The sequence below is a fragment of the Humulus lupulus genome, chromosome 4, assembly GCF_963169125.1.
Source record: "Humulus lupulus chromosome 4, drHumLupu1.1, whole genome shotgun sequence".
NCBI lineage: Eukaryota > Viridiplantae > Streptophyta > Magnoliopsida > Rosales > Cannabaceae > Humulus > Humulus lupulus.
In genome coordinates this window covers 244,596,829-244,741,007 of record NC_084796.1, presented here as the reverse complement: position 1 = coordinate 244,741,007, position 144,179 = coordinate 244,596,829, and the positions used below count along the sequence as shown (strand labels likewise).

At 36.2% G+C, this 144,179-nt stretch overlaps 9 protein-coding genes, 1 non-coding gene and 2 pseudogenes across 32 annotated transcripts; 8 read left to right on the top strand and 4 right to left on the bottom strand.

Annotated features, from left to right (window-relative positions):
* Positions 1–14,243: 14,243 nt before the first annotated feature.
* Positions 14,244–14,349, top strand: LOC133833374 (small nucleolar RNA R71). The gene has a single exon (XR_009892755.1). It is a non-coding gene; the product is annotated as a small nucleolar RNA R71 (small nucleolar RNA).
* A 16,587-nt stretch (positions 14,350–30,936) lies between these two features.
* Positions 30,937–36,808, top strand: LOC133829497 (12S seed storage globulin 1-like; annotated as a pseudogene).
* Positions 36,809–39,832: 3,024 nt separating this feature from the next.
* LOC133831501 (nuclear pore complex protein NUP93A-like) lies at positions 39,833–47,610 on the top strand. Its single transcript, XM_062261833.1, has 15 exons — positions 39,833–40,041; positions 40,572–40,663; positions 40,835–40,901; positions 41,288–41,347; positions 41,811–41,900; positions 42,161–42,430; positions 42,735–42,830; positions 42,965–43,099; positions 43,328–43,381; positions 43,486–43,569; positions 44,103–44,189; positions 44,291–45,193; positions 46,013–46,194; positions 46,589–46,880; positions 47,155–47,610. Exons 1-15 carry the CDS (start codon positions 39,940–39,942, stop codon positions 47,230–47,232), a joined length of 2,592 nt encoding a protein of 863 aa, XP_062117817.1. The 5' UTR covers positions 39,833–39,939; the 3' UTR covers positions 47,233–47,610.
* An 18,610-nt stretch (positions 47,611–66,220) lies between these two features.
* On the top strand, positions 66,221–74,136 carry LOC133831499 (putative disease resistance protein RGA3). 9 transcript variants are annotated; one of them, XM_062261826.1, is made up of 10 exons: positions 66,221–66,639; positions 66,735–70,051; positions 70,887–71,057; positions 71,187–71,365; positions 71,674–71,845; positions 71,935–72,092; positions 72,524–72,630; positions 72,756–72,979; positions 73,713–73,796; positions 73,907–74,136. In XM_062261826.1, the coding sequence occupies exons 1-3, from the start codon at positions 66,334–66,336 to the stop codon at positions 70,903–70,905; spliced, it is 3,642 nt and encodes a 1,213-aa protein (XP_062117810.1). In that variant the 5' UTR covers positions 66,221–66,333; the 3' UTR covers positions 70,906–71,057; positions 71,187–71,365; positions 71,674–71,845; positions 71,935–72,092; positions 72,524–72,630; positions 72,756–72,979; positions 73,713–73,796; positions 73,907–74,136. The 9 variants fall into 9 exon arrangements, 8 of the variants coding, with proteins under 8 accessions (XP_062117810.1, XP_062117813.1, XP_062117812.1 ...); XR_009892525.1 differs by lacking the exon at positions 66,735–70,051 and having other exon boundaries at positions 66,443–66,639; positions 72,756–73,422; XM_062261829.1 differs by lacking the exons at positions 73,713–73,796; positions 73,907–74,136 and having other exon boundaries at positions 71,213–71,365; positions 72,756–73,285.
* Positions 74,137–81,276: 7,140 nt separating this feature from the next.
* On the top strand, positions 81,277–89,573 carry LOC133831497 (putative disease resistance protein RGA1). 6 transcript variants are annotated; one of them, XR_009892522.1, is made up of 6 exons: positions 81,277–81,712; positions 81,818–85,135; positions 85,209–85,268; positions 86,030–86,132; positions 86,305–86,497; positions 89,363–89,573. XR_009892522.1 is itself a non-coding variant. In XM_062261815.1 (4 exons), exons 1-4 carry the CDS (start codon positions 81,407–81,409, stop codon positions 86,096–86,098), a joined length of 3,753 nt encoding a protein of 1,250 aa, XP_062117799.1. In that variant the 5' UTR covers positions 81,277–81,406; the 3' UTR covers positions 86,099–86,702. The 6 variants fall into 6 exon arrangements, 1 of the variants encoding a protein (XP_062117799.1); XR_009892524.1 differs by having other exon boundaries at positions 81,278–81,712; positions 85,209–85,316; XR_009892520.1 differs by having other exon boundaries at positions 86,030–86,497.
* LOC133833117 (zeatin O-glucosyltransferase-like) lies at positions 87,919–88,794 on the bottom strand. The gene has a single exon (XM_062263374.1). It carries the CDS (start codon positions 88,792–88,794, stop codon positions 87,919–87,921), a length of 876 nt encoding a protein of 291 aa, XP_062119358.1.
* Positions 89,574–94,890: 5,317 nt separating the features above from the next.
* LOC133831496 (putative disease resistance protein RGA3) lies at positions 94,891–101,204 on the top strand. Its single transcript, XM_062261814.1, has 6 exons — positions 94,891–95,309; positions 95,408–98,746; positions 99,548–99,719; positions 99,805–99,966; positions 100,454–100,552; positions 100,641–101,204. Exons 1-4 carry the CDS (start codon positions 95,004–95,006, stop codon positions 99,810–99,812), a joined length of 3,825 nt encoding a protein of 1,274 aa, XP_062117798.1. The 5' UTR covers positions 94,891–95,003; the 3' UTR covers positions 99,813–99,966; positions 100,454–100,552; positions 100,641–101,204.
* A 9,289-nt stretch (positions 101,205–110,493) lies between these two features.
* LOC133831498 (disease resistance protein RGA2-like) lies at positions 110,494–143,461 on the top strand. Of its 9 annotated transcripts, XM_062261820.1 has the most exons (10): positions 110,494–110,959; positions 111,052–114,372; positions 114,446–114,553; positions 114,700–114,768; positions 115,022–115,228; positions 118,174–118,319; positions 119,020–119,141; positions 119,358–119,467; positions 142,851–143,041; positions 143,270–143,460. In XM_062261820.1, the coding sequence occupies exons 1-3, from the start codon at positions 110,654–110,656 to the stop codon at positions 114,551–114,553; spliced, it is 3,735 nt and encodes a 1,244-aa protein (XP_062117804.1). In that variant the 5' UTR covers positions 110,494–110,653; the 3' UTR covers positions 114,700–114,768; positions 115,022–115,228; positions 118,174–118,319; positions 119,020–119,141; positions 119,358–119,467; positions 142,851–143,041; positions 143,270–143,460. The 9 variants fall into 9 exon arrangements, with proteins under 9 accessions (XP_062117804.1, XP_062117803.1, XP_062117800.1 ...); XM_062261819.1 differs by having other exon boundaries at positions 142,851–143,461; XM_062261816.1 differs by lacking the exons at positions 142,851–143,041; positions 143,270–143,460 and adding an exon at positions 119,574–120,075.
* LOC133833116 (zeatin O-xylosyltransferase-like) lies at positions 124,145–124,905 on the bottom strand (annotated as a pseudogene).
* On the bottom strand, positions 124,814–125,668 carry LOC133829496 (zeatin O-glucosyltransferase-like). The gene has a single exon (XM_062259211.1). It carries the CDS (start codon positions 125,596–125,598, stop codon positions 124,912–124,914), a length of 687 nt encoding a protein of 228 aa, XP_062115195.1. The 5' UTR covers positions 125,599–125,668; the 3' UTR covers positions 124,814–124,911.
* On the top strand, positions 135,902–138,506 carry LOC133831485 (uncharacterized). 2 transcript variants are annotated; one of them, XM_062261788.1, is made up of 4 exons: positions 135,902–136,776; positions 136,855–137,592; positions 137,671–138,173; positions 138,270–138,506. In XM_062261788.1, the coding sequence occupies exons 2-4, from the start codon at positions 137,140–137,142 to the stop codon at positions 138,409–138,411; spliced, it is 1,098 nt and encodes a 365-aa protein (XP_062117772.1). In that variant the 5' UTR covers positions 135,902–136,776; positions 136,855–137,139; the 3' UTR covers positions 138,412–138,506. Both variants share the same exon structure in this region; 1 of them encodes a protein (XP_062117772.1).
* On the bottom strand, positions 138,865–141,285 carry LOC133833115 (uncharacterized). The gene is made up of 2 exons (XM_062263373.1): positions 140,880–141,285; positions 138,865–140,831 (listed from the first exon to the last, which is right to left on the bottom strand). Exons 1-2 carry the CDS (start codon positions 141,283–141,285, stop codon positions 138,865–138,867), a joined length of 2,373 nt encoding a protein of 790 aa, XP_062119357.1.
* Positions 143,462–144,179: the final 718 nt, after the last annotated feature.

The window sequence follows — 144,179 nt, the reverse complement described above, 5'->3', positions numbered from 1 at the left end:
ACTTACAACACCAAAAAAACCGACCGATTTAGACCGCAGTTCGGTTGGTTAAAACCACCCAAACCGAACTTTATTTTTTTAAAATAATTTTTAAGGAAATTTAAGTTTAAAAAATATAGATTATTGGAATCCATTTTTTTAGTTTTTTTTTAATATGAAATTGATTCATTTAATTTATTAACTTAAAGATTTTTACTTTATGATTTGAAAACCTAAATACATGGTTACAATGTTATATCCACAAATTTGGAACCTAACCATATTCGGTCGGTTTCGGTTTGTACGGTCGGTTTGCGACCAACTTATAAACCGACCGATTTAATGTTGGTTTTCGCCAAGGCGGTTTCAGCGGTTTTTGGTTCTGTCGGCTTCAGTTTTTTCGGTGTTTGGGCAGTCGGTTTATTCGGTTTTTTGGATTTTTTGCTCATCCCTGTCGGTGACAGATAATGTTAGACTTTTATTTGTGCTTACATTATTTACTTATTTTAATGTTTTATAAAATATGAGTTAATAAATAGTTCTTTGCTGATCTAGCTCATTTAATTTTTAATTTTAGTGATATCTTGTTTATAGGCTTAGTATCTATACTAGTCTAGTTGAGGCAGAAGTGTGGACTTTCTAGGTAAATGAAGTCTTTGATGAGGATGTCCAGTCCAACTAGTTTAATATAATAAGCTACGTCCCCTCCCTAACTCTATATATATATGAATAGTCTCATCGCTATTCTGTAGTCTGATAATTTGCTTCAGAAATAGATGTCCTAGGGAGGAAGGCTGTGACGCCCCATGTCACTATGGCTGCTTTCTGGAATGACGACTGGCCCCACAAACCAACACGAGTCTTTTCAGCGTGCTTTGTCCTCACTCACATGCTTCCTAGGAAAACTTCCCAGGAGGTCACCCATCCCTAGATTACCCCAGGTCAAGCACGCTTAACTTTGGAGTTCTCAAGTGATGGGCTACCGAAAAGAAGACGCATCTTCCTGATATAGGTAGTACCCATCAATCCATTTAAGCCCTCTTCAACTGTGTAGTCCCATACCTACACAGTCTTAGAATCATTACACTTGACCTTCCCCAAGCGGTGTGGGATTGCACAGCTTACCCGGTCTTTCCCCTTACGGATCACGGGATTCTGACTGTCACAAAGGCTTAGTTGGTTAGTATTGCACCAACAATTCACGTTTTCTCCATGGATGAATCAGGTATGTTTGTTATATTATTTAATTGTTTATTGTGTTCTAAATTGTATGCAAAATTATTGATAAGATATTGTATGAATATCTAACATGTGGTATCAGATTGTCAATTGTATACGATTTAGGACCTATAATTTTTTGTTTAACCTAAATTGAGATTAATCATTGATGAACCCTAAATAATTTTCGTTATTATTTTATGTTGAAATTTTTATCGTTAGATCCTAAAATATTAGGGCTTTTGTTTACCTCGTAATTACCTTTCTGTTCATATATTATATGATTAATTTCGCTACATATTGATGAAAAATTTTGTATTTGAAATTTTTGGGGTTTTTCATAAATTTTGAAATTGAAAAATTGTTATATCTCAATTTAATGGTTATTTTTCCAAATTTAATTATTGTTTGTGGAAGATATGTCATGCTTTAATTTTGTATAGATTCGGCAATTTACACATTATTTTACCCGAATATTTGAACTTTTTTTTCTAATATAATCTCTTAGATCTACATTTAATTTCTTATGTTTTTCTCTAAATAAACTTCACAGATCTATTATAAATTCCATTCTAATAAAACCCCCCACAATTCCCATTGAATTCAAGCATTTTTTGGCTGGAAAACCACCTCCGACCTGGCTGGACGGAACCGGGTCGTGCTACCCATCTTAGGTAGGGGTGGCAATTTGGGTCACGACACGATGACACAACACGACACGACACGACACGATTAAAGTAAACACGAACATGACACGTTTAATAATCGTGTCGTGTTCGTGTTTGAGTTTTTGACACGTTTAATAATCGTGTCGTGTTCGTGTTTACCTTAATCGTGTCGTGTCATAATCGTGTTGACCCATATAATAATCGTGTCGTGTCATAATCGTGTCAAACACGATAACACGAATACTTTACATAGGTTTTATGATTTTTTTCGTATAATTATGATTAATCGTGTCATAATCGTGTTATCGTGTTCGTGTCGTGTTGACCAGTTTAATAATCGTGTCATGTTCGTGTTCGTATTTTTGACACGTTTAATAATCGTGTCGTGTTCGTGTTTACCTTAATCGTGTCGTGTCATAATCGTGTCGACACGAATTTGACACGTTTACACGAATTGCCACCCCTAATCTTAGGTTCTGGTTGGAGGTTGAAGGCAACCTCCTGGTGCAAAGCTCACTCTCGGCAGCGGAGAGTGGGAGCGAGTGCGACACTTCCAAGCAACGTTTTTCGATGATTTTTTTTCCAAATTCATTAGAATTTTATTTATGATTTTTCTGTGATTATTAATTAATTTTTTTATGTCAAAAAATAATTATTAATGAATTAATACAGTTTTTGCAGTTATTAAATCATAATAAATATTTTTTGAAAATTTTAAATCACATAAATTTATTTGGGTATTTGTTCGTTCCATTGAACATACTCACTCACTGTAACAATACTCCAAGTCCAAGTCCATTTTTAAGCTTGTTTTGAACAATACTCTTTATGTTCCTACTTTTAAGATAGATTTAGTTTCGCTTCCGCTTTTGGATAACAAGGATATTCGTTTATTTATGCAAATTATAAAGTTGACATTCCAAAGTTATTGGATATTATTTTTATTCTGATGGTCTCTGCAAATTATCTTTGGCTCCTTTGATTTCCTCTTTTAATGTTGAGAATACTGTGGCTAAGAGATCTCGTATCAAGGAAATTATTTACTCTTGTGGCACAAACGGTTATGTCATATTTCCAAAGAACGAGTTGATGGATTGATTAAAGCTGATATTCTTCCTCCTCTTGATGCTTCTGATTTGGACAATTGTGTTGATTGTGTTCGAGGGAAGTTAATCAAAACTCGTAATAAAAGTGCCACTCACAGTCAGAATCTATTAGATATTATACACACCGATATTAGTGGGTCTTATTCTACTACTCTTTGTAGGAAGAAATATTTATCACTTTTATTGACGACTTTTCTAGATATGGCTTTACTTATTTGATTAAAGAAAAGTCGAATGCTCTAGATAGCTTCAAAGTATTTCGGATTGAGGTTGAGAAACAATTAGGAAAAGTTATCAAGATTGTGCGTTCGGATCGTGGAGGTGAATATTATGGCAAGTACACTGAGATTGGACAACATATGGGGCCTTTTGCTAAGTACTTACAGGATAGTGGTATAATTGCATAATACACTAGGGGTGAGCATCTAAACCGACAAACCGCGGTGACCGACCGCACCGCACCATACTACACCGCAAACCGCGGTGTCAAAAGTGTAATGGTTCGGCATGGTTTGTATTTGAGCTAAACCGTGCGGTGCGGTGCGTGGTTTGGCGGTGTGAAATTTTGGTTTGCACCGCACCGCACCGCATACTTACAAATATATTAAAAATAAATAAACTTTACATATATACCATTTTTTATAGTTACCCAATATGGGAGACTTGTATATTTTTTTTGTGTTTCACTGAACTTAATTGATAACTTGTGATGCTGTTTAGAACTTATTAAGGATTTGTTATGAACTAATGATTTAGTATTTTTTTTAAAATTTAAATTTTGTTATGACATATTTTTTAACACAAACCGTGGAAAACCGCCCAAACCACACCGCAAAAAATGGTTTGGTTTGGTCGGTTTGGTGCAACCAAATCACACCGCATGGTGTGTTCTAGTTACTAAACCGCACTTGTGGCGTGGTGTATTAAAAAGTATTCAAACCGCCCAAAACATACCGTGCTCACCCCTATAATACACTATGTCTGGTACTCCTGAACAAAATGGAGTTGCTGAAAGACGAAATCGTACTCTTATGGATATGACCAGAAGTATGATGAGTAGATCTAATATGCCAGAGTTCTTATGGAGTGAAACTATTTTGACTGCTACTTACATCCTGGATCGAGTTCCAAGTAAATCTATACCCAAAACTCCTTTTGAGTTATGAACTGGTAGAAAACCTAGTTTGAACAATTTTCGTGTATGGGGTTGTCCAGCTGAAGTGAAGATTTATGATCCTAACTTGAAAAAGTTAGACCCCAGAACAGTTCGTTGTTTTTTCATTGGTTATCCCAATCATTCAAAATGTTATAGATTTTATTGTCCTACTCGCAGTACTAGAATTGTTGAATCTCAAACCGCCAAATTTCTGGATTTTGATATTGCTAAGAAACTTTCTACTCCATCTCTTGAAACAGGGGAGTCATCTGGTGGAATTTTCATTCCTTTATCTCTTTAAAGAGATGATATAATATAGACAAATGATACTCATAATGATCCTATTCCTACTCATGTTGTTGATGCTCCCATTATGGATGAGACTCTTGTCTTTGAAGAAATTCCAACTGCTGAAGACGTCATTCAAGATGGCGTTCAACAACAAGCAGCAATTCCATAAATTATTCCTCTAAGAAGATCTCAGTGGGCAAAGAGGTCAGCAATTTCTAATGATTTTTTGGTTTATCTTGGAGAAGGAGAATATGATATTGGTCATGTTGTTGATCCTGTGACTTATAGTGAAGCTCTTAAAAGTGAACAATCTTCTAAATGGATGGAAGCCATGAAAGATGAAATTGAATCCATGAAGAATAATGATGTGTGGGAATTGGTTGAGTTACCTGTTGGTTTTAACCCAATAAGTTGTAAATGGATTTTCAAAACCAAAAAGGATAATAAAGGTAAAATTGAAAGATACATGCACGTCTAGTGGCAAAGGGCTTTACTCAAAGAAAAGGTATTGATTACAGTGAAACCTTCTCACATGTTTCTACAAAAGATTCATTCAGGATTATTATGGCCTTAGTTGCACATTTTGATTTAGAGTTGCATCCAATGGATGTAAAGATTGCTTTTCTGAATGGGGAGTTGGATGAGCAAGTCTATATTTCTGAGCCTGAAGGTTTCAAGGAAAGTGGAAGGGAGAACTTGGTCTGCAAATCGAAAAGATCTATTTACGGTCTCAAACAAGCATCTCATCAATGGTACTTGAAGTTTGATAAAGTTGTGACATCGTCTGGTTTCATAGAGAACACGTTTGATCAGTGTTGATTAGTGCCAAAAAATACACATTTATTGATTTTAATAGTCAAAATAAATTAAGTTTTAATTAATATTTTCATAGAATTAATATGATATAATTTATAAATGAAAATATTTAATTTTAATTTAGTTTGTTTTATTTTGTAGGATTTAATTGGTATTTTTGTCACTTGGAAACAAAGAAAAAAAAAAGAGGAAGAAAGAAGAAATAAGGAGTTAAATCTGAAAAACAATTGAAAAGTGGCATTCTTGAAGCCCAAAAATAGGCCCAGAATTCGGCCCAAAGACCCAGGCCCGCCAGCTTCCTCTTCTCCCAGCGTGCCTGTAATGCCCCGAATTCTCCGATGTGTTTAACGGCGTGAATAGTAGGCCGGGAGGGCCATACATGCTTAATTATGTTATTAATTGATAAAATGCATGTATATGTTGATTATATTATAATATGATGTGAAATGCATGCATGTGAGTCCATATTTTTAATTACAGGGGTGTGATGGTAATTTGGCCCGTTGAGAGTAAATTGTTTATTTGGATGCATGTTGGTGATATATTTTGAGACCACATTATGATGTGGGTTTTTTCGAGCCATTTGGCATGAGACGATCATGGTGCGTTAATTATCGGTTTGGTCATAACAGGCTTAAGCTCGGGGCTCGGGGTGAGTCTCGGGGTGTTCTTAATGATTAGAGTGTTACCGGGCATTAAAGGGTAACGGGATGTGAATTATTGGTGTTTGGGGATATTGAGATTAGAAGGGAATTGGGAAGCGTTAATTATGATTAATGGTGTAGGTGGAAAGTGCCAAAACTACCCTTGAGTTGGCTTTAGAGGCCTTAAATGACCTAGGGGTATTTAGGTCATTTGGCTAGGATATATGTGAGGGTTAGATGGCTGTAGAAACAGAACTGAAACAGAGCAACACTTCTCCTTCCCGTACGTTCATTTCCCTCATTTTCTTCTTTGGTGTTCTTGAGCTCAAGGTGGGAATTAAGCTAGGAAATCAAGGAGCTGAGGTTGTAGACTTGGTTCAGCCATTGAAGAGGGTTTGATTTCGAATTTGAGGTGAGTTTCAGCCATAACTTTCTGGTTATACTCTGTTTTCCTTTTGGTTTTTCAGCTCTAGATTTTGGTGTGGAAAGTTGGAATCAAGGGGAGTTCTTGTGTATGTTTGATTGGGTTTTGATGAGGGAGAGTTATGGGTGATGTTTAGAGGTTAAATTGGGTGTTAGGTTGGTGTTTTGGATTGGTTTGAGGGGCTGGTTCCAAGGGAAAAACGCAGGGGAGTTTGCTGGTGCGTGCTGATTTCTGGGCTATTTTGCATAATGAGCCGCGACATGGCATAGGTGAGCCGCGACCCATGGTGCTTGTCAGGATGGTGGCTGCCTCTGTTTGGAGGCGCGCCGCGGCGCAGCTGGGGAGGGTCGCGGCCCTTAGGGCATTTTTGGCCAAAATGGAGTTTCTAGCATGGGGATTCAAGCCTAAGGCCTTGGGGTTGAACCTACTACCCGGTTGAGTAATGTTTGATGTCCCAGAGGTTAGGTTTTGGTTTGGGAACCTTTTATTGTTCATTTTATTGATGGAATCCCATATTTGGTTATGACCAGGTAACCGCTAAAGGACCAAAAGGTTGATCGTTCTCAGGGTTGTTCTTTTATTCATTCTAGCTCGAACCAGAGGTAAGAAAACTGCACCCCAAGTGTGACATGCGTGGATATTCATGAGGCATGCTGGTTGTGTAAATATGGACTTGGATTGAATATGGAATGTTTAGCATATGTTGCTCACTTGTGCATGGTACTGACTCATTAGTCAGATTTGGCAAAGGTGCTAGTATCAACTGTGAAGCTGTGACTTATTAGTCAGGTTCGGCAGTGGTACTGGGCACTGGTCACATTGAGCTGACTCATTAGTCAGGACGACCTTAGCGTGTTAACGCAAGCCAACAAAGATTGGATCTAATCGACTATTAGCATTGAATGACTCAAAGAGCATTAATGCCAGACCGACCCCGAGGGTCGATGTATGAAATAAGCGCTTGGAGGCTAGTGGCTTACCTAGCAGCCACTCTACCACTTGAATTAGTGACTTGCTTGTCAGTCACTCAGTATGGTTTATCAGGACCTCATGTGATGTTCACTCATTTGTTTGAAAGCTTTATGCTCAGTGTGATTATAATGATAATCATTTGATAATGTTATTGAAAAGTGTTATGTTTTATTGCTGGGCTTTGACTCATGGGTGCTATGTGGTGCAGGTAAAGGAAAAGAAAAACTCACCTAGCCTTGAGTGGAGAGCTTAGGTGGTGATGTGTACATATGCGGCCGCTTGACCACCACGGCCAAGGAGTTCTCAAAGGAACTAGGGGGTTCACCCTATTTTTGTCGCTTAGGTCGGCGGGATTGTAAATTTGAAACAGTAGTGACCATTTTGTGCTGAGAACAACTTGTAAACATTTTGTTTAGCTCTGCAGAGCAGTTTGTAATGAAAATCTCCATTTCCTTTTTATTGGTTTTATACCTTAACCTGTTAATCACACTTAGAGCACGTTTTTGACCAAAGGACTCGAGTAGCGAGTCAAATTTCTGGTCCACCGTTCACCGTAACTGTTCTGGGGCAATCAGGGCGTTACAGTGCCACTTGGCGCGCCCCTCGCCTGCCACGTGTCCCAGCCACCCAGCTCTCTGACCCGTGAGTGACTCGCGTGATCCGCCTGGAACCCTAGCTCGATCCGCCTGCTTGACCTGTGAACCAAGCCTTCTCCTCCTACGTTGACCCGATCAACCAAGGAACTCTCATTCAGTTCCAGCCGTCCATGTGGCGCTTCTCCATTGGCTGGGTTTGGTCAAAGTCTTCTCTGCAGCAGCCACCCATGAGCCTAATCTTTTAAGCACTTTGGGCCTTGCACATTGCCATTTTGAACTTTAAAGCTCATCTTGTTTTGTTGTTTTAGAAAAAATGACATATTGACCATGCACCAAAATAACTAGGTTAATATTTATAATTAGATTTAATTTTTCAAAATCATATTTTATTATTAATATTTCAGATTTATTTTGTAAACTCTATTTTGTTGTTTAATTTCTTTTTAGTCATTTTCTCCCTCTATAAATAGGGACTCTCATTTCACATTTTCTATATAATTTTAGGTAGCAAAACTCTACCAAATTTTAGTCTCATTTATCATATTTTCTCTCTAGAATTTCATGAGAATGTCTACCATAATAGGCTAACCTTCTTAGGAAGGTTAGGATGGTCCTATATGCACTATGACTTTGTTTGGTATTTTTGATTCACCATGTGCTTAAAGTTTATATATTTGAGTGATTTATTTTCTTTCATCTCTATTTCTTCATCTTGTTATCTGTATTTATGTTTACTAATAGTATATAGATTTTGTCAAGCACTTTCTATGTATTATCAAATTAGTGAAAATAATATAGATAATATCTTTATCATTTTCTCCATCTCATTCATATATATTTACTTTTCGCTAAAATCTATATAGAATTAGTCATGCTCTTTCTATGTATTTTATAAATAGTAAAAGTAAAATTTGTGTTAGGTTTTATGTCCAATCTTTTATTGCATTATTGCCAATGGTATGATGTCATTTTTAGGTTTCTCATAAAATTTATCTCATCCTTCCATGGTAAAGAATAGTAATCACTTGAATACATTTTTGTTAAATATATTTGTGCTTCAATGTTAAATCTTCCAAATGAATAGTTGGGATGTGAACTATCTATTTGTGTAATTTTTGTGAATCAAAGAACCAAATAAATAAGTATGTATATTGGTGACTCTTGATCCTTCCCACTTGTTACCTATTGTTACATCACACTTTAGTTTATCTTTATTTATAATCTTTAAATCTAAAAAACAACAAAAATATCACTTGTTCTATTTTCCTCATATTATTTATCTCTTAACTTTATTTATTGATTAACTTTATTTCTTTGCCTCTTTGTGGAATCGACCGCCCGATCTATACTACAACCACCGCATAGTGGATGCACGTTTTGGGCGTTAAACAAGTGCATTTATATGAAGTTCAGTGGGAGTCGTTATATTTTTCTTCTCATTGCTCATCCCGAGTGATGACACAAACAAAACACAAAATCCACAAAAGACACAAACTAAATAAAATAACTCAACACAACAAAGACACAAAATCAAAACATACAATTTGGAATCAATCTACAAAGGATATGCAAAAGTGATGATAATGCTCGCAAATCAATGATGCAAATGATAACTCAAACATGCTCACAAACCAAATTCCTCAAGTATTAAAATTGTAACACCCCAACTCCAGGGACCGTTACGGTGTGCCTTGTAAACATTGCTAAACTCGCTAATCGAGTCATTTGGCCAAAATTGTGAACTAAGTATGATTAGCGGTTTAGGGATTAAAGCCTTTGGTTAAGATGTAACATTTCACTAGAACATTTAATATATACATTGGGATCCCAAAATTATAGTTTCAGAGTCTATTACAGAAAATATATTTACAACAGGCCGTTCTAAGCGGCAAAACAGGGTTTAACCCTAGTTCCACTTTAAACCTCGGCCGTGATGGACGAGCAGCTGCATATGTACACATCATCACCTAAGCTCTCCAACTCAAGGATGGTCCAGCTTCCTTTTGCCTTCACCTGCACCACATAGCACCCGTGAGCCGAAGCCCAGCAAGAAAACACAATAAAGCATGATATAATATCAACAATGACCATAACAATCAACCAGGACTATCAGTCCAGAATAGATAGGTGACTGTAGCAAAAGTCACAAAAGTAGGTACAACTCCTTCTTGCCACGGGACGATAGGGTCACCAGGGCTTAACTGTCATGAGAACCTTTCACAAGTTGGAACAGGATAGGTGCATGGTGAATGGTCACCAACATAACCTTCCTCCCGACTCTAGAGTCGTAACTATGGACAGCGTCCCCTAGCCATGTGACAAATAGGCACCAGGGCCATGATCAACTGGTCTTAGACCAGGCAAGCGCTTATAAGTTCATCGACTTTAGGGTCGGTCCAGCATTAATGCCATGGAGCCATTCAATGCATGATCATCGACTTTAGGGTCGGTCCTGCATTAATGCTATAGAGCCATTCAATGCATGTTCATCGACTTTAGAGTCGGTCCCTGACTGGTCAGTGCCATACACAAGTAAGCCATGCCACCAAACGTATATCACATGTTCAATATCCATAAACAAGGTATTCAGCATGCTTACTAAACAGGTACTAGTACAATTAGGATCATGCACAACCACAGAGGCTCAAGCTCTGAATGATATCATACTCAGTATACAAAGCATGCCCTAATCACATGTTTCTCATGCATCATATGCATAATATTTCTCAATCCAACATGCACCAATAACCGCCATGCATGTCACGTTCAATAATCAGCCAACATGCATCAAGAATAACCATGCATGTCATACTTAATAGTCAACCCACACGCATCAAGAATAGTCATGCATGTCATACTCGATAATCAACCAACATGCATCAATAATAGCCATGCATGTCACTTATACACAGGGTGCAGTTTTCTTACCTCAGATTCGAGCAGAATGATTTAAAGAACGACCCTTGAGAACGATCAACTTTTAGTCCTTTAGCGGTCACCTAGTCATAACCAAATATAAGATATCATCAATAAAAATGATCAACATAAGTTCCCAAACCAATATCTAGCCTCTGGGACATCAATCCCCACTTAACCGGGTACTAGGTTCAACCCCGAGGCCTAAGGCTTGAATCCCCAAGCTAAAAACACCATTTTGGTCAAAAAGGTCACCAAGGGCCGCGGCCTGCCCTAGCTGCGCCGCGGCGCGCCCCTTAGACAGAGACTACCCTCCCTGCCAAACGCCTTGAGTCGCGGCGCACCACAGCCATGCCGCGGCTCAATACCCAGTTTTGCTAAAACTCAGCACGCACCAGCTCGCCTCCCCTGCGTTTTCCCTTGGAACCAAGCCCTTCAAACCTGTCCCAAACCTCAACCTAACACCCAATTCAACCACCAAACATCCTCTACCACTCTCCCTCATCAAAACCCAAAGTAAACATCACCCAAACTTCTATTAATCCAAACTTTCCATCAATAAATCATCAACTAAAACTTAACTCAAAAACAGAGCACACCATAAAATACAAGACTGAAACTCACCTCAAACTCGATTTTGAATCCCCTTTAATGGCTGAAACAAGTTCCCTAGCTTCCCCATTTGATCTCCTAGCTTAACTCCTCAAGGTGGCTTTCAAAATTTGAAAGGAAGATGAAGGAGAAATCTTGTACGGGAGAGAAGAGATAAGGCTCTGTTTCTGTTATAATTCCACAGCCTTCTAAACCTCATAGGCTGATATAAATCCTTAAGGTCAAAAGACCATAATGCCCCTAAGCCAAATAAATCCCTCTAAAGGCTTCCGAGGGTAAAACCGTCGTTTCCCGCCTATCTCGTTAATTATAATTAACGCTCACCAATTCCCGCTATTCTCAATATTCTCAAATACCAATAAATCATATCCCATTACCCTTTTATTCCCGGTAATGTTCTAGTCATCAAAATGACCCTGAGACTCACCCCGAGCCCCGAACTTAAACCCGTTATGACTAGACCGAACACTTACATCTCATGATCGTCTCATGTCGAATAGCTCGAACCAATCCACCTTATCATGCGGCTATATTATTTAATCACAATCATGCACCCAAAATACACATTTACGTCCACAGTGGCCAAATTACCAAATTGCCCTCATAATTAACATATGAACCCATATGCATGCATTCGCCATCATATAATAATATAATTCACGTAAACATGCATATAATCATTAAATACCATAATAAATCAATTATGGCCCTCCCGGCCTCCTAATCCAGGTCCTAAACCTTATTAGGAAATTTGGGGCATTACACATGACTTTTCAAAGATGAAGTGAGGTGGCCGAGGTCTTGTGTTGCTTAACCTCATTACCCCCAACCTTATATTCTTTCCCATTCACCTTAAACTTTCTTCTTGAATTCTCATCATGCAAATCCAATGCACCACAAGGATAGAATTTGATTACAGAGAATGAATCGGGAAAGCTTGATTTTAGATGTTTGGAGTTTCCTTTCATGTGAGGATTAGAGAAACACACCCGCTGCCCCACTTCAAACCTTTGGGAATGAGCTTTCCTACATACTTCTTTTTCTTTTTCTTCTTTGTATGTAGCTCTTGCAAATGAGACGATGCCTTCTTTATACTTGCCCCTAGCTCATTGTTGCTTTCAAATTCTTCAGGAGGTAGCCTCATCCTCACTCTCTTGCTATACATTGTGGGTACTCCTTCCTCCATAGTAGAGTCCATGACATGAATGACCAAACACTCCCCCAACTCATATGGAGAACATATAGGATTGAATAGCTTGAATGTTACTTGCTTATCTTGAGCTCGCATTGTGAGCACCCCTTTTTCCACATCTATCAAAGTTTTACTTGTATCAAGAAATGGCCTCCCCAAAATGATAGGCACCTCTATATCCGCCTCATAGTCTAGAACAATAAAGTCAGCGGGAAAAATGAATCTGTCAACTCTTACCAACACATCTTCAAATTTTCCATCAGGGTGAGCGAGGGATCTATCAGCTAGTTGAAGGGTAACTGTTGTAGGTCTAACCTCTCCAATCCCTAACCGCTTGAACACAGACATTGGCATCAATTTTATGCTAGCACCCAAATCACACAAAGCCATCCCACTATAAGAGTCTCCAATAGTACATGGAATGGTGAAACTTCTTGGATCTTTCATTTTAGGAGGCAACTTGTTCTGCAAGAATGAGCTACACTCCTTGGTTAAAGCTACAGTTCAAACTCCCCCAACCTTCTCTTCTTTGTAAGAATATCTTTAAAAAATATCGCATAGTTGGGCATTTGTTCAAGGGCTTCCACAAGTGGGATGTTAATACGCAACTGCTTTAAAACATCTAGAAATTTCTTGAATTGAGCTTCTTGCTTTTGCTTCTCAAACCGTTGGGGAAATGGAGGTGGTTGCTTTGAAATTGAGTTGTCTGGGAGCTGATGCTGTGGCATTCCTGCAGCATATGGGGCAGAGGCAGATTTTTGTACACTAGGAATTTCAGCATCTTTTTGAATTTCCACATTTATTTGGATTGAAGAGGGCTCACCCTCATGCCCAAAATTTGTCTTGGAATTCTCCAACTCTTTCCCACTTCTCAAAGTGATTGCTTTGCACTCCTCTTTACCTTCTCGTCTTGGATTTATGGTGTGACTTGGCAATGAAACTTGGGGTTGACTACGCATCTCATTAGCAAGTTGTCCAACTTGAATCTCCAAGTTTCTCAATGATGCTGCTTGGCTTTGAATCATGGCTTCATTCTTCACTATATACTCCTTCAACATGTCCTCAAGAGAGCTAGATTGCATTGTTTGTTGTTGTGGTGCTTATGGGGGATAACCCGGTGGGAAATTTGGTCTTGGAGGCATAGAAGAATTGCTTGGGCCAGCCCCTTAATTACTCCATGAAAAATTGGGGTGTTGCCTCCATGATGAGTTGTAGGAATTAGAATAAGGACCATTCCTATTTTGGTTCCCCATGTAACACACAGCTGCTGGATTGGAAGGACAGTTGTCAAAAGTATGACCCTCACCACAATACACACAAGAAATGTTCTCCATTTGCCCAAATTGTGTCCCCATAGGCTGCCCCATTGATTGATTCATCCCCATATTCATTGTCTTGAGCATATTAGAAATAGAGAATACTTGGGCTGCCAAAGAAGTGATGGCATCTACATCATGAATACCAGCCACCTTTCTACCTGTAGACAATCTAGAAGTGGGCCACTGATAGTTATTGTTGGATATCCTCTCAAGTATTTCATATGCCTTATTATAGGACTTAGCAAGAAGAGCCTCGTTCGCTGAAGCATCAACCACCATTCTAGTATAGGCATTTAGACCATTATAAAATGTCTCCATTTGGAAGCAATGAGGAATGCCATGATGAGGGCATTTGTGCAACAACTCCTTAAAACCGCTCCCATGCCTCATATAAAGATTCTCCATCAAGTTGCTGAAATGAAGTAATCTCATTACTTCATCAAAATCCGCTCAGCCAACTCTTGCCAAGTAGTCACAGAATCGGATGGCAAAGAGTTCAACCAATCTCTAGCTCTGTCCCTCAAGGAGTATGAGAACAACTTCAGTCTCAAGGCATATTCTGTAACTCCGGGCAGCCTGAATGAATCACTCACTTCAATGAACAATCGAAGGTGAAGGTGAGGATCCTCTGTTGGCATCCCACTGAACTGGCCCACAGTTTGAAGCATTTGGAACATAACGAGCTTCAATTCAAACTATGCTGGCTGAATTTCTGGTCTAACGATTCTTGGATTGAGCTCATTGAAGAGGGGGAGAGCATATTGCCTGATAGTACGATCTCTGTCATCAACCACAATAACTGCTTTTTGCCCATTATTGGCAGCTACTCCCCCTTGAGCTACTCGATCTTGAGCAACTCCTGCTAGATTTACTGGTGGATCATGAGCGACTCCTGATAGATTTGCTGCCCTCTGAGCGACTCCCGGTTGAGCCCCTTGCTCAGCATCCATCACTACTACTTCCCTTTTTTATTTTTGTATCTTTTGCCTTCTTCTAAAGGTACGCTCGATTTCTAAATCAATGAAAAGTAGTTCAGGGTCTTGATTCTCATTCATACACTGGATAAACCTGAAATTGCATGAGAATCACCCAAGTTAGCACAAAATAATTTAAACCAAATTGCGAGATACTTAATTTCACAATAAATGACTTTAAACAATTCCCGGCAACGGCGCCAAAAACTTGTTGGTGTAAAATAGATACTAAGTGCAAGTGTACACTGTCAACAAGTAATAAGGTGATAAGAACCCAATATCGTATCCACAAGGATTGTTTTTAAACTTAAAATTGTGAAATTAAAATCTAGCAAAATGATTAAAAATAAAAGAACCAAACTCAAATTAAATTGGAAGTTGTTGTTTTTTCTTTTTTTTATGCAATTAAAAATAACTAATAGCTAAAATTAAAAACTATATTAATGGAATACAATATGAAAATTAATTGATAATGAAATGGTAAGCTAGGATAATTAATTCCCTCTATTATGCAATTACCGGAAACAATGCTATGAAAATGTTGTGGCACACTGACAGTTTACTAATCAAGAATTTTAACCAAGTTCATAAGTTTCCGTCGAAATCAAATGGGTTTAATTCTCTAATTAAATTACTTATGTCTAAGCCAATTTAATTTCAAGAATTTCATATCAAGCACCAATTCTATTAGATTATGCAAGGCAAAGATATATGTCTATACCCTTACAAAATTAAAATCAAAGAAATTAATCTTGCACCATTCAAGTCTTTTGTCCAATAATTATAATCCTTTTAAGCAATCTCAATCATTTCAATCATTTACTAAAGGTGATCAAGCAATAGTAAATATTAAGCATGAAAATTACTTGAATGAATAAACCTCAATTAGCATTAAGCATTAATAGCAAAGTTCCACAATTGCATAATAAAGTGTAACGCCCTAGTTACCCCAGGACAGTTACTATGATCGGTGAACCGGAAATTTGACCCGCTACCCGAGTCCTTTGGTTAAAAACGTGCTCTAAGTATGATTAACGGGCTAAGATGGAAAACCAATAAAAAGGAAATGATATATTTCATTAAGTACATAAACTGCTCATGAGCTATTCAAAACATTTACAAGTTGTTTACAGTACAAAATGGTCATTACTGTTTTAAATTTACAACTCCGCCGACCTAAGCAGCAAAAATAGGGTAAACCCCCTAGTTCCTCTGAGAACACCTTGGTCGTGGTGGTCAAGCGGCCGCATATGTACACATCACCACCTAAACTCTCCACTTAAGGCTAGGTGAGCTTTTCTTTCCCTTTACCTGCACCACATAGCACCCATGAGCCAAGGTCCAGCAAGAAAACACAATATATCATGATATAATATCAACAATGATCATAATAATCATTCAGGACCTTAGTCCAAAACAGATAGGTGACAATCGCAAAAGTCACTAAGATGGGGACAGTTCCCTTTAGCCATGTGACGATAGGGTCACCAGGGCTTGACAGATAAGTGAACCTTTCACTAGCTTAAACAGGATAGGTGCATGGTTACTAGACACCAACATAACCTTCCTCATGACCATAGAGTCATAACCTTGGAACATCGTTCCTTAGCCATGTGACAAACGGTCACCTAGGTCTTTGGCCTTGGCTCCACTAACTAGTCTTAGACTAGGCAAGCGCTTATAAGTTCATCGACCTTAGGGTCGGTCCAGTGTTAATGCCTTAGAGTCATTCAACGCTGATATCGATTAGATCTAATCTTCTTTCGGCCCTGCGTTCAGGACGCTTATGCCGTTTCTGACTCTTAGGTCAGTACCCCTGACTAGTCAGCACCATATACAAGTAAACAATATTCACTAGCATTTAATATGCAATCCATGTCCACATTTATCAATCAACATGCCTTCATAACACTCATGCATGTCATACATACACAGGGTTCAGTTTTCTTACCTCAGATTCGAGCTAGAATGAATAAAAGAACGACCCTTGAGAATGATCAACCTTTAGTCCTTTAGCGATCACCTAGTCATAACCAAATATAGGATACCATCAATAAAAATGATCAACATAGGTTCCCAAACCAATATCTAGCCTCTGGGACATCAATCCAAACTAATCCAGGTAGTAGGAATGATCCTGAGGCCTAAAACCATGTTCCCAGGGCCAAAACACTCAAACGGCCTCAACCCTGCTCTAGGGTCGCGGCCCTGGCACCTTGGGCCGCAGCCCCTAGCCACCACTGAAGCAAGGGCCGCGGCGCCAAGCAAAGGCAAACTTGGCCACCTGCTTCTTCAAGCTAGGGTCGCGGCGCCCAACCCAGAACATGCCCAAACTCGTTCTCCTTCATCTCAAGGCCTCCCAAAACATGCCTAAACATTACCAAATCATCAAATCAAAGTTCCCAAGCTTCCCAATGGTCCAAAACCATCAAAACCCAAGGTTCAAACTGTAACGACCCAAATTCGCTAATTAGGCTTAAGGGCCTTGATTAGTGTGTCAGGAGGGCATTAATGGAATAATTGTGATTTAATGAGTAATTATATGTTTAATAATGCTTATATGATAATTGATTATATTATGTGGTAATATGATATGTGATATATGTGAGAACCACATTATTATGTGGACAGGTTCGTTGAGCACGACTTAAGACGATTCTAGGGTCAGATAGTGGGAAAAGTCACAACGGGGTTTGAGATATGACTTTGGATAAGTCGGGGATAATTTTAGATAGTGGATAGTGATTTGGGTTATCGAGACATGAAAATAAATATATGGAGATATATTTGAGGTTAGGATGTCTAGGTGGGAATATTGGAGGATTTTACCATTTTGGCCTCTGGGATGGTTTCGGCACCCCGAGCCTCGGGATTAACTTAATATGTGAGATAGACCTTAGGAAGCTTTTAGAAGAAAAATAAACCAACTAAACACTTAGGCTTAGCTCTCTCTCTCTCTCTCTCTCTCACGCTTAAGGAAAACAAAGGGAAGGAAAAAGAAAAAACACAGGGAACTTAAGGGGGAAACAAGCTGGAATTCTAGAATTGTGGTGAGGATTTGGAGGTCTAGCTCAGGGATTGATCAAGCACTAAAACAGGGATAAGGTAAGCCTTTAATTTTCTTCTCTGTGGTTAGGATTCTGGTTTTGGTTAAGTGTTGAAACAAAGTCAATTTTGGTGTTTTAAGGCAGAATTAAAGAGGGGAAACTTGGTAGCTTAATTTGGCCAAAGCTTGGTGAAGTGATTCAACAGCAAAGGTAAGTCTCAACTTCAGGTTTAGAGGCTTTAAATTGAGTTTGATGGCTGGTTTGTGTGTTTTTAGCACTTGGGTTTCAGAAATGGAAAGGAGGGGATTAGAGTGTGTTAGGCTGTGTTTTCTTGGGAATTATGCTGTTTAGATCATGCTAAAGAGGTTGGGAATTAATTGGTTAAGAGTTGGGAAGTTTTGGGATGGTTTGAGGTAAGGTTTTGAGCTTTGAAATGGTGTAAAATCTGGGTTCGAAGGAAAGGGTCGCGGCTCTGTTCTAGAGCGCTGCGGCCCTAGCATGCAAGAAAGCCAAGGGGGATCGGCCAAGGGGGCGCGCCGCGGCGCCCAAGGCAAGGGCCGCAGCACGTGTGTGGTTCAGTGAGGGAGTAGGCTCTGTTTTGGGGAAGGGTCGCGGCTAGGCTTTGGGGGCTGCAGCCCTTGGTTGCACACTTGAGATTTTGAGGGTTTTAGGCATGGGAGAGTGGTTTTGTGTGCTTGGGTTTGATTTCACCACCGTGCTTGGTGGAATTTGATATCCCGGGAGTTAGTTTTATAACTGGAAACCTATATTTGATTATTTATGAAACCATATACTTTGGTTGTGGCTAGGTGATAAAAGCTTAGGCTCGGGAACGGATCGTGCTTGAGGGGCGTTGCTCGTAATTCGATAACCGTACAGATTAAAGGTAAGAAAACTGCACTTGGTTGAATATATATGACGGGACTAAGGGCTCCCTATTGTAGAAGCTTGAAAAGGTGGTATTATGCCATGCAAGCCATTTAGTGAACCAACGGCCTAAGGGTGCCAAGGGTCTCACTAGGGCACAGGGCGCAGCTCGGCCACTAGTAGCCGAGGACAGCTTATTATGCACTGAGCTTGGTTTAAGCGGGCCAGAGTCAGTGGGTTAAGCAGAGGGTGCGGCCTAAGTCGTCGGCCTTGAACATTATGTGATGTGAATATTATATATGATAGAATGTATCTTGTACTGGATTGTATATGCTGATTATCTGTTGTGGATTATCTGATGAGAGTACATGCTTACTGAACTGTTTGTCTGTTATCATTGTTTGAGTTATCTATGATGTTTTCTTGCTGGGCCTTGGCTCACGGGTGCTACGTGGTGCAGGTAAAGGCAAGGGCAAGTTAGATCAGCCCTGACTGGAGAGCTCAGTGAGCGGAATGTACATAGCCAGGTGCTCGGCCACCACGGTTGAGGTCTAGGCAAGGACATGGAACCTGAAGACTGTCTGTTTTGCCTTAGTATGGCTAGTGGTTACTCATGTACTTTTGGGAGTCTGTAAACTTATTTTAACTTTGTTTTGTATGGGATCCCTTGTTTACTACAGTTTAAATATAAGAAATGAGTCTTTTGAGACCAAAACCTTTTAAACCTTAACTTCCACATGTTTAGTGACACGTTTTCAAACTAATGACTTGATTAGCAAGTCCTACACCTTTATAAGTACACAGTGTAACGGTCTTGGCTATCCAGGGCGTTACACAAACGAACCAAAAACTCAATGATTCACAAAGTCCAATTCAAAGCTTAGAAACTCTAAAAACTCAAAAATTTAAACTTAGATTACCTTCGATTAGGTTGTTTCTCGTCAAATCCTTCGGTCAAGAAGCTTATAATCTTTCTTAGGATCGTTTTGCCTCGATCCTCGCTTGATTCCGACTCCTAGAACTCGAGATTTCTTCGAAAAGGCTTCGAATGGTAAAAATGAACTACGGGAAGAGAACGAGAGGTTTTCTAACGTACGTTCTATCTGACAAGCTACTTCAAGCTTAAGTAACCTCAAATAAAACCTAGTGCTCGGGACCCCAAAAACACCCCTGAGGACATTATAGTCAAAACCTCCAGAATTTCATCATGATCTCAAATACTCCCAATTTATCATCAAATAACATTCCTATTACCCAATAATTGACCCTGTTATGACAAAACCGCTAATCCATTATATAGGACCGTCTCATGCCGAATAGGTCGAATATATCTCCATAATAATGGGATCTCATTCACAAATCACAATATGCACCCAAATATACAATTATACCCTTAACAGGCCAAATTATCAAAATACCCTAATATTCAAATGTGGACCCACATGCATGCATATAACATCATATTATAATATAATTCACATAAACATGCATATTATCATTTAATGACATAATTAAACAGTTATGGCCCTCCCGGCCTACTAATCCCGCCATTAAACCATATCGGAGAATTCAGGGCATTACATAAAGTTTCTTAGTTATCCTAACTTTAAGAGAATTAGTTCATAGCTTCAAACACAAAATAACCCAAATTATAATCATCCATAACTCAAAATAAATGCAAGAAAGAATTAAAATCTAAGAGAAAAGGGGAAGAAAGCAAGCCAAGAATATTGTGGAGTGTCCCTGTTGCGAAAATTCAACATGCAAGTATACGTATCGTTTCCCAAGTAACAACTCACGGGAGTGAGATCGTTCCCACAAGGACTGTAGCTAAGTATCAATTAATTGAATTTTTGTTTCTATTTGGCTATCGACAATAAATTGGTTTCAAAACTATTAAAATAACAAAAGCAATAAACATAAAATAACACTATGAAAGAAAGCAAATAATTGTAAAAACTTCAGAAATAAAGAACTAGGGATTTTAATTTCATCAACTATTCACTTTATTATTTTGCTAATCAGATTTCACAATTCTTCTTCCTAAACTAATAGTGGATTAAAAAAAATAATTCTTGCTCTTTTTCAAGAAACAATGAACTCAATTTACATGTTAATTTTCTACATTCTTGTGATAAATTCCAACACGTAAAAGGCATTGAATACAATAATCCTAAAACTACACAATTCATATAGGTATTTTCATCCAATATGAAAATTGTGATTATTCAATCATAGCATAATCAATTCTCACTTTTCAAATTTCGAATCAAAATCATAAAATAATGCAAATGGTGATCAATAATTCACAAGCATTAAGAACAAATCAAATAATTTGAAATAGAAATGAAGAAAGAATCATGAAATCCTCATAGAAAATAACAAAGATCCAAGTGATTACATTAAAATCCCTAGAAAATAAAATTAGTTCATACCCATGGCAAGAACAACCATAGAATCAAAGATAAACATAAAGAAAAATAGAGTAAAAGAAAAAGAACTGTTGAGAACGAATGGAGATGCTACACGGTGTGTTCTACGTCCCGAAAATCCTCCTCTCCAAAAATCCCCTTCTCCCCTCTCGAAATTAGGTTTAAAATCTTTTTTTTTTTCTTTAGAGGCAATGCGGGCCGCGGCATGGTGTAAGAAGGGCTGCGACCTGTGTCAATTTTCTGGGCAGACAAAACTAGGCGCGCCGATGCCTTCTATTCTTGCACCGCGACCCTTGGCAATTTTCTGAAAAACAGGCTTTCTGCCTAGGACCGGGCCGCGGCATGGTATCATAGCGCTGTGGCGCTTAACAATTTCTTCAATTTTTGTGCTTTTGGTCCCGAAAATTCACCGAAGCCATAAAATTTCTTGAGGATTCATCTTTTCACGGAATCAACACCAAAAAGCCAATTTTTCTTCATTTTTCTGCCAATTTGCTCAAATTGTTCTTTTCCTTTATTTATAAGCTAAAACCTGAAAACAAGGAAAAACAAAGCATAATACTGCACTAAACATCTAAAAAGATTAATAAAAGCTACCTAAAACACAACCTAAACACAACACAAAACTAGACTCAACAGTCCCTCAAATAGCCCTTCTCTTTTTGTCTTCCTCCTTAGAATCCTCTCTCCTTCTTTTTTCTTCACATTAATGGCTGCCAAAAAAAATGGGTCTCTTCAATATGAGCCAGGCGGCTGGTCTTCTTCTATTTTTTTTTTCTCTCTGGTCGTGTATATTCCAGCAAGAAAGAAGACTCCCAATACATTTAGGTTATCTCCTCATTTTGGGTCACATGGGCCTTTTTTTTTTTTTTTTTTTTATCTTTTAATTCCTTTTGTCTTCTTTACCACAAATGGACCCAAAATATAACTAAAGCCCACATATTCTTTTATCAATTAATTTCAGCCCAATTAAGACAATTACAACAAATGAGTTAAAGACCATAAATTTGAAACTTCACACGTGGACCCTCAAAATAGAGCATCTGCCAGGATGTGATGCTGCAGCAATGCCACAACACTCCTCAAATTCTGATTCCACTTCACACTTCAATTCTTTCTCAAATTGCTCCAAATGTAAAGACCACATATCAAGATAATGAACCAACATTTTTTTAAAGATTTTCCCAGCATTACTATACTATTTAATATTATCCTACTTTAATTAATATTTAATGAAAACACCATAAAACTAATACAAAACATCACAAATCACTCTTCCTTGGTAAAAAAATATAAGTTTAAAAGCATAAAAACAACTCTAATTCCTAGAGTTATCAATATCACTTGTTCTATTTTCCTCATATTATTTATCTCTTAACTTTATTTATTGATTAACTTTATTTTTTTGCCTCCTTGTGGAATCGACCGCCCGATCTATACTACAACCACCGCTTAATGGATGCATGTTTTGGGTGTTAAACAAGTGCATTTATATGAAGTTCAGTGGGAGTCGTTATATTTTTCTTATTTTTTATGTGGACAATATTTTACTAGCGAGTAGTGATTTTGGACTACTAAATGAGACCAAACTTTTCCTGTCTACAAATTTTGATATGAAGGATCTTGGAGAAACATCTTTTTTTTTGGGATTGAGATTCATCGTGACAGGAAACGAAAAGTTCTTGGTTTATCTTAAGAATCTTATATCCATCGTGTGCTGAAAAGGTTTAACATGGATCTATGTGAATTTGGTTCTGTCCTTATTCTGAAATGGAACAAATTTAGTAAGCAACAATGTCCTAAGAACAACTTAGAGAGAGAAGAAATGTCAAACGTCCTTTATGCAAGTGTGGTAGGGAGTTTGATGTATGCTCAAGTTTGCACTAGACTTGATATTGCTTTTGTGGTAAATGTTCTTGGACGATATTTGTTTGATCCTGGGCGTGATCATTGGGTTGCTGCAAAGAAAGTTTTGAGATATTTACAGAGAACCAAGAATTTCATGCTTGTTTATAAGTAAGTTGAGAATCTCCGAGTTGTTAGCTATTCAGGTTCTGATTTTGGTGGTTCTGTGGATGATTTAAAGTCAACTTCTGGATATATTTTCACTTTGGCTGGCGCAGCTATTTCTTGGAAAAGTGTAAAACATACTTTGATTACTTCATCTACTATGTATGCTGAGTTTGTAGCTTGTCATGGGGCTTCCTTGCAAGCTGTGTGGCTAAAGAATCTGATTATAGAGATACGAGTAGTTGATTCTATTTCCTTACCTATGATGATCTATTGTGATAATAGTGCTGCCATTTTCTTTGCCAAGAATAATAAGATCAGTGGTGCTTCGAAGCATATGGAGATCAAGTATCTTATTGTCAGAGACCTAGTCAAGAAAGGAGATGTTATTATAGAGAATTGAAAGACATAATTGATGTTGGCGGATCCTCTAACCAAAGGATTAAGTGCGTCATTGTTTCATAAACATGTTGTTGATATGGGCATTTTAGAATCCTTTGATCTTTTTGGTTAGTGGGAGTTTACTTTCTGTTTTATTTTATCCACCAGGAATTATGATTGTGTAACGCCCTGCGTTTCAAGTACCTTTAAACAACTCGGGTCGGGATTGTTTTCCCCGAGTTAAGAATATTATTTTAAATAATATTATATTTTGTTTGGAATTTATTTCCATGAGTTATTGCCAGCCAAATTATGAAGTTTGTGATTAAAAGTTAAGATAAGACTTTCAGTCTTAGACCGACACAAAAACCCTAATCAGGTAAAAATATCGGAAAATAAAATGAAAGACTATGGCAAATATATTTTGGGCATAAAATACATTCATAAAAAATTAAAGTTTGGTCAAAAATAATAAACCTAAGAGGAAATGGAAATTTTCGGGCATTTTTGTAATGACCCAACTACTCTAGACTTTGGACCATTAATGACTACTATACATAGACACTAATCTTTAATAAAACTCACAAGTGAAACAATCATAACTTCATTAAAACTTGTAAAAACAAATGTTAAACTTCATAAAATTTAAAGTAGGATATGGGATCCCATTGTTTTTAAAATAAAAACATAACATAACTTTAAATAAATGGGTTACAAAATAAAGTGCGGAAAATACATATAAAGCATAATTTTTAAAAGACTAAGAAGCGACTTCATCCTCGAATCGAATGCTCAATCCACCGAGTCCATCCTGCCTCAATACACAACCCCTAAGCTGCCAAGAACCTTTCCGCCACCATAGCTATTTTCCTGCACATATAAACATAAAGGAATGAGCCTAATGCCCAGCAAGGAAAATCTAACAACATAAATCATAAACATAAAATTCATATCATATGCTAAAAACGTACCATAAACATATACCATAAGCGTATCATAATCATATGTCATATATACTTATAATGGCCATTACTACTTGGGGCTTGTAAACTAAACAAGTCATATGCCCATTAGATTTGTGGGGCTTGCTAGCTATGCAAGTCATATGCCCATAAATTTATTGGGGCTTGTTAGCTATACAAGTCATATGCCCAAGCCTACAAACATACATAATATAACATTTCATAACACAAAAATCATAAGATAACATATAACATATAGAATCCTATCCTATTTTCCTTACCAAAAATACCGGGATATGAGAACAGGATTGGGACTTTGGAACACTCCTAAAAACCATCAAAGAAAGGTGAGAATACTAAAGAAAAAGGGATGAAAAGAATGAAAGAACTATACCATCGAAAAGATACTTACCAAGAATCTTACGTTCAAGATCTTAGATTTCCTAACCAAGAATAAAGAATAGAGTTAGGATTTTGAGTCGAAAACTATAAGAACTCAAGGAAACAATATAGAAATGAACTAGAATTTGGAATACCTTTAATGCTTCTATAACCGAACTACACCTCGAACCGAAATATACTATGAACCTTACTTCCCGAGTGTTTATTAAGCTTAGAAGGATAAAGCTTTATAACCCCAACCCAAGTGTTTATCACTCTTAAAATAACCTAGCAGCTTGCAGACTCTGAACTTAGTTTGATGAATGAATAAATGGTTGGGTACTAAGTCCTATTTATAGAGTTCAAGAATGAAAAGATCTTCATTTAACTTGAATAACATAATGGCTTTTTAATTGAAAAATATTTGAATTATCGTTCATCAGAGGCTGAAGACTCGGTCAGAAAGATGTTGGACTTATCAAGAGGTTAAAGATTAAAATGAGCTCGATTTTAAAAACATTCAAAAATCTGGTACATGAGCCGATATATCGCCCCTAGTAGGCGATATATCGCCTGGGCTAATATGCCCGAGGCTCGTCGAGGTGGTCGTGCGAAGTTACGTGTTTTTCGTATCCCCGTATAGCGATATATCGCCCCCTAGAGCTGCGATATATCGGCATACGCTGAAATATTAAACACGTAATTACACTTTTTCAGCCTAATTTGAATTGAGTAAACAACCTTGACTAAGTCCTCTAACAATTTCAAAGCTGCTGACAGACCCTAGGATATTCAAATATTACTCTTAATAAGTTTATTCCTCAAAATACTTAATTATTCAATAAACATACATATGACAAGTGTTACTATCTTATTGGGTCTATTTAAACCTTATAATATAATAAATATCACCATCAATATCAGTCATATTAATCAAACCTTAGGTTAAAATTAATATTCTTAAACTACAGGTTAAACTTAGAAAATCTACAAGTGTTACTACGAGTGTCCAACTAAATCCCGGTCTGAACCAAAATCCATAGTCATAAAAATACTACAACTATTACTATTGCTACTACTATCTAACTAGCTAAGTAAAGTTCTTGGATTCTACAATTTTGTTTTAAATGCTTAATTTTACCGAATTGGGGAATTTTATTTCATAAATGGACCTTAGTTTAAATTGTATTGTGTGATTTATTAAATTAAATGTGAGAGACATTTAATTTAATTATTATGTGTTAAGTTTTATTTAAAAAAAAAAAAAAACTTTATAAGAGTTAAAAAGGTTATAGAAAGTCATTTTTTGATTTTTGGAAAAAAAGACAAATTCTTAGGAAATGTTTATTAACCTTTATATATATAAAAATATAGATGCATAAATAGAAATAGGTGGTCGGCCATGTGAGGTTTTAAATTGTGTGAACCAAATTAATTAAGTTTTAAATCACATTTAAATTAGGGTTAATGACACAAAGTGATAAAGGTAAAAACACTTGAGTGTTTTAGATATTTTAGAGTTGTCTAAGCTCTTCCAACCTCCCCAAAACCGACCCCCCTCTCTCAAATCACTCTCATCTTGTTAAAAAAATTATCTCTCAAGTTTTCTCTCAATTTTCAACCATCAAGAACACTAAGAAAGTTTGGAAGCTTAAGCTTTGGTCTAGGAAGAGTTTCCCTCAGGTAAAGTTTCAAAAAACTTGACTTTTATAAAGTTTTTAACCATAGATCTTTCAATAGCTAACTATATATGTTGTTGGTGGAGTTGGTTAAGGTTTTGAAAGAGTTTTAAGGATTCAAAGCTAGTAGAAATATCAAAACCTAAAGCAAGAACAACAAGAGGTAAAAAGTTTACTTTTTATGGTTGTTATTGTATGGTTTTTATTTTTAAGCATTATTGTGTATATTTAATGCTTAAAGTTTCTTATTGGTGATGTAATGAGGCTATGATAGTTGCTTTATAATTTTTATGATGTTTGTGTGTTGATTTTTGAAAATAGGGACCAAAATCCCTGCGGGTTTTGTTGAAAACCTTAAAACAAAAATACAAGTTTTGAGCTGTGACTTCCAAGGGGTCAAGCATCCACTGTGTATTTATTTTGTAAAATTAAATTATACTGTGATGTTTTTGAGATGGAGTACATAAAATTGAGCTTTTGAAACACTAAAAAACGTTTAGAAATGAGTGAGTTATGCTATTTCAAAGTTTAGGTAAAAAACTGTTTTTTCGTATTCTTAAATTCAGGACCAAGTTTGGACAGCCACTATATAGGTAAAATGAACCCAGTTTTTTTCTAAAATTTGGTGGACATATTAGTATTCCACTATAAAATTTGGTAACAAAATAATGAACGGTTTGAGAGTTATTAAGTGCCAAAGTTTGGAAAAAATAAGGACTTGAAAATAAAGTCATTTTTACCTCAATGTTTGGAAAATATTTTCACCAATAAAAAATACTCATTTTGATCTAAGATTTCACAAAGACCTAAATGGCATACCAAATATGAAATTGGGAAATTTCGGTAACAATTGGATAAGTAAATTTCAAGTTATGACCTAATAAAGTATGTAGTTAAAAATGTAAAAAATGAGGTTTTCACACTTAGTGCAAAAATGATATTTTGGAACTTAAGATAAAAAGTACATTTTTGCATATTGTAATATAAAAACTTGGTAAGTCTTAAAAACATTTTGACCTAAAATACCACTTTGAGATTAGTGATAATTACTTTTATTATGAATTTTTATTCTTTCTAAAAATAAAAGATTTAATTTATTATTAAGTTGATAAATTAAAAGAGGGTTTAAAAACCCTATATTTTGAGAAAATAATTAAGTAAATTATTTTTCTAGTAAGCAAACTTGATTAATTGACTTAGGAGAATTAATTAGTGAAGATAAGAAATTATTAACGGTTTCTCCTAATTAAGTTAAAATTATGCGATTTTCTTAAAACGGTTTTTAGAGATTAAAACCTTTAGAAAAATAAAAGGAAAATTAAGATGTTATTATCTTGAAAAATAATTGAGGAATTTAATTAGTATTTTCTGGATATAATACTGGCTAAAATCTTCTATATATTTAACCGACTTGTTGAAAGTACGGGTTAATAACGATACTTTTAAAGAATAAGATTTTTAGCGGATTGTGGGAAAATACTATTTCGAGACTCAAGCCTAGGTATCGAGACCATAGGATAAGTCTCGCCGAGACTTAGGGTTTAGTCTCAAATATTTTTGAGTGCGAATTTCTTGAATGGGTTTAGAACCAAATAAGCATCTTTAATCCTTACAAGTGATTTTTTTAAAATGACCAAACTGCCCAAAATAATAATAATGAATTATGAAGTGCCATAATTAATCCGAGTATACTGTATGGATAATTACAATATTGGCTAAGCATAACTGGACTATACATTGGAGGGTGAAATCCTGCCGAGAGCTAAGGACTCCAAGTAAGTCAATTTCTATTGTGTGGCTACAACATGAAATGACTATTGTATTGTATGTTAGTATAGAGACACATGCACATATTTACACTGTCATAGAAAATTTGCATAGAGACGTTAGTCTAGTAAGTGTTGATTCACAAAATATGAACGGTAGATATCCGTCATATCTGAGACGGCTGATCCCCGTCACACTACTTGTTTGATTTTATTATGTCTGCTTCATTACCACGACGAGTGGTCAAGATGTGAGGATTGCTGGTTTAAACCTAGGGGCGCCAAAATGAATGGGACCTAGGGGCCGTCATGCTTACTTAATCATTGAATGGTTAGAACCCGAGCAAGTGCCCTGATATGTTATTCGCGGATAGTAGCCATGAGTATTGGCCATTCAGTGAGAGTGCCTAGAGATACTAGGGGTTGCCAAGTTTGAGTGAGGCTGAACACCCTAGGGGCAACTGCTCACCAGCACTACTGATTAACATAGAAGTCTCTGTAAACTTGTGTAACTTCGATTACACTCTTGGATAAGTAGTGATGCCCTAGGTAACTTGATGGTTACCCTTATGAGGGATTTACTCTTGGATAAGTAGTGATGACCTAGGTAACTCGATAGTTACCCTTGATGGGGATATTTATTGGCTAGATCTTAGTGTTGAGACTCGGCTCTCTCTTACAGATTAACATTTATGCTGGAGGGCGTGATACGCCCGAATTGTTGGAAATTGTCGAGCGTTGGTCTCGAACTATATTGCTATATATTATATCTGCTTGCTCTAGGATTTTTTGAGTGCAGGGATTTATTTGTTTATATGAAATAGTTTGTCATTGGTTATCAGGCATAACCATAAGTTTGCTAGGACGCTTTTGCGTTCTTGAAATTGATTGCGTAGGGTCCGAATGGATCCGAAACCCTAATTTTTGTGAGCTATTGTTATATGTGGACAATAACTTGGTTAGTGACCACCTGTCTTCTCTACATGCTTTTGTTTTAAAGTTGAACTTACTAAGCGTTTTCGCTTACCTAGTTGTTTCCTGTTGTAGGTAAGAACAAGGGCAAAGCAGAGCAGTGAGCGCTGGAGTCTACTTTGTGGATGTACATGTGAACCGACCTTTTGGGAAGCTGTTTTGTTTTTGGAAATGTGATTTTATTTTCATAAACTAAGTTTAATTTACTCTTCATAAACTATTTTTGTATTAAATATTAAGTATGGCCATACGACTTTTAAAAAGTTTTTTTTATACGGGTTTTTGAGACATTTTGTTACATGAAAACGTTTATATTTCCGCATTATTGAGTCTTGAAAATCCGGGTCGTTACAGATTATTTGTAATTTCTTTATTGAACTTATGAACTACAAAGTTTATTTTTTGGTTTCTTTTGAAGAATGAATAGTCAAGCTTTCATTTATGTTTTGTTATATTCTCGAGAAAGTTGAGTTGAAAGCACGTAGTTCATAATATTGTTGTTATCGTCATTTAAGTTTATTTGCTTAATGGTGTGGATATCATACTATTTTATGCACAATTAATGATATGACATTGACTTATTTATTAAGCAATGCTTTGGTTATTTCACTGGCTTATTTATTAGGCATCACTGTATCAGTGAAATGAGGACTAATAAAGAGATTATGTTATATAACTGATCACATGTTGGACATAATCTCTTACCACACTACTAGACTTATTGACCATATCGATTTAATACTTTGGTATTTGTTAATTATGAATGTTTTTTGTTGATTGGAAAGCAAAGTGATAATCATAGTTCAATATCAAGAATTAAATTGGACCGGTTGTTTTAGATACTATCAAAGAACTATTGTTTTTAAAAGTGGACACAATATTTTTTCTTGTTACTCAACCCACGAGTCATTTTTAAATAAAATTATTTTAATATATATATGTATTACAAAATTAATGTAGCTCAAGTGGGAGAATGTTAGACTTTTATTTTGGCTTACATTATTTATTTTAATGTTTTATAAAATATGGGTTGATAAATAGTTATTTGCTGATCTAGCCCATTTAATTTTAGTGATCTCTTGTTTATGGGCTTAGTATCTATAGTAGTCTAGTTGAGGCAGAAGTGTGGACTTTCTAGTTAACTGAAGCATTTGATGAGGAGGCCCAGTCCAACTAGGTTAATATAAGCTAAGTCCCCTCCCTAATTCTATATATACGAATAATATCATCGCTATTCTGTAGTCTAATAATATGCTTCAGAAATAGAGGTCTTAGGGAGGAAGGTTTAGTTGGTTAGTATTGCATTAACAATTCACGTTTTCTCCATGACTGAAATATGTATGTTTACTATATTCTTTAATTGTTTATTGTGTTCCAAGTTGTATGCAAAATTATTGATAAGATATTGTATGAATATCTAACAATAAAATCTACTAGACTTTATTGTTATATATATACATGTAGCTCACTCACTACGTTATATGTGTACCAGTCTCAGAATATTTTGATTCTCTAAAAAAAAGTCTCTAAAATTGTGTTGTTGTTGTTGTTTGAGAATGGAGGTTTCTCTGTCACCAAAATTGGCGAGCATGGTGTACGAAGGTGATGCTGGATCCATGAATTCCATTATTGAGTTTCCCTTAGTTGATCGAACAACCCAAAATTCAGTCATTTCAACTACATCAAGCGACCTTTCACTACTCTTGGGCTCCATCGAAGCTCCCTATGCTTCGTTGGGGTAATATTGGTGCAGCTAAGTTAGCTCTTCACAAGAATGGCTTCGCTCTTCCTCACTATTCAGATTCTGCTAAAGTCGCCTACTTACTACAAGGTATTGAAATTATATTTCTATATAATGTATGTTGTTTGTTTGTTTTCTTAGTCATAAAATTCAATTGAATCGTTTTCATCAATATGCATTAGATTAGATGTATGTGATGTCCTCCTTATAACACCATAGCCCTTAATTGTAGCGACTAATTTATCTGTTAATTTATTTTTATTCTCGGGTAGTGGTGTTGCTGGAATAGTACTTCCAGAGTCAGAAGAGAAGGTGATCGCCATTAAGAAGGGAGATGCCATTGCTATCCCTTTCGGTGTTGTGACATGGTGGTACAACAAGGAAGACACTGAGTTTGTTGTTCTCTTTTTGGGAGATACTTCCAAAGCTCACAAGGCTGGCGAGTTCACTGACTTTTCTCTCACTGGATCAAATGGAATTTCCACCGGTTTCTCTGCTAAATTAGTCGGCCGAGCATGGGACTTGGAACTTGGAAGAGAGTGTAGTCAAGTCTCTTGTTGGAAAACAATCGAATAAGGGCATTGTCGAGCTTTCAAATGGCTTCAAGATGTCAGAGCCAAAGAAGTAGCACCGTGAGGGAATGGCCTTGAACTGTGAAAAGGCACCCTTAGATGTTGACATCATCAAGGGAGGAAGGGTTGTTGTGCTCAGCACTAACAACCTTCCTTCGGTTGGTGAGGTTGGGTGTAGAGTCCAAGAACTTTACTTAGCTAGTTAGATAGTAGTAATAATAGTAATAGTAGTAGTATTTTTATGACTGTGGATTTTGGTTCAGACCGGGATTTAATTGGACACTCGTAGTAACACTTGTAGATTTTCTAAGTTTAACCTATAGTTTAAGAATATTAATTTTAACCTAAGGTTTGATTAATATGACTGATATTGATGGTGATATTTATTATATTATAAGGTTTAGATAGACCCAATAAGATAGTAACACTTGTCTTGTGTATGTTTAATGATAATTAAGTATTTTTGAGGAATAAGTTTATTAAGAGTAATATTTGAATATCCTAGGATCTATCAGCAGCTTTGAAAATGTTAGAGGACTTAGTGAAGGTTGTTTACTCAATTCAAATTAGGCTGAAAATGTGCAATTTCGTGTTTAAATATTCAGCGTATGCTGATATATCGCAACTATAGGGGCGATATATCGCAATACGGGGATACGAAAAACACGTAACTTCGCACGATCACCTCGACGAGCCTCGGGCATACTGCCCAGGCGATATATCGCCTACTAGGGGCGATATATCGGCTCCTTTGATGGATTTTTGAATGTTTTTGAAAACGTTCTCATTTTAATCTTTAACCTCTTGATAAGTCCAACATCTTTCTGACCAAGTCTTCAGCCTCGGCTAAACGATAATTCAAATATTTTTCATTGAAAAAGCCATTATTTTATTCAAGTTAAATGAAGATCTTTTCATTCTTGAACTCTATAAATAGGACCTAGTACCCATCCATTTATTCATTCATCAAGCTAAGTTCAGAGGCTGCAAGCTGCTAGGTTATTTTTGAGTGCTTAAACACTTGGGTTGGGGATTATAAGCTTACCAAACACTGGGAAAGTAAGGTTTATAGCACATTTCGGTTCAAGGCTTAGATCAGTCATAGAAGCATTCAAGGTATTCCAAACTCTAGTTCATTTTGGTATTGTTTTCCTTAAGTTCTTATAGTTTTCTACTCAACATCCTAACTTCATTCTTTATTCTTGGTTAGGAAATATAAAATCTTGAACATAAGGTTCTTAGTAAGTATATTTGTTGGTATAGTTCTTTCATTATTTTCATCCCTTTTTCTTTAAGTATACTTGTAACGCCCTGGATAACCAAGACCGTTACACTGTGTGTTTAAAATAGTGCAAGACTTGCTAACCAAGTCATTCAGACAAAGTGTAAACTCTATACCATTATCAGAGTAAGAATAAAAAGATTTTTGGTCACAAACAAGCTATTTCCATTAAAAATGACGGTTTAATACATGGAGACTCAAAACAGGGTTTAGGTGTCTTAGTTACAACAAATTCTAGAAGTTACAAATAGTTCAAGCCACTCTAATGGCAAAATATACATTTTAGGTTTCCGTTCCTGTACAATCTCTCGACCGTGGCGGCCGAGCAGCTGACGATGTACACCTCGCCCCCAGAGCTCTCCAACTCATGGTTGATTCAGCCTACCCTTGCCTTTACCTGCACCACATAGCACCCGTGAGCCAAGGCCCAGCAAGAAAGCTTAATAACATAGCAAGATCAGCAACACTTATCTAATATTTCACAATGCTCAACTAAGAATTCGATATTTCATAACATTTATCCAATCTGTAATAACAGTTTGTCATCCAAACAGTCAACCAACTATATTCATAACACAATATTCACATTCATAGCCAATAGATTGTCACAACCATCAAATAACATTCAGGGTTGGCGCCCTTAGTCGCACCCTCTATTTAACACACTGTCTTCGGCTCATTAGGGCCGCCCCCAGTGTAATACTCACTGACTCCGGCCAGCTTAACCGAGCTCAGTGATAAATAAGCTGCCTCAGCTACCAGTGGCCGAGCCGCGCCCCAGTGCGCAAATATTGATTCCGACACCCTTAGGCCGATAATCGCATGTCCCATGGCATAATAACACCATCACACGACATGATATACAAATGGAGGGAACTCTTAGTCCCATCATGTTCACATGGTTAATCACATTCACATAACAATGTATACAAGCATAGGGAACACTTAGTCCCAACCTAACCACATAATCAGGTGCAGCTTTCTTACCTTTCAATTTACTAGCTTTGATCCCTCGACTCCTTCAGCACGATCCCACTCGAGCCCTAGCGCTTACCTAATCACAATCATGGCCAAAGTCATTATAGATCCTCAAGTTTAAAACCTAGCCCCGGGGCCAATCCCGAGCCCCCGGGAAGTCCTAGTTCCGCCAAACAAGGTGGTGGAACCAAACCCCAAACCCTAGGTCAAAAACCCTTGCAAACAACCCAAAAATCCCCTTCAGAAGGCAGGGTAGCGCTACAGCGCTCTTGGGAGGGCGCTACAGCGCTACAGACAGAAGCCAAAGTCCCCTCAGCATTATGGCCTAGCGCTACAGCGCCCAAAGGCTAGCGCTGTAGCGCTAGTCACAGACAGCCCATCACCATTTTTCTCTTCTGCGATTTTTCTCAAACCAACTCGAACCAAAACTCTTCCAACTCTTTTCCAAACTCAAAAACAACCTCATGACCATACTCCACTCATCCCAAGCACCCCAAACATCTAGAACTTAAGCACATGCATCCACAACCTCAGAATTCACCATGGCCACTCCTAAGCTCTAAAACTCAGTCAAAACCAGCTGAACTACAAAGTTAGAGTTTAGGCTTTATACCTTTGATAGAATTTCGACCACAAGCTGTCTCTAAACCTTCTTGGCTTGCCTCTCCTCAGTCTTAAGCCTGAATTCCTAAAGTTCCATCCAATTCAACTTAAGCACCATAGCTTAAAAACCAGAAACAAAACCAAACCAGCAACTGAAGAGATTACAGAACCTTACCTCAAGTGATGGCCTAATCCTGCTAACCCTTGCCAAATCCTCAATCTTTGCTCAGTAACCTTGTGGCTTAATTGGACTAACTTCCCTCTGAGTTTTACTCCAGAAATCCTCAAGAAATTGGTGAAGAAAACATAAACCGACTTAGAGAACTCTCTCTGTTTTCCCTTCTTTCTTTTCCCTTCCTTTTCTTTCTTTTTCAGACTTCTCCAATATTCTACAAATCCCACTAACATAAAGCCCTGGCATTATTTAACTTCTGTAAGCTAAATGACTAGTATGCCCTCCCCCAATAAGTCTAAACCCTTTAATCCACTTAAGGGCATTTTAGTAATTTTACCCAATTTCCGCTAATTCCTCGAGTGTCTCTAATATTTCCCGCTTAATTCCCGATACCTAATTAGTTATCAATATTATTCCTCAATGTCATAATAGACTCCAGTATATTCGCTAAATTCCCATTTATACCCCTAAGCTCACCCCGAGCCAGGTATAAGTCCCCGCCATGACTTTTCGCCACTTTGCTCGCTAGGATCGTCTCGAGTCACAGATCACAAATATATCCACATAATAATGTGGTCTCAACATTAACCTACCAATATACACACAAATACACAATTACGCTCTCAATGAGCCAAATTACCATAATACCCTCACAGCAGAGTATATATAGTCCCATGCACGCCTTTATCATCATATAATAATATGACCCACACAATCATGCATATAATCATATAATAATACAATAAATCAATTATGGCCCTCCCGGCCTCCTAATCAAGGTCCTAAACCTTATTAGGAAATTTGGGTCAGTACAATACTCACCTTCCTTGATGGTTTTTAGGAGTGTCCAAAGGTCACAAACCTGTTCACATATCCTGGTATATTTGGTAAGGAAAATAGGATAGGATATTATATGTTATCTTATGATTTATGTGTTATGTTATGTATAGACTTGGGCATATGACTTGTATAACTAACAAGCCCCAATAAATTTATGGGTATATGACTTGCTTAGCTAGCAAGCCCTGCAAATCTAATGGGCATATGACTTGTTTAGTTTACAAGCCCCAAGTAATAACGGCCATTATAGTATATGTGATATATGTTTATAATATGTTTTAGTATATGTTGCGATATGAAGTTTATGTATATGATTTACGTGTTAGGTTTTCCTTGCTGGGCATTAGGGTCACTCCATTATATTTATATGTGCAGGAAAATAGTTTTGGTGGCGGGAAAGGTTCTTGGAAGCTTGGGGATGTGTATTGAGGCGGGATGGAATCAATGGACCGAGCGTTTGATTCGAGGATGAAGTCTCTTTAATTACGGTTTTCTATGTATTTTTTTGCAATTGGTTGTAATAAGTTTTAATTATGTCAAAGTTATGTTTTGTTTCAAACAATGGGATCCCAATGTCCTACTTATGAATTTTATAACCTTTACCTTACAGTTTTGAAATAAAGATATGTTATTTCAAATGTATGTTTTCGTAAGATTAGTATAGAAGTTAGTAATGGTCCAAAGTCTAGAGTAGTTGGGGCATTACAGTGGGCTTGGGGCTGACCTTGTAAGGTTGGATGGTAGTGCTATGTGCTCTCCTGGATTTTCTTATGACTCTGCTCTACAGGTTACCTACATTGTTAGGGGCAGCCGTGTACAAGTTGTTGGTGTGGACGGTAAAAAGGTATTAGAAACAATTGTTAAAGGTGGCCATTTGTTAATTGTGCCAAGGTTTTTTGTTGTTTCAAAGATTGCTGATCCACAAGGCTCAGAATGGTTTTCTATCATCACAACCCCAAAGTAAGTCAAATCTCACATATGATTTTGTTTTGTATTTTGATTATTTTCACTTCATAGTTCACACCCTTTTGATTACTCATATTTCTTTTTTGGATTTTGTTGTTAATTGCAGCCCAATTTTCACACATTTGGCTGGAAAGACATCAGTATGGAAGGCTTTATCTCCTCAGGTGCTCGAGGCTGCTTTTAATGTGGAGTCTGATGTGGAGAAGCAATTCAGATCAAAGAGGACTTCTGATGAGATATTCTTTGCTCCACCAAACTAGATAAATTTAGTTGTTGCAATCCTCTTAGTCCCAATAAAAAGTTTTATTTCAATAGGAAATTGAGATAATAGTATTTTGGTTTAGTTTTAAATAGTTTCTTTTGGTTTAAGACATGCTATCTTTAAAAGTTTTTTTCAAAAACTTATTAATGAATTTATTTTTAACTTTTTAGCAATGTTGAGTTTTTATTTTTTCACCAAATAGTATCTTGTTCCGAGGGGTTCCTCAAACAAGATCAAGATATGCAAATATTTATTACAATTATATAGAGTCTCATAAAAGCCCAGTTTAAAGATTGTCTTATTATATATCTGACGAGTTAATGGGACTTTATTTCTTAAAGATTATGAAAGTTTCATATGGTGATTATTTCTTGTTTTTTGCTATTGTATCACAACATCTGATGTCTATGCTTGTGTTTTTATTGGTATGTAGTGTTCTTTTTGTTTATGAGCTTTAGGTAATCTTTACTTTTTTGGTTGAATTTTCATGCCATGTATATAATCAGTGTGGCATTGTGAATTGTGTTTAGAATTACTATTAACTAGAACATTCATTTTTTTTGTTCTTGTTTCTCAGGCCAGTAAAAAGTTTATAAGTACTACCTTGTATCAGTATCTAACATATTAACTACAATCTGGTTGTGTGGTTATGAAGTGATCTTATTTTATGAATCTGTTTTACATGTCTCACACTTTTTGAATATCAACTTTTAGTTCTCTTAAAAAATTTGAAACTGATGTGGTTGCTAAATCTAGTGGCTATGTATAGCCTGATCCAAAGGCTTTCAAAGTACACTTTAGATGTATATGTTGACGCTGTTTTTCGTCAACTTAAAAATGAGAGCAATTAAACTAGAATATACCAGAGGAAATAAAAGAAGATGAAAACATGAGGTTTTTACGTGATTCAGCAATTAAATCTGCCTAGTCCACGAGTCTGTGTTATTAGTATTTGGGAATTTTCTGGAAACTTTTCAGAGAATAGTTGCCCAGAGTTTTTTCTCAAAATCTCAGAATTTTCCCCCCTACAAATGGAGTTTCTTTCTCTATTTATAGAGAATGTTTCAGAATTCGTTCCAACATATTTCAAGAAAATATTATATAAATCAAATAATATAATGCTATTTAATGCATTATTTCCTACGGACACGGAAATATCCCATAAAATGTGGGATTGGATAACAATTTAAATAATATCCCTTAAATATTGGGTTTTTACAACAATAAATATATTCATATGTAACCGATTAGCTCAGATCCGGAGTCAACTTCATCTCCAAGACTACTTATTAATCTTGAGCTCGTCATCTTACTTCGCCTATGCTCGGAGCAAGTTACCATTGACGAAGTCATTACATTCGAGCTTACACTTTTCGAGTTCGAACCATCTCGTCTGAAGGCAAGAGATGTATCAGGGAAATGCATATATGTGTCAAACCATGGCTATTGCGAGCTCAGAGCATATTCGAGGCTACACACCGTCGAGCTTTCGAGGTCGTTATTTACAACAAAGCGGTCTGACTGAAGGATCATATGACGTTCGTGCATATTTCGAGCTTACACCTAACGAGCCTAGATTTTGGGATCATAATTTCTCATGTTCGAAATCTGTGTGTAACAATATATGGTATTAATTTTAGAAAACAATTTTTAAAAACAAAAATAAAAAAAAAATAGAAAATTTTGAGAACATAACATATGTTGTTTTCTGTTTGATGACCACTGATTTGGCCAATGCTGGCAGCTTAGTGTCGGGTCCGTTTTCAATGGATTTTGATGGGTAAATTTAGGGGATCATAAGCTAAGGTTTTGATGGGTTGTGGTTTATGGGAAAACTGAACCTATATTATATTGTTGTGTCTAGAGTTTCCGAGAGGCTCGTGGGAGGATCGCACTCGAGGTTGTCTTGATTCTCGTGCAATACCTGAGGTAAGAAAACTGGCATATGCACATGGAGCAGGGCGTTTGCTCGGTTATATTCAGATGCAGTTATAGCCGTATATCTGAATTTGTTAGAATTGAGTTTTCCTTCATGCATAATGTTGCTTGCCATGCTTATTAGCATTGATTTGTCTGTAGATGATCAATACGATCTATATTTGGCAATTGTACAGAACGTGTGTCGTGAAGTCGGGATCAAGTTGAGGGTGCAGTACCCACTCACCTGGCATGGACGGTAAGCTTGATGTCGGGAGACGCGCATTGCTCAATTGGGCCGTGTAAATGGTTTATGTGTTTGAAATGAGCATATTTACAATCTATGAGACATGTTAATGATTTACATTATTGGAATAAATGCACTCATTATTTGTAAATCATGCTCATTAATGTTTACGTCAAACATGATATTTATTATACCTTATGGGATTTTTTTTGTTGGTCTTTGGCTTATCGGTGCTTTATGGTGCAGGTAGAGGCAAGATGAAAGTCGACCATGAGTTGGAGGCTCTAGAGCATGCTCGGCTACCACAATCTAGATATTTTTGAGGGATTTAGCATAAAAGTCTACTTTTGTAGCTTAGGCCAACTTTTTTTTATTTTTTAAAATTAAATGTAATTGTATACTTTGTTTGAAACTCTTTTTGGGATCTTTGTAAACATTTAAAGTTTTAATGGAAAAATTTATACCTTTTATTCATAATTTTTAATACCTAAATTTCTATTTAACTTTAATTATACTTTTAAGTTTAAATGACTTGCTTAATAAATTAATTATTATTTTAAATACATAGTGTAATAATGCTGAATTGGAGATGAAATAATAATTTGATGTGAAAAAATAATAAAATGAAGTTGAAGTTGACGTTGAATTAAAATGAAATTATGATTGGCATGGCGATAATGAAAAAATATCATAATTCATGTATTTTCCACTTCTAGAAAATCCCGAAAATCCAAAAGTAATTCCTAATGAAAACATGTTGTTTCAACATGGAACGACAATTACTACGTGTTTTTGCTCCAATCAAACGACACGTCGGTTATACTAAAACTTGAAAGAAGAGAGTTTTCTTTTTTTCGCTCCAGATTCCAGTTTCCAGGCCAAACCCAAAACTACACGCAGTTTTGAAATTTTAGGGCTTTAGACAATCCCTTAAAACCTCTCTCCCATTTCCCTCTTTCACTGAGCTCCAGAGAAAATGGCGAACGACCAAGACATGAGTAGCTGGACCGATCTCCTCCACTCCTCCTCTAAGCTTCTCGAGCAAGCTGCTCCTTCAGTTCAATTCCCTCCACTTCAGGTTTCGCTCTTCACTTTGTCTCATCTACTTTCCGTTTGGTTCCCGAAAATGCGGGCCGATAAAGTGTTAATTTCGAGAAAGTTGAGCGTAAAATCTGATTGTAGAATTGTTTGTCTTTGGGTGTTGAAAAGTACATTTTGATGTAACTAGTTATATCAGCAGTGAAATTCACATTAGTGGCGTTATTTGGATACCGAGAAATGTTGAAGAAGAAGGTTATTGATATACGTGGAGATTATGCAGTATTAAAGTTTGTTTTCTTTGTTTTGCTTGCTTATAAAATGAAGAAAAACAATGGATGAAAAGTTTGAGATTTTCTAATGTTTCAGTAATGTTAGAAAGTTCTTATTATTATCACTTTCAGTTCAGTTTTATTAGATGTATGCATGTGTACCCTTGCTGAAGCAAACTGAAAAACAGTGGCTCTCTTCGCATACGTGTATACATGTTGATGCAAGAATTATATTGCACACCAAGAATATCTTAATGTGACAAATGGAGCTTATGAAACTGTTTTTTTTTTTCTTCAGAGAAATTTGGATCAGTTAGAAACATTGTCTAAGAAGCTTAAGGCAAAAACTTTAAGAACTGAGGCTCCATCTCAATCGATTGCTGCCACAAGGTACTTTAGTGATTACTCAGAAGTCGCTGCGTTTCTTAAATTTTTTATTCTTGAATAGAAGATGTGGAATTTGGTGTAACTGTTGAAGTATTAGGATTTCATAATTTTCATGTATTAGTTTTCTGAAAATTGGAATTGAATGTTTTTTCATGTATCTTTGTGGTTTTGAAGGCTGCTTGCTCGAGAGGGAATAAATGCAGAGCAGCTTGCGCGAGATTTGAAGTCTTTTGAATTGAAAGTAAACTTTCTTTGGCATTTTGTTTCATGTACTATATAATCTTGCTCCATGGGCTCAATTTTTTTTTTTGTCAGGGTGGGTTCAAACTTGTTTAACTATTGACAAGTATTAGTTGCAAAAAAAGTCACACCATTTCCACTTTAAATCTCAGATGGACTTTGTATATTTCAAAAATTTAATTGGACATATAGAACTAATTAAAATAAGTTTATTGTTATACCTTTATTCTTCAGTTATCGTTTCCTCAGCTCAACAACCTTTTGCAAAAGTATTGGATCCAAATCCAACTACTTTCCTTTTTTATTTTCTCTTGTAGTAAAACATGTCCTTTTTGAAGCTCTCCCTACTTTTGTTCTTGATTTTCTTCTGCTGTATGTTTTATGAAGACAACATTTGAGGATGTTTTCCCTGCGGAGGCAACAACTGTTGAGGAATATCTGCAGCAGGTACGTTAGTCTTAAAATTGTTTGCATCTGTGCTTGTTATCCTTACTTGTTTGTTTAAAAGATATTCTTTGCTTTCTCTACTTGCTTAGGAGTAACTATCCGTGTATGTTACTTTTGTTAGTGGTTTGAATGTGTTGGCATAGTGTTATAACCAATTTAGCTACTTTAAACAATTATTCGAATTTTCTAAAATACAAGTGTTTATTCAAGTCATTGGTACTGACTGTTGGCATGTGAATTAGTGTTATAGTCTCTTTCTCTCTCTCTCTCTCTCTCTCTCTCTCTCTCTCCTCTATAATATATATTTATATTTTGTTAAGAAGAGAGAATCATTCAATATATAGCCGCAAGCAAGCCTGAAAATTTAATTGACTCTGAGAAAATAGCTGTTCTTCTAACAACTTGATATACTTTGGTCATGTTTGTGACTGATAATGATTTCTTAATCATACCTATGCACCAGGTCCATGAAATGGCAATTATTTCAGCTGTCCAAGAAGCTCAAAAGGATAACCTCAGAAGTTTTAATGATTACATGTTGAAAGTGTTGGAGGTTAGTATGACACACGGGATATGCAGAATGTTACCCTAATCAATTAATGATATTGTGAGCGCATACGTGATTAATAACATTTGGTTATTAATCTAATATATTTTAAATTCTTTTGAAGTTTTATAAGGTGTTTATATCATTGAGCTGAATATTGAATAAATTATAGACAGATTATGTGTGCATAGATATATGCTATGCAGTGATTATCATTGCTGTTGAGCTTTGAAACCTGATGGTTTTTAAATTTTAATGCTCTGTAGGAGGATTGGCAAAAAGAAAAACGGGATAGTCTTCAAAGCTTGAGTCGAATTTCCACATTACCTAGAACTAACATGATAGTTAGCAGTAGTGGGGGTGCTCGCTCTGGACAGATAGTGTCGATGACTTCTAGCCCTCAAGCTTCATCTGGTGCATCTAGCATGCAGCTTGTACCTCTTGCTAACAAGCCTATCCTTGAGAAAAAGGCAGCTGTCTATGCTGAAGTTGTAAAGAATCTGAATGATGCAAGAGAACGTGGCTTACCATTTAAAGTAAGTTGAAACAATTTTTTCCCTGTATTCAATCAATCTTATTTTATATTTGATTCCTACCATTAAATGAAAGGCATTTAATCTTTAGTGGATTGTTAATTTTAGTTTTTTGACAAATGACTGAGTTGCTGCTTTGAATTGTGAAGTTTTAGTTTTTTGAAAAATTACTAAGTTGCTGCTTTAAATTCTATTTTCACTTTATGAAAAAGACACCTTAACGGAGTGATGCTTTGGAGATTGTTGTCAAGTTTTGTTTATGCTGAGTGAGATAAGTACCTATCTAATGGCTTGTTTCTGTTGTTAGCCTGCGACAGCTTTTAAGGGTGCTTATGAAAGTTTAGGTCTGGATGCGTCTGGTGGAAAATCCGTTCATTTTCAGAAGATTTGGCACCTTATTCAGGTATATCAGATGTGTAGGTGCTTAGATGATATCTGATTGCGTGCTCTGCCCCTTGAGGGTCTAGTACAATCTCGTTTTGTGATTTTCTTCGTAGGGGAAATTATATTTTTTTCTTTCTTCCCACTATTCTATAGGCATTAACTGGTGAAGACTCATCTGTTCCAAAAAGCGTGTCAAAAAAGATGTCTTTAATTATTGGTGCAAGGCGCCATCTTGAGCGGGGTCATGAAAAATATGTAATGGATACCATCCAAAGTCATCCTGCCCAGGTAATAACTTAATATTCTACCATGACTGTTTATTGCTGCCTAGCAGGATTTTAATATTTTGGGAATGATTTTTTCCAATGATGCTTGGTGTAGCCTAGATTCTTGTAATTCTGTAGCTTTATTGATCCATACTTTGTGTCTTATGCTCAAATTTTTTCTTCTGCTATTGTGTTTTACATTGATTTAGGGAACTTGCTATTTTGATGTTCACGATTACTCTCATTGTAGGCTGCACTTGGTGGGGTTGTTGGAAACATGCAAAGAATTCGTGCATTCCTCCGGGTTAGCGCATATTTCTCTTAACCTTTAGTACTTGCATTTTTCATGTCATCTTGTCATTCTGAATAATTGTTTGCGTCTAATGTATTTGATGCTTAAAAGTACAGATTCGTTTGAGGGACTATGGAGTTCTAGATTTTGATGCTGGTGATTCTCGAAGGCAGCCTCCTATTGATACAACTTGGCAGCAGGTCTGCAATAAATGTTCTAGTTCAAACTATTTTCTAAATATTTTGGTTGATTAATGTTAACCATCTCATACTTGTGTTTAAATCATATGAGGCTATGTTGCATTGACGTTGGATTTGAGAATGTGAAAAATAAAATGGGGATACTTTCTCAATAGTCTGGCTGACTTTGTTCTTCTTTACGTTGCCCTCTTCTTGTTTTGCAACAGGCTGTTTAGGCATAAATTTTCTTGCTTATTTGTCATTACACTTCACTAGTAATTACACGAGTCTTTTAATTCCTAACTGCTCAGAATTTGTGTATGTACACTGATGCTGTCACACATGTTTGTATATCATAAGAACTTGATTGCTCAGAAAATGGAATGGGGTTCTTTTGTATGCCAAGGCCAGCATTGAGTACAAAATAGACAAACCAATGGTCTTTTGAATTTGTTTAATGCATTTGTATGACATATGTATTAGTGCGTAATTTATTTGAGTTTAGATGTTATTAATTCATTTTCATACTAATTCCTGTTTGTTGTCTGAGACAGATATACTTTTGCCTGAGAACTGGGTATTATGATGAAGCAAGAAATGTTGCTCTCCAGTCCCGTTCTTCACACCAGTTTGCTCCTCTGGTATATATATGTATAATTTTGTGTCATCCCTTTTATATCTGATAATTGTGGCTATATGTTTATTCTTCTTAATTTTTTTTTTAAAAATATAAAATTAACAGCTTACAGAATGGATCAACACTGGGGGTATGGTGCCTGCAGAAGTTGCAGCTGCTGCCTCAGAAGAATGTGACAAAATGTTAAGAATGGGTGATCGCATGAGTCGAGCAGCATATGACAAGAAAAAGCTGTTGTTATATGCTATCATATCTGGGTCACGCAAGCACATTGATCGATTGTTGAGAGATTTACCTACACTTTTCAATACCATAGAGGACTTCCTGTGGTTTAAATTGTCAGCTGTCCGGGACTGTCCTGTTGGTCCCCCATCAGTTGTTATAAGTGACAACTTGGTTCCATACACTCTGGATGATTTGCAGGTTTACCTAAACAAGTTTGATCCCTCATATTATACCAAAAATGGAAAGGACCCCCTAGTATACCCATATGTTTTGCTTTTAAGCATTCAGTTGATACCAGCTGTCCTATACTTGTCTAAGGAAGCAGGAGATGAAGGTTATAATATTGATGCTGCACACATATCAATTGTGCTGGCCGACAATGGAATCCTTTCTGAAGGTGTTGGGGGTGGACAAAAAATGGGGGTGATGGATGCTAATGCAGAGGCATCCAGCTTGATTAGACAGTATGGTGCTTTGTATCTTCGCCTTGGTAATCTTCCAATGGCATTAGAATATTATGCCCAAGCTGCTGCAGCAGTTGGTGGTGGGCAGTTGTCATGGTCTGGGAGGGGTACTGTAGATCAACGAAGACAGAAAAACTTGATGCTAAAACAACTCCTAACAGAGCTGTTGTTGAAAGATAGTGGGATCTATCTGCTACTTGGTACAAGAGGTGCGGGAGAAGAAGGTCAATTGAGCCGGTTTTTGAACGATGAGAATTCGAGAAAGCAATTTTTACTTGAAGCTGCTCACCAGTGTCAGGAAGCTGGATTCTATGACAAGGTAATGCTTGCATGTTTTTTTTTTTTTTTTTGCAGCTATGCTTAAATATAATTTTCATACCACTTTCTCTTCTGTTTTTGCCTCTATGATATTCAATTTTATCCACACCAGGACTTCAGTTGAGTTGTTTGAAAAGAAATATATCTTTCTGATTGTTTTACTTTTTTTTGGTCTTCTTCTTCTAATGTCACACTGTGCTCATACTACTTGGGCAGTAGCACTTTTTTGGACTTCTGAACCTTTCCTTTTAGTGCCAAGGCATTTTTCTTTTTCATTTTTGGGTGATTAAAAAATATGATGGCAGATGGTGATGACTACTAGCATTATTTAATTTATGATATTTTAGTAGAATACAATATGATTGCACTTGGCTGAACATGAAGAAATTGAACCTAAATGCTTGGTTTATTTATAGTAAAAAGGTTTCATGATTGGAATTGGTTTATTCATATACCCTTTTCAAGGGTCCCTGAAGCCATTGAACCACCGTGGTGAGGATTGATATCATACTGACTATTATAATCATTATTTCCTTAGGTAACTGGACATCTGTTCAATGTTACTATTGTTAACTACATACTGGGTCCAGCATTTCAATTTGTACATTTTGACGTAGAACATACTCATTTTGATATCTCAAATTTGACCATTCTTCACCACCATCTGCATTTTATTTGCGGTCTTACTCATTTTTCTGCTGTCTTGTGGAACTTTTTGAAAGTTTGAATATTGTGGTTAGAGTCTGAGTTATCTATCTCATGACCTTATTCTTTGTTTTGTTTTGAATTTTATTGTAACTATTAATCTCTCATCTTTCAGTCTATTGAAATTCAAAAAAGAATTGGGGCATTCTCAATGGCATTGGATACAATTAACAAGTGTCTCTCTGAAGCAATATGTGCCATCTCACGTGGTAGATTGGATGGTGAAAGTCGGACCTCTGGCCTCATTCATTCTGGAAATGAGATCATGGAGGCATACAAATATCACCCTGAAGTCAGGTCATTCCCAACTATATCTCGGTTTCCTTCGTTTGAGTTTGGTTACTGTAGAACGGTTTTCAGGGTTTAGAGAATCCTAAACATTAAAGGCATGCTTACTAATAAATCTTGTCATTTAAGTCATTATAACAAATGAGTCCTATTTCTTAAAAAAAGAAAGGTAATGAAAAGATTTGTAAAGTGAAGAATTCGGAAAGCAACGAGAATGACTAAAAATTGGACTCCACCTCTTAGTTTTTTTATGTTGGAAACTAAACTCCTTGCCTAATTCTACATTATTTGGGGACCAAGAAACTACAACAATTGCAATGTAGGTGCTGAATATAGTTTCTGTTTCATTTTACTTGGATTGATTTGCGCTCTCGCTGAAGATGTTGAAAATGTGCATATGCAGTCCTCAAGAAAGAGAGAATGTTACAGAACAGCAGATGGTGTTAAGACAACTTGAGGCAATACTCTCAGTTCACAAGTTGGTTAAAGTGGGTCACTATATTGATGCTCTAAGGGAGGTTGCAAGACTTCCATTTCTTCCTCTGGATCCAAGAACTCCAGATATTGCAGCTGATGTGTTTCAGAACTTATCTCCTCATGTCCAAGCTTGTGTTCCAGACCTTCTCAGAGTTGCCCTTACTTGTCTGGATAATGTGACAGATTCTGATGGATCGCTCCGGGCCTTGAGGGCAAAGGTTTGTGCTTTGATGAATAAAATTGTGTTTTGCATAGTATATGATCATCTACAAGCTATTTTTGTTTATAACCATTTAGTTCAAATATCTGTTTTGATATACATGCTACCTATGAACATTTGGTTCATTATGTTCTGCTGAAAAAAGGGAGCTGTCAATTGTTCCAGTTTGCAATGCTAATTGTTCTGGTTATGCAAACATAAAAGATGAAAACTGATTGCAGTTAAACTTCCATTGATTTGTGTTAATGATGGTTGTGATTTGGGTTTTGCAGATTGCATCTTTTATTGCGACTAATTCGAGCAGGAATTGGCCTCGCGACTTGTATGAAAAGATTGCAAGAAGCTTATGAACATAAAATGATTGTGGGGGGCAGTTTCCTTCATATATATATATATGCCTCATTTGGTCAAGTAAATCCAATGGTTATGTATTGTATGAACAATCTTTTTCATGTAAATTTTGGGGAATGAGAATGTGGTGATCTGATCAACATCTTGGTGAGAGAGGCTTTTAGTACAAAACAAGTTTGGATCTTGGCAAGGGAAAATCTGACTTGACTTTCAACTTGATGAGTTCAACTGTAGCAAGCCGGGTGGTTTTCCGATGTTTGGTTGGATATGCTATTTTACCAAAATGTTTTTCGAGCTAAACCTTTGTTGCGGTAGATCACTTACAATTTTTTTTTTTTCAAATCTTTTGCAAAGAATTATTTTATTGCTTGGCCTTATTCTTGAATGGATTAACTTCACTATAAAAGATATAGGGTGACGCAAATAATTCTAGGGGTGGAAAAAAGGATAAAGACACAATAACACACTTGAAATTTACATGAAGTTAATGGGTTTGGATTTATCTTAAACAGGTTTGAGTTATTTTCGAGTTAGATCTGTTTAGTAAACGAGTCGTGTTCAAGTTGACATGCATAATATCAAATTAGCTCGTTAATGATCTATCTAAAATTACATGCATATTTATTTTATTAAGCAGTTAATACTTAATTGTGTTAGTCTAATTGTACTTATTTTTTTCTATAAAACATGTATATTAAATAAACAGGTCAAATGAGTCATAAAAGTGTTGAACATATCATTAATAGTCATAAAGAGGTCAAATATTTTGTTACGCAAGCAAACACAATAATTTATTTTTCATTATCGAATACATCAAGAATCAAGAGCAATCTCTATAGGAAAAGTTTCACATTACATGACCCAAACTTTTTTGTTCAAAGTATATAATGAAAAATTAATATTGTCAAAATCTTTCAGTCTAGAAAAAGGAAAAGTTGAAATGGAAAGGATAAGGAGAAGGTGACTAATAATTGAGAGACCCAAATTGACAAGGTGCACTGAATATATAGTCTATTTGATTATTAGTTATTGTTTTTGATACGATAAATTATTTGGAAATTATAAAAAATTTACAGGATGCATAAAAAAACCACGTTTAAAGAAAACTATTAATGATAGGGGTGCGCCTGCCTAGAGCTGTAAATGTGGGTGGCCTGGCCCGGCCTGACCCATATTTTCGTGTCTTCGAATAATTCGGACTGGGCTGGGCCGGGCCTGTATTTCAATTTGTGCCGGACTGGCCCATATTTGAAAGAGTAAGCCCAGCACGGCCCATGGACCCAGCCATGTCGTGCCGGCCCACTTGTAAGCCCATTTTATTATTGCAAAAAAATGTGAGAATGGTGAATTGAACCTCACACCTCTTTTTTAAGAATCAATGGACTCACCACTAGGGCTGGCAAAACAGGTCACGATACGATAACACGATATGAACACAACACGATTAATTGACACGAATCAACACGAATTGACACGATTAACTACAAAATTTAATAAAATATATCAAATAAATATTTGTACAAATTTTGTTTAATCATTTTCATATAAAATAAAATGACAATCATAAACTTCACGATCTAATTTAGCTTTTTTGTGAAAACTATTTCATAAAATTCAACAAAATTAATCATTATATTGATTAATTAATTTTTGACATACCGATCAGAATGACGATTTTTATTAAACAGGTCATAAACAAGTAACACGACACGAACACAGTTATAAATGGGTTGACACGATAACACGAATTGACAGCCCTACTCACCACCAATCCAAATACATTTCATTGTTTAAATTATAGTTTTAGATATTTTCATATACTTTTTAACAATACTTTACACAAAATTATATCAAAGATAATTATTAGAATTTGAATACCTAATAATATATACTAAAAAATTTAACTCGCAAATCTTAAAATAAATTAATATAATTATAAAAATATAAAATTGAGAAAAATAATAAACTTTTATTATCATTTTAATTTATAGATAATTCCCAAATAAAAATTTATTATCATTATTAATGTAAAAATATCAAGTTTTTTATCGTGTCGTGCTTTCGGGCTAGTTCGTTTGTGCTTTCATATCGTGCCTTCGGGCTTGTCATGTTGTACCGTGTCATGCCGTGCCAATTTTCAATTCATGTTGTGCCTCGCCCAAGCCCATATTTTTTTGTGCCGTGTCGTGCTTGTGCCAGTTTCGTACCGTACTAGAAAGTTCGACCCGTATTTACAGCTCTACGCTTACCCCTACCAAAGAAAATTCCTATTATCTTATTATACCACTTAATATTATTTTGCATTTAAAGAATAAGATACATTGAATTTATTTTAAATTATTTCATCTCTGGTTATTTTTATTAACGAATCAATAAACCCAGCAATTTCTCACACCAATCTGCACGACTTACATACTCAGAATTGCGTGACTTACGATCATACATGATAGATTGCTAGATTTATTAACTCGAAAGTTAATCTAAAAACTTATAACAGTAGTTGCCTTCAGATATGATCCATATTGCATGCTATCTCTACTTCGGAAATCTCTGAAGGAAGGATTTAGAAGAACATTTTTGATAATAAACACTCTAGTATTTTATTGCTTCGAAATTCTCTGATTTACACAAGGGGGGATGATGGCCTTATATAGCCACATCCTTCAGCAAACAAACTTAACCAAACCACAAACTTAACCCATCCTAGTCAAAACCAACCATGGTTGGGATAGGATAAGGGATTAGATAGGATTCCCCAACAAAGACAAAAGCATAGGTAAGGGATAAGATTCCCCGACAAAGACAAAAGGCTAAACAACAAAGGGATAAGATTCCCCGACAAAGACAAAAAGCTAAACAACAAAACCTTATGGCTGAAATAGTTATTTAAATATTGTCTCATGACTAATTCCATAGTCAGAGTCATATGCTGGGTCTTCATGAAGTGGGTTCCATCCTGTCGGTTCTTCATCCTCGTCACTGCCAGCTGGAGGACAGGCGTCGTATTCTGTGTACATCACATTCCATTCGTCCCCTGTGTAATGGAAGAGATAGGGGTCTTGCATATCTGCAGATTCAGCATATGGGTTTTGTGAATCTTCAAAGTAGTCATTTTTCCGCAAAGCTACCCCTTCAGTATCGGTCAATTTGTACAGAGACGGATATTTTTGTTCTAGTGTTTCTTCGAATTTGGTGACCTGATCTGCTTCATTTTTTGACAGATGGAAGGCTTCAAGGGCCCTTGTTATTTTGCGAGTATAGTCGGATGGGAATGTCTCCCAAGGAGCATCGTCTTCCGGTTTGGGCCATAGTTCCGGAGGTATAATCTGGTTTTTCTCAAACAGACTCTTTTGGATGTCCATGTACTCTTGGCCTCCAAGACCACATAATGGTTCTTCTTTTGACCCGTAGACTTCGAATGTTGGATTGGTAACTATATTATGTTCTGCATCGAGCTTGGCATTGATGCTAAGGAGGAGAACAGTATAACAGTTCATTAGGCTTGCAACATTTGGGCCTGGTGGATAGATGAAAGTGGACCTGTTATTTTGGACCCTTTTCCATTCTGCTGATAAGACCTTTTTCCATTCTTCTAGTGGGGCAAACCAGGACAAAATATCCATTTGGACTTGGTAGGCTGGCTTGAACCTTTCTTGGTCCAAGAATGATTTTATGGACGTGTGTAAGGCCATAGTTTGTACTTCGACAGCTATGGTGAAGACACTAGCTAGGTACCAGAAAAGGTGGGCAATCAGTTTTGGTGTGAAGATAGCATCTCGGAGAGGTAGGATTTGGGCAAATGGGTACTTTGGATGGATTCCAAAGTCATTTTGTATGGAAGGTCCAAGCTTGGAGATCATGAGATTCTGGATGAAGATTGCTCTGTGGGTTGCTCTTTCTTTGGCTGATTTTTTGGATTTTTTTGAAAGGATCTTCTTTGCATCCCGGGGAAAAGATTGGGTTTGTGTGATTGAAGAGGAAGAGGCCATCATGAATATGATTGGAATTATATGTGGTGATTTTTGGATGACAATGGGGATAGTTTTTGGTGAGTATCCTAAGGCTAGATTTATAGCAGGGGGTGACCTGGATAAGAAATCAGCTACAGTATTGCTTTTGCCTTGAATATGCTTAATGTCAAAAGAGTAGTTGTCAAACCAAACTGCTAATCTCAACAGTTGGCCATTTGTCGTTTTGCTCTTTTTTAGGCTAAGCATTCCTTTTGACGCGACAAAGTCTGTTTCTACCAAGAAATGGTGCCCTATCAGATGGAATTCAAATTTTGTGATGCCCATCTTTATCGCCAATAATTCTTTCAGGGTAGAGTGATAATGGAGCTGAGAATCTTTGAAGTGGCCACTCTTGTATCCACATATTTTTCTTTTCCCTGTCTTGTCTTGTTCAAGTAGGACCGCTCCCCAATACCGATCACTAGCATCTGTCTGTAGGATTCTTTTCCCGTCAGAAGGAATCTGCAGAGGTGGTAGTGTCTGCATTATCTCTTTCAGCTTTTTGACTGCTACAGTTTGCTCCTGTGACCATGGTGGAGTCTGCTTTCTAAGCATGTCGCTGAGTGGTCTTGTTAGTTCCGAGAGTCGCGGGACAAAATCCCGTAAATAGTTTACAATCCCTAGGAACTGTTGAATTTGCACCTTTGTGAAGTCCTTTTCGGGAAATTTTAGCAACTCTTGGGCTATATGTGGTTGGGCTTCATATTGGCCTTTGACTAGCTTCATCCCCAGAAAGTCAATTTGGGCTTGTCCGATGATCATCTTCTTTTCAGATAGCATGACCCCATGGGCTTCTGTGAGAGATATGAACTGGGCCAGAAGATTTTGATGGGCTTGCTCATCTTGTGAGAAGAGCAATATGTCATCAATGTAGATTAGGGCCTGATCTAGAATAGGGCCATAGATCTTAGTCATGGCCTTTTGGAATAGTGATGGAGCTGTTTTGAGTCCGAAGGGAAGAACAGTCCATTGATAATGGTGGTTCGGAATGCAGAAGGTCGTTTTGGGCCTATTGTTGTGAAAATTAATATACGCAAGTATACGCAATCACACAAGTAATATAATGATAAGTGAATCGTCTCCACAGGGATTGGTATTAAAAAGTTCAATGTAAACACCAATTAATTACAATTTAGAAATTTAAGAAACTGAATTGAGTGGTTGTTTAAACTAAAATAAAATGAAAGAAATTAAAATATGCTTAAAATTAACCACAAGTTCTAGAGAAATAACAGCAAGAAGAATTATCAATGGAAAAATTGGACTTGAATAGCTAAATCCCCCTATGTCAAAAACTGCCCAGAATGCTATAGCATTAAATTTAGCAAATCGCACCAGAGTTAACTAGAATTCCCAATATGCTCACCAGATTTTTCCAAAACTCGTGAATATAGTTCTACCATCCAATTAAATATATTCCTATATCAAATCAGACTTGAGAACACAAATAACAGCACCAATTCTCAAAAGTTATGCAAGGTAAGTAAATATTCCTATTCTACTCACTAAGAACAACCTAACAATGGTTATGCTCTTGCATCATTCAAGTACAAACTACTACATTCAACCTTTCCAGAATTAAATCTAGCTTAACAATCTGCCATTGTTGGCCAAACAACAACAAACAATAATCATGAACAACACTTGAATGAACAATGGTGAATTTACGTAAATATGCATTTAAACTTTAATAACTATGACATAGGGTTCTTTAACCATTCAAGTCTCAAAAAGCTTAGCTCATAGCTAAATTAGTATCCAAAATCTGAAATGGAAAATTGATATCCATGAGTTCTAAAATAGCTATTCTAAATTAGGAAATACAAAAATTAAAGAAGAAGAGTCAATGGGACAAATCCGATATAGTTGGTGTGTGAATCCTCCTTGTCCTTCTCGTTCCCCTTCAACAATTGTACTCCTCTCTATTTTTCTCTCTGTTTTTCTGTACTTTTTTCTCTGATGATAGTCCTTCAATGGCTCCCACTAAGGTGATACGGCTCCCTCTTGTTTCTTTCCAAATTAGGGTACAAAAACATCATGCTTTCCAATTGGAAAGCCCACCTTCTTTTCCTCCACTTAGGCCCACTAAATTGGACCACTTTTCTGCCCAAAAATAGCTCCAGCTGGCACCAATTATGGACCCATGCCACCTGGCCACGAATTAAAAAGAAATGACACAGCTGCCTTTAATTTCCACGTCAGCAAGTGAGCTCCAGCATGCTGTAGCATGAATTTAGCAATCTGGAAAGTTTCAGCTTTTGCTTCCAAACCAAACTTCCAATTTTTCTTCTTCAATCCTTCCATGGATAGCTTGATTCCCTTTTTACACAGAAAAATAGAACAAGATTAGTTATTTAATTCCAATTTAAACCCAAAATATTGTAAGACTCCAATATTAGATCAACTAATTATATAGATAGATAACAACTTAAAATTGACAAACAAACACCAAAGTCATCACTATTTTTATGCATAATTAAGTGTAAAAGTCAAATAAATAACTCTATATCATAGAGTTATCACCTATCTTCTTCTTTAATACCCAACTGCCAAAACCCTGCTTTGAGGTCTAATTTAGAAAATATTTGGGCCTTCGACAGGCTCGCAAATAGAGAATTTTTATTTGGTAGGGGGAATTTGTCGTCTGCCAAAAATTCATTCAGAGGCTTATAATTGATGACCAGTCTCTGTTTTCCTCGGGCCTGTTCTGATCTCTTGTTGACGTAGAAAGCATGGCATGCCCATGAAGAGGTTGTCGGTTCGACCAGTCCTTGTTGTTGTAGTTCTTTGCATTCCTCAGTTGCCATTTTCTAATGCTCTGGGTTCATACCTGGGTGGCTTGCCTTGGTAGGGTTAATATCTTCGTTGAGCTTAAATGGTAAACTGATGAAGAACTGATGATTTTTCCAAAGAGGGTGGTCACATTTCTGGAGGAATTCAGCATGATTTGTGGCACACGAGTTTTCTATGAGTCTTTGTTTGACTTTAGAGAATGGATCAGGAGGCATGAGAAAATAGTTTGGGATGGATTCCCATGGAGCAAAATGTTGTTTGTAACCAAGGCCACCAGGAAGAATTCTCAAATCCCTTTTCTTAGTGTAAACATCAAACCCAATGATTAAATCTTTTCATGGTAATTTTGAACCGATTACTCTATGAATAATAGAGCATCCTGGGAAGAACTGTAATTTGATTGGTTTACTGATGAGCTCTGTGCAGAAGATGCTTCCATTTGCAGCGTGGAAGTATTGCTTTTCTTTCCTCCAATATTCTGGAGGTAGAACATCAGGGTTCATCATGGTGTATGATGCTCCTGTGTCGAAAAAAGGCTGCTACTTTGACTGGCCGAGCATACTTTGTAGGGAGGATCTGCATAGAGATGATTGGCGATGGTTGTATTGTATTGATTGCTGCCATGTGGTAGAACTCATCTAGGGTCTTCTGATGTTCGAACGCACAGAGGGATTCTGAATTGATCTCGTCATCAGTAGAGAAGATAGATTCCAGATCATTTTCTTCGAGCGATATGCCCGTTGTTTGTTGAATGTGGGTGATCAGTTTGGCGGTTTTCCCTTTGGGGCATTGCTTGGCATAATGTCCCTTCTCTCCACAGATAAAACATCTGTCCGACTGTAACGACCTCCTTTCTTAACATACATATATAGAGTAAAAACAAATTTTAACCTAAATACGACAATACTGAAATTCTGAATTTACAAAAACTTTATTAAACAATACATAAATAATGTTTATAACCTTAACCACACAATACTCACAACTAAATAAAAACTTTATCTTACATACAAATCTTAATACTTTTATAAATCATTTTCGTGGCGTTACTACACCTTAACGTAGAAATGAAAATGTATCCAACTGCTAAATTGAAAAGCTTTATGTAAATTACAAAGTTCATGAAATACTTTTAAAGCTTTAAGTAAATGATAAAGTTCACAAAATACTTTTAATGAAATATAATAAAACCAAGTTTCTTGTTTATTTATAAAATAGCATAGCAGAACTCCACTCCCTTCAGGTCAGCCCCATATGTACAGTCATGTTGGCTCCACGTATACTCATCAACAATTTATATTTGGGGCCTCTTACCTACAATACAAAACATTATCTGATGAGCTAAGGCTCAGTAAGTAGAATAACTACCTCATATGCATTAAAATAAACATGCAACATGCTATGTATTTTTTTTTCTTTCACTTTCCTTTCTTTTGGGCCCTAGAGGATGCTGCTGCCGGCATTACATAGGGAATCACATTCCCACCTGAACATAAACATGATAATAGGGAATTTCCCTCATAAACATTCATCATATAGGGATGTACATCTCCCTCCTTACATTTTTGGGACTTAGGTCTCTCAAGCAGCACCTCTACTTTAACGCTTTCAGTAACTTGTCTGTGAACATTAAGCGTGCTTATGCATAATAATTATAACATTCTTGAAAATAACTTATGCATAAGAACATGGCAGGATAACATATAAAGCATATAAATGCACATAAGACACATAACAGACTTGTATTGTAGATGAGGATTCTACTTACCTTGCGTCTTGATAAAACAACCGAAATTGTTAACTTCCTGATAAAAACACAAACTATTAAATTACATAAAATCTACATTATGAAATGTTAGCTTAATATTGTTATTATCCCATTTTTCCTGTTTTAGTGCTTATTTTATGTCAAGGCGTATGATCATACTATAGTTGTCCATGACAAGGTCCTGATCTAAAAGTCGTGGTCATGGTCATACTGAAAAGTCCAGGTCATAATACTTGTCCATAATAATAGGGAATAAGGTCATAAGAGTCCATAATAATAGTCAAAAGTATGACCATAGCCTATATAAGTTTAGTATTATGAGGATACATAAAAAAATAGTTCATATTTCAATTTTGGCATTTGTAAAATATGACGACATGGTAAAATAATCCATATATAAATTTTAGCATTTTAATGGCATAGTAAAGTAATCTATATAAATTTTGGCATTATAATGGCATGGTAACATAATCCATATATAAATTTGGCATTATAGTAAAATAATCTATATATAATTTTTTTTATATTATAACGGCATAGTAAAATAATCTATATATAACTTTTGGCATTATAACGTCATAGTAAAATAATCTATATATAAATTTTGGCATTATAACGGCATAGTAAAATAATCTATATATAAATTTTGGCATTATAACGGCATAGTAAATTAATCTATATATAAATTTTTGCATTATAACGTCATAGTAAAATAATCTATATATAACTTTTGGCATTATAACGGCATAGTAAAATAATCTATACATATATAATAACTAAATAACTGAAAAGAAAGGCTCGGGAAGAGCTTACCTAAAAGGTTTTCGTAGGCTAGCATTACGGACAGAACTTCGCCTAGATCTCCGAGGTTTAGAACTTTAGAAGGATGTTAAGAAGATTTTTAGGTATAGTAAGAGAAAGGAAAATGAGGTTTTTGTGATTTCAAGATGAGTTTTGGAAGGGCTATTTATAGGAAAAACTTGGGATACTATTCTAATAAAATATTAAAAATAATAAGCATAGTGGAATAATAACATATTCAAAATATCAAGCATAGTAATTTGCTTAGGTCATCACTATATCACTACTGCATCAACATGTGGGACCCATGGGGTGGACCCCGCTGTGGGACCCATGTGGACCCTACTGTGGGACCCTTGCGGACCCCACTGTGGGACCCACTATGAATAGTACCCGGTGAATAGTAAAAAAATGAAAATTTCCCAATCTTCTTATATTACTTAGTTTAACATTTTTGACTCACAAACTTTTCTGAAAAAGTTTCTCTAACACCCATAAATTAATTATTCCCACCTGTTGGTTACTTCAACAACTTAGAATTGTTAAAATCCCATAATAGAAAACAACTATACCCCCAACGGTCATGATCACTATTCACCAACGGTCATAAACGGCTAGTTTTTGTCCTATAAATACTTGTTCCTTCAACCATTTATTTGCACAACTTCTTCACCTCTTAACCTTCTATAAAAATTCATCATCAAATCATGAATTTCTCTTTATTTTTCATAACTTTAGTGATTGTTTGCTTGTATTTAGCATCATTCTATGGGTATTATACTAATGAAATGCCCATGAATGTTATAGTTGCATATTCATTAGTTATTCTTCCACTTTACTTAATAGCTCTAGCCTTCGGTTAACATTGTAATGCACTTAAAAGTATGAATAAAAACATCTTCTCTTATCTTTCATAATTGTTATGATTTGTAAAAGAAATAGGAGTTACACCGACTTTTTCCCGAAAGAGCGTTTCCTCCTTAGAAACTTGAAGGAGCGGCGTTCTTTTCCCCTTGAGGACTTAAAGGTCCTAAAGGTTTTAAACCTTTTGCTGTGTTTCTTTTTCTCTGGATGACAGGAACATGCTGATTCAGACTGGCATTTGATTCGTAGTCCCTTTTGGCTGCAAACCTTTCCAAGCTTCTTGGATTGTTTCATAAATTCTTGGATAAATTTATGCTGAGAGCACATCTTCTCCAACGCCTTTAGAACTAGTTGATAAATTTCTCCAATCGTGGCATCAGCTAAGGTTCTTCCTGTTCCCGAGAGAAGTCTGAAGGTTTCTTCTCCTAGTGGTTCTGGTATGGAAGAGAGGAATGCCTGTTTTAGATTTGGGTCATCAATTCCACCTATTTGGTAGAATCGTTGAGTCATCTTTTTGTAATGCTTTTCCAAATCTCTCTTATCCATTGAACAACACTTTAGTTTAAAGAATTCTGCGCGAAGTCTTTCAGTGACTTGAGCATCTTGTCCGCAGAACTCAATATACAGGTAGGTCAGGGCATTTGTGACAGATGGAAGTTGCAAGAACGTCATTTGCCTGTAATCGCCCAGACTTGTCCACCAATCTTGTAGGGTGCCTGTAAAACGGGAAACAAAGCTGAGGAGAATTGTTCCTGTCTGTGCTTCCGGTCTTTGTGATTCTAGGCTGAGCCATGCTTGAAACTCCTGGAACCTTTCGCGCCATCTTGATGGAGGGAGGTCATCTAAAGTAAAAGTTTGAAAATTTGAACCTTTACTTTTCCGTTTTGGGGGAACATGTGGTGTTGTTGATTCATTTCCACTTTCGTCTTCACTTGTGATAATTGGTTCGGTCTGTGAGTTTGATTCAGCTGGTTGCACCATCAGATGTGGAAATGTTTCATCATCATCGCTAGACAAAGTTTTACTGGATAAGCTTCCGGAGTCACTCAGTATGGAATCCTCAGAAGTTGAGCTTATTTCTTCAGACCAGTCACCCGAAGAATTGTCTGAACTAGTCGAAGAACTTTGTCCCTCTGAGTCCGTTGAGTCCGTTTCACTATCTGCGATGTGGAGAGTGCTTGTATGGCGAATCATTCGTGACAAAGGGTTTGCGGCTGGATGAACCATAAGTTGTTTGGGTTCCTCTGTCATTTGGCTGGGTGATTCTTTTTTCTTTCCCTTTTTTAACTTCTGTTGTTGGTTTTCATCAAGCATGCGCCTCAATCTTACAACCGAGTCTTCTTGTACAGATCCGGTAATAGGAAAAGGCTGAGAGGTTTTTGGTATTGTAGCAAACTTCCAGGGACTGGCGTCGTAGCCATCCCGAACGGGGACAAAGTTCCCAAGTAGCTGGTTGAAGGTGCCGTTGTTGGTTCTTGTTGGCAGAACCTGTTCTTGAGGGATTCATATTGGGTTTTTAGGCTCTTCATCTCAGCTTCTTTTGCTAGAAATACTGGCATCGGAACTGAGTTTGCTTTGATGATAGCTAGAAGTTCTTCATGAGTTTGTTGGATCTTTGCAGTGAGTTTGTCAATGACAGTATTCTGGGATTGTTTTACTGCCGTCTCTATTCTGGTATTTTGTAACTCAACTTGTTTCAAGACCTTGTTTTGGACAATCATGTTTTCTGATTGCCAATTGAGAACTTCTTCGGCCGGAGATATCTTTTTAAGAGTCCCGTCTGCATTTCTGGTTGTAGGGTTTTGAACTTTTGGTTGGTGAGAGACTGTTCCTTGGTCATCTTGCTTATCAAACTTCTTAAGTGGAGGAAAATCTGACTCATAATTAGCGGTAGTCATCATACATACTTGTGGAATTTGTTGGAACTGATTTTGAGCAGGAAAATCTTCGCCATGATGTTGCATCCATTTTGCCGCCTTTTTGTAGCATGGCAAAATGTTCTTTTGGGGAGCCGAAAGTGGAGGCTCTTGGGAGCCCGTGGGCGGAAGCTCAATGTTCCACCAGTTGGTTCTGGAGGAGAGTCAGGTAAGCCTTTGGGAGTAGAATATTTGACTATATAGTCAAACTTTCCAGAGGGTTGGCCTAACAATCCTATTTCCTTTTCTCCTTGAATTAACCGCTGCTTAAGTCGTTTTCCCGAGCTCAGACGTTTCTTTGGCTTTGGGAGGTTGTAATGCCCCGGATTCCCTATTATGGTTAATGGCTGGATTAGTAGGCCGGGAGGGCCATAACTGTTTAATTATGCCATTAAATGTGTTTATGCATGTTTATGAGAATTATATTATCATATGATGTTAAACGCATGTTTGTGAGTCCACATTTGTTTACAGGGGTATTATGGTAATTTGGCCCGTTGAGGGTATAATTGAATATTTGTTGTATGTTAATGATATATTGTGAGACCACATTATAATGTGGATTGGTTCGAGAATTTCGACATGAGACGATCGTTAAACATGATTTATTGGTTTGGTCATAACAGGTTTGAGCTCGGAGCTCGGGGTGAGTCTCGGGGTGATATTAAAGGCTATCGCGTTACCGGGGATTTTAGGGTAACGGGTTATGAAGTATTGGTGTTTGAGGATATTGAGATTAGCGGGAATTGGGAAGCGTTAATTATAATTAACGGGTTAAGCTAGAAGTACCAATTTTACCCCTAGAGTAGTTTGAAAGGCTTTAGATGTCACAAGGGCATTTTGGTCTTTTTAGGGGAGGATATATATAAGGTTTAGTGGCTGAAGGCTGTGGAATAAAACAGTGTAAAAACAGAGTTTTGCCTCCTCCATTCCCGTTCATCACCCTCTTCATTACTCCTTTGAGGTTTTGAGTTCTAGGAGTGGGATCAAGCTAAGGAAATTGAAAGGCAAGGTTGGAGCACTTGTTTTAGCTGGTGTGGGAGGTTTAAAGCTAGTTCCAAGGTGAGTTTTTACTATATATCACAGCTGGTGCTCTGTTTTATCTTTGGTATTTAGTTCATGGTTTTTGATGTGGGAAGTGAGGATTAAAGGGAGTTCTTGGTGTTAGATGATTGGGTTTTGGTGAGGAGGTGTTATAGGTAAGGTTTAGGGGTTCAATTACATGTTTGGAGAAGGTTTTAAGATGATTCGAGGGACTGGTTTGAAGGGAAAAACGCAGGGTTAAATTCTGGTTCGTGTGTGGCCGACTTGCTGATCTGGGCTGGGCGCCGCGGCGCAGCAGGGGTGCGCCGCGGCCCTTGGCGTTTGGCAGGCAGGGAGCCTCTCTGTCTGGAGGCGCGCCGCGGCGCAAAAGCAGGGAGGGCCGCGGCCCTTAGAGCCAATTTTGCTAAAATAAGGTTTTTAGCTTGGGGATTCAAACCATAGGCCTCGGGGTTGGACCTAGCACCCGGTTGGGTAGTATTTGATGTCTCGGGGGCTGGGATTTGGTTTGGGAACCCTTGGTTATCATTTTTATTGATGAATCCTATATTTTGGTTATGACCAGGTGACCGTCGAGGAATTTAAAGGTTGATCGTTCTCAGGGGTCGTTCATATTATAATACTCACTCGAACCAGAGGTAAGAAAACAGTGTATGAATACAGCTGCACCCTGTATAGGTATATGACATGCGTGGTTTGATACTTGAGGCATGTTGGTTGATATATGTGGACATGGATTGCATATTAAATGCTATTGAACGCTGATTATCTGCTTAAGACACTGACTAGTCAGGGACCGACTCTAAAGTCGAGAATTAAGCATTGAATGGCTCTATAGCATTAATGCCAGACCGACCCTAAGGTCGAGAAACTTATAAGCGCTTGCCTGGTCTACGACCAGATGATTATAGCCAAGGTATATGACCCCGGTGACTGTCTGTCACAAGGCTAAGGGACGTTGTCCACAGTTTCGACTCTAGAGTCGTGAGGAAGGTTATGTTGGTGACCAATCACCATGCACCTGTCCTGATCAAGCTTATGAAAGAAATCACCTATTGGTTAAGCCCTGGTGACCCTATCGTCGCTTGGCTAGAGGGAGCGATGCTCATTATTGTGACTTTTGGCTATTGTCACTTACTTGTTGGACTGATAGTCCTGAGGGAATAACTATGATTATTGTTGATATTATATCCTGCTATATTGTGTTTTCTTGCTGGGCCTCGGCTCATGGGTGCTTTGTGGTGCAGGTAAAGGAAAGGAAAAGCTTGGCCAGCCTTGAGAGGAGAGCTTGGGCGATGTAATGTACATACAGGGCCGCTTGACCGCCACGGTCAAGGAGTTCTCAGAGGGACTAGGGGTTTACCCTATTTTTGCCGCTTAGGCCGGCGGAGTTTGTATATCTGGGACTGTAGCAACTCTTTTGTAACTTGAACTACTTGTAAACATTTTAAAAGGCTCATGAGCAGTTTATTTACTTAATGAAAAGTACCCTTTCCTTTTTACTGGTTTTACACCTTAACCTGATAATAACACTTAGATCACGTTTTTAACCAAAGGACTCGGGTAGCGGGTCAAATTTCCGGTTCACCGTTCTCCGTAACTGTTCTGGGGTAGCCAGGGCGTTACAGAGGTCTTCTTCTGATCTTAGACAACTTTTGTAGTCGCAAACATCCCAATACTTATGTCCATCTGAAGATTCAAAAGCATAAATAGGACTACCTTGAGAATCGAAAGACTGGATTTCCACATCAGCCGGTGTGACGGATGTCATCATATACTGGGTGGTAAAGCAACTGGGAGCCTTGGTTTGAGTTCTGTTTATTTCGACAGAGCCATCTTCTCGTTTATGATAAGATGGTTCAGTAAGAGTCTGGACAACTTTTTGGGGTTGATGGAGCATCTCATAATTTGTTATCCATGAACTTGGCAAAATCTTGACAAGATCATCTGTAGAGATTTGCCTTGGAATATGAGTGCATGTTGGAACTTGGGTAGAGTCCACTGTGACCAGTAATGCTTCGTCAGCTGTTGGCAAGGAAAGATCTAGAGCGTGATCTTGGAGTCTGTATGCCATTTGGTAGTGAAGGGTAGCTCCAATGGAGGTGAGATCTTGGTCAATTCCAGAGAGTTGGACCTCTACTTTAAAAGCAGCAGTTAAGCGGTTGTCCTTGAGCGACATATTAAAGTTAGGAAACAATGTAGTTATTACTGTTCCTGCGTTTAATGTAGTCTCTATGGTGGCAATGCTTGCATGTTGGTATTTCCTCATTCGGGTGTCGAGCAGACCCATTCGGCAGCCGATTGGAAGGCCCTTTCGGCCATGAAGAGAAATAGCTAAGCGAATGGCACCAAAGTGTATGTGGGTGAATCCTTGCGCAATCCACTCAGGAATAAACTCAGGAGGGATCTGTAAAGTGACAAATTGGACCTCAGGAGTAGGTCTTAATTGGCACTCACTGAATTTAGAGGCTTGGATATATTCTTTTGAGGCTTTATAGGATGGTTTGATAAGTGCTTTAATGGAACGGGTAAAAGGAGTGATGGATTTTGGGAATATTTGGTACGGGTTGATCAAGGGAAGGTTGTTGTTGGCAATCTTGTTTTCTTCAGGAACATATGATAGTTCATAAAGGAAATCAAGTTTATTGGCTGTGGATTTACGAAAAGATGGGGAAGGAGTAAGTGACAAGGGAGATATTATAGGAGTACTAGAACTTGCAGAGTTTGTGGATGATGTTTCTTTAGCCATATTTTGAGATAGAGACTCGTCAGTAGGATAGGATGAAGTATGGCTCTGATACCATTTTTCCGCAAAACTACCCCTTCAGTATCGGTCAATTTGTACAGAGACATATATTTTTGTTCTAGTGTTTCTTCGAGTTTGGTGACCTGATCTGCTTCATTTTTTGACAGATGGAAGGCTTCAAGGGCCCTTGTTATTTTGCGAGTATAGTCGGATGGGAATGTCTCCCAAGGAGCATCGTCTTCCGGTTTGGGCCACAGTTCCGGAGGTATAATCTGGTTTTTCTCGAACAAACTCTTTTGGATGTCCATGTACTCTTGGCCTCCAAGACCACATAATGGTTCTTCTTTTGACCCATAGACTTCGAATGTTGGATTGGTAACTATATTATGTTCTGCATCGAGCTTGGCATTGATGCTAAGGAAGAGAACAGTATAACAGTTCATTAGGCTGGCAACATTTGGGCCTGGTGGATAGATGAAAGTGGGCCTGTTATTTTGGACCATTTTCCATTCTGCTGATCAATAATTGCAAGAAGCTTATGAACATAAAATGATTGTGTGTGTGTGTGGGGGGGGGGGGGGGGGGGGGGGGGGGCAGTTTCCTTCATATATATATATGCCTCATTTTGTCAAGTAAATCCAATGGTTATGTATTGTATGAACAATCTTTTTCATGTAAATTTTGGGGAATGAGAATGTGGTGATCTGATCAACATCTTGGTGAGAGAGGCTTTTAGTACAAAACAAGTTTGGATCTTGGCAAGGGAAAATCTGACTTGACTTTCAACTTGATGAGTTCAACTGTAGCAAGCCGGGTGGTTTTCTGATGTTTGGTTGGATATGCTATTTTACCAAAATGTTTTTCGAGCTAAACCTTTGTTGCGGTAGATCACTTACAATTTTTTTTTTTCAAATCTTTTGCAAAGAATTATTTTCTTGCTTGGCCTTATTCTTGAATGGATTAACTTCACTATAAAAGATATAGGGTGACGCAAATAATTCTAGGGGTGGAAAAAAGGATAAAGACACAATAACACAACTTGAAATTTACATGAAGTTAATGTGTTTGGATTTATCTTAAACAAGTTTGAGTTATTTTCGAGTTGATCTGTTTAGTAAACGAGTCGTGTTCAGGTTGACATGTATAATATCAAATTGGTTCGTTAATGATCTATCTAAAGTCACATGCATATTTATTTTATTAAGCAGTTAATACTTAATTGTGTTAGCCTAATTGTACTTATTTTTTTTTTCTATAAAACATGTATATTAAACAGGTCAAATGAGTCATAAAAGTGTTGAACATAACATTAATAGTCATAAACAGGTCAAATATTTTGTTACGCAAGCAAACACAATAATTTATTTTTCATTATGGAATACATCAAGAATCAAGAGCAATCTCTATAGGAAAAGTTTCACATTATATGACCCAAACTTTTTTGTTCAAAGTATATAATGAAAAATTAATATTGTCAAAATCTTTCAGTCTAGAAAAAGGAAAAGTTGAAATGGAAAGGATAAGGAGAAGGTGACTAATAATTGAGAGACCCAAATTGACAAGGTGCACTGAATATATAGTCTATTTGATTATTAGTTATTGTTTTCGATACGGTAAATTATTTGGAAATTATAAAAAAATTACAGGATGTATAAAAAAACCACGTTTAAAGAAAACTATTAATGATAGGGGTGCGCCTGCCTAGAGCTGTAAATGTGGGTGGCCTGGCCCGGGCTGACCCATATTTTCGTGTCTTCGAATAATTTGGACTGGGCTGGGTCGGGCTTGTATTTCAATTTGTGCCGGACTGGCCCATATTTAAAAGAGTAAGCCCAGCACAGCCCATGGACCCAGCCATGTCGTGTTGGCCCACTTTTAAGCTCATTTTATTATTGCAAAAAAATGTGAGAATGGTGAATTGAACCTGACACCTCTTTTTTAAAAATCAATGGACTCACCACTAGGGCTGGCAAAACAGGTCACGATACGATAACACGATACGAACACAACACGATTAATTGACACGAATCAACACGAATTGACACGATTAACTACAAAATTTAATAAAATATATCAAATAAATATTTGTACAAATTTTGTTTAATCATTTTCATATAAATAAAATGACAATCATAAACTTCACGATCTAATTTAGGTTTTTTGTGAAAACTATTTCATAAAATTCAACAAAATTAATCATTATATTGATTAATTAATTTTTGACATACCGATCAGAATGACGATTTTCATTAAACAGATCATAAACAAGTAACACGACACGAACACAGTTATAAATGGGTTGACATGATAACACGAATTGACAACCCTACTCACCACCAATCCAAATACATTTCATTGATTAAATTATAGTTTTAGATATTTTTATATACTTTTTAACAATACTTTACACAAAATTATATCAAAGATAATTATTAGAATTTGAATACCTAATAATATATACTAAAAAATTTAACTCGCAAATCTTAAAATAAATTAATATAATTATAAAAATATAAAATTGAGAAAAATAATAAACTTTTATTATCATTTTAATTTATAGATAATTCCCAAATAAAAATTTATTATCATTATTAATATAAAAATATCGGGTTTTTTATCGTGCTTTCGGGCTAGTTTGTTTGTGCTCTCATATTGTGCCTTCGGGCTTGTCATGTCGTACTGTGTCAAGCCGTGCCAATTTTTAATTCATGTCGTGCCTCGCCCAAACCCATATTTTTTTGTGTCGTGTCGTGCTTGTGCCAGTTTCGTACCGTACTAGAAAGTCCGACACGTATTTACGGCTCTACGCTTGCTCCTACCAAAGAAAATTCCTATTATCTTATTATACCACTTAATATTATTTTGCATTTAAAGAATAAGATACATTGAATTTATTTTAAATTATTTCATCTCTGGTTATTTTTATTAATATTTAATTGTCGTATATAAAAGAGATAAGTATCAATAATCAATTCATATTAATAAATCATATATCGTGGAAAAAGTAAAAAGTATATGTATTGCGTCCCTACATATATTTCTTTTAATATATTTATTACATATGTTTATCGTTATTGTAACCAAGCTCTGAAACTCTCTCTACTGTAACTTCTTCACTACTAGCTCAAACTTCAATCGGATTGGAACCAAGTTTCCTAGCCATGGCTGAGTTGATCCTCTCTCCAATTGTTGACAAAATCATTGGGCGTTTGGGATCTGATGCTGTGAAACAGATCTCTCTGGTTTGGGGTGTCAACGATGAGCTCGATCAGCTCAATGAAACCATTTCAACTATCAAAGCAGTGCTTCTCGATGCTGAGAAGAAGCAGTCCCACAACAACCAAGTCAACAACTGGCTCCACAGGCTGGGCAATGCAGTTCTTGAAGCCGACGACTTGATGGACGAGGTCAACACTGAAGCTCTACGACGCCAACTCAGGATGTCTCGAAACCCAATGGCCAACCAGGTATTTTCATTGAATCTCATAGGACTTTTTTTATTTAATTTTAAATTTCAAATATTTATTCAAATATATATATATATATATATGCCACTCTACAGATATGCACTTTCTTTTCCGGATCCAACCAACTTGCTTTTCGGTTCAAGATGAGTCGTAGAATAGAAGGCATCAAGAAAAAACTGGCTGACATTTCCAAGGATAGAAACTTCCTTTTGGAGAAAGGAGATGGAGAGACTTCGAGTGATAGGAGAGTGAGAGATACTCACTCCTATGTACGTAAGGAAGATGTTATTGGGAGAGATGGGGATAGATCTGTTATCATAGATAAGCTTTTGTTGGAGAGTTGTGAGGAGAGTGTCTTGGTGCTAGCCATTGTAGGCATAGGTGGGTTAGGAAAAACCACTCTTGCTCAAAGTATTTTTAATGATGAGCAAGTTCAAAAGCATTTTGAGTTAAAGATCTGGGTGTGTGTGTCTGATAATTTTGACTTGAAATTAATTGTGAAAAAGATCATTGAGTCTAAGACGGGTGAGAATAGTGTGGGAGACATAGGAATGGAGCCGCTACGGAAGAAACTTGGGGAAGTACTTGGTGGCAAGCGGTATTTTCTTGTGCTAGATGATATGTGGGTGGAAAATCGTAAAAATTTGTTGGAGTTGAAAACTTTAATCACAAGTGGTGAAAATGTAGGGAGTAGAGTTGTAGTGACTACTCGGAGTGAAAAGAGTGCTAAATTAATAGCTAGCAAACAACAACCATATCAATTGGGGATTCTTGATAAAGATCAATCTTGGTCTCTGTTTAGAAAAGTTGCTTTCGAAAATGGATCACAAGAGCTCGAAAACAACACTAGTATCGTGAAGATTGGAAAGGAGATTGTGGAAAGGTGCAAAGGAATCCCCCTAGCCATTGCAACAATAGGAAATCTATTGTATGGTAAAAGTAAGGAATCAGAGTGGTCTTCTTTTAATAAGGAGTTTTCAAAAATAACAGAACAACAACATGATGATATCTTACCCACCCTTAGATTGAGCTATGATCATCTTGCCTCCCATTTGAAACTTTGTTTTGCCTATTGTAGTTTATTTCCTAAAGACTATGAATTTAAGGTGAAAGATTTAGTTAGCCTTTGGATGGCTCAAGGATTTCTTAAGCTCTCAGATCCAAGTCAAGATCAATGTTTGGAGGATGTGGGTTATGAATGGTTTATGAATTTGTTGGAAGGGTCATTCTTTCAAGATGTTAAAGTAGATGAATGTGGTATTATAAAAAGATGCAAGATGCATGATCTGATGCATGATCTTGCAGTTCAAGTAACAGGAGCAGAATGTGCTACTTTTGCAAATATCAAGGAAACTACTCATCACGTGTCCTTTACAAGTCATACTTACTCCAAAAGTGAAATATCAGCTTCGTTGGCTCATGCTAAAATGATTCGAACAATTCTTCACTTTTCTGCTTCGAAGGACGAGACATTTTGCGATGCAATTATATCAAACTGTAAGTCCATACGTTGTTTGGATTTGAATGATTCAAGTGTGGAGTTAGTATCAAATTCTATTGGGAAGTTAAAACACTTGAGATATTTAGATCTCTCGGGGAATCCTGGACTCAAGATACTTCCCAGTTCAATTACTAATTTGCTGAATTTGCAAACACTGAAACTCAATCATTGCTCACAACTCCAAGAACTACCTAGAGATATTGAGAAACTCATCAATCTTAGGCATCTTGAACTTTCTTCATGTGTCGAATTAAATTCTTTGCCAAGTGGACTAGGTCAGTTGATGCAATTGAGATACTTGGATCTTTCTCTTAATATTGATTTATTGTCAATACCAGATTCAACTAGTGGTTTGTCGAATTTGGAAACACTGAAACTCAATTGTTGCTTACATCTCCAAGAACTACCTAGAGATATTGAGAAACTCATCAATCTTAGGCACCTGGAAATTTCTGATTATAATAAATTGGAGTATATGCCATGTGGATTGGGTCAGCTAATTAATCTTCAGACATTATCGAAGTACGTGCTGATGAAGAGAGAGAAATCTATCCCAAGGCATGGTGGTGAGCTAAAAGAATTGATGAGACTGAACAACTTGAGAGGGGATTTGGAAGTTATAAATCTGAGACATGAGAAAGATGTGGCAGCAGAGTATGAAAGTGCAAAATTAAAGGATAAAAAATATCTTCGATCTCTGACATTGGAGTGGGATTCTCATGTTGAAATTGATGAGGTAGAGACCATTGTTGGTTATGAAATGTCAATGGAAAGCCTTCAGCCACACGGAAATCTTCTAGAACTAACCTTAAGAAATTATGGGGGTGTCAACCTCTCCACCTGGCTCTCTTCACTTATAAACTTGGTCAACTTAACTTTGAAGGATTGCAAGAAATGTGAGTATCTAGTTTCATTGAATCAATTCCACTGTCTCAAGGTTTTGAATCTTCAGAACTTGGAGTCTTTAGAGTACATATCCAACAATAATTGCAATGAAGACTTGTCTGGGTCAACAAAATCATTACTGCCATCTCTACAGGAACTTTGGTTGATTGGATTGCCTAATCTAAAGGGATGGTGGAGAGAGATTGTAATTAGTGGTGAAGAAGAAGACAAACACATGTCCTTGCCTTATCTCCCTTCTCTTTCTTTATTATCTATACAAGATTGTCCTAAGCTGACTTGCATGCCACTTTACCCGCATTTGGAATATCTGACTCTGGAGAACAACAGCTTGAAGCCATTGGAAGAGACATTAAGAATGAAGATGAGCAGTAGCGCTGCATCTTCTTTCTCTCCTCTCTCCAAATTGAAAACACTACGTCTAACTAAGATTGAGGATCTAGAATGTCTTCCGGATTGGTTCGAGAGCCTTACTTCTTCTGTCAATTACTTGTGGATTGAGAGTTGCCCTGAATTGAAGGATCTGTGTCCAGGTATTCTACATCTCTCGTCACTTCAAAATATGCGGATTGAAAATTGCGAGGGGTTAGCAGACATGCTTAATGGTGATGGTGATGATGGCATTATGTGGAAAGCCCTAAGTGGAAGACTCTACTCGCTGTCATTAAGAGAGTTGCCAAATATAGTGACTGTTCTTCCTAAGGGAATTCGACATCTTACAAGTCTGCAACAACTTGAAGTTTCAAGGAGTGATAGTCTGACAACAATTCCCGAGTGGATCCACAACCTCAAATCGCTTAAGAAACTTGAGTTTGATAGTTGCCCCAATCTGACATCATTCCCTGAAGGAATTCGAAGCCTCACCACTTTGAACTCACTGTCCATTATCAGATGTCCCATGTTATTGAAGAGATGCAAAAGGGAAATAGGTGAAGATTGGGATAAGATTTCTCATATACAACACTTGTTTTTATATCCAGACCCCAACGAAACGAAGAAGAAAATGAGGTATAAACGTGTATGTGGAATATTTGTTTTTATTTCCTTATCAAATTAAAATAAATTTCTTATGATTCTGCAAATCCCTCTCCCCTCCCCACTTCATTTTGATATGATTTAAATTACAAATCTCAAAATAAAATAAAAACAATTTTCAGCAATTTGATAGGAAAAAAAAACAGGGTAACATTGACCGACTAAGAAAATGTGTGCTTTTCTTCTGTTTAATTCAAAATGTTGAGCTTATGATTTGATTGTTAAGAACTTCTTACTTTATTTATTATTATTATTTTTTTCGGTTCTTGAAAGGCTGAAGCATATTAAAATCACATTTTGTGGCGATTACATGTTGGTAATATAGAGGATTGACTATGGGTTCAAATTACATTAATGTTCCACTTGGGACTGACTGGTCATTACTGCTACTCCTGGTTATAAAATCCAGGCATGGAGTGAAGCTAGTTATAATTGTTAATGTACACTGTCTAGAAAATTGTCTTTTAACTGATTTTACAGAGCAAATGAGGATAAGAATATAAGCTGACATTGCCATTGATTGAAAAGTTGGAGTCCTTCCATGTAGTTCGTTTTGATTTTTAATAGATATATCTGATGAAGGGCTCTACTGAATTAGTAAAGGAAACAAAATATATAACTCTATATTCCACTTGGCACAAAGAGAACGATTGACAACGCGGAGGCTTTTTTTTTCCCATAATTGTAGAGGATTTATTTTGGGACCTTTTATTGTGCTATTTTGGGTTTCTGTATTGAAAAGCATTATGTATCAGTGAATAATAATGTTTAATTATTGAGATATTCTTACAATCTAACTCTGTTTCAGGCCACTTTGGAGAAGATGATGACCATGAGAGGTATAAAAGCAATGCGGATGATCCAAATAAAGACACGAAGCTATTAAGGCTATTATCATGTCCATTCATGATGGTTATTTCTTTTTCTAGCTCAGAAGTCTCACTCTTGTGTACCGATTGAAATCTGACTTGTTTTTGAGGTAAAACTAGCTTTTTTCTTATTCTCTTTCCAAGATTTGTCAATGATACAAAGCTTGTAGGGTTAAAGTGCTGCGCATTTTGAAAGTTTTCTATAAATGACTTGCACTTTACAAATGTTGCAATGACAGGAATGTTGTATTCAAGTTTGTTGCAGTAGATTGTTTTTCCAAATGGAGATGGAAACAACATCATCTTCACTACAGATGAAGTTGTGGGAGCTGTTGGAGTTACTGCATTGCCATCAGAGGATTTTGTATCAGAAAGGAGGAAATTGGAGTATCTTGAGATGCAAGTAGAACTTATGAAGGTAATACTTTCTATTCTTCTGCACTATCTAATAAATTTTGGGGGTTGTGAAAAGAATGTGCTTCTCTTCTAAATGAGATAGTTTTGTGCACTGCTTTCTTCATTCTTACATGTATCACAAAATAAATATGGAGTAATGATCAATCAGTCCCATGACTGGCGCTTAGCTGAGTTAGCACATGTTGATGGTGCTTTCAGTTATGTCTGGCTGCCGCAGACTACAACTAAGTTTAGGTCTAAGCCAATGAAATCTGTAGCCCCTTGTATGTTTCTTTGTTTACTTGATTGATTCTACATTATTTAATGCAGGGGAAGAGAGAGAAGAAGAATAAGCAAGAATGAAGGAATCTAAGGGTAGTGAGGAGAATGTGGCATTGAGAGAAATGATTGTTCCAACCGCAAGAGAAGCACAAGAGCCAGCGAGAGCAAGAGCAGTTATGGGAACTAAGTCGTGCATTGGCTGTTTTGAGCTTCTGTATCTGTAAGAATTAGACACTTTAAGCTCCCTTGTCCATTATTTTGGATAATTTTAGAAGATGTATTTACTTTCAACTTGTTACATGCTATCAGTGAGTAGAGAACGTGTAGAGTTCCTTGGGCTTGTAAATAAGGAGCTGCATCGCTACAAGGAAATCATTGAAATGGAAACTTGTTATGTTCGTTGTGAAGTTAATGTCATGTTCAATTTTTTTGTGCATGACCAACTAGAGCAGAGATTAACATCCAAGGTATAAATGTTGTAATTCATATCAATTTACTTTTAGGAAATATTAATTTACTTTTCTATGCAAGCATATTGACATATTAGGAACTCCTTAATTTATCATCATTAATTGCTTGAAGAGATAGCCAAATAAGGACTGTCTACAAACATTTCCACTAGTATTTCTCTACTTTCACTTCTATAAATACTGTTGAAATGATAGTTCTCCCATTTTGGTGATTATCTAGAAATCTTTATAATATCTCATGCTCATACTGCCTTACACAATTAACCATGTATCGACTTTCTAATATTTAGTATTGTGATTTAGAATCTACTGGAGGACAACGTGAACTTTATTTAATCATATACATTTCCTAATGTATTTATTATTATTTTTTTTGTTACTTCAATTCGTTTTTGACTTGTACTCTTCTACTTTAAATTTTCAAACAGAGACAACGTTAAGCTATTTCTAGTTCTATTCGTAGCAGAAATGTCTAAAAAAGTCGCAGTTAGTCCAATAATCTGCACTCATGGTTCACAATTTTCTAGTTTTTCAGGTATGCAAGTCAAATGTGAATCTGTTATTTGTTCATGATTATAATGGTAATCAAATGGCAACTATTTGATTAAGCTTTCTTTTGCTTCTTTATGTCACCTTCTAACTGCAAAGGTTTTTCTACAGGTTGTGCTGATCCTCTTCCTCTGGGGTCTTCTCATGTGGCTGGGATGTTGGCATTGATTTGGGTGATTGGGCTTGCTTGGATCAGATCTTGGCTGCAAGAGTTTTTATAGAAGCTTCTTCTAGTCACGTTTAGCTTCTTGAAACTAGACCCCTTGGTGTTTGAATCGAAAAATAGTACTTCTCTGCATCAATTCAGTCAAATGGAGATTGATTAGTTTCTTTTGGTATTCACGTTTCTCACCAACACACTAATGGCGTAATTCTACCGAACTTTGTTTGTTTTTTGGTTATTAGAGACCTTGTATCATTTTTAGTAATTGTTGACTCACAATTTAGCCTAATTACTCTTTTCTCTGTCTAGAAATTTTTGTTTTCTTTCATTGAGGCATTTTGTGGGATGATGTTATCCAACAGGATGTTCTTGGGAACTCATCTAGATTTTTTGTAGCCATTGGGCAGTGAATCTTCTGAATCTGAAATTTCTTTGTAGTGTTCCTCTTTTCAGAGCCTTTTGGCAGTTTATTTTGACATTTTGGGTGTTGCTGAGCAAGAAATGTTTTAGCTAGTTGGCATACTTCTTCTAGCTTAACTAGATACTTGTTTTCTTGAAATGGTTTTAGCTTGACAATATTCATTACATTACAATCTTATTCTTCTTGACAAAATGGTGAGTATATTACAATTTTATACTTGTTTCCTTTTTAATTTTCTGTGTGTTGAAGTTGGATTTAAGTATATGAAAAATAAAATGGGGATGTTTAGGCATAGGTTCTCTTGCTTATTGGTCAAGACACTTTTCTATTAGTTATACTCCTAACTGCTATGAATTTGTGTTTGTACATTCACGCTGTCACAATGGTCTTTCTGAATACGTTTGATGCATTAGTATGTAGTTTACTTCAGTTTTGATGTTATTAATTCGCTTCCATACTAAATCATGTTTATTTTCTGAGACAGATACTTTTTCTTGAGAAGTGGCTATTATGACGAAGCAAGAAATGTTGCTCTTGCCCTGTTCTTTCACACCAGTTTGCTCCTCTGGTATATGTCTAGTTCTGCACTATCCCTTTTATAATATCTGATAATTGTGGCTGTATTTTTATTCTTTTTCTTTTTTCTTTATACATGAGATTAACTGCTTACATTTACAGAATGGATCAACACTGGGGAGGTTATGGTGCCTGCAGATGTTGCAGCTGCTGCCTCAGAAAAATGTAACAGAAATGTTAAGAATGGATGATCACATGAGTCACGGTTACTGTTTAAAAATCCTTATATCTTGTAGATTTGTTGTAATCTGTTAATAAATCCCGATTATAATGGGATATTATGTAATTAATGCATTTATTTAATCTTATAAATAGACTGGAAATTTTCATTTGCCGAGACAGACAATTTGGTACTAAGAATACTCTGCGAAAATTATTTTCTAAAAGCTTTGAGAGAATTTCACCACTCAATAATATTGATTCGTGAACTAGGTAGATTTTAACTGTTGAATCACGTAAAATCTCGTGTTTTTTTTATTAGCTTTCTTAATTCAGTGTTTAGTGCTCTTCTAATCTAAGTTGACGAAAAATGGTGTCAACAAAATTGATTAAGTTAAATTTTAAATGAAGAATAATATGGCATAATAAAAGATGTGTAGGTAAATTTTGGGGTATAATGATTGATTTTGTAGTAAAATGTTTAGAATAGTTGGGTAAAAAAAATGATATTTTTAGACATTGTGGGACAAAGAGATAAGGAGACCATTGGTGTTCTCAAGGACAAGGGGGCAGGTGGGCTGGCGTGGTGGACTTCTAGCAGGTGGGCCTGGTGTTGGTGGAGTGGGTTCGTGGGTCTGATGGCTACTGGGCCGAATGGGGCTAAGGCTTGCATTTTAGAAAGGGAGATTTACACTCACACATCTTATAATATAAATAATTACTAATTTGACATTCATATTTTAATATACCCATATTATAATATTTATTAACCTAAATAACAAACAATTAAATTTTATTTACTTATTTATTATACCTATTTATATTTTAACATACACCAATATTGCATTTAACATATACTAACATTCAATATATTTCCTTATATAATTGTTTTGTTTTTTAAGACTCATCAATCATATATCTTAGTCTCTTCTTTGACTTCTACGACTGATTTGGTATATTACAAACATAAATTATATTTCCTTATTTAATTGATTTTCTCTTTAACACTAATCATTATAACTACTTGTAGAAAATTCAAAATAGATGCAAATGGATACTATTTGGTATCCTTCTCTATTTGTTATAATACATATTATTATTTTGGATACAACTAAGTAGTTTATTTTTATTTAGAACTATTTAACCATGTTATTTACTTTAATCTCCAAAATTATTTATTTGGATACTATTTGGTATCCTATTTTTTATGCTGTTATTATTTATTATTTTTTGGTGTTGGATTTATGCATTGTTGTAAGTTGAATCTACACATATTTCAAGATGATCATCACTAGATTTTAATTAGATGTAGATAATGTAGTTTCAATCTAGTTTAAATATGAAATTATATCTCAAATTTATATGATCTAGATTCAATTTCCAAAGCATCAATTGAGTTGTTAAAAAAATCAAATGAGCTACCAAATGGTATCAAAATGCACTACTCACTTCATAATCATTATAGTTGATAGTCTATGTGTTTAACCATTCTTGAGAACATAATGACATAATTAATAAAATGATACTATATAATATTCTATATAGTTTGATACTTGTTAGTATCCTATAAAAGTTATTACTATATAATATATTATCTAACAATGTATTTGTTGCGAAATTTAAGCTACGCAAGTATACGTAATCGCAATTTGTAATAATGTTTCTAATAATATATACTTATTTATTATACCTACTTATTTTCTAACATAGACTATTTCCTTATTTAATTGATTTGCTTTACAAGACTAAATCATTTTTCTCCTTATTTTCTTTGCATTTCACGATTGATTTGGTATATTGAAAGAGAGAGTGTTCAATTCCTAATTTTTGGGATTTGGTATCATATATAGTCTTACATTATTTTAAAATATTTATATAATTTAATACTAAATGGTACCATATGGTTTCATACAAAATAAAAATTTGCATAATTTAAACTACATACTATTCTACATATTTACCAATTAAATGGTATTCTATCTATACATTTTGATACTACATGATATTCTACACATATTTATCTACTAAATGATATCCAACACATTTTTTAATACCAAATAACTTTTAGATTCTTATGTGTATCCATAAAGTGAAAGTGAATGTTTGAACATTTTATATCTTAATAAATTTTCATGCATGTAATTATATACTTAGTGGTTTGGTAAATACATTTATTTAAGGAAAGATTTTATGAATGTGAGTAATATAGGAGATTTATATTTATATACTCTGTAATATATATTACATAAAAAAAAATTACCTATTAGTATCCAACACTTAAATATTATAAACTACCATTTGTTATCATACTTACAAGAGCTATTGTTTAGTATCTAATAGAGTCTCAAAGACTACTTTTTGGTATCAAAAGATAATAATAGTAGAAACATATTCTTAATAAAAATGAGACCAAATAAGTTTTATGCTATATCCATTATAACAAATAAGATTAGAATACACAATAAACAGCTACCAAACAATATCCAAAATGTTTGTTCTTCACCTCCATGGATTATGCAATCGATTACTACTTGTTTTTTAATTTTCTACTAACCTAGCAGTATAACCATGGTGTTTCTTTATTAATAATAAAACCAAATAAAGTAAATAATTAGTTATATGAATTAATAATAAGTTGGTTAATTATGTTATTTTAAGAAAGTTGGTATGTTAGTGAGTATTTAAGGAAAAATGTACAAATCAAATCGGTTATATATAAAAATAATTAATACGTTTTGGGTATATATTTTTATCACTAACAAAGATGTAATTATTTAATTCAATGTGTATAGATATGTAAAGTCCCCTTTTAGAAATGTCATATTTTCTTTCTTTTTCAGATTTCTTTCCTTTCTTGCTCTTCAAAAATGCAACATACTCCCTACAAAATAAACATAAATTAAATTATAATAAAATAATTTTAAATATAAAATAAATCATATTAATTATTTGAAAATACAAATTAAAACTTAATTTAATTTAACATTTAAGATCAATAAAAGTTCATTTTTTTACTTATAACTAAACAACAATAATTCAAATTAAACAACAACATTTTTCAACAAAATACTATAAAAACACAAAAATCTATAAAATTAAAATAAACTTAATAAATTCAAAATTACGTAAAAACTTAACAAATCAATTAAAAACTCAAGAACTAAGCAACAACTATCATATAAAATGTGGTCAAATAACTCTATTTTGTAGAGGTATCATACCCCAAAACATAATATTTTGCTAGTCCTCAAGAAAAAAAAAATTAAAACACACATTTTTTTATTGGTGATATAAAAAATATTTTTCTCAAAAAGTGTACAATGAAAATAATTCTAAAAAATTATTATGAATAAAAGTTAAGTTTATGTATTTAATTAAATTGTCAATTTTGCTTTTTTTTCTTGAAAAAATAATTTTTATTTAAACTTATAGGAAATAAAAGTGTTATTGTTATGAAAAATGTAATTTTTGTTATAAACAAAACTAACCCAATAATTAAAAACAAAGCTTAAAAAATTTATTCATATTTTTAAGAGAAATAAATTCAAATACAATCAAGACTTTTATAATTGAAAATGAAAAATATCTCCAATTTTTTATTTACAAAACACAATAAAACAATTTTTTTTTTTCAAACAAAACACATACTCTCCTAAGAATAATAACCATATAAACTCACTACCCCCAAACTTAATTTAAGCATTGTCCTCAATGTGTTAAAACACAAATATAATGGGAAAATTGAGTTTTTATGCTTAATGAGGTGTCATAAATAAATAAAAAATACTAGACCTTCTAATCATTTCAAAAAAATGTCAAATCTTTTGACAATACCCAAAATACATCTCCCATAATTTTCCCATCCACTTCCTCTTCTCTCTTCCCTCTCTCTCCCTCAACCAATTCCTCTCAACTCTCTCTAGAAAAAAAATCCATGGGTAAGGTAAAATATAAGATAACTCAATGCAATAGCAAGTATTACTTACTTAGATACTAAAATACTGCATTTCGAACACATCTGGGCATGATTTTTGGGTTTGTTTTGCGATTTTTTTTTTCAGATCTGAAACTTTGAAATCTGCAGAAAATTGACGTGGTTCGTTGGTGGCTTGATGGTGCTCGATGCCAGCTCGATGTGGCCTTCAAAATCAAGATTTTCATGAAAAAATCGATGTTGCTCGATGGTGGTTCGATGCGATTCTTGCAAGATACGTAATTTTTCACTCGGGTGTCCGTTTGGGGTGATTTTTTTTTTATTTTGGGTATTTTTTCAAGATCTACACGTTTGAGATGTGTATATACACATTTTGAAAATATAAATCTTGAAAAAATGACAAATGCAAAACATACCTCATGTTCAAGATATATTTTGGTATGTTTTCAAGTTCTAAACTTTGAAAATGTGTATGTGAACATCTTAAATGAGTAGATCTAAAAAAAATACCAAAAATAAAAAAAAATCACCCCAAAAGGACACCCGAGTGAAAAATTATGTCACTTACAAGAATTGCATCGAACCACCATCGAACCATCATCAAACAACCATCGAGCAACGTCAATTTTTTCATGAAAATCTTAATTTTGAAGTCCCCATCGAGATGGTATCGAGCAACAATCGAGCAAAGTCAATTTTCTACATATTTCAGAGTTTCAGATATGAAAAATAACTAAAAAATCATGCCCAACTCGATGGTTGCTCGATGGTGTTCGATGCTACCTCGATGGGGCCTTCAAAATCAAGATTTTCATGAAAAAATTGACGTTGCTCGATGGTTGCTTGATGGTTGTTCGATGGTTGCTCGATGGTGGTTCGATGCAATTCTTGTAAGTGACATAATTTTTCACTCGAGTGTCCTTTTGGGGTGATTTTTTTTATTTTGGGTATTTTTTTGAGATCTACTCATAAAAAATGTTCACATACACATTTTCAAAATTTAAACTTGAAAACATACCAAAATATATATTGAACATGAGGTATGCTTTGCATTTGTCATTTTTTTCAAGATTTATATTTTCCAAATGTGTATATACACATCTTAAACGTGTAGATCTTGAAAAAATACCCAAAATAAAATAAAATCACCCCAAACAGACACCTGAGTGAAAAATTACGTATCTTGCAAGAATCGCATCGAACCACCATCGAGCAACATCGATTTTTTCATGAAAATCTTGATTTTGAAGGCCCCATCGAGCTGGCATCGAACACTATCTAACCACCTTCGAACCACGTCGATTTTCTACAGATTTCAAAGTTTCAGATCTGAAAAAAAAATCGCAAAAATACCCAAAAAATCATGCCAGATCTGTTCGAAATATAGTATTTTAGTGTCCTAAGTGAGAATATTTGTCGTTACATTGATTTCTATTATATTTTTACCTTACCCATGGATTTTTTTTCTTGAGAGGAATGGATCGAGGGAGAGAGAGAGAAGATAAAAGAGAAAGTTGATGGGAAAAATTATGAGAGGGGTATTTTGGGTATTGTCAAAAGAATTGACATTTTTTTGAATAGATTTAAATGCCTAGCATTTTTTTGACTTAAAACCTCTCATTAAGCATAAAAACTCAAATTTCCCAATATAATTTGAAAAGTAAAAGAGTTTAGAATTTAGAATGGTCATACATTGACATGGTGCATCGGCAAGAGAGTAAAAGATACGAGAGACAAAAATTAAATCACACATAAAACAAACAAAACAAATAAAACACAAGTTACCAAGATCAATAGAAATCAAAGAGCTTGGTAAATAAGGTCCTTGAGGAGTATCTCATCTATTTCATCAGTTTTTAATTCTAAAAATTATTTTAATTTTTGTCAATTAACTTTAAAAATATCACAATTGTTAGGATTTTCAATTTCAATAGCTCCATGTGGGAAAACAACTCGAACAATATCATGACCGATCCACTTAGAACATAATTTTCGTGTGAATAGATGCAAACGAGAGTTGTATAAAATGACCTTTTGACCGGGAGAAAAATCTTTTCTCAAAATGATTTTGTCATGGTAAAATTTCATACGATCCTTATACTTTTTTTAATAGTCACATGCATCATTCCTAATTTCGTCTAACTTATTCAATTGAAGCTTTATTTTCTCATCTGCCTTGTCTAAAGACAAATTTAACTGCTTAATTGCCCAATAGCCTCTATGTTCTAATTCAAGAGGTAAGTGGCATGCCTTCCCATACACAATTCTATAGGGTGACATGCCAATGGACTTTTTGTACGCGTCACGAAATGCCCATAATGCATCATTGATTCTTAAGGACCAGTCTTTCTTAATTGGATTCACAGTTTTTCTAAAATGTGTTTAACTTCCCTATTGGACACTTTAATTTGACCACTAGTTTGTGGGTGATATGGTGTTGAGACTTTATGTGTAATGTCATATGTTTCATCAAATGTTCAAATGACTTTTTACAAAAGTGTCTACCATTATCACTAATGATAGCACGTGGTGAACCAAAACGGAAAAAAAAAATTCTTTAAAATATCAAGGGATATTTGCGGCATAAGTACCCAATGTTTGGGTTTTGTACGCGGCATAGACTCAATGTTTATTTTTAGTGGCAAAAGTACCCAAAGTCAGTAAAACTGTAATTCCGTCAGCCTCCTCCGTTAGGTTCCGTCTTCGTGATTGGTCCAACTCAATAATATTTTAAAAATAATTATGATTTGGACCAATAAAAACGTGACACGTGTCTGCCTAACGGAGGAGACTGACAGAATTATAGTTTTACTGACTTTGGGTACTTTTGCCACTAAAAATAAACATTGGGTCTATGCCGCGTACAAAACCCAAACATTGGGTACTTATGCCGCAATTATCCCTAATATCAAAGCACAACTTTGTAGTCATTAATGTGGCATGCAATACCCTCGACCAATTTAGACACATAATCAACTCCAACAAAAATAAAATATTACAAAAGAGTTAGAAAATGATCTCATAAAACAATGCCCCAAATATCAAATATGTTAATGATAAGAATAATATTCACAAAAAAATAAAAATAATAAAACAAAATGACACAAAAAAGAACAAGTAACAACTCACATCTATTGGATACCAAAAATGAAGCTTACCCTAAATCCAACGACCCACAACTTATTGACATGTGTACATATTATTCAATATAGGAATGCGCCTCTTTTTAGCCTCTGTCAAAGCAAAATCATATTATCTTATTATACCACTTTATATTACATTGAACTTATTTTAAATTATTAATATTTTTTATTAATATCAATTATAAAACAGATAAGGATAAATAATCATATATGGTGGAAAATTCAATGATCATTAATTAATTAGTATAATAAAATGTAAACAGTACTTTTAGTCTAATATTGTAACCAAGCTCTGAAACTCTCTCTACTGTAACTTCTTCACTACTAGCTCAAACTTCAATCAGATTGGAACCAAGTTTCGAAGCCATGGCTGAGTTGATCCTCTCTCCAATTGTTGACAAAATCATTGGGCGTTTGGGATCTGATGCTGTGAAACAGATCTCTCTGGTTTGGGGTGTCAACGATGAGCTCCAACAGCTCAATGAAACCATTTCAACTATCAAAGCAGTGCTTCTCGATGCTGAGAAGAAGCAGTCCCACAACAACCAAGTCAACAACTGGCTCCACAGGCTGGGCAATGCAGTTCTTGAAGCCGACGATTTGATGGACGAGGTCAACACTGAAGCTCTACGACGCCAACTCAGGATGTCTCGAAACCCAATGGCCAACCAGGTATTTTCATTGAATCTCATAGGACTTTTTTTATTAAATTTTAAATTTTAAATATTTATGTAAATAAATATTCAAATATGTATATGTATATATGCCACTCTACAGGTATGCACTTTCTTTTCCGGCTCCAACCAACTTAATTTTCGGTTCAAGATGAGTCGTAGAATCGAAAGAATCAAGAAAAAGCTGGCTGACATTTCCAAGGATAGAAACTTCCTTTTGGAGAAAGGACATGGAGAGACTCCAAGTGTTAGGAGAGCAAGAGATACTTACTCGCGTTTGCCTCAACAAGATGTTATTGGGAGGGAAGAGGATAAATCGGTTATCATAAATAAGTTTTTGTTGGAGAGTTGTGAAGAGAGTGCGTCAGTGATCGCCATTGTAGGAATAGGTGGGTTAGGAAAAACCACTCTTGCTCAAAGCGTTTTTAATGATGAGCAAGTTCAAAAACATTTTGAGACAAAGATTTGGGTGTGTGTGTCTGATGATTTTGACTTGAAACTAATTATTAAAAGTATCATTGAGTCTGCAAAAGGTGATAGTAGTTTGGGAGACATGAGAATGGAACCATTGCAAAAGAAGCTTCAAGAAGTACTTGGTAGTAAGCGGTTTCTTCTTGTACTAGATGATATATGGGAGAAAAACCATAATAAGCTGTCGGAGTTGAAAAATTTAATAATAAGTGATGCAAATGTTGGGAGTAGAGTTGTAGTAACTACTCGCTTTGAAGACATTGCTCAATTTATAGCTACCAAACAACAACCCTATCGATTGGGGGTTCTTGATGAAGTTCAATCTTGGTCTCTATTTAAGTCAATGGCTTTTGAAGATGGATCACATGAGCTAGAAAATTCCAGCATTGTGAAGATTGGAAAGGAGATTGTGGAAAGGTGCAAAGGAATCCCCCTAGCCATTAAAACAATAGGAAATCTATTGTATGGTAAAAGTAAGGAATCAGAGTGGTCTTCCTTTAATAAGGAATTTTCAAAAATATCAGAACAACAAGAGGATGATATCTTACCCACCCTTAGATTGAGTTATGATCATCTTGCCTCCCAGTTGAAACTTTGTTTTGCCTATTGTAGTATATTTCCTAAAGACTACGAAATTGAGGTGAAAGATTTAGTTAGCCTTTGGATGGCACAAGGATTTCTTAAGCTCTCAGATCCAAGTCAAGATCAATGTTTGGAGGATGTGGGTTATGACTGGTTTATGAATTTGTTGGAAGGATCATTCTTTCAAGATGTTAAAGTAGATAAATATGGTATTATAAAAAGATGCAAAATGCATGATCTGATGCATGATCTTGCGGTTCAAGTAGCAGGAGGAGAATGTGCTACTTTTGTAATTTCAAATGGCCAAGCAAATATCAAGGAAACTACTCATCACGTGTCCTTTATAAGTCATACTTACTCCAAAAGTGAAATTTCAGCTTCGTTGGCTCATGCCAAAAAGATTCGAACAATTCTTCACTTTTTTGCTTTGAAGGACCAGACATTTTGCGATGCAATTATATCAAGCTCTAAGTTCATACGTTGTTTGGATCTGAATAATTCAATGATGAAGTTAGTATCAAATTCTATTGGGAAGTTGAAACACTTAAGGTATTTGGATCTCTCATTGAATTCTAGGCTCAAGATACTTCCCAATTCAATTACTAATTTGCTGAATTTGCAAACACTGAAACTCAATCACTGCTCACAACTCCAAGAACTACCTAGAGATATTGAGAAACTCATCAATCTTAGGCATCTTGAACTTTCTTCATGTGGCAAATTAAATTCTTTGCCAAGTGGACTAGGTCAGTTGATGCAATTGAGAGTCTTGAATCTTTCTTCGAATGGTGGTTTATTGTCAATACCAGATTCAACTAGTGGTTTGTCGAATTTGCAAACATTGATACTCAGTTATTGCTCAAAGCTCCAAAAATTGCCTAGAGATATTGGGAAACTCATCAATCTTAGGCACCTGGAAATTTCTGGTTGTGATAAATTGGAGTATGTGCCATGTGGATTGGGCCAGCTAATTAATCTTCAGACATTATCGAAGTACGTGCTGATGAAGAGAGAGAAATCTATCCCAAGGCATGGTGGTGAGCTAAAAGAATTGATGAGGCTGAACAACTTGAGAGGGGAATTGGAAGTTATAAATTTGAGCCATGAGAAAGATGTGGCAGCAGGGTATGGGAGTGCAGAATTAAAGGATAAAAAATATCTTCGATCTGTGACATTGAAGTGGGATTCTCATGTTGAAATTAATAATACAGAAGTCATTGTTGGTTATGAAATGTCAATGGAAGGCCTTCAGCCACACGAAAATGTTCTAGAACTGAGGTTAAAAAATTATGGGGGTGTCAAGCTCTCCAGCTGGCTCTCATCACTTACAAACTTGGTCTACTTAACTTTGAAGGATTGCAAGAAATGTGAGTATCTAGTTCCATTGAATCAACTCCATTGTCTCAAGGTTTTGGCACTTCTGAGGTTGGAGTCTTTAGAGTACATATCCAACAATAATTGCAATGAAGACTTATCTGGGTCAACAAAAACATTATTGCCATCTCTGCAGAAACTTGAGTTGAGTGAGTTGCCGTCTCTAAAGGGATGGTGGAGAGAGATTGTAATTAGTGGTGAAGAAGAAGACAAACACATGTCCTTGCCTTGTTTCCCTTCTCTTTCTGAATTATATATAAGTAATTGTCTTAAGCTGACTTGCATGCCACTTTACCCACATTTGGAACATCTGACTTTGACGAACAACAGCTTGAAGCCATTGGAAGAGACATTAAGAATGAAGATGAGCAGTAGCGCTACATCTTCTTTCTCTCCTCTCTCCAAATTGAAAACCCTACGTCTAACTAACATTGAGGGTCTAGAATGTCTTCCGGAATGGTTCGAGAGCCTTACTTCTCTCAATCACTTGTGTATTAAGAGGTGCCCTAAATTGAAGGATATGTGTCCAGGGATTCTACGTCTCTCGTCACTTCGAAATCTGTGGATTTCAAATTGCGAGGGGTTAGCAGACATGCTTAATGGTGATGATGCCATTATGTGGAAAGCCCTAAATGGAAGACTCCACTTGCTACAACTATGGTCGTTGCCAAATATAGTGACTGTTCTTCCTAAGAGTATCAAACATCTTACAAGTCTGCAACGTCTTGAAGTTTGTTTCTCTCAAGATTTGACAACAATTCCAGAGTGGATCGACAACCTCAAATCGCTTAAGCAACTTGAGTTTGATGATTGCCCCAATCTGACATCATTCCCTGAAGGAATTCGAAGCCTCACCACTTTAAACTCACTGTCCATTATCAGATGTCCCACGTTATTGAAGAGATGCAAAAGGGAAGTAGGTGAAGATTGGGATAAGATTTCTCATATACAAAACTTGGACTTGTATCCAAATCCCAATGAAGAAGAAAATGAGGTAGAAACGTTAATGTCAATTATTTGTAATTTTATAAAATAAAATAGAGTGCTCAGTTTATTTGACACTGCAGAATGCATCGGAAGAGGCGGGCGAGAGAAAGGGATGCAACCTCTTCTTGAACAAGTTTAGGGTATGCAATATTATGAATACAACAAATCAAGGATAGATATATGTGTAGGTAATTATTCTGCAAATCCCTTCTCCCTGTGTACAATTTACAAATCTCAAAATAAAATAAGAGCCAATTGAAAGTAAAAAAACAGAGTAAAATTGATGGACTAAGAAAATTGTGAAGCTAGTTATCATTGTGAATGTACACTGTCTAGAAATTTGTCCATTAGTTGATTTTACTGAACTAATGAGGATTAGAATATAAGCTGACATTGCTCTTGATTGAAAAGTTTTGAGTCCTTCCATAATGATGAGTTCGTTTTGGTTGTGAATAATTCAAGTGCTTTGAATTGTTTTCTGAAATGGATTTCGGTTAAAGATGAAACAAAAAATATAACATAAATTTAATTGGGTTTTTGGTGTTCAACTACCAACTACTTTCTTGAAAGAAATTTGAAGATTCTTTTCTTTTGGGATTTTGACTTGGATGGAATATTGACAACCACCTTAATTGGGTGTGTTTGGCAATGTTAGTTATGGCTATTACATTTTAAATTATCTTGTTCTGTTAGTTATCTGATATCATTGTAATATACTCTATACATAACTACTTTATTTTATTTTTATCTTGTCACAAAATGACTCGTTCATTCTGGTGTAGTTATCAAAATATTACACTTTTTTTTTCCTTCATAATCGCAGAGATTTTATTTTGGGACCTTTTTGTGTGCGTTTGGGTTTCTGTTTTGAAAGCCCAACTGTATTAATGTTCTGTTTCAGGTTACTTTGGAGAGGATGCATGACCATGAGGGTTATAGAAGCAATGAGATGATCCAAAGAAAAATATGAAGCTATTATGGCTATTATCATTTCCATTTAGGAGGTTTAATTCTTGTTCTAGCTCAGAAGTCTCGCTCTCACTTACTGACTTAAATCTGACTCTTGTTTTAAGATAAAACTAGCTTTTTTCTCATTCTCCTTTCCAAGTTTTGTCAAAGATACAAAGCTTGTAGGGCTAGAGTGTTGCACATTTAAATGACTTCGCACATTGCCAGGGGAATTTTTATTGTATGTATTCAAGTTTGTTCAAGGAAATTGTTCTTCTTTCCAAATGGAGATGGAACTACATTATCTTCACTGCCAGATGAGGTTGTGGAAACTGTTGGAGTTACTGCATCGCCATCAGAGGATTCTGTACCAGAAAGGAGGACATTGGAGTACCTTGAGATGCAAGAAGAACTTCTTAAGGTGATACTTGCTATTCTTGTGCGCTATCTAATAAAATATGGAGGTTTTCAAAACAATGTGTTTCTCTTCTAAATGAGATAGTTTTGTGCATTGCTTTTTGATTTGTTACATGTATGAACTAACAGAACAAAGTAAATTAGGACATAAGTATGAAGTAATGATCAGTCAGTTCCATTGCTCTCTTTTAGCTAAGTTAGCAAATGTTGATGGTGCCTTCAGTTAAGTCTTTTTTTTTTTGCTTTTTTATGTCACCTTCTAATTGCAAAGGTTCTTCTATGCCGTTGGGATGTTGGCATTCTACTCTTGTTGTTTAGCTTCTTGAAACTAGACTCCTTGGTGTTTGAGTCCAATAATAGTTCTTGTTTGAATCAATTCAGTCAAATGGAGGTTCGCGTTTATCATATTTACCATGAGATAAATCCAGTGCTTGACTGATTAGTTATTAGAGACCTTATATCATTATAGTAATTTTTAAGTTGCAAATTAGCCCAAGTACTTTTTTCTTTTTAGATTTTTTTTCCTTTTATTTTGAGAGGTTTTAGTGAGGCATTTCGTGGTATAATGTTATCCGACAGGATGTTTTTGCATGATCTTGTCTTGGCACTCTTCTAGATTTTTAGTTATTTTGTTTTGGGTTCTTGTAGCCATTGGACAGTTTATTTTATTTTAGTTATCTTGCTAAAATTATATACAACTTTTCTTCAAGAAAAATTATAAATATTTTTCAAAGGAAAAATTACTACTGATCAATAAAGATTACTTGTAAGAAATAAAGTTCTCAAATTTAAACGTACGATAAAAAAAAAATACATACTAAAATAAGTCTAATTACTGACTCGAAACATAAACATTCCTAGCTAGTATATACTACTTTTATGAAAACCAAAACACACGAAAAAGTATCTAGCTCTATCAGTCTATCTCGTTATATGGGCAATGAAAGAATCCCATTCCATACGAGTGACTCCTCCTTCAGCTGTAGACTTTCTAACTTCAGCACCCAATTCCTCAGCCCTTTTTCTGATCTCAGAACCTTCCTCTGAGGCCATTAATGTCCTCACAGCTCTGTCAATCATGGATGAAGTCACCAACTCATCTCTCTGACCCCATTCCATAACAGCCACACCCACTTTGAGAACTTCCGTAAGTAAGAGAGCATTCACAGGTTGATCAAATTCCATTGGCCATGCTGCTATAGGCACTCCCATACTTATGCTTTCCATGCATGAGTTCCATCCACAATGACTCATAAACCCACCTATGGATTTGTGCCCTAAAATCTCCACTTGGGACACCCATTTCGTCACCACCATTCCCATTCCCTTTCCCCTCATTCTTTCCTCAAACCCACTTGGAAGTTTAGATAGCTCACCCTCGTATCCATTGCTGAAACTGTCTAATCTATCTTCATCTCTCAACACTCACATAAACTTTACCCCACTCTGCTCCAAACCAAGAGCAATCTCTTTGATCTTTTCCTCACAAAAAGTAGTAGTTGTTCCAAAAGATATATACAAGACACTGTTGGGCTCTTGTTTGTCTAGCCACCCCAATAAGCACTTGTCATCATCCCTGGCCTCCTTAAAGACTGTCGTTTGGTGCAAGGGCCCCACTGCCCAAATCTTCTTCTCTCCTTTGAGTACGTAGTTTGCTACATGTTCGAGAAAAGAGCCTTCAATAGCCTTACAAGAGTTGTGGAGTTGACCAACCTGACTTTTCATCTGTTTAAACTCATGTTTTATAAATTCATAGAACTCATGAGTGTAACAAGATTCCACAGAGGGAATATTCTTTATTGGGATGATATCGTACTGTCCTATGGCAGCGAACGCGTAGGTGAACATTGAGAAAACAGAGCCACAATTGACAGCATAGGCTTCTGCGTTCGGTAGAGAAACAAAATCTTGAACCACTGAAGTCATTAGAACATCATGAACAACGACAAGTCGTTTCACGTTTGAAGAGAGTGATCGGAGAAGTGCAGCGACTGGCTCGCGGAGGAGCTTGACGGTTTCGGATAACTTTGTTCCGGAGCAGAGGTTGGGTGGGAATGGTGTAGTTCGGATTAATGGGAAGTTATGAAAATGGATTTTTGTTAATTCTCTAAGAGGGTTTATGGATCGAGACTTGACTTGAGAATTGTGGAGAGTAGAGCCAACGTAGTGGACAGGGATGTTGTATGAGGAAACGACATGGGAGAGTTGAAGGAGGTGGTTGAGGTGGCTTTGAGCTAATAATGGAACCATCACTACCACAACTGATGATGAATCTTTGAGGTGGTGATCAGTAGTCGCCATTAAAACAGTTGGTTAGGAAAGGATTTTTTTTTTTTCTTCTTTTACTTCTTTCCTTAAAATTCTTTATATCATCATATTGAAATTTTCTGTGGGTACAACTTACAATAATGAATATAATTTCCTAATAACAGTGGCAGAACAAAGATTCAACAAAACGAAAAAGACATCAGAGAAACTTAGACTAAGTAATCTCTGCTATTTAAACTAACAGCCTACAGCAACTGGGAAGCAAGAAACTAGAGGCTGGCAGGAACCATGCACTAACAACTAGAGAAAACTAGGAAGAGCAGACCATAGAAACACAAATCGAAGTGTTACAACTAATCGTATAGTTAGCTAATGGCTCACTTAGACATTGTTTTATTTAATTCAATTTTTAACAGAGCGTATGACAGTTTAGGCCAAGATGCATCTGGTGGAAACTGTCTCTGTTAAATTATTATTTTTTTCAAATGATGCTCGTTGCAGCCTAAATTTTTCCAGTTTAGCTTTATTGATCTGTAGCTTTATTAATTGTTCATGTCATCTTGTCATTCTGAATAGTGTTTTGTGTCAATAAAAAGTGCAGATTCATTTGAGGGACTATGGATTCTCAAAGGCAGCCTCCTATTGATACCAACTGGCAGAAGGTCTGCAATGTTTAGTGTTCAAGTTTAAACTATTCTCAAAGGCATCTAATACTTGTGTAGTTGTTTGTGTTTAACACACGAGTCTATGTTGCATTGATTCACGTTGGATTTAAGAATATGAAAAATAAAATGGGGATGTTCTCTTGCTTATTGGTCATTATACATTTCTATTTGTTATATTTGAGCTTCTTAATTCCTATCTGCCATGTACACTCACGCTGTCACATATATGTTTGTATATCATAAGAACTTGATTGCTTACAAAGTGGAATTGGTGACTTTTATTTTGTATGCCAAGGCCATCATCGACTACAAAATAGACAAAAATTGTTGGACCCAAAATTGGGTATGTTTTAAAATGTAGATCGCAAGTGCACGATTCGTGTGTATAGAATAGTGTTCGTGTAAACAAGGATGTCCAGCCCAAGAGAATTGACTAAAATTAAAAATAATATATATTTTCAACCAAAATTAAATAAACTCTAAGTTAACTCCAAAGATTGATAAGATTTTGTGTCAAGAAAATAAAATAAAATATACAAAATAAAGATATTTAAGACAAGAAAAGTAAACAACTTATGATTTGTAAACAAGTTGAAAGAGAAAAATTATTAAGATACTAGATTCCACAAAATGTAAGTGTAATAATATTTATGAGTATATTGATTATCAAGTTTATTGATAGTTGAAATAAATCAAACCATCACATTCAAAATAGATTTATAGTTTAAGCACAAATTATTTCTAAGATGGATAAGATTTTTCGCCACTTTTCAAAAACTCTAAAAAACAATGTCTTGAAATCTTGCTAAAAAAAAATAATAATCAAAGGATTAGTGGGAGTGTGTGATCGTTTCTATTAAATTTCTTGAAGAATAGGTCGATTGCTGTCGTTGATTGGTGATACAGGTCAGGTACACAGAGTTTGGAGGTTCGAGCGTGGTGGGTTTCACTCATCGTTGTTGGTTCTTAGTATATTTTTCAATCATTATTTCTTCTAAATCGAAGAGTGATTGGAGCTCTTTGGCATACTAGTAAGTTGTGAAATTGTTTTGGGCAGACACTAGTGATTCTCCTTTTCATATACACCATGAATGTGTAATAAATCCACAAATGGAGAAGATAATATATCTAAAAGTAATTTTCATTGTTGAATTTTAGATGACACTCTCTTGTTTTTGTATTGGGTATTGACGAGTGAAAATTTGAAGACTATTTATTAGGTAATAGGATTGAAAGATTGTTGTTGGTGAAGTTTTTAGAACGAAAAAAAACATGATTAAGAATTATGGAGAAAGCTTATAAAGATTTTTTTTTCTTTCTTTTGTCTGCTTCAGTGAAGGCTTTAGTAAGGTATTTATCGTTTCAAATTTAGTCATTTAGTTATGTTGACTGCGTTTTTAGCCAACGACGTGAGCACGTCAATAACGACAAGCCTTCAAGAGAAATCAAAACGACAACAAACGGTATAAACAAGAAAAGTAAAGAACACATGAGATTTTTATAGTGGTTCAGCCCCGATTGTCGGTAATAGCCTAATCCACTTAGAGTTGTGATTTATAAATCTATACTCAAGATCAGATGGACTATGCCAACTGAGTTTCTTCAGTATAAATTGTGAAAATACAAGAATTCTCTCTAATTTCAGCACTTTCTCTCTCTAGAATAGACAGACCCAATTTTATCTCTCTAGAAAGAATAAGCCGAAGGGGCCCTCTCTCATCTCATAAGCTCTCTATTTATAGAGATGGGATCCTCAACTGATATCCCCTTATAATAGGGATATTTTACTATATTTATTATATTTATATTACAAATAAACATTCAACATTCAAAATGTAACAAACTCCCCATTTGTGGGAAGAATGAGAGATTCCCGCGCATGTTGTTGAAGTTGTATCTGACTTAGTCTCCTCTAGCTAGTTGGTCCACCTCCTACTCACTACCCATGCAAGTGCTGGTTAAACATGCATGGTGGTAGGATATGCATGGTGGTAGGATATGCATGGTGGTAGGACATGCTTTGGGTGGGTTGAACGTGCATGGTTCTCCTCGAACATGTACTCTCCTCTAGCATGCCATGTCCCTCCTTGAACCAATCTCCTTGGCTTCTCCTCGGACCAAGGTGGTCCGAGGCAACTTCCTTGGCACCTCACCTTGAACAACATTGAGGGAACCTCACCTTGGACAATATTGAGGGAACCTCACCTTGGACAATATTGAGGCAACCTCACCTTGGACAACATTGAGGCAACCTCACCTTGGACAACATTGAGGCAACCTTCTTTAGCATCTCCCAAACATGTCCGATCGAACATTGTATAGACTTTCCTTATGAAAGTCTAAGTCTCCATTCTCTTGCATGAGACTCCTCCTCCTTAGCTATTTACCTTGGACACGTTCGAGTCAACACTTAGAAAACCTTGGGAGGCTTGCCTCCTACACACCCTTGGGGTCTCCTAGGACCACACCCTCCTTGGGGTCTCCTAGGACCACATCCTCCTTGGAGTCTCCTAGGACCACTCCCCTTAGCTCTCCTAGGAGGCACTCTCCTAGATGCATTCTCCTTAGCCTCCTAGGATGCATTCTCCAATTTTTGGGTATAACAAGTTATATCCAACTTATGCAATTAGCTTAAATTTGTTGAACTCTAGTTCTTAACCCATTTTTTCTTTGTGTTCTTCTTCAGATTGTGAGTCGCTATTGTCTATGGTTGTCTCCGCCAGATTTGTGAGGTAGGTGCGTTTGTCTAGTTCTAGTTTTATTAAATCTTTGTCAAAAAAATTTAGTGTTTTAATTTTGATTTATATGTGTTTAAATAAACCCCAGTACTCTAACTAAATTTTTGTTGATTATAGATATTCAATGACTTGGTTTCGGTCTTCTTAGCCTTGGTGAAGTACCCGAGAACTTGGAGAGGTTTAAAGAATCTGATTATTTTCATGGGCTATGTTTGTTGTTGTAAGACTTTTAGGTTCAAAACACTCCACTAGTTTGTTAAATTTACTCAACCAATCTTATGTATCATTTTTATGGAAGCAAATCTATAGGAAATTTAAGCTTAATAAAAGTAACACCATCTTACTACTATTATGTTGCTATTTTCATGAGGTTGGTTTTTAAATTTCGGGTATTGCTTCATGCTAATATTATTTTGTTGCATATCATCTTCATGCGATAATATATGAATTGTGTACATTGAGTAACAAATAGTTTTATGTATATATATATATATATAAATGTATGAACACACATAATTAGGTTCTCTTTCTATTATTATTTTTTCTTTTTTCAGGTTCTTGGCATTAATCCAATTTAAAGATTTGATACAATAAGGATGAAATATAAGAGGAATCACATGAATGCTGAGAATAGAGGTGATGAAGCAATGATGCCAGAAAAGGTTAAACCTCTCTCTTTAAAATATTAGCTAAATGAAATGTTCATTTATTTAATATTCCTATTATTTATGTGCTTTGTAATCTTTATAAGTGATATTGTAGGCTTAAGGTGCTTCAATCACTCTTTTAGGCCTTCTTTTATTTATTTATTTATTTCTTTTGCATTGTAAGTATAGATCATGGGGAGTTTTGTTGTAACTAATTTCAGGTCATTTATTTCAATGTTTCCAGCTTTTTGTAGTTGTGACTTCGAGAGAGCATGTGCAAGTCATCATATTTTGTTGTTAGGAAATAAACAAAAATCCAATAGATTTGATTGCATATATCTTAGATTGATGATAAAAGTTTGCAGATTGATTTTGGTTCGCTGCTTTAATAGAAAAATATATATATATATTAGTGAAACTCATAGTGCATTATTTGTTTTTTTTATGTCATATCAGTTATCTGCAGCTCTGCCTCTTAGTTGATTAATCAATTTCAAATAGAAAAATGATAAGTTCTTTTTATATTGTTAATTGTGTACAGCAATATAGACGGTAGGATTAAGATTTTATCATGAGCACATCCCAAGAGATCAAATGTTGATGAGGTTTGTACTTTTCTAACTCATTATCTCATCTTTTTTATTATGTTTATATAATATATAGATGTGTTTCCCCTGTAATAATTAGCAGTTTCATAAATATATATCACATACTCTGTCATGTTAAGTTTCATTTTTTATTGATCATTTTTTCCTTTCATTTTTATCATTACTCTCATCGAGTTTTATATTATTTAACTAACTTGACTTGAAATTATATACATTGTAAAATTGTCTTTTGGCTCTTCCCATAGTATGCACTAATGAATAGTTTTGATGTACAAATTATGCAAATTAAATGCAGTCTGTATTCCTCTACATCAACTTATTGGACTAAAATTCTCATCATAATATCATGTAAGGTTAAAATCTCTTAACTTACTATTTGCTCCCAAACTTTCTCAAATTAGACTTAATCGCAGTTCAACTGTCACAACAGAAAGTAGTAATAACTATAGTTTGAGTATTTGACAGTTTTAGTGGTTGAAAACGATCTTTAGACTCAAGTTGGTCAGTAGATTATATTAATAGCTTTATAAAGAGAATATGTAACTTAGATATCATCTTGTATTCAGCATTGACAAAGGTTATACTGGGTTCTTGTATTATGTTGATGAGAATTTGAAAAATAAAAACAAAGTTCTTATTCAGATTATATAACTTTGTACCGATCTCGATTTGTGCTTACTAAAGAGTATTAGTCTCATCTACTCGATTTAGGTCATACTTGTTTGAACCAAGTAAATTTCTTATGTTGTTAACATGAGTACTGTTTATCTAATTATCATTTGGTCGAAAATGTATTACTAGTGCAATGTTGTCAATATGAGTAATGCAGCTACTAAAACTCTCTATGATGATCATGAGACAACTAAGGCTCGTGAGGTGTGTTAATTGGATTCTAGTCATTGTTGGTTTTTTTTATTATTATAATAATAAAACCATATTTACTTCAGCCTTTTTTGTTTTCAGGTATAACATTATTACTCACTACTCAATTAAATATTACTTACTAGCATAAAAATATTCCTTATACGCAAAAAAAAAAAAAAAAATTACTTCAAGGTTTTTTACTTTCCGATTCAACGTTATTACTGACTATTTCATTAAAAATTACTTAGCCGCATAAAAAAATTACTTACCCAATATCGTAAATAAGTTCAAACACAATACATATTTTAACTTATTGCACTCGACTATACACTTTTTGGACTGCAAATTACTTTATTGTCCTTACTTTTCACAGCCATATCAGTACAATTTCTTAGATCCAGTTTAATCAAGTATAAATTTTAAAAAAGAAAAGCACTAAAATTGTTCAAAACTTGAAACGTGGCAAATTATCTGGGTCCCACTTGTTTGACTAAGTGGACTAAAAAATTTTCCATAAATGTTATATAAATATATATACTGCGTTCCAGAACATATTTGTTTTATATATGAAAACAGAAGATAGAGGCGTTATATATATATATATATATATATATATATCTAATTATAGACTTGGATACTTGTACCAGCTCTGAAATTCTCTCTGCTATAACTTCTTCATTAGCTCAAACTTCAATCAGATTGGAACCAAGTTTCGAAGCCATGGCTGAGTTGATCCTCTCTCCAATTGTTGACAAAATCATTGGGCGTTTGGGATCTGATGCTGTGAAACAGATCTCTCTGGTTTGGGGTGTCAACAATGAGCTCCAACAGCTCAATGAAACCATTTCAACTATCAAAGCAGTGCTTCTCGATGCCGAGAAGAAGCAGTCCCACAACAACCAAGTCAACAACTGGCTCCACAGGCTGGGCAATGCAGTTCTTGAAGCCGACGACTTGATGGACGAGGTCGACACTCAAGCTCTACGACGCCAACTCAGGATGTCTCGAAACCCAATGGCCAACCAGGTATTTTCATTGAATCTCATAGGACTTTTTCTTATTTAATTTTAAATTTTAAATATTTATTCAAATATATATATATATATATATATGCCACTCTACAGGTTTGCACTTTCTTTTCCGGATCCAACCAACTTGCTTTTCGGTTCAAGATGAGTCGTAGAATAGAAGGCATCAAGAAAAAACTGGCTGCCATTTCCATTGATGAAAATTTACTTTTAGAGAAAGGACGTGAAGAGACTCCGAGTGTTAGGAGAGTGAGAGATACTCACTCCTATGTACGTAAGGAAGATGTTATTGGGAGAGATGGGGATAGATCTGTTATCATAGATAAGCTTTTGTTGGAGAGTTGTGAGGAGAGTGTCTTGGTGCTAGCCATTGTAGGCATAGGTGGGTTAGGAAAAACCACTCTTGCTCAAAGTATTTTTAATGATGAGCAAGTTCAAAAGCATTTTGAGTTAAAGATCTGGGTGTGTGTGTCTGATAATTTTGACTTGAAATTAATTGTGAAAAGCATCATTGAGTCTGCGAAAGGTGAGAATACTGTGGGAGACATAGGAATGGAGCCGCTACGGAAGAAACTTGGAGAAGTACTTGGTGGCAAGCGGTATTTTCTTGTACTAGATGATATGTGGGAGGAAAATCGTAATAAGTTGTTGGAGTTGACAACTTTAATCATAAGTGGTGAAAATGTAGGGAGTAGAGTTGTAGTAACTACTCGGAGTGAAAAGAGTGCTAAATTTATAGCTACCAAACAACAACCATATCAATTGGGGATTCTTGATGAAGATCAATCTTGGTCTCTGTTTAGAAAAATGGCTTTTGAAGATGGAACACTAGAGCTCGAAAACACTAGTGTTGTGAAGATTGGAAAGGAGATTGTGGAAAGGTGCAAAGGAATCCCGCTAGCCATAAAAACAATAGGAAATCTATTGTATGGTAAAAGTAAAGAGTCGGAGTGGTCTTCCTTTAATAAAGAATTTTCAAAAATACCAAAACAACAAGATGATGATATCTTACCCACCCTTAGATTGAGCTATGATCATCTTGACTCCCATTTGAAACTTTGTTTTGCCTATTGTAGTTTATTTCCTAAAGACTACGAAATGGAGGTGAAAGATTTAGTTAACCTTTGGATGGCTCAAGGATTTCTTAAGCTATCAGATCCAAGTCAAGATCAATGTTTGGAGGATGAGGGTTATGAATGCTTTATGAATTTGTTACAAGGGTCATTCTTTCAAGATGTTGAAGTAGATAAATGTGGCATTATAAAAAGATGCAAAATGCATGATCTGATGCATGATCTTGCAGTTCGAGTAGGAGGAGCAGAATGCGCTACTTTTGTAATTTCAAATGGCCAAGCAAATATCAAGGAAACTACTCATCACGTGTCCTTTGCAAGTCATACTTACTCAAAAAGTGAAATTTCAGTTTCGTTGGCTCATGCCAAAAAGATTCGAACAATTCTTCACTTTTCTGCTTCAAAGGACAAGACATTTTGCGATGCAATTATATCAAACTGTAAGTCCATACGTTGTTTGGGTTTAAATAATTCAAGGATGAAGTTAGTATACAATTCTATTGGGAAGTTGAAACACTTGAGATATTTAGATCTCTCATGGAATCCTGGACTCAAGGTGCTTCCCAATTCTATTACTAATTTGCTGAATTTGCAAACACTGAAACTCAATCAATGCTCACAACTCCAAGAACTACCGAGAGATATCGAGAAACTCATCAATCTTAGGCATCTTGACCTTTCTTCATGTGATAAATTGAATTCCTTACCAAGTGGACTAGGTCAGTTAATGCAATTGAGATACTTGGATCTTTCTTGGAATGATGGTCTATTGTTACTACCGGATTCAACTAATTGTTTGTCGAATTTGCAAATACTGAAACTCAATCGTTGCTCTGAGCTCCAAGAATTGCCTAGAGATATTGAGAAACTCTTCAACCTTGAGCATCTTGAAATTTCTCATTGTGATAAATTAGAGTATATGCCACACGGACTAGGCCAGCTAGCTAATCTTCAGACATTATCGAAGTACGTGCTGATGAAGAGAGAGAGTTCTATCCCAAGGTCTGGTGGTGAGCTAAAAGAATTGATGAGACTGAACAACTTGAGAGGCGATTTGGAAGTTATAAATCTGAGCCATGAGAAAGATGTGGTAGCAGAGTATGGGAGAGCAGAAATAAAGGATAAAAAATATCTTCGATCCCTGACATTGGAGTGGGATTCTCGTGTTGAAATTGATGAGGCAGAGGCCATTGTTGGTTATGAAATGTCAATAGAATGCCTTCAGCCACACGAAAATCTTCTACAACTGAGGTTAAGAAATTATGGGGGTGCTAAGCTCTCCACCTGGCTCTCATCACTTACAAACTTAGTCGACTTAACTTTGGTGGATTGCAAGAAATGTGAGTATCTAGTTTCATTGAATCAATTCCACTGTCTCAAGGTTTTGAATCTTCAGAACTTGGAGTCTTTAGAGTACATATCCAGCAATAATTGCAATGAAGACTTAGTTGGGTCAACAAAAACATTATTGCCATCTCTACGGAAACTTGATTTGAGAGGTTTGCGTAATCTAAAGGGATGGTGGAGAGAAGAAGTTGATCATTCTTTTGCTGCTGCAATTAGTGGTAAAGAAGAAGACAAACACAAACACAAACACATGCCCTTGCCTTATCTCCCTTCTCTTTCAACTTTAGAGATATGGAATTGTCCTAAGCTGACTTGCATGCCACTTTACCCACATTTGGAACATTTGACTCTGGAGAACAGCAGCTTGAAGCCATTGGAAGAGACGTTAAGAATAAAGATGATGATGATGAGCAGTAGCGCTGGGTCATTGAAAGATCTAACTCTAACAGCCATTGAGGATCTAGAATGTCTTCCAGACTCATTTGAGAGCCTTACTTCTCTCAATTGCTTGTTTATTAATAATTGCCCTAAATTGAAGCATCTGTGTCCAGGTATTCTACATCTCTCGTCACTTCGAAAACTATGGATTTCAAATTGTGAGGGGTTAGCAGACATGCTTAATGGTGATGATGGCATTATGTGGAAAGCCCTAAATGGAAGCCTCCACTTTCTATGTCTTGAGACGTTGCCAAGTATAGCGACTGTTCTTCCTAAGGGTATCCGACATCTTACAAGTCTGCAACAACTTGAAGTTTCAAGGAGTGATAGTCTAACAACAATTCCAGAGTGGATCCACAACCTCAAATCACTTAAGATGCTTAGGTTATATGGATGCTCCAATCTGACATCATTACCTGATGGAATTCGAAGCCTCACCATTTTGAACTCACTCACTATACGGGACTGTCCCATGTTATTGAAGAGATGCAAAAGGGAAATAGGTGAAGATTGGGATAAGGTTTCTCATATACAACGCTTGCACTTATATCCAGAACCCAACCAAGAAGAAAATGAGGTATAAACGTGTATGTTGAATATTTGTTTTTATTTCCTAATCAAATTAAAATAAATCTTATGCAACATCATGAATGCAAGAAATCAAGGATAGATATGTCTAGGTAATTATTCTGCAAATCCCTTCTCCCTACTCCATTCTGATATGATTTGAATTACAAATCTCAAAATAAAATAACAACGGTTTTCAGCAATTTGATAGGGAAAAAAAACAGAGTAACATTGACCGACTAAGAAAATATGTGTTTTTCTTCTGTTTAATTCAAAATGTTGAGCTTATGATTTGGTTGGCGATTACATGTTGGTAATATAGAGAATTGACTATGGGTTCAAATTGCATTCATGTTCCACTTGGGATTGACTGGTCATTACTGCCACTCCTGGTTATAAAATCCAGGCATGGAGTGAAGCTAGTTATCATTGTTAATGTACACTGTCTAGAAAATTGTCTTTTAACTGATTTTACTGAGCAAATGAGGATAAGAATATAAGCTGACATTGACATTGATTGAAAAGTTGGAGTCCTTCCATGATGATGATGAGTTCGTCTTGATTTTTAATAGATATATCTGAACTTGGTTTTGGTCAATGATCGTGAAAAAGATGATTTATAAATTCCTGAAGGGTTCTAATGATTGATTTTGAGTGGGTTTTGTGGTGTTCAACTACTAAGTCCCATGGCTGTCGTTTAGCTGAATTAGCACATGTTGATGGTGCTTTCAGTTATGTCTAAGCCAAGGAATTCTGCAGCCCCTTGTATGTTTCTTTGTTTACTTGATTGATTCTAAATTACTTATTGCAGGAGGAAGCGAGAGAAGAAGAGCAAGTAAGAAAGAAGGAATCTAAGGGTTGTCAGGAGGATGTGGCATTGAGAGAGATGATTGTTCCAACAGCAAGAGAAGCACAAGAGCCAGCGAGAGCAAGAGATGTTGTGGGAACTAAGTCGTGCATTGGCTGTTTTAGCTTCTGCATCTGTAAGAATTGGATACTTTAAGCTCCCTTGTCCATTCTTTTTGATAAATTTAGAAGTTGTATTTACTTTCAACTTGTTAAATGCAGTCAGTTAGTAGAGAATATGTAGAGTTCCTTGGGCTTGTAAATAGGGAGCTGCATCGCTACAAGGAAATCATTGAAATGGAAACTTGTTATGTTCATTGTGAGGATAATGTCATCTTCAATTTTTTTGTGCATGACCAACTAGAGCAGAGATTAACATCCAAGGTATAAATGTTGTAATTCATATTAATTTACTTTTCTATGCAAGTATATTGACATATTAGGAATTCCTTAATTTATCATCATTAATTGGTTGAATGGATAGCCAAATAAGGATTGTCTACAAACATTTCCACTAGTAATTCTCTACTTTCACTTCTATAAATACTGTTGAAATGACAGTTCTCCCATTTTGGTGATTATCTAGAAATCTTTAAAATATCTCATACTCATACTGCCTCACACAATTAACCATGTATCAACTTTCTAATATTTAGTATTGTGATTTAGAATCTACTGGAGGACAACGTGAACTTTATTTAATCAAATACATTTATCTTGTCTAGATTCTAGACCTATGAGATATGCATCTAGAGGCAAAGCAAACATTATTCCTTTTCTTTACCGTACTATTTCCTTATGTAACTATTAATTTTTTTGTTACTTCAATTCGTTTTTGACTTATACTCTTATACTTTAAATTTTCAAACAGAGGCAACAATGAGTTGTTTCTAGTTCTAATGGTAGCAGAGAAATGTCTAAAAAAGTCAATCAGTCCAATGATCTGCACTCATGGTTTCTAGTTTTTCAGGTATGCAAGTCAATTGTGAATCTGTTATTTGTTCATGCTTTCTTTTGCTTCCGTATGTCACCTTCTAACTGCAAAGGTTTTTCTACAGGTTGTGCTGATCCTCTTCCTCTGGGGTCTTCTCATGTGGCTGGGATGTGATGTTGGCATTGATTTGGGTGATTGGGCTTGCTTGGATCAGATCTTGGCTGCAAGAATTTTTATATAAGCTCCTTCTAGTCGCGTTTAGCTTCTTGAAACTAGACCCCCTGGTGTTTTGAGTCCAAAAATAGTTCTTGTCTGCATCAATTCAGTCAAATGGAGATTAATAATGTGCTTGATTTATTAGTTTCTTTTGGTATTCAAGTTTCTCACCAACACACTAATGGCGTAATTCTACCGAACTTTGTTTGTTGTTTGGTTATTAGAGACCTTGTATCATTTTAGTAATTGCTGACTCACAATTTAGCCTAATTACTCTTTTCTCTGTCTAGACATTTTTGTTTTCTTTCATTGAGAGAAGTTTCATTGAGGCATTTTGTGGGATGATGTTATCCAACAGGATGTTCTTGGGAACTCATCTAGATTTTTTGTAGCCATTGGGCAGTGAATCTTCTGAATCTGAAATTTCTTTGTAGTGTTCCTCTTTTCAGAGCCTTTTGGCAGTTTATTTTGACATTTTGGGTGTTGCTGAGCAAGAAATGTTTTAGCTAGCTGGCATACTTCTTCTAGCTTAACTAGATACTTGTTTTCTTGAAATGGTTTTAGCTTGACAATATTCATTACATTACAATCTTATTCTTCTTGACAAAATGGTGAGTATAAGAAATTCCTTGTTCCCTTTTCAATTTTGCTGTGTATTTTAGTTATAAGGATCATGTGGCCCATATTGCTTAGATCAATGATACTGTACAAATAATGGCTTATTGGTTAGTGCAGCTGCTTTTACTGATTTAGTATTTTGAGAAAGAACTTGAACCCAAAAATGGCTTATTTGTGTAAACTATGAGATGAAAGTTCGTTTCTATCAAAATCCAATTTTATTGGTTTCTCCTTCGGAATCTAAAAAATTGGTTTTGAATAATTCAAGTGCTTTGAATTGTTTTCTAAACTTGAGTTTGGTTTTACTAAATTATTAGAGAGAGAAAAATATAAGGTTAATTTGATATGGTGAGAATGCACAACCATGAGTTATATAAACATGAGGATGATCCAAAGAAAGATATGAAGCTATTAAAACTATTATCATTCCATTTAGGAGGTTCAATTCTTGTTCTAGCTAGTTAGAAGTCTCATTGTCGAAGATTCAAAGCTTGTACAAATTTTGTAAGAAGCTTATGAACATAAAATGATGGTTGATGACAGTTTCATTCATATATAATAATTTCATAATAAGTGTTACAGTTATTTATTTTATGATATTATACTTATTAAAATATCAAATTAATATTATGTAATAGTTAAATATTAAGTATAACATTTTTCTTCTAATTCTATAGTCACTCAATTAAGTGACATATTAAATGATTGGAGAACAAAAACATTACTACTATTTTACTATTTGACAACTTAAGTGGAAATTTTTTACTACTATTATATATTTAATACTTAACTATTATATATGTATATATTTTAACATCATGGACCTCCAATTGTTAAAATTTTATATTTTATAAATAAATTTAGACGTAATTTTATACGTAAATTGGTATTTTGATTCCACGTGCCAAATTAATTTTAACTAAAAATTAAGTATGATAAAATTTGAAGAAAGATATTAAGTGTGAGAATTATTTTAACCTTTCATTTCTTTACTGTTAATTCAACTATCATAGATATTTAGAACTTTTATATTAATGTTTTCATACTTTTCTATATACTAGGTATAAGTAATGTTTCTTAGTTTTATTTAACAAAAATTAATATATTTATTAAATTTTTATAATTGTCACATAAATTTTAAATAAATAAATAAATAATATTATATATATAAAGATAAAATAATGACATAACCATATTAAAAGAAAAATTAAACCTAAATATTGTTTATAATTTTTAAATAAATATATATATGATAACATTTTAGATCATAAACTAATTCATGATATTATTCAAATCACACATTTATAATTGAAGAAAAAGTTTGTTTATTCTTGATAGAATATAAATATTATTATAATTTCTTATGTAGCTATATGTTTTCTTTATAAATATAAATAATCATTCTTTTAATAAAAATTAAGATTATGTATTATATACTATAATAATAATATTTTATAATATTTGAATTTACATTAATATAATTATTAAATATCTAGTTTTGTATTAAATATTATTATAATAAAGATATTTTATAATTTTTTAGTTTGTATTAATATAATTATTAAATATCTATTTTTAATAAATTTTAAATGTATATTCTGTTAAATATTTGTAATAATATTTCGTTAAAGTTAACAAAAAAAACTGTTAAAACCAAGAATTTTCATTATCTACACACTTTTTATATCAAAAAGATAATTTTTATATAAAAGAGATATGAAGAGGTTTTTTATATTTCATATACCAATTGTTTCTCTCTTCACAAATTAAGTATAATAAAATTTTCAAAATTAATTTAAATATTTTTTTTACCATTTCATTGCTTAATGTTAATTCACCTATCCTTGCAAAAAAAAAAAGTTGATTTACCTATATAAAACATGAAAAAAAGAAGTTAATTCACCCAAAAAAAAAAACATATTTACACAAGAATAAATAACTTTTTTCCCCCTGAACTTTTGACACTATACCAAATTATGCCCTCTAAAATATACGGTCGGTTAAAATTTCCACATGAATTATTGATATTATCAGATCGTGCCCCCTATTATGATTTGCATAAAATAATTAACATTTTTGCCTCCCGAACTTTAACAACTACCAAATTGTGCCCCCTTTAATTATAAAAATTTTAAAATCTATTTTTCTATTAGTTCTTAAAAAATTTAAAGAAAAATTATTAAAAAAATCAATAAAAGACTAAAATTATTTAAAATTCCTTTTAAATACATTTAAGTTTAAATTCACTACACCAAACACCCCTTTCCACAACATCATTATAATGCTATTAAAAAAGTATCATAGAAAATATTATAAAAGGCGGTAAAGTAAAAAAAGTTTGAAACAAATAGCGGGCCTCAAATGTTTTTAGCGGCAATGTTATAATTTTTACGTGAAGATTAAAAAACTTTTTTTTCCAATGGCTCTGCAACACTAACACTCTCTCTTTGGTTCCTCTTTCTTCTTGACAAAGCCTTCTCCGTCACTCTTACTTCATGGTGAATCCTCTCTGTCTCTCTCTCTCCGCTGTAAAGCACTCTCGACTGTTGTCCTTCCCCAGCGAAACCCTCTCATCTATTTTTTCTCCCCAGTGAAACCTTCTCCTTCATTTTCTCTCCCCAATCAAAGCCCTCTTAGCTGCTTTGTCACCTGGCGAAGCCCTCTACCTTGCTTTCTCTTGCCAGTGAAGCCTCTACAAGATCAAAGTAAGAGCACATATGGAATCATTTCATTATTGAGTTATGAGTTCTGATCGTCTGTCAGGCATCTGGCCATCAAGTTCCTGACGTCTAGTGGCATCGGGACGCTGAAGGGAGACCAGCTCACGGGAAGGGAATGCTACAACATTTCCATGAGGGGGAAAAACCAAACAAGTGCCCAGACACTTGTGTTCATTCAGGAGATGGACGGATCCGTCTTCGAGATAGAAGAGGAGATCGACCCTAGAGTCGAAGAAAGGGCCGATCTCGAACCACTAGAGGAGCTCGAAGAAGTTGAGCTCAATGAAAAGGATAAGGGTGGTAAAAATAGGAAAAAATCTTTTTGAAAATGCAAGATAACAATTAACTTATTTTTTGAAGGAAAACCAGGACGTATTCATATGGTCGCACTCGGACATGGTAGGAATTAGTCCGAATGTCATAAGTCATGCACTTAATATCGATAAAAGCTTCCCCCCGAAGCAGCAAAAGGCTCCTGGACGATGACAGAAAGAAGGCCCTCAAAGAGGAGGTCGAGAGGTTAAAAGCAAATCGGTTTATACGAGATGTTTTTTACCCTAATTGAATTGCCAATCCGATGTTGGTCCCAAAACCCAACGGCAAATGGTGAACCGGCATCGACTATTTAGACCTCAACAAGGCGTGCCCCAAAGGCTGCTTTCCCTTACCTCAAATAGACCAGCTTATAGATGCCACTACAGGCCACGACATCATGTCGTTCATGGATGATTATTCTAGATATAACCAGATTTCCATGCATGCACCTGACCAAGAACATACGAGCTTTGTAACCGATATGGGATTGTATTGCTACAACGTCATGCCTTTCGGGCTCAAAAATCCTGGAGCCACATACCAAAGGCTGGTAAATAGGATGTTTGCTGAACAAATAGGGAATAACATGAAAGTTTATATGGACGATATGTTGGTCAAATCTAAACATAACAATAACCATGTGGACGATCTCGCTGAGTGTTTTGCTGTACTTCAAAAATACAATATGAAACTTAACCCACAAAAATGCTCATTCGAAGTATCTTCAGGTAAGTTCCTTGGATTAATAGTAAATGCTCGGGGAATAAAGGTTAATTCAGACAAGATCAAGGCGTTGATAGACATGCCTTCACCTCGAAAACATAAAGATATCCAGAGCCTAACTGGACGAATGGTGGCCTTAAGTAGGTTTATCTCAAAATCTACAGACCGTTGCCTCTCATTTTTTAATCTTTTAAGAGGGGGCAAAAAGTTCAAGTGGTCGGAGGATGTGGTTGGAAGGATCATTCTTTCAAGATGTTAAAGTAAAAGTGGTTGGAAAATTGCTTTCTAAAAACTTTGAGAAAATAATTATTATTGTAAAATATCTCAAAAATATCATATTTTAATTTGTTTAATTATTTATTATTTTTAAATAATTATCATTGTAAAATATTTTATCTTATTTTAATTTTTTAAAATATTTATTTTATTTTATTTAAGTTTAATGGTTAACAAAACAACCGTTAAATATCGCTTAAATATAAAAATGTTTTATCAAAGTTAACGTTAAAAAATTAAAAAACCTTAAAACAACAAATTTCGTTAAGGATTAAAATAGAATATATTTTTTTTTTTTTGGTAAATCAGCTCAAGTTTTGTATTAATCACAAACTAATTACAAACACCAATCATTAATTACATGTGTAGATTTCCCAACCAAACCAAACCCTTCTTACTGACCCTTCTTGAAACCAAAAGACTCATCCTATTACAGATATCTTTTTTTATACTCTCTATAACAGTATTAACTACTGGTTTCTTTACATTCCAAAAAATCTCATTTCTAGCTTTCCAAATATAATACACACCAGCACAAAGAGCACAGCTATACACTTTCCTTTGGCAACTAGAGTGCTTACATCTTCTCATCCAATTCGCAATACCCACCAGCTCATACTTCTTGGAACCAATACCCAGCCAACTCAGTATGTGTTGCATACACATCTTACTGAATTGGCATTCAAAAAACAGGTGTCTATGGGACTCAGCAAGCTGACCACATAACAAGCAAAGGGGGTCAGAATTAATACCAAAGCTGATAAGTCTATCTCTCATTGGTAACCGCTTTTTAAGAGCTAGCCAAGTCATAAATTTGTGCTTAGGAACACCAATTCTATCCCACAGGTAAGAGTATTTCCAGCTTCCTTCATTAATCTTCATCAAATACTTATACATTTTGTTGATACTGTACCCCTGCCATTGATGATCATTATTGGAAAAAACAGCCTTTAATTCCTCCTTGGTTTGAACGATCCTAGTCCAATACCAACTGCTAGTTGTTGGAGCTTTATAACTCCACCAATCCTCTTCTCGTAAATAAACATTATGAACCCACTTTACCCACAAGTTATCTTCTTTCATGGCAATATCCCACACATACTTGCCAATAGCACAAGTGTTCCAAGTACCAATATTTCTGAAACCAAGACCTCCTTGCTTTTTCCCTGTACTAATCTCACTCCAAGCAACCTTCCCTGGCCCTGAATAATCAGCTATCCCTTTCCACAAATAAGCCCGACAAATCTGATTTATTCTTTTAATAACAGCCTTTGGAAGAATTATTACTTGAGACCAGTATGTACTTATTGATAACAAGACAGAGTTAATCAAGATGCACCTACCTGCAAAGGACAGATTCCTTGAGCTCCAACATCTAATTCTGGCTACCATTTTATCCACAAGACATTCACAATCTGCCTTGGTTATCCTCTTGCTACTGATTGGCATTCCAAGATAATTAAATGGAAGATTGCTCCGAATAAAGCCTGACATGTCTGTGATTCTAGTCCAATCCATCTCTGACAAACCAGCCCCATATATAGCAGACTTGTTTTTGTTTGGTTGCAATCCAGAACTCTCAGAAAAAAGCTTGAAACCTCTCAAAATAAGGTGAACTGAGTTGAAATCCCCTTTACTAAACATTAAAAGGTCATCCGCAAAACATAGGTGTGTAAGTTTTAGATTCGCACACCTTGGATGAAACTTAAAATCACCATTCTTAGCAATCTTAACCAGTTTTCTTGAGAGATATTCCATGCCAATGACAAAAAGCAAAGGAGACATTGGGTCCCCTTGCCTTAACCCTCTCTTAGAAAGGAGATAGCCATGTAAAGCACCATTAATCATGAAAGAAAAACGAGGAGTAGTAACACATCTCAAAACCAATTCAATAAACTTCATTGGAAAATTGAGGGCCACCATCATTTCTTTGAGGAAATTCCAATCCAATGTATCATAAGCTTTTTGGAGGTCAATTTTTATCATACAAGCAGCTTGGGCTCTTTTCCTTCCATACCCTCTCACCATGTCTTGACAAATCATTATATTGTGAGCAATATTCCTTCCTTTAACAAACCCACTTTGGTTCTCTAAAATAATTGTGGGAAGGACCTCTCTAAGCCTAGAACAGATAAGCTTTGTGGCTATTTTGTAAACTACATTGCAGCACGCTATAGGCCTGTAATCACTGACATTTTGAGGACATTTTACTTTGGGAACAAGAGTTACTGTGGTAGTATTTAGCTCTTTAAGTAGCTTGCCTGTATGAAGAAAAGATAGTACTGCCTCTATCAAATCTTTTCCAGTAATATCCCAAGTTTGCTTGAAAAAAGCACTGCTATAACCATCCGGACCCGGAGCCTTTTCATCCGGAATTGAAAACAAGGCTGCTTTAACTTCTTTATCAATGTAATTTTCCAATAGAAAATCAGCTTGCTGAGCTGTTATCACTTTCCCATCTTGAACCACCTTGGTTAAAACTGATTTCCTCCCTTCCTGTGTAGTCCCCAACAAGCCTTCATAGAATTCCTGAAAAGCTTGGATAACCCCTTCCTGTGTATCAACCCAATTTCCTTTCATATCCCAGACTGAGTAAATCGAATTCTGGATTCGCCTATTCCTGATACTGCTGTGAAATAACTTTGTGTTGACATCCCCATTTTTTAGCCACTCTACTTTCACTTTCTGACGCATGAACTGAATCAAATCTGAATGGGCTTGCTGATATTCCTGTCTAGCTTGTATTTCCTCATCCATCAACTGAGTATTCTCTGGAGCCTCCTTAATTCTTTCTTGAATTTCAATCATATTTTTATACTTTTCAGCATCTTTGATAAAAACATCTCCCTTTCCTTCTCTGTTTATCTTCATAAGAACTGGCCTGAGCCTTTTTAATTTGCTGATCAAACAATACATTGGAGTTCCTTTAATTTCTTTTTTCCAGCAATCAGCCACTGTCCTTTGAAAATCCTTAAAACTGCTCCAAAAATTGAAATATCTAAAAGGCTTTCGAATCTCCTTGGTTTGATATGTAGAAAGCAAAAAAGGACAATGATCAAAATCCCCTTCAGGGAAAAAAATTACCTCAGCATTTCCATAGGAGGTCAGCCAGCTTTCATTTGCTAAAACTCGGTCTAATTTGGCATAAGCTCTAGTCCTTCCTTCCTGTTTATTATTCCATGTAAAATAAGAGCCAGTATATTTCACATCAGCTAAACCACAGTTCTCCACACACTTTTGAAAAGGAACCATTTCAGAACCATCACCTAGATACTTTAGCCTTTCCTCTGTTGATAAAACTGAATTGAAATCTCCCATTACAATCCAGGGGTGTTTCACTTCAGTACTTATATTTTCTAGATCAGACCAAAGAGGTTCTCTTCTTTTTATCTCATTAAAAGCATAGACAACAGTAATCTCAAACTTATCTCCACTTTTTGAATTAACTACACAATGCATCCATTGACTTGAGCTTCCTCTAATATCCACATCAAAACTTCTTGGATTCCAAGCCACTATTATCCTCCCATTTGGATGATGCATCAAATTAGTTGAAAAACACCACCCTTGAAACATATTAAGGTATAAGCTTCCTATTTTATTAACCTTGACCCTTGTTTCTAGGAGACTAACAAAACCAATTCTTTTATTGGAAATCATTTTCATGACCTCCTTTTGTTTGCTCACTTTGTTAAGTCCCCTAACATTCCATCCAAACAACCTATCCATCTATTAATGGAGGATCTCCCCCTCCATCAATAGTGACCCTCATTCCTTGTAAAACTTCCCCAACCCGCAATTCAGTAGCTGTTAGATCATTCAGGGCATGAAAAGAATTGCTCATATGAACCTCCTTAGCAGGTGTGACAACAACCTTTTTCCCTTTTGCTTTTTGAAACCCATCTTCATCTTTCCTTGCAGTTTTGTTTGTCCCCTTTGTCTCCAGTTCTGACACCTTGGGTGCTTGTTGAAGTACTGTTTTAGGTCTCCAAATTTTTGCTGGAGCTCCTTGAATTTTATTCTTCCTGCATTGTTCTTTAGTATGCCCAATTCCTTGGCAATGATCACATTTATCTGGTCGCCATTCATAGACAACATCAACATACACATACTCTCCTTTCTCATCCTCAAATTTGATTTGATTAGGAAGATCTTGAGAAATATTAATCTCAATCAAAACCCGTGCATATTGCAATTTTTCCCTGGTCATAGTTGCTCTATCTTGTCTCACCATCTTCCCAATTGTATTAACTATTTTAGCCATCGTTTTTTGTCCCCAATACTTAAGCTCAAGATTGCACAATTGAGCCCATATTGGTACCGTTAGCACAGTCTCTCTGGTAAACTTTGAGTCCGGATCCCATTTCTTCATTATCAAAAAAATTGATAGCCACCAGTCATCACTCCATCTCTTGACTCAACCGAATGAAACCTGACTAAGAACACCCCTGAGGCTAATAATCCAACCTTATCTATCCCTTTGTCTCTCCACATTCTTCGGAAAAATCCTTCCATCACCGAGATAGGGGGATTAGTTCCCAAAACATAGCATATCAAAGCACTACTCCAGTAATTAACTTCTTCTTCAATATCTTCTACACCAATCTTAACACAATCTGAACATTGTCTCTCTGTATTCCCCTGCTTCTCTTCTAGATCAATGTTTAAGATAGGTATAGTCGAAGAGGTACCTGATTTCTTGTGTGAAGTAGAAATATCCCCTTTCATAATTCCCAGCCACGTTGAGAGAGTATTCCTCACTTCCGAAGTTTGAGTCAAAATCCTCTCTGTTTTCCTTTGTGCAAAATCTTGCTCAGAAATCTCTGTCATCTTCTCAGTCGCTTCCGTATCCTCCGTGAGTTTAATCGAGTTTCCTTTTTCATCTTCACTCTCTGAGAATTCCATGGCCTCCACTCCCAAAATTTCAGCCATGGATTTCGATTTCTTGACCGGATCTGTAGAAGATGGTCCACGTTTCTTCCTCACCGGCGTTTTCTTCCTCACCGTCTGCTTCTTCTGGAGTCTCGGTCTTCCTGCCATAGCACCAGCTCAAAGCTGAAGAAAGAACAGAAACCCTATCAGAGCGTTTTTTAATGATTTCTAACAATTACATGTAAAATAGAACATATTTGTTTTATATATAAAAATAGAAGATAGAGGCGTTGTTCATGATTATTAACTACTTGTAACCAAGCTCTGAAACTCTCTCTACTGTAACTTCTTCACTACTAGCTCAAACTTCAATCGGATTGAACCAAGTTTCCTAGCCATGGCTGAGTTGATCCTCTCTCCAATTGTTGACAAAATCATTGGGCGTTTGGGATCTGATGCTGTGAAACAGATCTCTCTGGTTTGGGGTGTCAACGATGAGCTCCAACAGCTCAATGAAACCATTTCAACTATCAAAGCAGTGCTTCTCGATGCCGAGAAGAAGCAGTCACACAACAACCAAGTCAACAACTGGCTCCACAGGCTGGGCAATGCAGTTCTTGAAGCCGACGACTTGATGGACGAGGTCAACACTGAAGCTCTACGACGCCAACTCAGGATGTCTCGAAACCCAATGGCCAACCAGGTATTTTCATGGAATCTCATAGGACTTTTTTTTATTAAATTTTAAATATTAAATATTTATGTATATATATATATATATATGCCACTCTACAGGTATGCACTTTCTTTTCCGGATCCAACCAACTTGCTTTTCGGTTCAAGATGAGTCGTAGAATCGAAGGCATCAAGAAAAAACTGGCTGCCATTTCCATTGATAAAAATTTACTTTTAGAGAACGGACGTGAAGAGACTCCGAGTGTTAGGAGAGCAAGAGATACTTGCTCGCGTTTGCCTCATCAAGGTGTTATTGGGAGGGAAGAGGATAAATCGGTTATCATAAATAAGTTTTTGTTGGAGAGTTGTGAAGAGAGTGCGTCAGTGATCGCCATTGTAGGAATAGGTGGGTTAGGAAAAACCACTCTTGCTCAAAGCGTTTTTAATGATGAGCAAGTTCAAAAACATTTTGAGACAAAGATTTGGGTGTGTGTGTCTGATGATTTTGACTTGAAACTAATTATTAAAAGTATCATTGAGTCTGCAAAAGGTGATAGTAGTTTGGGAGACAAGAGAATGGAACCATTGCAAAAGAAGCTTCAAGAAGTACTTGGTAGTAAGCGGTTTCTTCTTGTACTAGATGATATATGGGAGGACAACCGTGATAATCTGTTGAAGTTGAAAGATTTTATAATAAGTGATGCAAATGTTGGGAGTAGAGTTGTAGTAACTACTCGCTTTGAACGCAGTGCTCAACTTATAGCTACCAAACAACAACCCTATCGATTGGGGGTTCTTGATGAAGTTCAGTCTTGGTCTCTATTTAAGTCAATGGCTTTTGAAGATGGATCACATGAGCTAGAAAATTCCAGCATTGTGAAGATTGGAAAGGAGATTGTGAAAAGGTGCAAAGGAATCCCCCTAGCCATAAAAACAATAGGAAATCTATTGTATGGTAAAAGTAAGGAATCAGAGTGGTCTTCCTTTAATAAGGAATTTTCAAAAATATCAGAACAACAAGAGGATGGTATCTTACCCACCCTTAGATTGAGCTATGATCATCTTGCCTCCCATTTGAAACTTTGTTTTGCCTATTGTAGTTTATTTCCTAAAGACTACAATATTGAGGTAAAAACTTTAGTTAACCTTTGGATGGCGCAAGGATTTCTTCAGCTATCAAGTCAAGATCAATGTTTGGAGGATGTGGGTTACGACTGGTTTATTAATTTGTTGGAAGGATCATTCTTTCAAGATGTTGAAGTAGATGAATGTGGCATTATAAAAAGATGCAAAATGCATGATCTGATGCATGATCTTGCAGTTCAAGTAGCAGGAGCAGAATGTGCTACTTTTGTAATTTCAAATGGCCAAGCAAATATCAAGGAAACTACTCATCATGTGTCCTTTGTAAGTCATACCTACTCAAAAAGTAAAATTTCAGTTTCGTTGGCTCATGCCAAAAGGATTCGAACAATCCTTCATTTTTCTGTTTCAGAGGACCAGACATTTTGCGATGCAATTATATCAAACTGTAAGTTCATACGTTGTTTGGATTTGAATGATTCATGGATGAAGTTAGTAGCAAATTCTATTGGGAAGTTGAAACACTTGAGATATTTAGATCTCTCAGCGAATTTTGGACTCAAGTTACTTCCCAGTTCAATTACTAATTTGCTGAATTTGCAAACACTGAAACTCAATTATTGCTCACAACTCCAAGAACTACCTAGAGATATTGAGAAACTCATCAATCTTGGGCATCTTGAACTTTCTTCATGTGGCAAATTAAATTCTTTGCCAAGTGGACTAGGTCAGTTGATGCAATTGAGATACTTGGATCTTTCTCGGAATGATGGTCTATTGTTACTACCGGATTCAACTAATTGTTTGTCGAATTTGCAAACCCTGAAACTCAATCGTTGCTCAGAGCTCCAAGAATTGCCTAGAGATATTGAGAAACTCATCAATCTTAGGCACCTGGAAATTTCTGGTTGTGATAAATTGGAGTATGTGCCATGTGGATTGGGCCAGCTAATTAATCTTCAGACATTATCGAAGTACGTGCTGCTAAAGAGAGAGAAATCTATCCCAAAGCATGATGGTGAGCTAAAAGAATTGATGAGACTGAACAACTTGAGAGGGAAATTGGAAGTTATAAATTTGAGGCATGAGAAAGATGTGGCAGCAGAGTATGGGAGTGCAAAATTAAAGGATAAAAAATATCTTCGATCTGTGACATTAGAGTGGGATTCTCATGTTGAAATTGATGAGGCAGAGGCCATTGTTGGTTATGAAATGTCAATGGAAGGCCTTCAGCCACACGAAAATCTTCTAGAACTGAGGTTAGAAAATTATGGGGGTGTCAAGCTCTCCACCTGGCTCTCATCACTTACAAACTTGGTCAACTTAACTTTGAAGGATTGCAACAAATGTGAGTATCTAGTTCCATTGAATCAACTCCATTGTCTCAAGGTTTTGGCACTTTGGAGGTTGGAGTCTTTAGAGTACATATCCAACAATAATTGCAATGAAGACTTATCTGGGTCAACAAAAACATTATTGCCATCTCTACAGAAACTTGGGTTGATGGTGTTGCCTAATCTAAAGGGATGGTGGAGAGAGATTGTAATTAGTGGTGAAGAAGAAGAAAAACACATGTCCTTGCCTTGTTTCTCTTCTCTTTCTGAATTATATATAAGTAATTGTCCTAAACTGACTTGCATGCCACGTTACCCACATTTGGAACAGCTGACTCTGGAGAACAGCAGCTTGAAGCCATTGGAAGAGACATTAAGAATGAAGATGAGCAGTAGCGCTGCATCTTCTTTCTCTCCTCTCTCCAAATTGAAAAGACTACGTCTAGCTAAGATTGAGGATCTACAATGTCTTCCAGACTGGTTCAAGAGCCTTACTTCTCTCAATAATTTGGATTACTTGTGGATTGAGAGTTGCCCTGAATTGAAGGATCTGTGTCCAGGTATTCTACATCTCTCGTCACTTCAAAACCCGTCGATTGAAAATTGCGAGGGGTTAGCAAACATGCTTAATGGTGATGATGCCATTATGTGGAAAGCCCTAAATAAAAGACTCCACTCGCTGTCATTAATAGACTTGCCAAATATAGTGACTGTTCTTCCTAAGGGTATCCAACATCTTACAAGTCTGCAACGTCTTCAAGTTTGTTCCTCTCAAAGTCTGACAACAATTCCAGAGTGGATCCACAACCTTAAATCGCTTAAGACACTTGACTTAATCAACTGTCCCAATCTGACATCAATCCCTGAAGGAATTCGAAGCCTCACCACTTTGAACAAGCTCACTATACGAGTCTGTCCCATGTTATTGAAGAGATGCAAAAGGGAAATAGGTGAAGATTGGGATAAGATTTCTCATATACAACACTTGGACTTGTATCCAAATCCCAACAAAGAAGAAAATGAGGTAGAAACGTGTATGTCAATTATTTGTAATTTTATAAAATAAAACAGAGTGCTCAGTTTATTTGACACTGCAGAATGCATCGGAAGAGGCGGGCGAGACAAAGGGATGCAACCTCTTCTTGAACAAGTTTAGGGTATGCAATATTATGAATACAACAAATCAAGGATATATATATGTGTAGGTAATTATTCTGCAAATCCCTTCTCCCTGAATACAATTTACAAATCTCAAAATATTTGTAATAAGAAAATGAGGTAGAAACGTTAATGTCAATTATTTGTAATTTTATAAAATAAAACAGAGTGCTCAGTTTATTTGACACTGCAGAATGCATCGGAAGAGGAAACAGAATTGGGCGAGACAAAGGGATGCAACCTCTTCTTGAACAAGTTTAGGGTAATTATTCTGCAAATCCCTTCTCCCTGTATACAATTTCATTTTGATATGATTCAAATTACAAATCTCAAAATAAAATAAGAGCCATTTGAAAGGAAAAAAACAGAGTAAAATCAATCTATGTTATTGTTTTATTAATCTTGTTCTTGGCGCATTCATGGTGTGGTGACGAATTGTTCAATGTTGGAAATATTTCATTAAGTTACTTGTTCTTATCAGAACTACTGATTAATATTCTGTTTGTTGTGCCCAGATGGCAGAGATAAAACATGTAGATGCAGTTTGGCCTGGTTGGGGTCATGCATCCGAGAACCCTGACCTACCAGATGCTCTGGATGCAAAAGGAATTATATTTCTTGGGCCGCCCGCAACATCTATGGCAGCATTAGGTGATAAAACCGGTTCATCATTAATTGCTCAAGCAGCGGAAGTGCCAACCCTTCCATGGAGTGGTTCTCATGTAAAATTCTATCAAAACAAAACCTTACCTAAATTTGTCTTGATTTATTATGTAGTGTTATCCACACCTAACCTTCTTAAAACTTACCAGGTGAAAATGCCTCCAGACAGTAACTTGGTTACAATTCCAGATGAAATACATAGAGAAGCATGTGTTTAATTCCAAATTATGAGCTTATTATTGGATTGTTAAGAACTTCTTACTTTAGTAGTTATTTTTTTTGGTTCTTGAAAGACTGAAGCATATTAGAATCCCATTTTGTGGCGATAACATGTTGGTAATATAGAGGATTGGCTATGGGTTCAAATTACATTAATGTTTCACTTGGGACTGACCGGTCATTGCTGCTACTCCTGATTATAAAATCCAAGCATGGAGTGAAGCAAGTTATCATTGTGAATGTACAGTGTCTAGAAATTTGTCCATTAACTGATTTTACTGAACAAATGCGGATAAGAATATAAGCTGACCTTGCTATTGAATTAAAAGTTTTGAGTCCTGCCATGATGAGTTTGTTTTGAATTTTAATAGATATTTCTGAGCTCGGTTTTGGTTAAATATGATGAAAAAGACGATTTATATAAGGTTAATTTTAAGTGGGTTTTGTGGTGTACAACTACTAATAACTTTGTCTGACTGAATTTTATATTTATTTTCTTTTGGGTTTTTGACTTTGATGGAATATTGACAACAACCTTAATTAGATGTGTTTGACAATGTTAGTTATAGCTATTATACTTTAAATTATCGTGTTCTGTTGATTCTCTGATGTCATTGGAATATACTCTACACATAACAACTCTATTTTCCACTTGGCACAAAGTGAGCCATTGACAGTGTGTGATTTTTTTTTTACCATAATTGTAGAGGATTTATTTTGGGACCTTTATGAGTGCCATTTTGGGTTTCTGTATTGAAAAACATAATGTGTTAGTGAATAATTACGTTTATTTATTTTGGGTTTCCTTGTCCCCTTTCTTGTTCACGTTGGTGGTGGATGTTTTGGGAAGAATGATTGATAGGGCTAAGAGTAGTTTGGCTTTTAGAGGATTTACAGTGGGAAGTGATGGAGTTGATGTTAGCCATCTTCAGTTTGCAGACGACACGATTTTCTTTGTTAATGATGATGAGTCACTGGGGGTGCTCCTTGACATCCTGAAGGTCTTTAGTGAGGTGTCTGGGCTATCTATTAATTTGCAGAAGTGTCAATTGTTAGGGATCAATTTGCCCGAGGAGGTAGTGGATCTTCGTGCAAGTGAGATAGTGTGTGAAGTGGGCCAATGGCCTATTCAGTACTTGGGACTTCCTTTGGGAGGCTCACCAAGAACCAAAGTGTTTTGGGAACCAGTGATGTCAAAATGCATTAAGCGGCTGGATGGATGGAAGAGTGCTTTTCTGTCTCGCGGTGGAAGATTGACTCTTATTCAATCAATCCTGTCTTCCATTCCGATTTACTATCTTTCCCTTTTTCGGATTCCAAAGAATGTGGCAAGGAGTATAGAGAAAGTTATGAGAGATTTTCTGTGGGAGGGAGCAGATCAATCGGGGGTCGATCATTTGGTTTCTTGGCAAGAAGTCTGTAAGTCTCGAAGTCATGGAGGGCTGGGTATTGGGAATATTGAGAAACGGAACAAGGCCTTTCTTATGAAATGGTTGTGGCGCTTTCCTTTAGAAAGAAAGGCTTTATGGTATAAGGTGGTGAAGAGTAGGTATGGATTAGATGAGGGTCATTGGGATACGGGAGGAGGAAGAAGATTGTCGGTTCGTGGTCCGTGGAGGGATATTGCGGCATTGTATGAGGAGTACGGGAAAATGGTTTGCTTTAAGGTGGGGAAGGGCGATAGGATTCGGTTTTGGGAGGATGTTTGGCTTGGCGAAGATACATTGAAATCTCGCTTCCCGGACTTATTCTTGGTATCCATGGCAAAGAATTGTGCGATTAAAGATTTGGCAGTCTTGGGCGGGGAAGCGAGAGGGGGGGCCTTAGGTTGGAATTTGCGGTTCAGAAGGAACTTGTTTGATTGGGAGGTGACTAATTTCGTTCAATTGATGGATATGCTTCAGGTGGTGACTCTCCCATCGATTTTGGAGGACAGAAGGAATTGGAATCCCGATACCAGTGGAGTTTTTAATTGTAAGTCCGCCTTCCATTCCTTGAGCTATGCTCATTTAGGCCTTGAGTTGGATTGGGCAAAGTTTTTGTGGAGGAGTGTTGCTCCGTATAAAGTTAAATTGTTTGGTTGGTTGTTATTCTTGGATAAGGTGAGCGTTCACGAGAATTTACAGAGGCGTAGACCTTTCCATTATCTTTCGCCGAATTGGTGCGTCTGCTGTAAAAATGAAGTAGAATCAGTTCGTCATCTTTTCTTAGATTGTCTCCTTGCAAGGGAGGTGTGGGTAAAAGTACTGACAGAGTTCGGGGTCTCTTGGTGTATGCCTTCTTCTTGTTCTCAACTGTTCCTGTGCCATCTGGGGGGCGGGCGAAGGATGGCTCGTTTGTGGCAGAGTACGGTTTTGGCGACTTATTGGGCAATTTGGCTGGAGAGGAATAGTAGAATCTTTGAAGATGTCTGTTCTGTAGTGGACAGCCTTTGGGATAAAATCAAGTTCTGGGTGGCAACTTGGGTGTATAGAACGACAGACTTTGACGGTTTGTCTTTTTTGGATCTTTGTAGGGAGTGGAGTAGTTTATGGGTGCATTAGAGTTTGTTCAGTGTGAGTCCTTGGGTGTTGGTTTGTCAATGTTTGTTTATTTATGTCGTTTGAGTTGTTTTTTATTGTCACCACGGTATTCCTCCGCCATAAGTGAGGGTTCTCAGTTTATTTGAGAAGAGGTCACTCTCTGACCTTTGTCTCTTTTTAAAAAAAAAAGAATAATTACGTTTATTTATTGAGATATTTATGCTAATAATGAATTTACCTAAAACAAACTAATTCTGTTTCAGGCTACTTTTGGAGAAGATGCATGGCCATGAGAGTTATAGAAGCAATGAGGATGATCCAAATAAACAAAGATATGAAGCTATTAAGTCTTGTTCTAGCTCAAAAGTCTCACTCTCATGTACTGATTCAAATCTGACTTGTTTTTGAGGTAAAACTAGCTTTTTTCTCATTTTCCTTTCCAAGATTTGTCAAAGATACGAAGCTTGAATGATTAGAGTGCTGCACTTTCTGAAAATTTTGTATAAATGACTTCACGCTTTACAAATGTTGCATTGAAAGTGAATTTTTACAGAATGTATTCAAGTTTGTTCTTTGAGAATGAGATTGTTCTTTTTTCCGAATTGACAAAAGGATAGTAGCTGTGAGAATTACATTGCTACAAGGAAATACTTGTCATGTTCATTGTGAGGTTTATGTGAAGTTCAAATATTTTGTACACGACCAACTAGAGCAGAGATACTTTAACATGCAATGTATAAATGATGTAATTCATATCAATTTACTTTCAGGAAACATTTACCATCTACATTATTCAAGTTACTTTTCTATTAGTTATCATCATTAATTGCTTGAAGGAATATCCAAATAAGGGTCTAGAAACGTATTCACTATTAGTTCTCTACTTTCACTTCTTTAAATACTGTTGAAATGAGAGTTCCCCTAATTTGGTGATTTTAAGTAATGACTGTCTAGAAATCTTTAAAATACCTCATCCTGCTTTACACAATTAACCATTTATCAACTTTCTAAATTTTAGTTTTGTAATTAAAACTCTATGAAGGACAAAGTGAACTTTATATACTTAAACACGTTTATCTTTAATTTCTTTTTTATCTATACTTTTGTAGTTTAAGTTTGCAAACAGAGGCAATGCTGAACTAGTTCAAGTTCTATTGGTAGCAGAGAAATGTCTAAAAAAGTCTTGTCAGCACAATGAGCACTCATGGTTCACAATGTTCTAGTTTTTCAGGTATGCAAATCAATTGTCAATCCTTTATTAGTTCACAATTATATTGATAATCAAATTTGTGTCAACTATTTTACAGCTTTTATGTTTTCATGATGGTTCTTGATAATCTGAACTTCATATCTAAATGTTTGCAAGGAAATTGAGATATCTTCGTACCTCTTAGATTTGGTCTATTGGTTTGGTTTTTTTTTTATCTATTGGTAATCTGTATTGCAGGGATGGTTATGAATATTTTCACCAGAAGAGTATTGAGACAATCTGCTGAAAAAATTGAAAGAAATTTATACTTCCCTTTCACATGATGCTTGTTTGGAGAATTTCGCAGGGTAAGCTTCCAACTGAAGATATGTTGTTGCATCCTAAATTGTTCCAACGTAACTTTATTGATTCGTAGTTTCTCATATGACATATCTTATACTCAAATAACATCAGGCAATATGTATACCTGTGTACCCGAAGAACAATGATCAAAGTTCTAGTAAGTGGAATAAGGAATGGACTCAGTCATCAACCTCCATGCCTTCCAATATATGCTTTGCAGATTCTACAAGATGCAAGAGGTAGAGATTGCGGTTTCAACAGCTACTGTGCTCCACGAAGTGAGCAGAGGCCAAGTTGCCACTGCCCAAATGGTTACATTTTCAGTGATCCAATTGATGAGATGACAGGATGCAAACAAAGCTTTGAAGCTCAAAGTTGCGATGAAGATTGGCCTCTGTCTGATTATGAGCATTTTGAAAGAGTGAGTGAGGACTGGTGCAGGAAGTCTTGCTGATGAAGCTGTCCTAATGTTTTTTGTATCACTTTTGCCTTGATACTTTTGTGGACTTGTCGTTATTTTCAGCTCATTTCTACTGCTGTAATACATTGACGTTTTGAGAGTGATATTTATACTCTCTTTTGGGGAATGAAAGACCTAGCTTTTGTCTGAAAATAGCTTTCCAATCTTGCAGGAGCTTCCTTCAATCCAATACTCAGACCAGAATTTATGACTTGCCTAGGTGATTGTTATTGCGATGTTTTTATAATATCATTTAAGGTCATAAATATTGAATATTAGCTAAATTATGATAGAACTTTCTCAGGATAGAAACTTTCTATCATTAATTAGAACACAGTGAAATGAATCCCTCAAAGAAAAGTTTTATTGATAATAGTGGCAATGGTTACATCGAGCTTTCGAGAGGCTCGTCTCTCCAATTACAATCTTTCGAGAGGGTTACTCTCTCCTTAGAGTCTAATCTCTTCTAACCCAAGCTACCATCTTAAATGAATCCCCCCAAATTTATTTGTAGGTATTGGAAAGAATAAAAAGATGCCAGCTAGGATCTTTTAGAGACAAGACAACTCAGCCTCCCCTAAAGGAAAGTGTAACGTCCCAAAATTCTTAATAAGATTTAGTGCCTTGATTAGGGGCCTGGGAGGGTAATATTGGAATATTATGTGAATTAATTGGATATTGATACGATTATATTATGTGAATTGCATGGGTTATATTATTATATAGTTGATTATGCATGTTTAGGTGTATTAAATGTGCGAAACAAGCCCGCTTTTATTTAAAGAGGAATATTTGTAATTTTTACCCGTTGATGGTCTAATTGTAATTATATGATATTATGTGATTGAAACCACATTATTATGTGGATATGTTTGAGATATTCGGCATGAGCCGGTCCTTTTAAGCAAGATAGCAGTTTCATCAAAACGAGAAAATTTATACTCGACTCGGGGTGAGCCAAGGGGTATTTCAGTAATTTGGTGAGTTACATGGACTCACAAGAGTATGAGTCATATTTTGGGAGAATTAGTGATATTCCGGGTTTAGTGGAATTAACTGAGAATTTTAAGTGTAATGAGAGACGAGAGTAAATGACGGTTTTTCCCTCGAGGGGCGTTGAGAGGAGAGAGTTGCCTTTAGGGAATTTTGGTCTTTAGACCATTAGTTATATTTGATATTGGCTGAGTAGACTAACTTAGAAGCTGCCTTACTCTCTCTCTCGTTTACTCTCTCTCTCTCTCTCTATTGTTACACTTTGAAGGAAATTAAGAATTCTTGATCCAAAAGACATGGAAGCAAGCTAGCTAGGGATTTGGAGTAGCTCTAAGCAGTAGCTAGTGATAGTCTGACAACAATTCCAGAGTGGATCCACAACCTCAAATCGCTTAAGAATCTTAAGTTATATGAATGTCCCAATCTGACATCACTCCCTGAAGGAATTCGAAGCCTCACCACTTTGAACTCACTGGTCATTAGCAGATGTCCCATGTTATTGAAGAGATGCAAAAGGGAAATAGGTGAAGATTGAGATAAGATTTCTCATATACAACTGTTGGAGTTAGACGAAGAAGAAAATGAGGTAGAAACGTTAATGTCAATTATTTGTAATTTTATAAAATAAAACAGAGTGCTCAGTTTATTTGACACTGCAGAATGCATCGGAAGAGGCGGGCGAGACAAAGGGATGCAACCTCTTCTTGAACAAGTTTAGGGTATGCAATATTATGAATACAACAAACAGGGACGGAGCCACATGGTGATTTGTGTAGGCTCTAGCCTACACTGAAGTTTAATAAATAAATTTTTTAGTTAATTGTAACATTAATTTTACTTAGTGAAATGGTAAGTTTCTTCTTTCACCAGTTCCCAAGTTCGAATAGAGGGAAAAATATCTTAGGGGTTCGAACCCATGTCACATGAGGAAATATAAGGCTCACTCAACAATTGAGCTAACACTTACATTTTTGTTTGATAGTTAAAACATTTATATATTATTTTTTTAAAAACGTAAAATAACCATTAATACACACCAACTAATTTTAAAAAAAAAAAAAAAAATTATCAAGCCCTCTCTGAAAATAATTTCTAACTCCGTCACTGACAACAAATCAATGATAGATATATGTGTAGGTATTTATTATGCAAATCCCTTCTCCCTGTATACAATTTCATTTTGATATGATTCAAATTACAAATCTCAAAATAAAATTAGAGCCATTTGAAAGTAAAAAAAACAGAGTAAAATTGATGGACTAAGAAAATATGTTTTTCTTTTTTGTTTAATTCAAAATTTTGAGCTTATTATTGGATTGTTAAGAACTTCTTACTTTATTTATTATTTTTTTCGGTTCTTGAAAGATTGAAGCATATTAAAATCCCATTTTGTGGCAATAACATGTTGGTAATATAGAGGATTGGCTATGGGTTCAAATTACATTAATGTTCCACTTGGGACTGACTTGCCATTATTGCTACTCCTGGTTTTAAAATCCAGGCATGGAGTGAAGCTAGTTATCATTGTGAATGTACACCGTCTAGAAATTTTTCCATTAGCTGATTTTACTGAACTAATGAGGATTAGAATATAAGCTGACATTGCTCTTGATTGAAAAGCTTTGAGTCCTTCCATGATAATGAGTTCGTTTTGGTTTTGAATAATTCAAGTGCTTTGAATTGTTTTCTAAATTGGATTTCGGTTAAAGATACATGCACACACAAATTACACACAAACACCACACACCTTATGTGGCAAATCATTTTTACCTAGTTGGACCTATTTTAAATAAATATAATTAGTTGAAATGATTTGCCACATAAGTGTGTGTAGTGTATGTGTGTAATTTGTGAAACAAATAAATATAAGATAAGTTTAAGTGGGTTTTTGCTATTCAACTACCAACTACTTTCTTTGAAGGAATTTGATGATTCTTCTCTTTTGGGCTTTTGACTTGGATGGAATATTGACAACCATCTTAATTGGGTGTGTTTGGCAATGTTAGTTATGCCTATTACATTTTAAATTATCTTGTTCTGTTAGTTATCTGATATCATTGTAATATACTCTATACATAACTACTCTATTTTATTTTTATCTTGTCACAAAATGACTCATTCATTCTGGTTTAGTTATCAAAATATTGTACTTTTTTTTTTCCATTGCAGAGATTTTATTTTGGGACCTTTTTGTGTGTGTTTGGGTTTCTGTTTTGAAAGCCTAACTGTATTAATGTTCTAATTATTGAGATATTTTAACAATCTGTATTTAAAAAATTATGCTAAATGCTAATAATAAACTTACTTAAAACAAACTAATTCTGTTTGGGGTACCTTTGGAGAGGATGCATGACCATGAGGGTTATAGAAGCAATGAGATGATCCAAAGAAAAATATGAAGCTATTATGGCTATTATCATTTCCATTTAGGAGGTTTAATTCTTGTTCTAGCTCAGAAGTCTCGCTCTCACTTACTGACTCAAATCTGACTCTTGTTTTAAGATAAAACTAGCTTTTGTCTCATTCTCCTTTCCAAGTTTTGTCAAAGATACAAAGCTTGTAGGGCTAGAGTGTTGCACATTTAAATGACTTCGCACTTTACAAATGTTGCATTGACAGGGGAATTTTTACTGTATGTATTCAAGTTTGTTCAAGGAAATTGTTCTTCTTTCCAAATGGAGATGGAACTACATTATCTTCACTGCCAGATGAGGTTGTGGAAACTGTTGGAGTTACTGCATCGCCATCAGAGGATTCTGTACCAGAAAGGAGGACATTGGAGTACCTTGAGATGCAAGAAGAACTTCTTAAGGTGATACTCGCTATTCTTGTGCGCTATCTAATAAAATATGGAGGTTGCCAAAACAATGTGTTTCTCTTCTTAATGAGATAGTTTTGTGCATTGCTTTCTGATTTGTTACATGTATGAACTAACAGAACAAAGTAAATTAGGAAATAAATATGAAGTAATGATCAGTCAGTTCCAGTGCTCTCTTTTAGCTAAGTTAGCAAATGTTGATGGTGCCTTCAGTTAAGTCTCTTTTTTTTTTGCTTTTGTATGTCACCTTCTAATTGCAATGGTTCTTCTATGGGTTGTGCTGATTCTCTTCCTTGGGGGATTTCTCATGCTGCTGGGATGTTGGCATTGGAACAGATCTTGGCTGCAAGAGTTTTTACAGAAGCTTATTCTACTCTTGTTGTTTAGCTTCTTGAAACTAGACTCCTTGGTGTTTGAGTCCAATAATAGTTCTTGTTTGAATCAATTCAGTCAAATGGAGGTTCTAGCTAGTATATATTACTTTTATGAAAGACCAAAACACACGAAAAAGTATCTATCTCGTTATATGGGCAATGAAAGAATCCCATTCCATACGAGTGACTCCTCCTTCAGCTGTAGACTTTCTAACTTCAGCTCCCAACTCCTCAGCCCTCTTTCTGATCTCACCACCTTCCTCTGAGGCCATTAATGTCCTCACAGCTCTGTCAATCATGGATGAAGTCACCAACTCATCTCTCTGACCCCATTCCATAACAGCCACACCCACTTTGAGAACTTCCGTAAGTAAGAGAGCATTCACAGGTTGATCAAATTCCATTGGCCATGCTGCTATAGGCACTCCCATACTTATGCTTTCCATGCATGAGTTCCATCCACAATGACTCATAAACCCACCTATGGATTTGTGCCCTAAAATCTCCACTTGGGACACCCATTTCGTCACCACCATTCCCATTCCCTTTTCCCCTCATTCTTTCCTCAAACCCACTTGGAAGTTTAGATAGCTCACCCTCGTATCCATTGCTGAAACTATCTAATCTATCTTCATCTCTCAACACCCACATAAACTTTACCCCACTCTGCTCCAAACCAAGAGCAATCTCTTTGATCTTTTCCTCAGAAAAAGTAGTAGTTGTTCCAAAAGATACATACAAGACACTGTTGAGCTCTTGTTTGTCTAACCACTCCAGTAAGTACTTGTCATCATCCCAGATCTTCTACTCTCCTTTGAGTACGTAGTTTGCTACATGTTCAAGAAAAGAGCCTTCGATAGCCTTACAAGAGTTGTGGAGCTGACCAACCTGACTTTTCATCTGTTTAAACTCACGTTTTATAAATTCATAGAACTCATGAGTGTAACAAGATTCCACAGAGGGAATATTCTTTATTGGGATGATGTCGTACTGTCCTATGGCAGCGAACGCGTAGGTGAACATTGGGAAAACAGAGCCACAATTGACAGCATAGGCTTCTGCGTTTGGTAGAGAAACAAAATCTTGAACCACTGATGTCATCAGAGCATCGTGAACAACGACAAGTCGTTTCACGTTTGAAGAGAGTGATCGGAGAAGTGCAGCGACTGGCTCGCGGAGGAGCTTGATGGTTTCGGATAACTTTGTTCCGGAGCAGACGTTGGGTGGGAATGGTGTAGTTCGGATTAATGGGAAGTTATGAAAATGGATTTTTGTTAATTCTCTAAGAGGGTTTATGGATCGAGACTTGACTTGAGAATTGTGGAGAGTAGAGCTAACGTAGTGGACAGGGATGTTGTATGAGGAAACGACATGGGAGAGTTGAAGGAGGTGGTTGAGATGGCTTTGAGCTAATAATGGAACCATCACTACCACAACTGATGATGGTGATGAGCTTGATGAATCTTTGAGGTGGTGATCAGTAGTCGCCATTAAAACAGTTGGTTAGGAAAGGATTTTTTTTTCTTTTTTTCTTTTACTTCTTTCCTTAAAATTCTTTATATCATCATATTGAGATTTTCTGTGGGTACAACTTACAATAATTAATATAATTTCCTAATAACCGTGGCAGAACAAAGATTCAACAAAACGAAAAAGACAAAAAATAAAAAAATGATTACAAACTAACAGCCTACAGCAACTGGGAAGCAAGAAAATAGAGGCTGGCAGGAACCATGCACTAACAACTAGAGAAAACTAGGAAGAGCAGACCACAGAAACACAAAACAATATAATGCAATCTCTAATTGCATTATACGCTCTGTTACTAACTATATGGTGAAAAAGATGATTTATATAAGGTTAATTTTAAGTGGGTTTTGTGGTTTACAACTACTAATAACTTTGTCTGACTGAATTTTATATTTATTTTCTTTTGGGATTTTGACTTTGATGGAATATTGACAACAACCTTAATTAGATGTGTTTGACAATGTTAACTATTGCTATTAAACTTTAAATTATATTGTTTTGTTAATTCTCTGAAGTCATTGGAATATACTCTTCACATAACAACTTTATTATCCACTTGGCACAAAGTGAGCCATTGGCAATGTGGAGGTTTTTTTTTTCCATAATTGTAGAGCATTTATTTTGGGACCTTTATGAGTGCCATTTTGGGTTTCTGTATTGAAAAACATAATGTGCTAGTGAGTAATAACATTTAATTATTGAGATATTCTAACAATCTATATTTCAAAAGTTATGCTAATAATGAATTTACCTGAAACAAACTAACTCTGTTTCAGGCTACTTTAGAAGAAGATGCATGACCATGAGAGTTATAGAAGCAATGAGGACGATCCAAGTAAAGATATGAAGCTATCAAGGCTGTTATCCTGTCCATTTACGAGGTTTAATTCTTGTTCTAGCTCAATAGTCTCACTCTCATATACTGATTCAGTTCTGACTTTTTTTTGAGGTAAAATTAGCTTTTTTCTCGTTCTCCTTTTGATAGACTTTTCTTAGTAGAGAACAATCTATCAGTAGTAAAACCCAGAATGAATGAATAAACCTCTGAGATCTTTATTGAATGATGAACAATTACACAGAACTTGCTAGCATTCGAGAGGCTAGACTCTCCAAGATACAACCAGTTCGAGAGGGCTGTTCTCTCCTTAGTACCTCATAGACAACTTTCTAATCCCCCTCACCAAGAGACAAACCCCCTCTATATATACAGGTTAAGTGAAAATGCCACCTAGGACAAAAATAGAATATAAACTAAACTAAACAGCCACTAAACCCAGAAAAACAACAAAAAGAAAATACATCAAATTAAATACATAACCATACTAACTAAGTGTATCGTGGTCTCCTCTTGTATACAAACTGGACTGGGGGTTTATCAATACCCCTCCCAAAAACCATCACCTTGTCCTCAAGGTGGAATAGAGGGAATTGGTTCTGTATAGTGGTGAACGGCTCCCAAGTTGCTTCGAAATCTGGCAGGTGTTTCCACTTAATTAGGACCTCTGATGGTGTGGTTGCAGCAGCATGAGGAAATCGCAGGTCAAGCACTGCCTCGGGTTCAACATGAAGCTCTAATTCTGGAGTAAGTTGCGGTGGAATGGTAGGTGCGGCTGGAGAGGTGCCAATGGCCCGTCGAAGCTGCGAAATGTGGAATACTGGGTGTATGCGGGCATGGTCCGGAAGCTGGAGCTTATAGGCTACTGAACCTATTCGTTGTATGATGGGGAAAGGGCCGTAATAGTGGGCGGACAGCTTTTCGTTGGAGTGTTTTGCAAGAGATTTCTGGCGGTACGGGCGAAGTTTGAGGTAGACCAGATCTCCAATGGCGAATTCATCGGGTCTTCTCTTGAGGTCAGCTTGTAGCTTCATGCGGTGTTGGGCTCGGAGTAGGTGCATGCGCAAGTCATCCAAGATGTCGTCGCGCCTGGAGAGTAGTTCATCAACCCCGGACACTATGGCTGTACCCTTGCGGTATGGTAAAAGTAGTGGTGGATCTCTCCCATATAAAGCATGGAAAGGAGTGCTCTTTAGGGAAGTATGATAGGAGGTGTTGTAGGAATATTCTGCCCAGGCCAGCCACCTTGACCACTGTTTCGGCTGTTGGTAGGAAAAACATCTCAAGTATGTCTCAAGGCAACGGTTAAGGACCTCGGACTATCCATCGGTTTGTGGGTGGTATGCCATACTCTTCTTGAGAGTAGTTCCTTGGAGTTTAAAGAGATGGCTCCAAAATAGGCTGAGAAATTTTTTATCTCGGTCAGAAATGATAGATTGTGGAATGCCATGGAGTCTTACTATTTCCTTGGTGAAAACTTCCGCTACGGTCGGGGCCGTAAAAGGATGCTTCAGCCTAATAAAGTGAGCATACTTGGAGAGGCGATCAATGACTACTAATATGGTGTCCCAACCCTCAGATTTTGGAAGCCTTTCTATGAAGTCCATAGTCACTTCGTCCCATACTTGTGCTGGAAGCGCGAGGGGCTGTAGAAGGCTAGCTGGAGAGGTTGTAAGCAGTTTATTCTGTTGGCAAACACTACATTTCTGGACAAACTTGTCAACATCAGCTCTTAACCCCTCCCAAAATAACTCAGCGGCCACCCTCTTATATGTTTTGAGAACCCCCGAATGACCACTAAATGGCGTAGTATGAAATTCCGCCAAAATCCTTGGTATTAGTGGCGACTTCTTTGGGATTACTAGTCGATTTTTGCAATGAAGGAAGTCGTTATAGATCTGGAAGTTGTGATGTTCCTTGCTGTTTTTTATCAGATCCTCCCGAATTTGTCTCAAAACAGGATCAGCCGCTATCTCTTTGGCCAATTCAGGCCATAGTTGCCACTCCATGGTAACTAAAGAGTCAAAAGTGGGCATTTCAACCTGCCGTGATAAGGCATCAGCCACCCTATTGCTGGTCCCAGGCTTGTATTCTATCTCGAAATCCATTCCCATTAACTTCGATACCCACTTTTGATATTCCGAGCCAATGACCGGCTGTGTAAGCAAGTGTCTCAGACTTTGTTGGTCAGTTCGCACCACAAATTTTTTTCCCAATAAGTATGGTCGCCATTTGGCTATGGCGTAAACAATCGCCATTAATTCTTTCTCATAGATGGATTTTTTCCTTGCCTGAACCCCCAAAACTTGACTGAAATAGGCAATTGGGCGCTGGTTTTGTAATAAAACAGCCCCTAATCCGTGCCCCGAAGCATCTGTCTCAATGATGAAAGGCTGGGAGAAATCTGGTAGAGCCAAAACAGGTATTGTGGTCATTGCCTTTTGGAGTTGACGGAATGCTTGTTCGGGGGCTGGTCCCCAATGGAATTGATCTTTCTTCAGTTGGTCGGTGAGAGGTTGTGCTATGCGAGCGTACTTTGCTACGAACTTTCTGCAGTACCTAGTAAGGCCCAGAAATCCGCGCAGCCCCTTAATTGTCTTGGGAATGGGCCATTGGAGCATTGCCGACACCTTTTGAGGATCAGCCGCCACTCCCTTTTGCGAAATGATATAGCCGAGGTATTCCACTTGCAACTGTCCGAAAGCACACTTTTTGGAGTTGGCATAAAGCTTATGTGTTCGTAGGAGTTCAAAAACTTGGGCCAAGTGCTGCTGGTGGAGCTCTCGAGTCTTGCTGTAGACTAGGATGTCATCAAAGAATACTAGCACAAACTGTCGAAGATGAGGCCTGAAGATGTCGTTCATTAAGGATTGAAAGGTGGCCGGTGCATTGGTCAACCCGAAAGGCATGACACAGAATTCGTAGTGGCCATCATGAGTGCGGAACGTTGTTTTGTGCACATCTTCATGTCGTACCCTTATTTGATGATATCCTGATTTAAGATCCAATTTAGAAAAAATTAGAGCTCCATTTAATTCATCTAATAGTTCATCAATGACGGGTATTGGAAACTTATCTGAAATGGTAACTCTATTAAGAGCTCGATAATCTACACAAAATCGCCATGAGCCATCTTTTTTTTTGACGAGTAGAACCGGGCTTGAGAAAGGGCTGGTGCTGGGTTGGATTATTCCCACGCTAAGCATTTCTGAAATGAGCTTTTCGATTTCTGATTTTTGGAAGTGTGCGTAGCGATAAGGTCTCATACTTATTGGTGATGTTCTGGGTTGTAATGTGATCGAATGCTCATGGGAACGGATTGGAGGAAGTCCTACAGGCATATTGAAAATATCAGAAAATTCAGCAATGATTTTGGACAAAAATTCAGGTACCTGCTGTTCCAACTGGTCGGGTTCCGGACTAGTGTAGTTGAAATCTAGAATGAGGCCTTGTTTCTCGGCTTGTATAGTCTTAATCATGGTTTTCAGCGACACCATTGATCTGTCCAGCGATGAATCCCCTTTGATAGTAACCGTACGCTTGCCAAGTTGGAACTCCATGGTTTGTAGCTTCCAATCTATCTTCATGGTGCCTAATGTGGCCAGCCATTGTAACCCCAAGATTATGTCAGCACTCCCAAGAGGTAGTGGTAAAAAATCATCAGTTATTTCCACGCCTTGGAAGTGGATGTTCAGGTTCTTACAAATCCCATCGCACTTCAGCGAATCCCCATTGCCCACAGTAACTCCATATGGTTTTGTTTTGGTTATAGGCAGCTGTAAATGATTCACTAGGTTCTTAGAAATAAAATTGTGAGTTGCCCCGGAATCGATGAGGAGTACTACCTCTCTAGACCCCAGATCTCCTTTGATTTTCATGGTCGAATTTGAGGATAGACCAGCCACTGACTGAAATGAAACAGCCACATTGTCATTGTACTTCAGTAGAGTCAAATGTTGCCTCTTCCTGTTTGTCATCGTTCTCTTATTGGTTAAAAAGGTCGTCCTCAATCTCTTCGGGTACCATTATTACTTGCAGCTCTTTCTTCCTACAACGGTGGCCTGGGGACCACTTGTCGTCACTCTTAAAACACAATCCTTTTTGCCTCTTTTGTTGGACCTCAGCATCAGTAAGTCTCCGAACAGCCGTGGTTGTTGGTGTGGGGTTTTTACTTGACGAGGGTCTTTCACTTCTCACTGATGTGTCGCTGAAGCTAGACTTATTCGCATGATTGTAACGTTGTCGTGCCACCCTATTCTTGTCTTCGATGTCTTGAACAATGTCCATAACTTCATCAACGTTCTTGGGTCTCATGATTCGCAATTCTGCCCTCAGCGACGGAATTAGGCCATTCATGAAGGTGCTTAACTGTACAGCAGAATCCACATTTGTCAAAGGTGCTAATAACCTTATAAACCTTTTCTTGTAATCTGAAACAGTTCCCTCCTGTTTGATGGTCAGAAATTGATCGTGGAGGGAGCCTTCTTGGGTGTCTCGGAAATGGCGAAGTAACATTCGTTTCAGTTGTTCCCAGCTGAGAATTTCCCTCCTATTATTTTCGTATTGGTACCATAGAAGAGCATCCCCAAAAAAGGATATGAAGGCTGCTTCAATTTTTTCTTCTTCATCATACCCCTGGCACAAAAAGAAGCGTTCTGCTTGCATTACCCAGCCATCTGGGTTTTCACCGTCAAAGTTAGGCATCTTCAATTTTTTAAGTCGTCTTTCATGCCGAAATTTTATCTCCTGTTGCCCGCGATCATAGGAAGTCCCCTCAGTGTGTCGTGTCCCTCGAATGCCAGCCGTGGGTGAAGTACCCGCTGACCCGCGTCGGAACTCGGGGTTCATGCTGCCTTGCTGGAATTCCATTGGAATGGCTTCCTCCTTCGATTTCCCATTCTTCTGGCTGCCGGATCCCCCATTTTCGTTTTCCCCAGTGGTGTGATGATGAGTTCTTGAGCTTTCTTGGATGTCCAAAAGAACCTTGAGTTGTTGCTGCATACTTTCTTGGAAATCCTTTTGAGATTGTTGAATCTCCCTTGCCATCTCCTCCATGGAATTCTTAAATTCAGAGAACTCTATCTTCAGAATTGCCATGTCCTCCTCGGATATCGTAGTGGAGTCGCTCCTCTCCACAGCCTTCTTGGGTCCCATGTCCACGCTCACCGCACCAATTTGATAGACTTTTCTTAGTGGAGAACAATCTATCAGTAGTAAAACCCAGAATGAATGAATAAACTTCTGAGATCTTTATTGAATGATGAACAATTACACAGAACTTGCTAGCATTCGAGAGGCTAGACTCTCCAAGATACAACCAGTTCGAGAGGGCTGTTCTCTCCTTAGTACCTCACAGACAACTTTCTAATCCCCCTCACCAAGAGACAAACCCCCTCTATATATACAAGTTAAGTGAAAATGCCACCTAGGACAAAAGTAGAATATAAACTAAACTAAACAGCCACTAAACCCAGAAAAACAAAAAAAAAAAATACATCAAATTAAATACATAACCATACTAATTAAGTGTATCATGGTCTCCTCTTGTATACAAACTGGACTGGGGGTTTATCACCTTTCCGAGATTTGTCAAAGATACAAAGCTTGAAGGATTAGAGTGCTGCACTTTCTAAATTTTTTGTATAAATGAGTTCACACTTTACAAATGTTGCATTGATAGATGAATTTTTACAGAAGGTATTCAAGTTTGTTCTTGGAGAATGAGATTTGTTCTTTTTTCCGAATTGAGAAAAAGATAGCAACTGTGAGATGGAAACTTGTCATGTGAGGTTAATGTGAAATTCAATTCATTCTGTGTACGACCAACTAGAGCAGAGATACTTTAGCATGCAATTTATAAATGTTTTAATTCATATCAATTTACTTTCAGGAAACATTGACCATCTACATTCAAGTTACTTTTCTATTAGCAATGCCAGAATTTATCATCATTAATTGCTTGAAGGTATATCCAAATAAGGGTCTAGAAACGTTTCCACAAGTAGTTCTCTACTTTCACTTCTATAATTACTGTTGAAATGAGAGTTCTCCTATTTTGGTGATTTTAAGCAATGACTGTCGATAAATCTTTAAAATACCTCATCCTGCTTTACACAATTAGCCATTTATCAACTTTCTAATTTTTAGTTTTGTAATTAAGAATCTATGGAGGGCAAAGTGAAATTTATATAACTTAAACACATTTATCTTATCTAGATTCTAGACCTATGATGAGCTATGCATCTAGAAGGGAAGCAAACAATATTCCTTTTCTTTACCATAATATTTTCTTATGTATTTATTGACTTCTTCATTTCTTCAATTTCTTTTTTATCTATACTTCTGTAGTTTAATTTTCCAAACAAAGACAATGTTGAGCTGGTTCAAGTTCTATTGGTAGCAGAGAAATGTCTAAAAAAGTCTTGTCAGCACAATGAGCTGCACTCATGGTTCAAAATGTTCTAGTTTTTCAGGTATGCAAGTCAATTTTCAATCCTTTATCAGTTCATGATTATATTGGTAATCAAATCTGTGTCAACTATTTGACAGCTTTTATGTTTTCATGATAACCGGATGCTTCTTTCTAGACTTCATATCTAAATGTTAGCTAGGAACATCTTGGCACCTCTTAGATTTGTTGGTCTATTGGTTTGGTTTGTTTATCTATTGGTAATCTGTATTGCAGGGATGGTTACGAATATTTTCACCAGAAGAGTGTTGAGACAATCTGCTGGAAAAAGAATTGAAAGAAATTTATACTTCCCTTTCACACGATGCTTGTTTGGAGAACTTCGCAGGGTAAGTTTCCAACTGAAGATGTGTTGGTGCAGTATAGCCTTTCTTTTGCCTCGGTATGTCACCTTCTAATTGCAAAGGCTTTTGAATAGGTTTTGCTGATCCTCTTCATCCGGGGTTTTCTCATGTTGCTGGGATGTTGTCATTGATTAGGGTGATTGGGCTTGCTTGGATCAGATCTTGGCTGCAAGAGTCTTTTATACAAGCTTATTCTACTAGACCCCTTGGTGTTTGAGTCCAACCATAGTTGTTGGCTGAATCAATTCAGTCAAATGGAGGTTCGTGTTTTTCATATTTACCATGAGATTAATCAAGTGCTTGGTTAATTAGTTAAAGACCTTATATCTTTTTAGTAATTGATAACCATAGTTTTTTTCTTTTCAATTTTCTATGTATTTTTATTTATAAGGATCCTGTGGCCAATATTGGTTTGACCATAATACTATACGAATAAAGGATTTATACAGATGCCTTCAATTAGTTAGTAAAGAATCAGAATAATGCAGGGAAACAAGGTTTACCATGTAAAATAAATTGAAACAAATTTGACATGTCTTTAAAGGAAACACGGTTTCCATTAAATGGAAGTTTATCTTGAGAGGATTTTTAATATTAGTTTGATGAATGCTGGTTGTTGTTTTGAATTGTAAACTTTTAATTTGACATGGTAGGCTGTGATCTGACATTATATATTCATGTAGGGTAACTCCATGAACTAACCCTATTCAGCCCCATATTTATAACTCTAACCCTTAGTTAAAGTTTTTCACATTTTTAACTCTTTAAGACAAAATTACCCCTTTTGTTAAACAACCCAAATAACTCTTTCAGTTTCTTACTCTTCCCCCTTCCCGTCCATTGAAAACCCTCCCTCCCAAACTCAGATTTTTTCCCGTCGAAGCTGCGGTGGTACTTCGGCCAGCACCCACCTCGTCCCTCCTCCCACTTGCATCATCATCTCCACAGCCACCAGCCCCTTTTACACTCTTGGTCCCGAACCCACGAACCCATCCCCTCCGCTTGGTCCCGACGCCGAACCCACCCACATTTCAGCCATATCTTCGAGCCCACGTCGCCGGAGCCCAAGGTTTACAACACCTAAGACCCCACACTCCCCTTGCAAGCCCGATACCCTAGCCCAAGGTATTGTTGTTGGGATCCCTTGTTGTTATTATGACTCCTTTGTTTATTTTGAATTTTTACTTTGGTAAAATTTCGGAATTTCTAACTACTTGAGGCATGTTTTAATTGGGAAATTAGGAGTGAATTTAGTGTGAATTTGGTGTGAAGGAACGAGTGTGAACCATATGTAATTTCAGTGAACAATATGTGAAATTGGTGTGAACCATGTGTGATTGTGGTGTGAATTTAGTGTGAACCATGTGTGAAGTGAAGTTGTTGTGAACCATATGTAATTTAAGTGTGAACAATGTGTGAAATTGGTGTGAACCATGTGTGATTGTGGTGTGAACCATGTATGAAGTGAAGTTGGTGTGAACCATGTGTGATTTTAGTGTGAATAGTGTGTGAATTTGGTGTGAATAGTGTGTGAACGATGTGCGAACCATGTTCCGAAATTATGGTGAACAATGTGAGAATGATGTGTGAACCATGTGTGAATTTGGTGTGAATGGTGTGTGAACCATGTTCTGAACTTATGGTGAATAATGTGTGAATTATAAAAGGAAACTATACTAACTAACCCTATTAAAAGTGATTCTTGAACCTTTTCTTGATTATAATAAGCCATTATTAGACTTATTTCCTTGTAGTGAGGCAAGAGTATGATGAGAAACTTGTACATACTGTCAATATCAAATTGTACTGTCTTATTTTGAAGTGTTGAAATAATTTCTAAGTGATGTGTATTATGGTATGGCCTCGGCTGAAATCATGAATATATATACATATATTTCTTTAATATAACCAAGAAAAGGTTGACTAGAATGAGGAATGGGACTGTATTTTGGGAACTTTTGAGGAAAATATATTCTGGTTGTTGTGGGGTATGCACTATGATTAGGCTTGTTTTAGTTATAATAACTGTTATTTAAGGATGTCTCTCACATTAGTTACCATATGTACTAAGTGGTCAAGAGTAAGACATAGCTTATGGCAATGCTGGCCAGAGTTGCATTTGGTTCTGCAATTGCAGCCAAGGTGGTTTAAAATTAAGGTGACAACTAGAATTTGCAGTTGGTACAAATGATTGGCTGAGTTATGGAAAACATGTACGGTAGATGGCTGGTGAAAAAGGTAGAGAATAGAGAAAAAGAGAGAAGAGAAGCTCTGTAACTCTTTGAGAATAGCGAATTGAGATGGCAAGACTAGCAAAATGAACTTAGGAGACCTTTATGCTCTAAACTCCCCTGTGTTTTCTTTACTTGTCATTGCTGCAGTGTTTGGTATTTTGGTTTGGTGTGATTTGGTTGCTGTAGAGTTTCTAAACTAGTGTACATAAAATGTACCTCAATAGTAACTATGTGTGAACTATGTGTGAACTGTGTGTGAACTGTGTGTGAACTATGTGAGGTTGGTGTGAATTTGGGTGAGCTATGCGTGAACCATGTGTAAATAATGTGTGAACCGTATGTGAAGAAAGTGTGAATATATATGAGTTATGTATTAAGCGCTTATTTAATTTACCTTTTCAGATGTCACTCCTCATGCTTCCTACTGAAAGGCATTATCCAGCAAAGGTTGCGTATAGGGGAGGGAGCATTATGAGTACAATAATAGCAAAGTTCACGACATTTGACTTGTTGGAACGAGCGAAACAGTCACCATTCAAGCAATTCTTCTTAGCTCCGCCTCTACAATATTCTGGAGTTATTATTCACCAGTTACTGCTTAGGAGAGTTGTTGGTAGAGGAAAGAACGAATACTGCTTGAATTTTAATATTTGTGGTCAGAATACAAGGTTTGGAATTAGTGAATTTGGTTTGATCACTGGATTGAATTGTGGAATTTCTCCGGATCAGGCAAAGTATAAAGAAATGACCAAGAGTAAAAGACTTCTCCAGACATACTTGAACAATAAAGAATGTTTGTCTTCTGAAGAGTTGGAAGATGGATTCAAAAGGTGCGATGTGAAAGAAGACGTATGGAAATTAGGTCTATGTTTTTTGGTAGACTCTCTTTTATTACCTAGTGAACCAAAGATGAAATGCTTTATTGATGTCCTTTCCATGGTGGAAAATGAAGATGACTTCTTCAACTATCCTTGGGGGAGATTATCGTACGAGAAGACATTATTCGGCTTGGCAAAAGATATGGAAAGGCTAAGGAATAAATACTTGAAGAATGTTGAGCAAAAGAGAAAAAGACCAGCACCTCAGTACACAATTTATGGTTATGCCATTGCTCTGCAATATTGGGCCTATGAAATTTTCACAAAGTTCTCTGCATTTGCTGATCAACAACCCCTGGCCTTTCCAAGAATGCTTAGCTGGTCAGCGCATAAAATGCTGAAAGAGAAAGATATTGAAGGTGTATTTAAGAAAAAAAGTGTAAGTCGTTAAGATTTTATTTGAGTTTGTGATTTATAAGTAATGTTTATACTTTATTAATTTATTATTTTGTTGCAGAATCTTGTGAAGGCCACGCTCAATCCAAGACCCGAAGAGAAAGAATTTCATGACTTTATTATTCAAGGACCAGATGAACTACTCATGGGACGTGTTATTAGCTTTGTAGACGATGATGTGGAATTGGAGTTTGAAAGGGAAGAACGTGAGGAATCTCCCACAAAGCCCGATGTAGCAGACGGGCATCGTCACGAGCAAGACAAGAAAGAGATACCAACTCCAATTAACACCCACCATGAAAAGTTGTTAGCTGATATTGACACTTTGAAAAGTAACCAACAATGAATGGAGGAGAAGTTGGATTATCTAATTGAATTAGTGCTCTCGCAACGTAAAGGTAGTGATTCTGAGGATTCATTATCAGATGAGCATCTTGCTTCACCACACCATACATTTATTATGGAGCACGTTGTTGGAGAAGATAGCCCTAGCTGTAAGGTGGTATCTCCTGGAGATATGGCTGGGGTGGAATTCAAGAGAAGGAGGGTTCCAACGAAAAGAATTTTTGGTTCCGAGTTTACTGATCCAACTAAGAAGAAAAAGAAAGCAAAGACAATTGTAACTGATCCTTGTGAAATTAATCCCCTACAGCCATATGACGAAAAGCAAATGAGACGTTTTAAGAAATGGGTAATTGGTTTAAAAAAGAATGATAAGCCTATTTCTCTCTTGGCTGGTTCGTGCACTGCGAAATGGTTTATTCAGCTACTTACACCACGTACATGGCTGGACGGACTGGTAAGACTACTGAAATAATTTTTTTAAAAAAATATATATAATTTGAATGCATATATACTTATAATATTTGGCATGCAGCACATTGATGCAGCTTTAGGGTTGATGAAAGAACGAGTGTACACTTACAAGAAGACTTACTCCGAAAGATTCACCATCGTGGATTCTATGTTCCAACAGTTCTTCGAACCACATTGGGAACAATTCAACAAGAAGAAAATCAAATCAAGCTACATTTGGCCACAAGAAGTGCTTGATTACTTGGTAGGTGATGATAACAATTTCAAAAGGAGTTGGAAAGACATTGATGAAGTGTTTACCCCAATTAATTTTTCTGGGACACATTGGGTGTTGTTAGAGATATCATTGACAAGCTGTCTTATAAAAGCTTATGACTCTGATATCACTGTGGTCTCCAACAAGGACTTTGAGAATAAAATGAGCAGATGGGGAAAAATGCTACCATTTCTAATTCAATCCAGTGGGCTGTTAAGCCATAGGAAAGATGTCCAACTACAAGCACAGAAAGTGCGTTTTGAGTTCACAAGACTTGGCACAGAAAAAGTGCCACAGACCAAAACTAGGTATAACTCTGTTAACCATATTTATATTAAAAGACTTTGGTATTCCAATAATCAATATGGTCTTCCAATAATTAAAAAACTTTATTTCCTTTGCAGTGGCGATTGTGGGGTATATGTCATCAAACATCTAGAGTACTTGCTAGCCAAAAAACCGCTATCCGAAGTGAATGACGACAACATGGATTTCTTTAGAAAAAAGACTTGTGTAGATTTGTTTTACCATAACTTACAACCATAGTTGTCTTTTATTTAATTATATGTATCTTACTTTTGAATGTATGAAGAAACTATGTCAACTTCATCTCATTAAATGGTATTGAATGACTTCGTTTATTTCATCTTAATAGTGGAATGGATAAATCTTTGTCACTTTTATCTTATTAAGCTATGTGTGAATTGGGTGTGAATTAAGTGTGAATCAGGATTGAAATATGTGTGAACCAGGATTGAACTATGTGTGAACTAGGTGTGAACTATGTGTGAACCGCGTGTGAAATATGTGTGAATAATGTGTGAACTATGTGTGAATTAGGTGTGAATTATGTGTGAATATGAATTAGGTGTGTCCGAAACAACAAACTTTAACACAAAAAGTCGTATTACTGAACCAATCTAAAAATTCAAATTCCGCAAACTAAGTACAAACTAAGTAAAACAATAAAAGTACAAAGTAAAACAATAAAAGTACAAACTAAGCATGTCTAGACGGCGGGGGACAAACAGTGGTGCACGTCACTCGATTGTGGCCCAGGACACCACATCTACTACATCTATGTTGTTTTCTATTCTTCTCACCCTTTGATAAACGTCGTTTCTTCTTTGGACGACCAGCCTTCTGCTTCACTAAAGGAGGAGCTATCATCATACTTCCTATGTCATTTGGTATCACCCAAGATTCTTCATTACCCAGCGTATATACAGATCCACCATAGGATGACAACCACGCTTCAACTGTGTAGAATCTGGAGCATAAACTATATGGACTAATGCCACGATCTCGAGCACCAGCTAGAGCGTGTTCACAAGGAAGACCTGTCAAATCAAATCTTCTACAACTACATGTTTTCCTCCTCAAGTCGACATCTCCATCAAGATCACCATCCAATACTGTTATTTCATACTGACTAGAAGGAAAAGAGAACGAGGTAGTGGACTTGTCTGCTAACTTTCGCAAATCAGCTTCCACTTCTGTGGCAAGAGGACTTGTAGCCGCTGATGCTGCAGTTCGACGCTCGAAAAACCATTTTTGTAAAGTGTGCCTCATAAATTCCATGAGACAAGTAATTGGCCACCCACGTGCCTCAGCAATGACATTGTTCCAGCTTTCGGCAATACCTGTAGTCATTAAATTATATCGATGGCCAGGAAAGAAAGAACGAGCCCACTTTTCAAAACCCACTTGATTCTCTAAGTATTGAGCAATTGCAAGATCTTTGAATTTAATCTTCTCAAAATGGCGTAAAAACTCTCGCTTTCTATAAGCTTTCGCTGCAAGGAAGAATTCTTCATGGCAATGGTCAGTTTTGAACTTCGCACGAATATTCATGCTAACATGATGTATACAAGCATCGTGGTGTGCCTCAGGAAAATTTTTAGTCAAGGCACTTGCTATACTAGTATGTCTATCAGACACGAATACTAGATTCTCCACTTCACCAATCGCTTCCTTCAACCTCAGTAGAAAATACAACCATGAGTCATTATTCTCTGAGTCAACTACTGAAAATGCAATTGGATATATTTGCTTGTTAGCATCTTGTCCCATGGCACATAACAAAGTACCTCCACACCGAGTAGTCAAGAAGGTTCCATCTACACATATAACTGGGCGAATATATGTCTTAAACCCCATTATAGAAACACCTAAGGCCATGAAGCAATATTTGAACCTACCTTCATTGTCCATCTGCAAATGAGTAACAGTTCCAGGATTTTTTTGTTCCATCATGTATAGAAATGAGGGAAGTTTCTGAAATGATGATTCTGGTGTACCTCTTATGTAAGCCAATGCATGCTCTCGACACCTCCAAGCTTTAGCATAGCTCATATGAACTCCATATGATAAACTCATATCTTTTACAATTGACCTTGGCTTGTAATTAACATCATCACCCTCAAATTTTCTCCTTATGACATGTCCAATAAGCCATGGGGATGCCTGACGGTGATCTTTATGTCGAACATCCAATGAGCATGTGTGTTCACCGAAAAATTTACGAACCTCGAACATATTGGAATTAACCAATTTTGTAGCCCTCAACCTCCATTTGCATTTATCATCAACACATACTGTACACCATATATTTTTCGCAGACTTCTTTACTTTAAACTCAAAGTTTTTCTTTAATGCATAAAGATGGAGTTTCATCTTCAACTCTTGCTTGTTCTCAAATATTTGACCCTCTTTTATTTCCCACGAATTGATACTCGAAGAAGATGTCAGTAATTGAGCTGTTGAGGCTGAAGTAGAGCCTTTTTCCCCTTGATTCAACAAAAGTGGAGTACTCCATAGATTATCTTCGCCAACCTGTCTTACTTTACGACCTCTATTATTTGAGGAATCATGGCTCTTCAATACTTCATTGGAGGTTGACTGTTGTAAATTATGCTTCACAAGTACATCATTGCAGGTAGACCTATCAATATTTTCATTATCATCTGAGCTTAATGCATCATTATTATCATCATCACAACTGTCTTCATTGCCATCTGCATCATTATTATCACCATCAAAACTCTCTTCATTGCCATCTGCATCATTATTATCATCATCACAACTGTCTTCATTGCCATCAATGCAAAAATCATCATTCACTTTGGTTTCAACTGGAGGAATAGTATACAACTCACGTGTTTTAGTAACCAAAGGATCATTACTTCTCTTCTCTGTAGTAGACACACATAGGGGTGTCCGATGATTGATAGATGTTCCTATCTCATCAAGAAAAAAAGCAACATCTTCATCATTACTAATTAAAGATGGAGGGATACCTTTACTTCCAAAATGATAGATTACATTTAAGTCAAGATCAATACGAGACTTGTCAGCTCCGATTAAAGTATACAATTGATCAACAAGACTATTGTAAGTGATAGTCTTTGGCACCTTCATACCCTTGCTTTGTTTAGCACTAAATGACCAACCTTCGTTCAAAACTTGTTCCCACGATCCATTATATAACACCACAATATTTATATGTGTTTGACCTGCATAACATATGACAAAAGGTTCGAAATCCAAAGGTTATTAGGTAAAACTAGCCAAAAGAAATAAGAAATAAATGTGTCAAGTAAGCATGTGTGAAGCATGTGTGAACCAAGTGTGAAACGTGTGTGAACAATGTGTGAACTGTGTGTGAACCCAGTGTGAATTATGTGTGAACCAAGTGTGAATTATGTGTGAACCAAGTGTGAATCATGTGTGAACCAAATGTGAATCATGTGTTAAGTACTCGTGAACCAAGTCTGAACAAAGTATGAATCATGTGTGAACAAAGTGTGAATAATGTGTGAACAAAGTGTGAACGCAATGACCAAGATTGCGAAAATGTGAACCAAGTGTGAACAAAGTGTGAATAATGTGTGAACAAAGTGTGAACACAGTGACTTAAATCGCGAAAATCATTCAAAAATTCATCATCTCAACATAAAATTATCTCTTTTCACAGATTTTTTAGTGTATAGTAGTTCCAAAATTCTATTTAAACTATTACACAAGACACCCATAACCTATAAATAAAAAATTACTTACTCATTATCAAATCAAATGTTCAATCTTCTTCAAGTTTGAGAGATGATTTTTATTTAATCTTCTTCAACTTGGGTGAGAAGAAAAGAGATGTGGGAGATAACGTCACTTTCTAAATCTTGGTGCGAAAAAATGGTGATGACCTTTGAGATTTGATGATTTGAGAGAGAATATGTGTTTGCTATATTTTGTGAGGGAGAGTAGATTTCCATGGCTGCTAGGTACGTGCAAGACAAATAAAAGAGAGAAAAACTTAATATCTATTGAAGGGTATTGATGTCTTTTTAAGTGCCTATAAGGTCATTAATGTGAGAAACATTAATGAGGGGTTATGGTTATAAATATATGGTGAAAAAGGGTTAGTTCATGGAGTTACCCTTCATGTATTGTACTGAGTTTTGTTTCCTATTCTAATGGCATGTTTCTGTTGTTAGCCTGCTAATTTTTGAAGGGTGTGTATGACAGTTTAAGCCATGATGCATCTCATCTGATAACTTCAGAAGATTTGGAACTTATTCTGGTATGTCAGATGTATTAGTTGATATCCAATTGTTAGGGTCTGGTTCAATCTTGGTTATGATTTTCTTTGGCTTTATATTTATAGGGAAAGTTAATGTTTTTTGTAATCTTTTCATAATCTTGTAGGCATTGACTGGTGAAGCCTCATCTGTTCGGAAAAGCATGTCAAAGAAGACAATTATTGGTGCAAGGCACCCCCTTGAGCGGAGTCATGAAAATTATGCAACGGATACTATCCCAATTCATCCTGCCCAGGTAGGTAATAACTTAATATTCTACCATGACATTATATTTCTGCATATAAGGATTTTAAAAATTAGGAAGTTTTTTAATGATGCTAAATTGTTCCAATGTAACTTTATTGATTCGTAGTTGCTCATATGACATATCTTATACTCAAATAACATCAGGCAATATGTGTACCTGTGTACCAGAAGAACAATGATCAAAGGTGGAAGTGAGCAGAGGCCAAGTTGCCACCACCCAAATGGTTACATTTTCAGTCATCCAATTGATGAGATGACAGGATGCAAACAATGCTTTAAAGCTCAAAGTTGTGATGAAGATTGGCCTCTTGTCTGATTATGAGCATTTTGAAAGAGTGAGTGAGGACTGGTGAAGGAAGTCTTGCTGATGAAGCTATTCTTATGTTTTTTTTTATCGCTTTTGCCTTCATGCTTTTGTGGACTTGTCGTTATTTTCAGCTCATTTCTACTGCTGTAATACATTTTTGAGAGTGATATTTATACTCTCTTTTGGGGAATGAAAGACCTATCTGTCATATTTCATAATGGATGTTTTGTATGAAAATAGCTTTCCAAACTTGCAGGAGCTTCCTTCAATCCAATACTCAGACCAGCTTTATGACTTGCCTAGGTGATTGTTATCGTGATGTTGAAATTTATAGAGATAATATTTGTCTCAAGAAGAAGAATTCTCTCTGGAATGGGAAGGTAGTCTTCAGTGTTGGTGGAAAAGCTCTAATTAAAATAAGAAAAGATAATGCTACTTCAAAGAATGGAGGTACTCATTGGAATCACTACTTTTAGGGGAACTTCATAGATTGACCCTTTTTAACCCTATATTTATAACCCTAACCCTAATTGATGTTTCTCACATTAATGACCTTATAGAAACTTAAAAATACATTAATACCCTTCAATAGATATTAAGTTGTTCTCTCTTTTGTTTGTCTTGCACGTACCTAGCAGCCACGAAAATGATCTACTCTCACAAAAAATAGCAAACACATATTCTCTCTCAAATCATTAATTCTCAAAGATCATCACCATTTTTTCGCACCAAGATTTGGAAAGTGATGTTATCTCCCACTTCTCTTTTCTTCTCACCCAAGTTGAAAAAAATTAAAGAAAAATCATCTCCCAAACTTGAAGAAGATTGAACATTTGATTTGATAATGAGTAAGTATTTTTTTTATTTATAGGTTAGGGTGTCTTGTGTAATAGTTTAAATGGAATTTTCGAACTACTTTACACTAAAAAATCTGTGAAAAGAAATAATTTTATGTTGAGATGACGAATTTTTGATTGATTTCCGCGATTTAGGTCACTGCATTCACACATTATTCAAACGAGTTCATACATTATTCACACTTGGTTCACACATGATTCGTACTTGGTTCACACTTGGTTCACACATACTTCACACATGATTCACACTTGGTTCACACATAATTCACATATAGTTTACACATTGTTCACACATGCATGTTTCACACT

Bases quoted from the DNA above. Each gene is read 5' to 3' on its own strand.
- LOC133831501 (XM_062261833.1), top strand. From the start codon at position 39,940: ATGGCGAACGACCAAGACATGAGTAGCTGGACCGATCTCCTCCACTCC. The intron at 40,902-41,287 runs GTAAACTTTCTT...TGTTTTATGAAG, and splicing joins TGAAGTCTTTTGAATTGAAA to ACAACATTTGAGGATGTTTT. The intron at 41,348-41,810 runs GTACGTTAGTCT...CCTATGCACCAG, and splicing joins TTGAGGAATATCTGCAGCAG to GTCCATGAAATGGCAATTAT.
- LOC133831499 (XM_062261826.1), top strand. From the start codon at position 66,334: ATGGCTGAGTTGATCCTCTCTCCAATTGTTGACAAAATCATTGGGCGT. The intron at 66,640-66,734 runs GTATTTTCATTG...GCCACTCTACAG, and splicing joins GAAACCCAATGGCCAACCAG to ATATGCACTTTCTTTTCCGG.
- LOC133831497 (XM_062261815.1), top strand. From the start codon at position 81,407: ATGGCTGAGTTGATCCTCTCTCCAATTGTTGACAAAATCATTGGGCGT. The intron at 81,713-81,817 runs GTATTTTCATTG...GCCACTCTACAG, and splicing joins GAAACCCAATGGCCAACCAG to GTATGCACTTTCTTTTCCGG. The intron at 85,136-85,208 runs GTAGAAACGTTA...TTGACACTGCAG, and splicing joins CCAATGAAGAAGAAAATGAG to AATGCATCGGAAGAGGCGGG.
- LOC133833117 (XM_062263374.1), bottom strand. From the start codon at position 88,794: ATGGCGACTACTGATCACCACCTCAAAGATTCATCATCAGTTGTGGTA.
- LOC133831496 (XM_062261814.1), top strand. From the start codon at position 95,004: ATGGCTGAGTTGATCCTCTCTCCAATTGTTGACAAAATCATTGGGCGT. The intron at 95,310-95,407 runs GTATTTTCATTG...GCCACTCTACAG, and splicing joins GAAACCCAATGGCCAACCAG to GTTTGCACTTTCTTTTCCGG. The intron at 98,747-99,547 runs GTATAAACGTGT...TACTTATTGCAG, and splicing joins CCAACCAAGAAGAAAATGAG to GAGGAAGCGAGAGAAGAAGA.
- LOC133831498 (XM_062261819.1), top strand. From the start codon at position 110,654: ATGGCTGAGTTGATCCTCTCTCCAATTGTTGACAAAATCATTGGGCGT. The intron at 110,960-111,051 runs GTATTTTCATGG...GCCACTCTACAG, and splicing joins GAAACCCAATGGCCAACCAG to GTATGCACTTTCTTTTCCGG. The intron at 114,373-114,445 runs GTAGAAACGTGT...TTGACACTGCAG, and splicing joins CCAACAAAGAAGAAAATGAG to AATGCATCGGAAGAGGCGGG.
- LOC133829496 (XM_062259211.1), bottom strand. From the start codon at position 125,598: ATGGCGACTACTGATCACCACCTCAAAGATTCATCAAGCTCATCACCA.
- LOC133831485 (XM_062261788.1), top strand. From the start codon at position 137,140: ATGGAGGAGAAGTTGGATTATCTAATTGAATTAGTGCTCTCGCAACGT. The intron at 137,593-137,670 runs GTAAGACTACTG...TTTGGCATGCAG, and splicing joins GTACATGGCTGGACGGACTG to CACATTGATGCAGCTTTAGG. The intron at 138,174-138,269 runs GTATAACTCTGT...TTTCCTTTGCAG, and splicing joins GTGCCACAGACCAAAACTAG to TGGCGATTGTGGGGTATATG.
- LOC133833115 (XM_062263373.1), bottom strand. From the start codon at position 141,285: ATGAAGGTGCCAAAGACTATCACTTACAATAGTCTTGTTGATCAATTG. The intron at 140,832-140,879 runs GCAATGAAGACA...CATTAAGCTCAG, and splicing joins TGATAATAATGATGCAGATG to ATGATAATGAAAATATTGAT.